The sequence below is a fragment of the Podarcis tiliguerta genome (assembly GCF_965153285.1).
Source record: "Podarcis tiliguerta genome assembly, chromosome: 4".
Classification (NCBI taxonomy): domain Eukaryota; kingdom Metazoa; phylum Chordata; class Lepidosauria; order Squamata; family Lacertidae; genus Podarcis; species Podarcis tiliguerta.
Genome location: NC_139537.1, coordinates 55277508 through 55403675, shown reverse-complemented (window position 1 = coordinate 55403675; position 126168 = coordinate 55277508). Strand labels below are relative to the sequence as shown.

At 42.2% G+C, this 126168-nt stretch overlaps 2 protein-coding genes and 1 long non-coding RNA gene across 3 annotated transcripts; 1 reads left to right on the top strand and 2 right to left on the bottom strand.

The window, feature by feature from the left end:
- Positions 1–25757: 25757 nt before the first annotated feature.
- LOC310676080 lies at positions 25758–30457 on the top strand. Its single transcript, XR_014510394.1, has 3 exons — positions 25758–25845; positions 27045–27280; positions 29984–30457. It is a non-coding gene; the product is annotated as an uncharacterized lncRNA (long non-coding RNA).
- A 1044-nt stretch (positions 30458–31501) lies between these two features.
- EFHC2 (EF-hand domain containing 2) lies at positions 31502–84213 on the bottom strand. The gene is made up of 15 exons (XM_083437321.1): positions 83991–84213; positions 78537–78725; positions 72904–73054; positions 63935–64158; positions 56749–57000; positions 55895–56005; positions 55457–55595; positions 51133–51298; positions 49342–49484; positions 45715–45911; positions 44533–44666; positions 41638–41835; positions 40189–40281; positions 33398–33503; positions 31502–31686 (listed from the first exon to the last, which is right to left on the bottom strand). The coding sequence occupies exons 1-15, from the start codon at positions 84030–84032 to the stop codon at positions 31588–31590; spliced, it is 2244 nt and encodes a 747-aa protein (XP_083293447.1). The 5' UTR covers positions 84033–84213; the 3' UTR covers positions 31502–31587.
- Positions 84214–100997: 16784 nt separating this feature from the next.
- Positions 100998–110494, bottom strand: FUNDC1 (FUN14 domain containing 1). The gene is made up of 5 exons (XM_083437407.1): positions 109407–110494; positions 105447–105603; positions 103789–103864; positions 102524–102652; positions 100998–101617 (listed from the first exon to the last, which is right to left on the bottom strand). Exons 1-5 carry the CDS (start codon positions 109435–109437, stop codon positions 101540–101542), a joined length of 471 nt encoding a protein of 156 aa, XP_083293533.1. The 5' UTR covers positions 109438–110494; the 3' UTR covers positions 100998–101539.
- Positions 110495–126168: the final 15674 nt, after the last annotated feature.

The following is a 126168-nucleotide window of genomic DNA, read 5'->3' as shown; positions in this document are numbered from 1 at the left end:
GAGAACTGTGCAAATATCTCTTGCATCTGGCCCAATAAGCCTGTACAACAGGCCTGCCAAATGGACCCACTGGCAGTACCCAAAGAAATGACATTGGAAAGAATGTTATCCTTACAATGACTGACACATTTTTAACTCATTTGTCTGAGAGAGAGCAGTAAGATGAAAGAAAGCAAATCTGCTCTTCTTTGAAAGATTCCCAAGGAAATTTTTTTTGATTCAAAAGGAATTGGCCTTTTAAAAGAAAAGTTATTTCTTCAGCACATTTGGATGTAATTTCTTTGTGTGCCGCCATTGGACCAGCACAGATTTCATCTCTGGATTTCCAAAATGAAAATGAAAAATTCAGTTCAAATGTATTTTCGACCCCATCACCACAGAATTTTGATACCCGGCAGCCCTTCCAAAAATCTGCCAGGAGTTCAGAAAACAAATTTATGACTCACACATCACTGTTATGTATTCTCATAAAATATTATATTCTCATTGTGTTCAGTTTTTCATGCCAATTTGTCTGTACTCTTGTGCTATTTTTCATTCTTGTAATATTCCCTTTTGTGCCAAAACATCTGCATTCTCAAAAGAGAAATGCCACCATGATTTCACTATCACACACAAACGCAATTTCTCCACATCAGCCCGTGTGATTTCCCCCCACAAATGTTAGTGGGGTGGTATGGAATCAGGCAATAGGAAGACAGGTCCTTCTATACCTTTTTAGTAATCTATGAGTTGGGCCCTAGTGACTTAGAGTAGCAGGTACTATCATTACCAGGAATATTAGTTCCATACATAATTTACCTACAGGTGATATAATACAGCCAATGGTTGCACAGCCAAGATTCCCCATGGTTATTGCGTGTTATAATTTGAAGCATATGTTTCTTTGGCAGGAGGTAAGCGAGTTAATGAAACAAATACAGAAAACTAGGGGAACTGATACTGAACAAACAGTTTAGCGACTTGCTGAAAACACAAATAGCAAGCAATGATTTGAGTATTATTGATGTGTAAACTGTTGAAGTGGAATGTGAGTACAAAGCTCATCTTGAAATTCAATATAATTTTTGAGATTGTCATCAAAGTGCTAAAGTGGCAAACTGATTAGGACAAGAGGAAGCATGTAAACATAGACAATTGGAAAATACTCTGTGCATTCCACCCTGTTGCTAACAGTGGCCTCTACACAGGACAGGACATTGCACGCTAAAAATAAAAATATTAAAAATAAGTCAGGCAAAAATAAAAGCTTTTGATACAAATCCAGTGTATTTTTAAAACAACAAGGGATCTCAGAAATAAATACTGAAAAGCTGTAAGAGGAAACAGGGGTGGTTTTGGTGCTAAAAGGCAAAAGATATCAATCTATACATATCAGTGAAAACTTAATAGGTATTATTATTACTGAAATGCCCTGGAGGAGCCTAAGATATCTAAGAAGTGTGCATAGCCTCTTGTAGAAATCCATTCTCAGAATCACTCACACCACTTAACATTGCACACCATCTAGTTAGTGGGGGGAAATACTTGGGCTGCAAATATACCCACTTACCTGTAAATGAGATCATCGAACTCAAGGGTGCTTATTTCTGGGTAGGAATATATAGGGTTGTGCTATTTGTCTGCTAATGTCAAAATCTGCCCCTTTATCTTTTGAGGAGACTATGTCTCCCTATATAATAAAAATGTAAGAATGTCATCATGCAGCCTCCATTGGGGGATTTGTAGCGGCACATCACAATCCTGGATTTGCATGAAGTCAGGGTGGGGTAAGGGAATGAAAGTGAAGACAGGTTGCAAAATAGCAGTAGCCATGGCACAGGAGTGAGAAGGCAGAAACAGTGAGTGGTGATTTACGGTACTGCAATTGAAAATGGCAATTTCAAACAATGGCTGAAGTTTTAGTAAAGCCGGGATGGAGAGCAAAGTAGCAATTTTAAAAAATGGTAGAAGTTTGAGTAGAGCAAACAAGGGGTAGCACTGGGAAGGGAGTGGCAGTTTAAGACTTGAGTGCAACCAGGGAGTTTGAAAAGGTTCAGTTGTGTAACGTTTTTGTGTTAGCCTCTTTGTTGTACTCATCTCTATTTCTTGTTGAAATTTTTTTTAAGAACAATCCCTCAGTGTCTTCCCATCCCTGCTTTAGTCAAACCTCTGCTGTTGTTTAAATAGTAACTTTTTTGCTTTTATTGTGTCTCCCTTCTTTCTTTCTTTCCATTCCTCAGCTGTTTCGTGTAAGAGAAAAATAATAATATGATGCTCTCAAATATTGCATAGTACCTTCCCACAATGTATTTCATTCCTGGTACCCTGTATTGTCTTCAACATGAAGTTTCAGTGTCAACATATTAATTTATAACAGGTATGTGGTGGGTGTGTAAGAAGATCAAAGCCTTCTGGAATGAGATTTATTTAGAACTTTAAAAAATGTTAAATTGGGTCCTCCCTTAAAGAGGTATTGCAGTGAGACCCGGAAAACTGACACCCTGTGTTGTGGGTGGGTACGCTTGGTCAGCCACAATACCCAATTGGTAGGTCCCTCGAAGCTGGGTGCAATCTGGCCAATGGGACGCAGTCCAAATGGTACGAGGGACCTATTTATGCCCATGCATGTGACCAGAGCTTCCTCCGGCACATGCATTCGGAACACCCACCCACCTCTCCCTACTTTTAGGGCTTGCGCTTGACCCCCACATGGCTGATTGGCTGTTGCCATCACAACTTGTAAGGTTGCGGATAGGCTCTGGTTCAGGTGATCCCTATGTGAAGGGTATTCTGTTAAAGGAATCCAGGGACTCGATGGTTTGGGGGCTGAGAGGGGGTTGTGCCCGTGCCTGAGTCCAGGGGGACATTTGGGTGGCAGAGTTAGCCCGTTCCCAGCTTTTCGCTTATCCAGGTGTTCACCCTTGGCTGACCTATGCTGGTGCCCTGGGTCAGCGCTACCTGCATGGCAGGCAGCTAGTCGAACCAGAGCCTATGCAACCAGTCACTTTCTGTAATCACTAAAGTTGTGGCCTAAATTCTGCCAAAAACCAAAACCAAAATTTGAGTCAAGTGTGAATTTATTTAGGGGGGAGGTTTCTGGGTCTGAACACGCAAAAGTAGCCCTTCTTTAAAAACCTGAATCATTTTTACTTGGCATTACAGGACCTGACATCCCTTGGAATGTAAGAAAAGTTTTTTTTATATGCCACAGTAGCTGCGAGGGTTCTCATTGCTACGTATTGGAAAAGTGATAGAATCCCCTCTAAATCAGAATGGATATTGAAGCGTGTAGACTATGCCGAGCTAGATAACCTTTCTGAAAAGATCAAAGATAAATCTAAGCAGGAGTTTATTTCAAACTGGGAAATTTTCAAGAACTACCTTAAGAACAGTTGCTGTGATTTAAACTCGGTAGCAGCCTTTGAACAACCTCTGTAAATAATTTATGTAAAAAGGGAAAAACATAGATATTTTTCATTTTCTTTTATTTCTAACAAGCAGATCAATATAGGCAATAAGTTTAAAATGAATTAAATATGGAAAGGACGGGAGGTCAGACGCTTTGGAAGAAAAAAATATTGTTAAAATGTTTGTATTTTTGTGTTTTTTAGTGACTCAGTTTATTGATAACAATGAATGTAACTTTATGTTGTATAGATGTAAGTAAGTGCAATAAAGCATTGAAAATCTAAAATAATAATAATAAAATTATAACAGGTATTTTATCAACAAGCAAACACCCATTTAGTACAACACCCAGCAACTAGACTGAACCTTCTCTAACTGAACAAGCTTACTGAAAGATTTGCTCTTCAGATGCTATTCATCATAAAGATACAATAGCATATTTCAGCATATGGTATGTGTGCAAAGGGGGCAACAGAACAGGAGAGAAGAGAAGGCATGAAAATGATAGGTGATAGGTGTGCAAGAAAGAGTTGAGAAAAGGAGGAAGCAGGGGAGAAGGGAGCGAAGGTGAAAATGTGCAAAAGGAGTTGCAAAAAAAAGGAGGTAGTTGGAAGCATGGGAATGTGGGTGGAGAGGAAAGCAGGGGCATGAAAGGGTTTGAAGAATAAGGCGATGGTGGCTTCATAATTGGGCAGAAGGTGGAAATGTGCTTAGTAGTTGCAATGTGTAAGCAGAGGAAGACACAGGAGCAGTGTGCAGGGCAGGTTGCACAAAAGAAGGTGGGAGGTGTGGGCAAGAGGGTGGAGGCGACAACAGGTGCCAAGTGGGGGCTGCAGAATAGAAGAGACAAATGGGGTTGGGAAGGCGAAAGGTGAGCTTCCTAGCTGGGGTGGGAAGGGGGAGGCAGCTTTCCCCATCCTAGTGCTGGAGAGGCGTTTTGCTCTGCCTTCACTATCAGAGGCAGCATGCCAATGAACATCACTTGCTGGGCATAGCCAGAGGGGTGGGTGCTCTTGTGCGCAGGTCGGGCTTGCAAGAGTACCATTGGCATCTGCTTGGCCACCATGAGAACAGGATGCTGGACTAGATGGGGCCTTGGTCTGAGCCAGCTGGCTCTTCTTATGTCCCCTGACCATTGACAACACTGTGTGGGGCATACGTAGTCTAAAACATATAGAGGGCAACAGGTTGGAGAAGGCTGCTCTAGAGAATAAATTTGCCACTAGGCAGGGGTTTTTTAATCACTATACAGTGGTACCTCGGGTTACGTACTTAATTCATTCCGGAGGTCCGTTCTTAACCTGAAACTGTTCTTAACCTGAAGCACCACTTTAGCTAATGGGGCCTCCTACTGCCGCTGCGCCGCCAGAGCACAATTTCTGTTCTCATCCTGAAGCAAAGTTCTTAACTCGAGGTACTATTTTTGGATTAGCAGAGTCTGTAACCTGAAGCGTATGTAACCTGAAATGTTTGTAACCTGAAGTGTATGTAACCCGAGGTACCACTGTATCTCCTGACTTCTTTTTAAAAAAACAAAAACAAACAAACTTAAAAGCTGGAGGGTATTTGCATCATGGCAACAGTGCTGTGAAACAACTGTTTAATCCACAGCCTAGGCTATTTTCCTGATAGGTTTGTCCGCCCACCAGTGGGCAGAAAGAAATGTGTGCCCATCAAAGGAGTAATGTTTGTGGGGTTAAGTTCCGCCTCTGGCCATATTCAGTTTCTTGGGTAAGTGTACTTGTCTCATAATCTTGCTGGTTTTTCCTCTCTGGGTGTTTTGTATTGAAGAATGTCTAATCAAAGCGCTGGCGTGGCATTTAGCAGAGCCCGTGGCCTTGGGCAAATCACTTGCCTCACTCTAGTTCTGCATTTTGTTTCCAAGATCAGCCACCGACAACCAAATAACTCTGTAAAGGTTACAAGCGGGACATGAGGGCAACAGTAATTCCCTGCCATTTGTCCCCAGCACCTGCTATGCAGGAAGAGAGAAGGGGATTGTGCTTGTAGATTTTTGTTGCATGAGCCCAATGGGTGTTCCCAATCTAAAAAAAAAAAGTCTTCTAGAAGGCCTTCAACATGTTTAATTCCTTGTTCATGTAAAACATATCATGCATGGCTTGGCTCACTTTCTTGAGGTAACTGCTCTGTTTATTTCCTGCTTTGTGACTATGGCACTTTTGTTGTATGGATCTGCTATGTGTGGATGATATTTCTTGGTGACAAGGGACCTTTCCATATTAAAAGCTCCCTGGTGTTTGCCACAAACCTGCATGTTATGAGAGGATCAAGGTGCATGTTCTGTTCAAATATGTCCATTGAGCCCGGCTGCCATCCTTGGTATTGTCCCTTAAGGCTCAGGCTCAGATCGCAATCTCCAGGACTGAACATTCTAGAGGAAGATATCCCTAGCAAAGGTCAAACTGTCTTTGAGGGAGGTTTGTCTACCATCATCGGACTCCTTTGAGAGACCCCTGGTAAGCTACCAAGAAACCCAGGGCTCCACAGAGCACAGTTTGAAACCACTCCAACAAACAGAGCAAGCTCTGCACCATTTCAGTCTGTCACTATGCAAGCAGAAACTCATGTGAGTGCCTTCTCTTGCTGCTGCCCAACTTTTTTCCCCTGGGAATGAGCACAGTGTATTAAGAGTATAGATCAGTTTCACCCACATATCACTTAAAGGGCTTTTGAACCTCTCTCCTGCTCTTGGTATCATTACACGAAAGACACCCCCCCCCCAAAAAAAAAAATCAGTTTTAAATGCTCTGGTATCAGGTTTTTACACTGATTTATGACCACGCAGGAAGTCCCATTTACAACTGCTTGTCAGCCTTCCTGACATTATTGTATCATCTCTGTGAACAGAAGCACATTTTTGTATTCCCCCTCCCCCCTTTTACCATAAAGTAGTAAACATTTGGGAATGGTTTTTGACATGTTAACCTCTTCACTTCACGTGGTGGTGTTGATTTGATCTCACTATTAGCGAGTGTCATGGTTATAAAAATTAACAAACAAACAATCAAAAAGTACTATCTCTCTAAGGCTATCCCAGACACAGAGCCTCTAAAGGAAATACAGTGGTACCTCGGGTTACATATGGTTCAGGTTACAGACTCCGCTAACCCAGAAATAGTGCTTCAGGTTAAGAACTTTGTTTCAGGATAAGAACAGAAATCTTGCTCCGGCGGCACGGCAGCAGCAGGAGGCCCCATTAACTAAAGTGATGCTAACACCACTGGGAGGGGTGGCTAACACCCCAGAGGACAGGATCACACTTCAAAATGACCTTGACAGATTAGAGAACTGGGCCAAAACAAACAAGATGAATTTTAACAGGGAGAAATGTAAAGTATTGCACTTGGGCAAAAAAAATGAGAGGCACAAATACAAGATGGGTGACACCTGGCTTGAGAGCAGTACATGTGAAAAGGATCTAGGAGTCTTGGTTGACAACAAACTTGACATGAGCCAACAGTGTGACGCGGCAGCTAAAAAAGCCAATGCAATTCTGGGCTGCATCAATAGGAGTATAGCATCTAGATCAAGGGAAGAAATAGTGCCACTGTATTCTGCTCTGGTCAGACCTCACCTGGAGTACTGTGTCCAGTTCTGGGCACCACAGTTCAAGAAGGACACTGACAAACTGGAACGTGTCCAGAGGAGGGCAACCAAAATGGTCAAAGGCCTGGAAACGATGCCTTATGAGGAACAGCTAAGGGAGCTGGGCATGTTTAGCCTGGAGAAGAGGAGGTTAAGGGGTGATATGATAGCCATGTTCAAATATATAAAAGGATGTCACATAGAGGAGGGAGAAAGATTGTTTTCTGCTGCTCCGGAGAAGCGGACACGGAGCAATGGATCCAAACTACAAGAAAGAAGATTCCACCTAAACATTAGGAAGAACTTCCTGACAGTAAGAGTCGTTAGACAGTGGAATTTGCTGCCAAGGAGTGTGGTGGAGTCTCCTTCTTTGGAGGTCTTTAAGCAGAGGCTTGACAACCATATGTCAGGAGTGCTCTGATGGTGTTTCCTGCTTGGCAGGGGGTTGGACTCGATGGCCCTTGTGGTCTCTTCCAACTCTATGATTCTATGATTCAGGTTAAGAACAGTTTCAGGTTAAGAACGGACCTCCGGAACGAATTAAGTACTTAACCCGAGGTACCACTGTCCATACATATATTTGTAATAAAGGCAAATGGACATCTTGTTTTCTTCTATACGCACAGACCTCCCTACCGGCATTTTGTTTTTGCTGGTATATTCTGCAACATGTCACTCATGCAATGGTTGCGCAAAAGTGGTGGGTTTATACTGGGCCATCCACACACCATTCTGCCTTGTTAGTTCTTCTGTGATGCTCCCTCGGTGTTCTTGCACTAATGTCATCTGGAGGAGCAGCCTTACACAACAGGGAAACAAAAGTGGGACAAAGAAATTAAACTAAAACATTTGTTATATTAAAAGTTACAGGATTTCAGCAGGAAGTTACAGGAGACACACTGACTGGAAACAAAACATATGTAACCCTGAAGCATATAATTGCCCTGATACCATCATAAGCACACATCATAAATATATAATAAAAAGGATGCCGGGAAGAGCCCATAGAGCAGGCCTGTCCAAAGTCCACTTTGGGGACCTAATCTGGCCCGCCGTTCAGTTTAATTCAGCCCCTGTGCCAGTTTATTTCCTGGGGTAAAATCTTTTGAAAAGCTCATCAACTTAAAAGCTCAACAACCTTGGTCAGCCCTCACACATGTCCACTTCATCAAATCTGGCCCTCTTTGAAAAAAGTTTGGGCACCCCTGCCATAGAGAAAAAGGTGATCTGTATCCTTCTTTCTTCCTCTGTGTTGCCAGTCACTCATCACTTTTTTTTAAGGCTCTGATTATCTGATTGATTTAAAGGACCTGTGTGTATGCACCAACCCTGTAAAGCATAATAATTGTTCAATATTAAGAAGGAAGGAAGGAAGGAAGGAAGGAAGGAAGGAAGGAAGGTACTGTACTGTAGAAGCAGCATCGACAGGAAAGCTTCTCTTGCATTACACAGGGGGGGGGGGAGAGAGAGAGAGAGCGCAATTGCTCCACTCTGCTGGGATCTAAGCGGGTAAATAATATGTAAAGGCAGAGTTACATGCAAGTACTATGTTATGGGATTGTACCCAGGCTTATTTACCAAGTTCTACGGCTCAGCATCTGAGGTAGGCAATTGAGGTAAACATATTTTCCCACATTCATTTGAGGAGTGTATTATGGCATTTAAACAAAGAAAAGTGAAATGGGGGGGATATTTCACATTGATAATTCACAGTGTAATCCTATGCACACCGATAGCAACACTTCATACTACATGCCTGATTTTGCCAGGGATAATATTTGCTAACTGCTATCAGTTTAGCTTGGATCAAAGCATCACACAGGTTTGAGGGACATTAGCATTTTTTTCAGGGCAGCTTTAGGCCTCCATAAAAATAACAGGGAGTAAGGAAGCAAAGGAGAAAAGAGGGGCAAGAAAGCTGGTGGAAAAGTGTGATATAAGCAATGGACTTAGAACCTGAAGGAAAGGTAGATGAAGAGGAAACTGATGAAAGGGGAAGTAAAAATAAGGAAATGTGAAAGGAAAAAAGAAGCTGAGGCAAGAAGACATACATATATGACACCCAAACTTACATTCCTCAGTGATTCGCCATTCTGTTATCTGCAGGTGGGTTTATTAACAGCATCCATTGAAAGCAATTGTATTTGATATGAAATCTCCATCTAATATATTTGATGGGCATTGGCTTATACACAATGAGAAGTCATCAGCTGATATTCCAGTCATGGAGTGGTGAGCATACATGTGTGAACACATCCTCAGAAATGCAATAGAGTGTGTGTTTCTAGAGAAAGATGGGGAGATAGACAGGCTGAGCAAGGCACTGCGGCCTTTTGAGAAGCAGAGGTCATCAAAACCCAACAAGTGGAAGAAGCTGGCTGTTGTAGCACTGGCATATGGAGAGGATTAAAAGAAGGCATGCATATGCAAGCACAGAAAACCCAGATATAAACAAAGATAGCCTTTTTGTTTGCTACATGCAGGATGCAGACACTTTCCTAAAAGTAACTGGAGCACCGCATCCTATACACACTTTAAAGACGCTACCAGTGCAATCAAGACTGTGTGGGTGCAAAATTGGTCTCTTGACTGACATGTTTTAAATTTTCGAAGGATTGTATTCCTTCTGTTCCTGAAATGCATCCAGTGGATTCAATTATAGCTAAACAGCTTAGGCCAAACCAACTTAGGAGTTTGCTACCTTTACCCTCCAAATCTCTGTGATTAATTTAGGGTGTCCTCCATCCACAGGGAGGAAAAGAACAAATGAGCTGGCACCCACCGTTCAGTGCTTTCACGAAGAAGGCTCCCAAGTCCATTACGAATCATCAGCAAGGTTAAATGATCCACGGGATCCACGTGTTAATGATGTGAGATAAAGGCTAAATGAATGACATAAATTAAGGCAAATACGTCTTCATGACTTTGCTTCTTTTACAGCCCAATCCTGAACTCAGTGCAAGGTCTGCTCACAAGTGAGTTCAATGAGACTTACTCCTAGGTAAGTGTGAGCATACCCATTATGCAGGGCGATGAGCTGCCTCAAGTGGAAGGGGGTGGCACTCCTGGAAGTGCCCTGCCTCACTGCCACAGAAGCAAATCTGAGTAAGGGAGGTTTTAATGCTGCCACAGCAGCATATTGTTCTACCACCCAGCTTCACCAACAAGTGGGAAGGCAAAGTGTTTCTCCTTAAGGTGCCAGCCCTTGCAGAGCCTCGTGCCCACTCTGTTGCGGGGGCAGTAAGAGGCATTTCACCTCAGGTACTGAAAAGTCGGGGGGGTGGCATGGGGTTATAGCCTTATTGCTCTGACCACAGTTGCAAACTTACTGGATCGAGCATGTCATTGAGGAATAAATGTGATTCATTCATTTATAAGGATTTTTTTATAATAAAAAAATAGCTTTTAATGAAAAGACAGAATCCTGAAGGGTTCTAGATCCAGAGAAATTCAAAACAGAAATTACATGTCTGATACAGTCCAGTTAACAGTAGCAATGGTTGTTCAGTGATTTATATATGTTTACAAGAAAGGATGCTTAAAGTTGCATTTCAGTATGTAATACCTACCTGGAAGTACAGTAGTCTCATTGAACTCGGTGTGACTTACTTCTGAGTACATATGCATAGGTTGCAAATCCAGCTCAAAAGTGAAGTGCTGTGCAGTTTGATACCTTCCTCCATCTGGAAGTTCAAGACTAAATAGCTTTTAAAAAGGTAAAGGTAAAGGACCCCTGACAGTTAAGTCCAGTCGCAGATGACTCTGGGGTTGCGGCGCTCATCTCGCTTTACAGGCCAAGGGAGCTGGCGTTTGTCCGCAGACAGTTTTTCCGGGTCATGTGGCCAGCATGACTAAGCCGCTTCTGGCGCAATGGAACACTGAAACCAGAGCAGCGCATGCAAACACCGTTTACCTTCCTGCTGGAGTGGTACCTATTTATCTACTCGCACTTCATGCTTTCAGACTGCTAGGTTGGCAGGAGTTGGGACTGAGCAATGGGAGCTCACACCATCATGGGGATTCGAACCGTCAACCTTCTGATCAGCAAGCCCAAGAAGCTCAGTGGTTTATATAATACATTTCCATGGGGCTTACTTCTTTAAAAGCATACTTAGGATCTAAGCCAAAAAATGAAACAAAATCAAAACAAGGCTCTTGTTTGATTGATGGTGCTCGTGTTAGAGGGCTAAAGGATTGAAATGAGAAAGTGTTTCTGATGTTCCTCCCTATTTAAATCTCTCACTTCCCAGCTCGGCCCAGAGAATGATCTCTCTAGATGCAGATTTGGGGGCGGGGAGGAGAGAAAAGGCTTTGGAATGACAAATATGCAATAATTGATATCCTTAGATTCTCTATAAATTGCAGAGTTATCTTCAAGATTTACAAGCCACTTTGAACCTGCTTTTATTGGACAATCTGGTTTACTGGAGGCCCACCTCATGCTTCATCAAACAGTCCTGCTTAAAAGAAGACAGGCTGTGCACAGGTTGTCAGTCAAGAATGGCTAGAATGCAGTAATCAAGTGAAGAAACAAGCACTTAGGGATTGGTTTAATTTTAGAAGAAAATAAAATTTCAGGTGCTCAGTATATATACTTCATTCTACTGTACAGGCTCTTGAATCTTAATGGACACATACAATAAAATCCTATACATGGTTATGCATAAGTAGGGATGGGCAGGAAATTTGGTTTGGTTCAAATTTTAATCTTAATGTACCACATTTTCACTTTCTAAAACAATATTCAAACTGAGACAATAGCTAGCCTTTGGAAGTCACACTTCTTTGAACTCTTATTGTGCAGTTCTCCAACCCCAAAAGTGTACAGAAATGTGTATATTAGAGGGAAGTGGCATTAGAATGCATTTATTGCTGAAAATTATCTGCAAAAATGTGCATATCAGGAAAAACTGTATTACAAAAAATGAATAAGATTGCACTCTGAGTTACTGCTGGTTAGCACTGACTATTGGACCATGCACTATGGTCTTTATACATCACCTGCGTCTGGTGAAATGACAAAGATGTACCAAGTTCAAAGTGTATTTTCTTTCCATTGACCTATCTCTGTCTCTGCCACTGAGAGTTTCTGAGTCATGGCCACCATTATTAGGCAGAATGTTTTCCACAAGTCAGGCTTTCATGAGAACATTACAGCTGTGGTATAGTTGCCCCAGGTAAAACCAAAGGGTTTCTCTTGGTATCCATTTGTAATTGCTATCTGCTATGAGCACCAGGCGAGAATTACCAATTCCCTTTTCCTTCGGTGATCTCATTTCAAAGGCACATCAAAAAGAAAGGAAAAAAGTAGCAAGGCACCAACATAATACCATGGTCCCTTGTACTCTATCTGGATTTTGTGGTGTCTACAAATGTGATCCACAATGATTTATGACTTCTAGCCTTCCCATAGCACAACTGCTTACCACATGGTAATGTGTATGACAGGAATTACTTCTAAATTTATACAAGAGGTTTTTTTAGTTCATATGTCAAGAGTTTGCCATTTTCAATTATTTATTAAGAAAGCAATATTTTTCTAAGGTGGGTACAGAACTTTTGTTCTCTGCTTTCAATTAGCTGGGAATTTACTGTGTTCAGCCAAATGTCCATTCATCAAATTCCCAATTCCTGGCAATCTGGACAGATTCTAAGTTTACTTCTTTATGGTTAAAATAGAGGAGGATGCTTATGTCTCGTGCTAAATCACAGCTGAGGACAGACTAGTCTGGAGGGTGGCGAGATCTGTTTGCTGAAGCTCTTTATGTGTATTTAATAGATGTTAGGCTAAACTCCTCTTTCCCTTCCTCACCTATCTAAATGAGGGTGGACTTCTGCTTGCTAAGAACATACAGTGCAAGCCTAGGCATGTCTCCTCAGAAATAAGACCCACTGAGCACAATGAGGTTCACTCCCAGGTATGTATGTATATAGGATTGCACACTTAAGCATATAAGAAAAGCCCTACTGGATCAAATCAAAAGTCCATATAGTCAGGCAACATGTTACAGAGGCTATCAAGATGCTTCTGGGAAGCCCATGATAATCAGACCATGAAGGCCAGGATGCCCCTGTACCCCCTGGCAACTGGCGTTCAATGGCATACACCTCCAGCAATGGCTTAAGCATAATGGCTAACAGTTGCTTATAGATCTCCATCAATTTGTCTACCTGTTTTTAAATCCATATAATCCAATGGCCATCAGTGTATCTTGTGACAGTAAATTCCATACATTGATGCCTCGGGCTGCAGCAACTGAAATTCATCCATAGAATAACAGCAAGATAGTGCCCATCTTTAACTGACTCTCGGGTGGCCTTCTTCTTGTTTGTGATTTCTGTTGTAATGGCCATTAAATCTGACTGACTGATAACACTCAGAATTCGTACTGTATGGTCAAGGACCACTTTGCTCAGGGGGTTTCCTTTCCAGCCCCCATGCTTGTCAGTGGGGCCCATATAAGTGTGCCTGCTCCCATTCCACCCTGCTCTACCCTTTTAAAAAAATGTTTTTGGTCACTTCCTGGTTCGACACTCTGCATGCATGCACAATCATGTGACTTTCAGATGCGCATGAAACGATCACCGCCTGTATCTCAAGTGGTGCCCAGTATGGAATCAATGCAAGTGATTTTATCCATAATGCTTTGTAGATGACACAGTGGCCAGCTAGTGGTTTCTTCTAATCACTTAGGAAGGGACTACTTGGAGCAGGATTTGTTCCACTTAGAATAGCTTCACAAATGCAGTAGCGAGGGGACAACATATTCATGTTACTGGCTATTTTTTAAAAAACCCAATGAAACAATAAGTTACCAAATATATATGCAGTTTGAAGAGATCTCAAAAAGTCATCTAGTCAACACCCTTATTGATGCAGGAAACCTACTACTACAATCACCTCTGATAAGTGGCTGTCCTGCCTCAGTTTGCAGAAGAGTCCACCACCTTCTGAAGCCTTCTGCTGGACAAATGGGGAGGAACGTAATTTAAATTAATTAATGATATGCCCAGTCATGTTTCTGAAAAAGGAAGAGGCTCCGTAACTCTGTAATAAGATGGCGGGTTGGTCTGAATGACTTCACAAGGTTCCTCTCAACACACAACTTTGTGAGTCCGTAACTTGGCCAGATCTGTGCTAGGCATGAAATCAAACCTGTGCACATGCTGTACCCATGGGCTTCTCACACTCAGATCATTGTGGCACATGTAATCACACTTTCTTCAGCAACAGACATAGTGGCAATGTATTCACCAGCCTCACCTTCTTCCCAACAGTTACATAGCCACAATCACACATATGGTGATGATAGATTCTCCAGCCCGGTCCAGCAGTAGTTAAAATGATGGTATCCTTGCTTCACTTTCTCTTTGAGTAATTCTCTCTCTTCTCTGAATCTTCACAAAACTGCTTTCTTGGAATATCTCCAGCTAGCCCCATGAACTATTTTCTCAGCACTGTACATTGAAGTCAAACACTGCAGCATCATGCTGATCTTGGAAGACTATCACCTGTGCTTTCATATTATCCCATCCCCATCTGGAATAATAATCCATATTATTACTTGTTATTGCTCAGGCCTTTCTCGATGCTTCCCAAGCAGAAAATATATAGCCCTCAAAAGCAGCCCACAGCCCATCAATCTGTCCTTATTTCCACACTATCACCAAGCCATGCAGAAAGTTTGCTCTGGCTCTATTTGACAGTCAGCCAGGAATCTCTCCCACACAAGATGCTTCTTTTCATTCCCCTCCCCCCCCCCCCCCCCCGCTTTCCCCATTGCCTAGTTTCCTCCCTTCCCATTATGTCCTCTAACAGACGACACTGAACCCCAGCTCCGATTCAGGCCATAGCTACCACCAAATTATTTCTTGTCAGCACAAAAGCATATAACTCCAATAAGCGACCCCAGTAATGGATCGCCTCAATATCTAGTTACACAGTTTTCCTCACAAACATAAATGTTTTATGAGCCAAACAGGAAAAATACATTCAAAAATATGTGTGTGTGTGTGTACACACACATAACACTTTCGATTACTGGCTTTTTTCTCAGTAAACAGTCTTGACACACCAAAATAATTCATGTTAAACATCAGGATAATATTAAGTTTCTGTGTTTTCTTTGCTTTTCACTGTTCCCTTTGCTTGTACAATAGTTGGTTTCAGTCGCTCTGTGACCCTGGGGTGCTTCCAGACAGGTGTTTATTAGGGAATTGTTGCTGCTCCCAAATTTTGTGTGGTGTCCACGCGACATCATCATAATATGTCAGCCCATACTTCTGTTTTTACATTTAATCTGGTTTTTAACTTTTTTGTAAAAAAAACCAATAGAAATTTACAGGTGATAATGCTGTGAAAAGCTTCATTTGCAAGCTCTCTCCCCCCCCCCCTCTTTCTTTTTCTCTTTCTTTTTGACTAGTTAATAACTTTAGAAAATAAGCCAACAGGGTGGCTGCTCTTAAAAACCCACTCCTATAATGAATTCAGGTTGTGGGCAGCTTCTCACAGACATAGTTGTGGGAGAATTCAGTTCACATTTAAAGGGGAAGCTGCGTAACTCACATTATCCAAAACAGTACGCAAACTGAAATGGAGCTACCATTCAAAATGTGCTCTTCTCTGCATTGCAATGCACTTTGAGTCAAACAATGTCTACAAAAATGCTAAGTGTGCCTAAAGATGCACATATCAGTGAAAACAACATACAAAAAGGCATCACATTAAGGGGAAATTGCTTTGCAGAAAATGTGTATATTAGGCCAAAAATGTGTAGAATAATATGTAAAAGAGAAGAAGTCCTCACTAAAATGCTCATGAATTTTCATGAGGACTTTTTTAAAAAAACAAATTGCAAACTGATGTGGAAATATGAAGAAGTGAACTTAGGACTGGGAAATTGAGAAACTGAAATGGACAGATATGCCCTTTTGTACTTGCAGAATTTTAGTAGTAGTCAGGGTTGCAAAATAAACAGGGGCATGCCAGCTAAACAAAGACTGTCTGTTTGTCCATACAGTGGTACCTCAAGTTAAGTACTTAATTCGTTCCGGAGGTCCGTTCTTAACCTGAAACTGTTCTTAACCTGAAGCACCACTTTAGCTAATGGGACCTCCTGCTGCCGGCACGCCACCGGAGCACGATTTCTGTTCTCACCCTGAAGCAAAGTTCTTAACCTGAAGCACTATTTCTGGGTTAGCGGAGTCTGTAACCTGAAGCGTCTGAAACCTGAAGCGTATGTAACCCGAGGGACCACTGTACTTTCTTCCAGAAAATGCCCCTGGGTGAAGATGGTGCTTTCAGCATTCAGGAGAGGCCTAAAGCGTGTACCTGGCATACAGAAATTCCCAAGTTCAGGAAAGGTCTGTGAAGGACAGACTGGATACAAATATAACTGACAGTTAGTGATTGGTGGCTAGTCATCACCTGCAGCCTCTAGGTGGGGGTAGCAAGGAGCAGTTCTTCCCCCACCCTCTGCAGAGCAAAAAACAGTTTTTGTTTGATCTCTGACAGGGTGGTGGTGAAGGGGAGATACTCCTCCTCGCATTGATAACTCCTGTTTTCAGACCTGAAGTTACAAAATCCAAGACATAACTCAGTTATCCCCTTTCATCATTCCCATTTTGCATAAGCAATATGGGTGGTGTCCATTCATTTTTACATATGAAGTGTTTTTCTTACATATGAGCTCTCCTTAGCATCTGTCTAAAGTTCTACAGCCCGGGCAATTGTGAATTGGTGTGTTTATTTTACTAGCAGAATACACCTGCAACCTAAATATTGTATGATAAGCAGATGTTCACATCTATAAATTGCTCCAAGCACCATGATTTATGGGCCCATGAGCATCAGAGTTAGCAAGTGAGAGCCAAGGTCACTGTTGGACTTTTCACAGGGAATAAATCTTGACATTGTTTGGGAGATGGGTGGGGAGAAACCAAATAATTATAACATAGAACAATCTGAGAGGTAGGCCACTGATGATCTGTGAAGCAGATGTAAGACAGGTTGATTTTGATACATGACACTAACCTTGAAGAGCAGATTAAACTAATGAAATTTAGGATTTAGAGTAAACCATGAGTGAGAATGGTAATAAGCCACTGTGTGTCTAGGGCTTCCCTTCTGTTCTGAGAGTAAGCCCCACTAAAATTAATGGGGCCTACGTCTGGGTAAAAACATGCCCAGGAGTGGGTTGCACAGCTGGAAAATAAATTGTGATTTTTAAGTGGCATGGGTTTTTATAACACTTCAGCCTCTGTATGGCTTGATCCTGTGTGTCCCATTTTGTTGTACATTGGATTTTAACCATAAAAATGCCCCAATATTTCCATTTGCCCTTGCCTACACAGCACAGGGAAAAAAAATCTCATTTTAGAAGAATTGTGATTCTGTTGATCCACAGTCTCAGTACTGTATCTTTCACTGCATGATCTTTGCCACCTCATCATCCATTCAGACCACAAATGATTTAAGCCAGTATACCTATAATTCATCCACTAGATTTTGAACACACTTCATCAAATAGAATCGATCCACAGCAATGGAACTTTGTATTTTAGACCAGGCTCTTGTTCCCATTGCCTTCATTGGAGCTTAGGGTGTGTCCAGATGGCCTGCTTATTGAGTATTCACTCTGATTCCCCCCCCCCCCCCAGGAAGGCCACACAACCTTGCATCACAGCAAGTGTCACTCCACACTTTCCTGAGCATTTCCCACTCACTTTACTTACCACAATAAAAATCTAATCTTTTGTGGAAATGGGTGTGTTGTTCATGAACTCTAAATCAGCTTTCATTGCAGAACCTGAATCTGCTGGTATGTTATTGAATCACACTCAAACATAGGGACTAGGCTTTGCCTAAACCAGCTTTTCCCCATGCATTAGTACAAGGATAGCCAATGTGGTGCCCTCTGGAAATTGTTGGACTACAGCTCCCATCATCCCTGACCTTTGACCACATTGGCTGTGGTTGATGAGAGCTGGAGTCCACAAACATCTTGAGGGCTCCGCATTGGCATTCATACCTATTTGAGTTGGGTTTCCAGCTGTCACCACAAAGATTATGCCTATCTCTTCAAAACCTCTGAGGCAGTGGAGGATACAGCCTTATTGCTTCCTCCAAGCGCCCTTCAGATCTCCTACTGGCCCTCCTACTGACCCATCAGCTGCCTCAGGAAAAATCTAGAGATTGGACTTTTAGGACTGTTATGCCTTCAAGGAAGAACAACTGCTGAGTCAATGTTTTCTAAGGATAGGCAGTTTCCCTTTCTGTTATTACTCTAGCCAAAGGGATATATTTGCTGTTTAGGATTCAGCTAGAGCCCTTGGTGCCTAGCAACACTTATCAAAATGATGTATTGCAGAAGTGCTGATGGCTAAGAGCATTAGGTGAGTGCAAAAGTAAACATTGCATTACCCTTTATTGTCTGTCTTTATACTATGATCCATCTAACTTGGATAATAGAGTCTGTGGGAAGGGACATTTGTCTTTCCTGAACTTCTTTGGAGGTTTATCAAAATCAAACAGCAATATATTTGGTTCCTGGAAAGGAGGCAGCCTTCGCACCTGTTCTAGTGAGATCACAAACACTGTTGGGAAGGAGAATAAGGATGAGTCATGTTATCCTGCATCCTGCTTGTAAAGAGCAGTTAGGAAAACATGCCTTGCCTTGTAGATTGTGCTACCTGTGTAAATGCTGCCTTCTAAAGAGACGGATTTGACTTTTAGCCATTTGGCAGCTTCTGAAAACCTACTGTGCTTGGATCAAAAAGCATCCTCAGCTCTACAGTTTAGCATGCAGAAACTTTGCTCCATGCTAGCAGTGAGATCCCTCTTGCTAGATCTTTCCATGTCAGGCAGCCATTGTAAGTGCACAAGGATGGCTGGTTCTGAAGAAGAAAAAAACAACTTGCAAGTGGAACTTCTCCTGTAATGGAGATTGAGAAATGAGATTGAAAAATAAGCTTCCTCTGCTTATTTTTGTGTATCAGGTTGCTAATAAAAGCACAAGGGGAGGGCAATAAAAAAGATGGCATCCTTAACTTAGGCAAATGGGTCAGAGTTAGAAGACCACTCCTTGATTCTTTTATTTACTAGGTGACCTTAAAGGTAATTCCAAAGCTGTTTTCCTGCCATCACCACAGTTGGTATCTCAATAGCAGAAGCAATAGTTCCACAGATTCAGAACTACCCCTATGAGTGATTGGTAGCCAAGGTAAGACTGATAATGTCTTCACCTGCCACTAAAGGTTTCTAATGATCTTGAAGCCATCCTTGGATAGAAACACATAACAACCCTGTGGTGTAGGTTAAGCTGAGAGTAGATGACATGCTCAAGGTCACCCTGTCTGCTTCATGGCTGAGGAGATTTGAACCCTAGTCTTCCAGGTCTTTGTCTGACACTCTAACCGCTACGTCACCCCAGAGTAGCAATTCAGCAGACTATTGCACTGTAATTCTACCTATGAACATATGAAATGTGAGAGAGACTACACTTGGAAGACTTAGAAGTCACCAGCATTTATAAAGAAAAAAAATCAATTTGGCTAAATCATTCCGCCTGCCCCCTCCACTGCCTTTTCCTACTTGCCACCCCACATGAATATGTAGATTAAGTTGGTTCATTTTTAGTGCTTCCTATTCATCACAAGCTGATTCCTCCTCCATTTCTCATTACTGTAATAAGGCTCTAAAAATCAAAGTCATCTCTCACTCCATGGAAGATAGTCCAGACCAGACAGCTGCTTCCTTCAAAGACTTTCCCTCTTCTTTCTCGCTTCAGCCTCCTCAGGGAGTTGAAGGGGATGCAGGGCTGTGTGGGGTACCAACTGTGAACTATTCATCATGGATCTTCTCTCTAAGGAGCCATCTACCTTGAACCATTTATTAACAGGGCAGTGTGTGTGTGTGTGTGTGTTGCTGTAGAAATAAATCTGCATGGGGGACACCAGATGCATTGTGTTAATTTATTAAAGTGTGTTGGGAATTTGGGGGAGGGGGTTCAGCACAAATGAAGCTGTGAGAATGAAATTTCATAAATAAACATTAGAATGGCTAAGGGGCAAAGTAAAAGCAGACATGCCTAGGAAATCCAAAGCAATGGGGGATACAGTGTTTGTCTCTTACATTGCCATCCCTTGCATCCTGACTATCCTTACATTGTTATCCCATGCATCCTGACAATACGGAATTGTTAAAACAAAAAGGGATAGTGAAGAGCTCCGAAAGGACCTCTCCCGAGAGAGTGAATGGGTAGTAAAATGGCAAATGCAATTAAATGTAAGCAAGTGTAAAGTCAGGGCAGAAAAATCGTAATTTCACATGTGCTTTCATGGGGTCTGTACTGGCATTGACTGGCCAGGAACAAGACTTTGGGGTCACAGTGGATAGCTCAAGGAAGATGTCTATGCAGTGTGAAGCAGCTGTGGAAAAGGCAAATTCCGTGCTAGGGATTGTAAGGAAACGATTGAAAATAAAACTGCTGATGTCATAATGCCATTATACAAATCTATGGTGAGACCACACTTACTGTGTACTCATCTGGTTGCCTCATCTTTAAAAGGCTATTCTAGACAAGGGTTCAGAAAGGGACCACCAGGGTGATCAAGGGGTTGAAGCAACTCTCCTATGAAGGAAGGCTACAACATTTGGGACTTCGTAGTTAAGAGAAAATGTGAGTAAGAGGCAACATTATGTATGGTATGGAAAAAGTAGACACATAAAATATTCCCTTCCTCTTTCATAACACTAGAACTTGGGAACATTGAATGAATCTAAATCTTGGAAGATTCAGGACAGATAAAAGGAAGTACTTCTTCACAAAGCAGATAATTTCATTTCCACAATGATGGCTATGTTCTACTTTTAGGGCTGGAGGCAGTACGCTTCTGAATACCAGTTGCTGGAAACTGCAGCAGGCTTCTCATAGGCATCTGGTGGCCACTGTGAAAACAGGATGCTGGACTAGATGGGAACATTGGCCTGGTGCGGAACGTTTTTTCTTAAGTTCTGTTGCTTACTCAGACATAAGTCACACTGCATTCCATGGTGCTTACTCCAAGGGAAGAGTGTGTACCATTGCAGCCACAATTAAAATGAGAAGCAAGATTTCCAGGAAAAAAATAGCAGGTATATAGGTTGGTGGTTTTGAGGGCTTGGATGATAGCTTGAAAACAAAACAAAACACTTGCGTTGTGATGCCACAGGACCCAGAAACCCAAGTTTTCCTTTCATATTAAGCTAAAGTTACACACTGTATGATTTTGAAAGTCTAACAAATGAAAAGCAGCTAGCCTGCCAACATAGAGAACTCATTTGCACAACTGCTTTGTCCAGCTGAAATTTGCCCAGTTTTGGTTCACGGAACCTGTGCTGACTTAGTATTTGGTTGTTTGCTCTTAAAGAGGCTGCCAAGTCCTGTGTTTACGCAGCAGTGGGCTATCCTGTGCCAAAAAAATAAAATACAAAATCCCATCTCTGTCCCTGGATTGTGGTGTTTCCTGCCCAGTAGTTTTGGTTCAGAAAAAATGCCTATCGTGTGATCACTGGTCCAAGTGGGCCCATAAGTGAGCTGGCAAGAGCCCCCATCAAAGGAAGTGGAAAATGGCAACAGCACACATCTGCATTGATCCTTGTAGGGGCCAGAGGTAACAGTGCTCCTGAAATATGATCATGAGTGGTCCGAAAGATGGCAGTCCAGCCTCCCTTTTGGGGGTGTTAAAGCTGTGAACCCCTTTATCATGGCCTCAGGTTGTATATATGTGTAAATAAACCAAATATCATAATGACACCACAGACTCCGCTGTGCCTCATTTCCACAGACTCCAAGTAAACGCCTGGAGCCCCTGGAATCTTGCACCGCTCAGAGATTGGAGGGGCATGCAACAATGAAAAGTGTATATTACTTTAGCCATACATGGTGCTCTCGGTTTTCCTTGTTGAATTTCACCCTCTTCCTGACTCTGAAGTTTAAGGTGGCTAGGTGCAAAAGAGGACAGGGCTCCTGAACTTTTAATAGCTATGTAGTAGAGGGAATTGCTGCTAGTGTAACCTATCCTGTAAGATTCACCTGCTAAAATTCCCTCTTCTGTGGCCTATTAAATGTGGAGTAGCCCTGCCCTCTTTGCATCTGGCCCCCCTTCTGGGTAGCCTTGTAATGTACATATGCCACACGGAATGGGGAGCTTTCTGCAAGGTGCACAGTGCCATAAAACCCCACTTGCACAAGCAACCCTACAAAGAGCTCAGCACTCTCTCACAGTTGAGGCTGTTGAAAGGGGTTTTTTATGAGGTGTTGGCTGCAGTTTGATGCACACTTCCCTAAGAGTAAGTCTCACTGAAATCTGTGGGACTTACCTCTGAGTAAACACGCTTAGACAGGGGCTGCATGGATATTAGGCAATCCCTCTTGGCCATTGAGGAGGTTTGTTTGTTCTTCTAATAGAACCCAGATTCCAGCAGAGCGAGACCATTCTCTCCTGAAAGGCAAGCAAATAGCTGAGAAATGCCATAAATTGCAAGAATTCAACTTAAGGGCGCAAGAAAACATGATCTGCATTATAACTACCTTTCTGTCATGCACTACTTTCTTTGAGGAAAGTTCTCAGTGGGAGCTCAATCTTTTATCTCTGACTAAAGAAAAACGTATTTCGGGGGGGGGGGGTTTGAATAAAGCAATTTCAGCTGGTTTTAATTTGCCCAGAAGGGAAAAGTGCATATTTCCCAATATAAACATGATTTTTTTAAAAAACAAAAAACTTGAGAAAGTACATGCTATGGAGAGTTTTATTTAGAATTATGTTTTACACACTGGTACTGTGAGGTTTCTCCCACCCTGTTCCCCCTGAAATATTTCCCCTCCAGGCTGTGAAGGAAGTTTGGCTCCAGTGGAAACTTTGTAAACCTGAAAAGAACGGCTCAGAACGAGCTGCTTCGATGCCAGCCCCCAAAAGACTTTGCCAACACAAACCCCTTTCCATTTACTAGGACTTCCCTGAGTGCAGCATTTTAACAATCAAGCTGATCCTTAGGAAAATCAAAATCATTATCAAACATTCTTTGTAAACAGTTTAAGGTTCAGCATGGGAGAAATTAGGCTGTCAGTTAACCAGCTATGTGGGACCTATATATTGAGCGATCCTCATAGGGTTGCCAGCTGGCCAGAAAAAATAGCAACCCCTCCGGTGCCTCCTCTGGTGCCTTTAAGGGCTGCCTGATCTCAAACCTCAGCCAGGGTTAAACTTTTCACAGAATGGAGATGCCTGCTAATTATCAGCAGATTAAATTGTTTCTAAAGGTATTTGAGGGGAAAGGGGGCTAAAAAGTTGACAACTCTGACCAGTCACAAGTTCTTCCACAACTTCCATGTCCTCCCCAGTAGACCTGGGACCTGGTTGCCCACACTCCAATTTCTTACACAGGTGGTCACTTGCACATTGCCCCCAAAATATTCATACATCACTTAGGGGGCAGGACACAGGAAAAAGGCACAAACTGTGTTCCATGTTGAAGGAAGGGCAGGGTGGGAAAGGGATTTAAGAAACAACGAAGCAATGAAAGCATTTTAAATTGCTGTTGAAACTTATGCTTTTAGATTTGGCCGAATTGAATCTACTGTGAGGAAGAAATAAAAATGCTAAAGTGGTTTAAATGCTACAAAAAGGATTAAAATTTTGGGCTGTAACAAAGGGAGGTTTCCTTCTTTCATGGGAGAGACGATTACCCTTCTTGGGTAATTGGGGGGGGATCATGAAGGGGGGGAAGCAACTTCAGCCTGCAGCCAACTCAGATTGGCTGTCATCCCATTTACTACACGATCCCTAATTATCTGGGAATGCCTATGTCACTTGCTACAAAATGGTGGCACAAGCAGCACAGCAAGTTGGGGAAACAGTGGCAAACCATCAGTGAACAAGGTGAACTTCATATAATTTCATAGGAGTTTTTTAATAAGTGTTTCAGCTCTTTTGAAACCACCACCTTTGCCTTTAAAAAAGAGAGGAGCAACCCTATTAATGGTGGTGATGGTGACAGTGATGGATTGGTATAAGACCAAATCCCTCCCTGGCCATTAAATTCACATAATGGCCTTGGAAAATCACTATATTTTCAGAAGTATTTTCCAGACCCTGGAAGCCATGAGGACTGACATCCAAACATGCCAAACAGCCAGTGGCAAAGCTATAACACTGGTTTTCTACCTTTGCAGGGCACTGCACACATCTTTAATTCCAGTATTGTGCCCAACGTTTAATTTGCAGTAAATTCTACACATGCTGCTAGATTCTCATTGCCACCTAATCAAAGGGCTGCTTGGGCTAGAAATCAGTTAGATTGCCTTATTTCCCCCACTCTAGCCAACAGCTACCAGATGAATGACTGTGAGAATATGAACCATACTCTTGTGGTTAAAGAAAAAGAGAGCCATAAAGTGTTTTGTACACCAAAGCTTAAATAGAAATTTCGCAGATAAAAGATGCCTGCCCTCAGGTGTGTTTACATAACAGGCTCTGACTGGGTGCTGTTCTATAAGGATAAGAAGAGAATAGGGTGTGTGGAAATAAGGGAAAGGAGGGGGTCCTTAAAGAAATCCACATATGTCCCATCCCATCACCTCCCATTTTCAGCCAAATCATGGTCATGCACTCCTAATATCCCTCAAAATACAGTTGTTATGGGAGCAATCACAAAAAGTAAAGGGTTGCTTCCCCTCTGGTAAGCCAAGTACTAGAATGCAGTATAGGGAATTATGGATTTCGGTGAACAGTTCAATGTGGGTTTCCAATACCTTTGAAACGAGCAGTGAATCTTATAGGCTTCTAGGGGCTTTTCAAAAGCCATGTGTCAGCCAAGCAATTATTCGCAAATTCCATTGCCATTCCCAAGTATTTGTGGAGTTGTGGGGAAAGTATCTGGATATTTCTCTGAATTTTGTTTCCCTCCTCCCCCACCAGTTTTGAGTGTGTAGCTCAGTCATTAATTCTGGTAAAAAAAAGGATGAATGAGATGCCCTCTTCAAGGTCAGTAGTAAAAGGCTAGGCAGCCATAGCGCTCTTTTCAGGCACATTTTCTTTGGGGTTGAGGATGAACAATGTGTTAATGTCTCCAGCCCCACCCCCCAACCCAAACTTGTTAGCAAAACAGCAAACTGCTCAGCTGTAAAGGTCACCAGAATATTAATTCATTGGGCTGCCGACCCTTCTGATGCAGAGAAGGCGATGTGTGAAGCAGAGCTAGCCATTTGCACTGCTGGGAACATAAACTGAAATATGGGCTTTATATTCCTCCTGTTTTCATTGGAATTCTCTTCAAGCTCCTCCTCTATCACCTGGAGAAACATCTTCCAGTGCCCAATGAATTCACTGGAGGTAGTTTCAGCCAATGCCAACATTTTCTCAAGCAGCAGAGATTCCGTTTGCATGAGGCAAACTCCCACACCAACCTCCTTCCGTGCATGGCCATACCGACACTATTTTTTTAATAAGGCAGTGCCAATGAGTTCAGCTTCAAAACAAAGTTTACAAAAAGGTAAGAGCACTCTATCCCACTTTTCCCTGATGTTGATGTTGACAAGTTCTGGGCAGCCAGATAAAAGGCTGTCTTTATACTAATATACTGTTCAGATCAACATTACATCATCACCATCCACATGTAATAAAATCTAATTTGGAGTTTACCGGCAGAGTCCAGCTCTCCCACTGTGATTCTAGACTTATGTTTGGTTTCTAACCCTCCCGAGACACTAACTATATTTTGACCTGTTTGCCGGATGGTACAGACCACAGTGTTGATGCATAACAGGAACACGCCTGCTGCTGCCACTGTTCTGTGTCATGGACGTTGAGGTAAGCTGGCATGCATAAAGTCAGATCCTGCTGCTTATCTGTTTTCAGGTCATAAATATTGCGGTGCTGATTCTAGCTATATTAATTTGCTTTGGACTTGCTGCAAGTGTTTCCTTCCTCGTGTTCTTCTAGCACTCTTAGACAATTTGTCATAGCTCAGGATTTCTGTTATAACCCCACAGCCCTTCCAAAATAATTTACATCCTTTGGCAGGTGAAGGATTGGAGATACATCTGACCTTCATAAAATGGGAACATTGCGCGCGCGCCCCTTGCTGAGGCCTGCCAAGCTGTTCAGAACCTATTAGCAGTATCCAAATATTAACTCAGAGTTTTACAAAGCATCCCTGAGTCTTACCCTGGTGTGTTAATGACACTATGGATGTGTCCACACTACAGTTTAGAGTGGATTTAACGCATTCCATGTATGCATGTTTTTCTCATTGTCCAGGATGTCAATTTCGGGTCTATCCATTTCTCATTTTTTCCAGTCTTAAATTCTGTTCTCCACATTTCTGCCGCAATTTGAGAATTTTGTTTTCAAAAATCCTCACGAAAAATATTCTAATGAAATATCTCCTAATAAACATATTTGTTTGTAGTTTTGATTAATGTACACGCCTTTGCAATTTCTCCAAATGTAAAGCATTATCATATGTTATTTTCACTAATATATTCATGCTGTGTACACTTTCCCCTAATCTATGCATCTTTGAAAACATCATTTGGTTGGTGAATTGCATTGCAAAATTCAGAGAGGTGAGAATTCTGAAGGCCAGCTGTGCTTCTGGTCTCATACTGTTTCGAAAAGTGCAAGTATGATAGAGCCAGATTTACACGTGAAATAAATTGTATTTCTCCACCATCCCTAGCCTGTACTTTCCTCCCATTATTCTTCAGATAATCAGATTAGGAAAAATAAGCCATTCCTCATCCACACACCACAGGGAAGCCAGTGTGGTGTAGTGGTTAAGAGCGGTGGACTCGTAATCTGGTTAACCGGGTTCGTGTCTCCGCTCCTCCACATGCAGCTGCTGGGCGACCTTGGGCTAGTCACACTTCTCTGGAGTCTCTCAGCCCCACTCACCTCACAGAGTGTTTGTTGTGGGGGAGGAAGGGAAAGGAGAATGTTAGCTGCTTTGAGACTCCTTAGGGTAGTGATAAAGTGGGATATCAAATCCAAACTCTTCTTCTTCACAGACACTGCTGGGTGGATGCTTCTTCAGCAACCTCTCACTGCCCAGAATCTTAATAGGAGGCCTGGTGTCAAGAGTGAAAGACCCAACAGAACCAGCACCAACCACCAGCAGGCTGAGAAGCAGCAACAGCCAACACTGGCAATGAAAAATGCCTCTCCAAGCTGGCATGGCCTTCCTTTGAATGGGTAAACCCATCTTCTGTGCCACACTGCCATATCACCCAGATGGAGCGGGCAGGTAAGCAGAGTGAGTCTGCTTCTCGCCATGGTCATTCAGTTGCTCACTCAAGGGACGTGAAGGAGATACTGGTGGGTTAGGACTTGGAGGATGAGGGCATAGGTGTCCCAAAACCATTTTGCCGAGAGCCACCCCATCCCACAAATAGACCCAATCTGTCCTGTTTAATAGTAGGTTGTAGGGTTCACTTTTGATTGGAAAACCTGATTGGCCTTTCACCATATCAGCACTGAAATCTGGAACCAGGTAAAATCCCTCTGTGGCTGTATGTGGTTGTGTGAGCTGCTAACTGGCTACCCCCCTGCAAAGTCAATGAATTCATCTCAATGCATGCCGAGTGGGACCTTTGAGACCTTTCAAGTGGTTTGTATCTGACCTTGCTGAGCAGGCCTGAGAACATCAGCCAGTGTTACTGAATGTGAAGTGTTCGCATGCATTTGTATGATGCCCTGGGAACAAGTTATTTGGATGATGCAGCCGTTCTTCTCAGAACATAAAACCCAAGGAGTTTGAAGAGAAGTTGAATTAATTTTTTTAAAAAAACTTGTACATTAAATCATGCCAGGGGCAGGGAGAATGAAAAGAGGCTATTTCTGGGTGGCTTGCTTCTGAGGTAGTTAATCCTTTGGCTGCTAAAAGAGCAATCCCCATGGTAAAGATAAGAATACTCTAAAGGCCATGAAGGCCCCAGAGGTCAAAAACATGAATCTCAAAAGCAGCTTAAAAGAAGGCTTATTTCATGGAAACAAGCTCAGCCAAAATGGCAAAGCCTAACAGAAACAGTGGGGTTAAGCATTGTGCATTGTTTGTAGGAGAATCAGATGGGAAGAAATGGCGCAGATCAAACTGGGGGGGGGGGGCAAATGAAGTTAGGTTGATTTGTAAAGCTCTCAGTCATTTTGGGTCATCAGCACGTCAAGCAACATTATGAATGTATTTTTGCAAAGAGTTTGAATGCACAATTACATTCCTAGCTGACTGACCGCTTGACGGAATGAAGCTGCGACATGTTATGGAAGATGCTTCGCTATTTCAATCATTGTTTTTAAATATCAGAGAAGGTTTGGTTTTCTTTTCAGCTGGTCTCGTTAACCATCCTCTCTGTTCTGAAAAGGAAATTCATTCTTCCTATAAAGGAGATGTCTTAAGAGCTCTCAGGTTGTCATTCACGGCCATACTTCAGCCACACCATTCACTATTCTGTGAAAGTGGGGAAAGGATGGTGATGCGGAGTTAAAGGGGACCCATAAATTCATCTGAATTTTCGTTGTTTAAAGGCTGCTATGCAATTCAAACTGTGTATTGATAAGAGCAATGTGCAAACTGTGCAATGAAAAGCAGAATGCACACACCACCACAACCAGACCACCTGGGTCACGGAGAAGATGGAGGAGCTCCAGATGGGTCTGAAGAATTCATTGTTATTTATACAGCCAGCATAAATGTTTTTCCCAAGATAACATTTCTCCTGGTATATTGGGACCACCAACAAAAGGAGGAGGGACTGAAATCTTGCCGTGTTAATAGCGGTGGTGTTTATGGCTTTGGCATTTATTAACTTGTGGGAGCTGTTTATTGGTCCATAAAATTTACTAATGGGGATATTATCTGTAAATTATATGCTTCCTCTACTGTTCAGGTTATTTATAGTGGCATAGTTATAGTTTATCACCATTTACCGGCATAAATCCCATAAGGGGACTTTAATTGCAAATTGCTTGTTTATGCTGTGAATAAACTAGAGCAGTAATGTAGAATATGTTGCGCATGCACATATATACTTCCTTACACAACTATTTCCACTTTATATTATACTTCTATAGTACAGTCACAAAAATCAACCTGGATCCTATGCAAACTCTTATCTTTATAAACAGAGGCTTACATGGCATTTAAGCCAGTACTTCAGTGCATTGCAGAAAGCAGGAGTGAATGTTTTCTGTAACAGGAGCAGACAGAATAGTCTGGCCTAAATGCAAAGCCCTCTGGAGAAATTGGTGTCATTTAATTTGAGCTTTGAAACTGGTCAATGCCCAAGTTTGGAACTTCTCATACACAAGATGTGATGACAGTTCATGAGGGCAATCTAGTGTGAGAGTCAGTGTGATGTAGCAACTGCAGCAGGACTGATGTAGTGTCTCCAGATGTGGTTGGAGACCCAACTCCCATCAGCCCTAGCAAGCACTGCCAACCATCAGGGATGATGGTAGTTGTAGTTCAGCAACATATGGAAAGCATCACATTGGCTAGTACCATAAAGCTCACCCTGGGTCAGCCAAATTCTCTCCTTAACCTATGTCGCTGGTTTATTTGTTGTGATGTTATTTTATCACCTTTCCACTCTGAATACAATGCACTCAAGGTGGCTAATGCCATACTGAAAAACAATACATCTACAATGAAAAGAAAAAAGAAAGCAAGTCCCATCCCTACAAAACAATGGTCTAATGGTTTGTGTTTATCCCCTAGTTTGAAGCTCTTCAAGCTTCTGATCACAGTCCAATCAACTAGAGATGCATATAGTGTTTCTGAATTTGATTTAGCCAAGTAACCTGCTTGACCAAATGCACACAAACATTTGTGAGCTTCTCCTTTGGCTGTTTTACTCTAATTGTTCCACAAGTTTGCCGATGATAAACCAAGGACTGTAACCAGTGAATTTTTGTGATATTGGTTTATTGTTATTTGTGCTCTTCCTTTTAGTTTCCTGGACTTGTAACTTTATTTCCAAGCAAAATTCCATGTTGGCAAAACAGTTGCAATCAATAAAACTTTGAAGAGAGCAGATACAAGAACTCAAAGGCAAGGGATACAAAGCAAGACAAAAAGAAACACAAACAGTACCAGATGATTCTTAATATAAAGAAAGCAAAGCGTAAAGGTACATTGTCATTTTTATGTTTCCAATAATGAAGAAAAAAGCAAAATTCTCTAAATTTCTTGAATAATGGAAACCTTTCTTTAATTCGCTTGTAATTAGTGGTCTTCAAAAATCTGCCCACATTCCAAATTCCAGTTGTATATTCATAAATGCTTGGAACAGAAGTGCTTTTCCGGTTGCTATCATGACCCTTTCCTGGCTGCACAAACTATATACGAAAAATGACCAAATTGCAGTTTTCCACCCCCACCCCCAATAAACCAGACAAGAAGTTGGCCAACAGGTCAAAAGAAAACTTATAATTTGCAATAACCTTTCTACTTTCTATCATTTGCCCGCCTTGATATTTCTTTGTTTTTGGATAATACCATAAATGCGTATCTTATCTGCCACAGTTTTACCACACCTCCAAGTTAGAGTTTCAAATGCCACTGAAATTATATTTTAGATATATTTTTTTCTATTACCATATAGATATTAATACTGAGAGAACATTATGCTAGATCCACTGTTATATTTGTCGTGGGACTGCATAATTAAAATTTATTCCCAACTATGATAGAAGTCTGTTTGCAAGAACCTTTTTTCTTCTTTCACAGAGAAGCATTCAAGCACACAAGCCCTTACCACAATCTGAAGCTGCAGAACTAGGAAGTGTGCTTTCACTTCATCTGGCATTTGCTAAAACTAGATCATAATGGGGCAATTTACAGCCCTTACAACCACAAAGTCAGATCACTCAGAACACTCAGATCTGTAAGCCGCTACTTGCAGATCTGGAATGATACTGCAAGGCACAAGATTGCCATCTGAGAGAGGACTAGGCCTGTGTCCAAGCTCAAAGTAACGTATCATGTTTTTATTATGAAAGCCATCCTACTGCAAAAGTGTCCGTATCTTTTCCAAGTTGCATAAAAGGCAAGAGTTTTGCCTGGCACATCTTTTCTGAGTGAAGAGATGCAGTGATGGAAGGCTGGCCAAATTGTTTCTTCTATGCAGCTTTTAATGGGTCAGGAGTCGTGTCAGGCTCTGGATCAGCATGGCCACTATCCCCAAGCAACTTGTAAGAAAACAGAAGGGCAGCAGAGTCTGGCTGTGTGTATGTGGTGGTGAGGGACATGGTCCTTAGCTAGAAACTTCACAAAAACATTTGGAAACTCCTGAGTTACCCAGTGCTCGCTGCACATATAACAACCGAGAGTAAAGGTAAATTTAAATGATTTTAATTGTGAAAGTGCATGTACAGTACAGTCTATTGAAGTTTGAAAGAATTACAAAAGTATCTAAATTATATTTCTACAATAAAGTAAAAAAACCAAAAACTTACATTTCCCCAAAAATCTATAACTGTGATTCTTTTATTTAAAAAAGCATGTACAGTAAGTCTCCAGAGAAAGGAAGTTGCAACATTTATCTGCAAGAGGTGCTAAGAATCTTCATTACCAAAGAGATCCACCATGAGAGGTAAGTATTGAACCTTCTTCACTGGAAGGGTGGGTGGCTCCCCTCTCCATTCATCTTCATACTAAAAATAACAGAATAAGTGGTCAAAACACATTTAGGGCTGAAATGGAAAGCAGCCAGAAATGGCACAAAACACAATGAAGCCGTGCTGTCCTCAGTTCCGTCCATAAATCGTTATACAAACAGAACTATGGTATTATAGAGTAACATTAACAAGAATACATTTAAGCTTAAGAAATCAGATGCAAGTTTCTAGAACGAATGGCCTTAAAACAGAGGCAGAGACAAGGAAAAACCTCAGCAGCTTTAAAACTCACCTGGGGAATGCAAAATCACTCTAATCAGCCTTAATTTGAGCAGAGTCAGTAACAGGAGACTAGCAAAATCTTAGAGGCTACTCTGAAGGACTGAATATTGATTCCCATGCCCAACCTAAAAATACAGCACCACCACAAGAATCCACTGGTTACGTGCAACTAGTGAGGAGCTTGCTCTCCTCAGCCCACCTTGTAATCAACTTGGGTTCCCATACTTTCTTAGAGAACCTGCAGAAAAAGCTTGAGCTTTCCATGAGCTTTCCAAGAAAACTCAAAAAGACCAAACCCAAAAAAGCTCTCCACAGTGCTTCCTCCCTCCATGCTTTCCTAAAACTTACCATGATAAAAGGGTGTTGGTGCAAAAAACAGCTGAGCTCAGCAGTGGCAGAAGCCTCATCTTTAAACCAGACCTGGATGTGCATAATTTCCCAGTGCCTCATAGAAAACTCCCCTTCCCCAGGCAGCGTATAATGCTCCAGAGGCATGCCCAGGCCCATCTTAAGGATGAGGTCTCTGTTGCTCCAGAAGCTCCCTGCACTATCTCTCTTTCCATTTGAGAATCAGTGCTATAAAAACAGAATACTCCACTAACAATATAATATGACCCAGTTGACAGTTTGATGGCTGTCAGGGATGGGAGAAGACCTCATCTTTAAACCAGGCTTTGGAATTTTGGGACATAAATTGTTTAGTTTTTGCTAGAGATTAAGCTAGCTGGGGAATAGTGATCTTCAGTACAGCATTCTTGGAGAAGATATCAGGGCAGTAAACTGCATCTATGAAGCCATGGGACCAGCGAGGAGAAGATTTATTTCCTGGGACCTGTTAGCTTAGAAACTGGTAGACAGATTAAATAAAACTCTCTGGATTCAGTTAGTCAATGAGAGTGCAGCCTGAGGTTTCTGTGTGTCAGATATAATCATCAAGCACTCCAGAAATACTCAATCCTAAATCACAAGTGAGATGAAGATATAATGGATAAAGTTCAAAAATCCAACAGGGGGATTCAAATTCCATTCCTTCCTTTAGTTTCCCTCAGGACCCCCTTTTCATTAAAATGTACTCATCAAAATTATCTTCAGCGATTTAAACAATTAAAACAAGGGGGGAAATACACCAAAAATACTTTGAGGCAAGCTGAGCATAGATTTTTACTTTCAATCCAGATGTCATGCAGCAGCAGGAAATCGGTTGGAAATTTGATGTACTGAGACACCCAACATGTGGCTTGTGCCTCATCAGAAGAACGTGCAACCTCAACATGCAAGTAAGAAGTGGCCCTCGGAATAGGAATATAAGCGTAGTGAAGTTTCAGAATCCACCAAATGTTTTGGATGTTTTGTTCTCATTCATTACTAAGTACATTTTTTATTATTTGACTGCAATAAATGTTTGGACTTCCTTTGAAAGTTCTTGTTTGTGCAGGTCCATTAGTCAGAAATACTTTTGGCTTACCTGTAAAGGCATCAAGATGGTTTGGAAAACTGGAATTGGATGATCCCTCCAGTTTAGCCCATCGACTAGTTTCTTATAATTTACTTGCTCTTTGCAATCTTCACACCTAAAATCAGATTGGGAATGCACATATTCAGGAAGTGACTGGCTATTACTTTGCTTAACACAGCAATGGTTTTTCATCCTTTACCTAGAAACTATATTTCTGAACCCATAAAAACCAAATGGACATGAATTCATGATGTGTGTGTGTGTGCAGAGGGGGAAAACATACCCTTTGTCACTCATTGACAGCCATTCCCTCAACAAAAGGCGGTGGGGCCAGTGGGGGGGTCTAGCATGTTTCATCTCCACAAAGTTGAATGCAAACTACAACAGCCATGATTCCATGGAACCTATTTGCAACTGCTGTCTTGGTTATAGTTTTGAAACTATTTTTCATGCTGATTAACGTCTACATACCACCTTGCAAAAACTAAATCTACTGTGAATACTATCTGGACAGAACTAGAGAATTATATAGAATCCCTGGAATCCCTATATCCTACTGTAGTGTTTATCATTGCAGAGGATTTTAACACACGTATGGGAGCCAACGACGTTAATTTGTACACCCATTACAATCAGATTCTGGAACCAGATATCTGCTTAGCCAGAGGTACCTCCCATTTGTCTAAAGATCATATTTACAGTAGCCGAAGTTGTAAGGCGGATGGACTTGCTAATATTAAACGGTATGATAGAGGGAGATAGGCCCGGGGAATATACCCACTTTACAAAGCATGGAGGCAGTGCTACAGATTACAATCTCATGATTTGCATATAAGTTTGTCATGGTGTTTGAGGTGGGCCCTTTTCCCTTCAGTATATATTACCTTTAAATAAAACCTTGTAAAAAATAATTTTATGGTGATTTATTACAATAGTTAACTATTTTTGCTTTTTACCTCAAATGCAATGTATGAAATGTTTATTATTATTATTATTATTATTATTATTATTATTATTATTATTGAATTTATATTCCACCCTATGCCCGGAGGTCTCAAGGCAGTTCACATAAAAGGACCACAGTATATAAAATTAAAATAAAAGCAATAACCCAATAATATCCCCCCAAAAGAGCCACATTTTAAAAGGATATGGAATGTTGATCAGGTCAACCAAAGGCCTGGCTAAAAAAGGAGCATTTTTGCCTGTTGCCTAAAGGTGTATAATGAAGATGCCAGGGAAACTTCCCTGGGGAGAGCATTCCATAGATGGGGAGCCACTGCAGAGAAGGCCTGTTCTTGTGTTACCACCCTCCGGGCCTCTCAAGAAAGAGGCACATGAAGAAGGGCCTCAGAAGATGATCTCAGGGTTCATATGGAAAGAGGCGGTACCTTACCACTGTGGGAGTACCAAATGAAAATTCCAAATGAAGTGGGAGGGCCAAATGAAACTGTTTAGGTGAGTCTAGTTTGAGCAACCTGCTATTATAAGAATTATCAAATGATGTAGAATAAAGGAAAATTAAACTGTTCATTTTGATTTCATATGCTTGGAGTAGACACTGAATTATATCTGGAATTCTCCTATGAAAAAAGGATGAACACCTGGTTTGAACTGGTGTTCATGTTCCCTTCTCCTCTGTCAGGGAGGGTACACAGTGAGGAGGGATGTGGCAGGAGTATTTTCTGAATATTGTGCTGGCCTGCTTATGTTTGCTTTCTCTTCCCCAGGCAAGCACAATTTAATGGCAGGGAGGTTGTGGTCCCTGTAGCTCCCATGGTTTATCTATCATAAGGGAATATTTCTTATAGGCTGATTCCTATGGGACTCATTTCTGAATTTAGAAGCTGAATTCCATGAGGTCCAACCGTCCTATGTGAAAATTTTAAAAATCTTTGTTTATCAGAAGTATGCAACTGGTTTAGGGATGGTAATTATGTTCCTGTGTTTGCTTGCTGATGGGGAATCTGGAAAATTGCCACAAATATGTTTTACATTATTATTTTTTCTTCTGGTTTGGGACAAGTAATCACTTATCACATAAAAATATTGAACCAATAAATAGCCAGAATTTAGAGATTATATCCAAAATCCTGGATAATAATTATTCCCAATCCCTTATGTTTAAATAGCAAACACACCCAATAAAAGTCAACAGGCATTAAACCTGATTTACACTTCAGTCTAAGAATAAAGTGTATTCTTTCAGTAAGCTCTATGGCCCTTGTAATATATTCTGTGTGCATTTTTTTTACAGCCACTATTACAACCTTTCATCACAAAAGTATCTTTTGGGAAAAGACTAGATGGCTACACTATGCTAACCTCCTGCAATTTTATTAATAAGTTTTTGCCATTCTCTGCTCACAGGGTGCTTCTTTTGGCTGACTTGGAAAAGACCGGGGGGAAATGGAAGAGCTACAAGGTTCTAAGGAAGAAATGCTTGCAACGCATGTACAGTGTCTGATGAAAAACTTCAGAACTCAAAAAGTGACTTCTGGTGGTTAAGCAGAGGTAATGGCCCAGTGCCCTGAAAAAGCCTTGCTCTTCTCAAATAGCTACCATTCTCCAGCCTCTATTCCACAGTCCACCTGTCTCCATTTTCCAGACCCTTCTCACCTTCCATTTCCAAATCATCACCCCAAAATGAATCAGTCAGTCCAAGTTAACCTGGCTACCTGGATCTCGGAACCAGAATCTATTATGCAAAGCAGCCATATGCAGATTGGCTTAATTTGTGGCATAGGGTTTTTGAATAGAAGGCAATTTTTGGATATATATAAATCCAATTGTTTATTATTTTCCACTGGAGGGTATGCACTTTATTTAAAAAAACAAAAAAAACACACAGAAGGCAGTATTTTTGACCCTGTGCTTCTCTTAACTACTGTACATCGAATTGTTGCTCCATGAATGCCTTTCCAAACAGAACCCCAGATTACCCCTTCTGTTAACTTCAGGAGCTTTTGCACGCCCATCAAGTTTCTTCTCCACCCACGCTTCCTTTCCCGGTAACTGATTTGCAGTACGATCTATGCATTTTTACTCAGAGGTATGTTCAATGGGATTTGCTCCCAGAAAAGTAGCAATCTAGCTGCTGGGTTCTGAACTTACCGTATTTTTCGCCCTATAGGACGCACTTTTTCCCCTCCAAAAATGAAGGGGAAATCGGTGTGCGTCCTATGGGGTGAATACAGGCTTTCGCTGAAGCTTGGAGAGCGAGAGGGGTCGGTGCGCACCCCACGCTGCAGATAGCAGCCTGCCGCCCGGCGCGCAGGGCACCCTGAAGCAGAGCGCCCCGCACTTTGGGCAGACATCGGCCAGCCCCACAAGCTCGGGGGACAGCGGGGAGGCGCAGCGCCACCATCCCGCTGTTCCCCGACCTGGTTTTGGAGGGGAAATAAAGGGAAAAATTTTTTCCTTTATTTCCCCCCAAAAAAACTAGGTGCGTCATATGGGACGAAGCGTCCTATGGGACGAAAAATACGGTAAGTTTCTGAGCACTCTTCAAAGGAAACTCCCCACAACACACTTCAATAGTCTAGACCGAAGGTTATTGGAGCACAGGTAACTGTGGCCAAGCTCGCTCTGTGCAGAATGGGATTGTGCCCTAAGAGATGGCGTAAAAATCTTTGAAATAAGTGAAGTGGGGAGGGTAGATCAAAAGCAGCCATGGGCTACAGGGACCAGTTGGGCCTCTAGTGTCAAAGCGCCCTCAAACTGCACCTCCTGACTGTGTTCCTAATCTTTCACAGGAAATGCGGCCCCGTGAAGATGGGGTTGAACACCAGTTATCTACCTCCTTTTTCACTGTTCCTATCAAAGCCTGAGTTGTGTGTTAATGTGGAAAAAACAGTGCATGCTTTTTCTACCCCTGTAAAACTAGTACTGTATAACTCAAGAAATAGCTGGGGACATGCTCCAGTTTTCAAATTTGTTGGATCAAGTTTTCAAAGAATATTCTAACAAGTGTGGCACAGTAACATGGGAAACTATTCAAGCCCTTAGCCTTCATTGCTATCAAATAACCACAGCAAATTCAATTAATGTCTGTATTTTAGATAAGTAATGCATTCCTTTGGCCCAATTCATTTTTTGCGATATGAAGCCCTGTAGTTTATTTTCAGATTAATACGCTGATTCTAAACACACTGTTCACAGAAAGCAAGGGTGGGCTTCACTTTCAGATAACTGGTGCAATACAGTTCACTTTATGAAATACATTTAGGATCAGGCTACACATCACAAATACAGTTTCATATTATTACTCCATGGTTTATAGATAACAAGGCCCCCATGTTTAATACTTATTACATTTATCATAAGTGATAGAACATATCTTTTTTTTCTGGTTGCATCTATTTAATTACTTCTTTCCAGAAGTAGGAGAGAATTCTTCATTTCACTCCTGGATTCTAGCTGTCCCAGAACAACTTTTGGCAGTTCAGGTTAGTGGGAGTTCTAAAAATGAATTATTTTACTCCCTTTGACTAATGCTCATGAGCAGGTGTCAGAAATGATGAATGTGCAGCAAATTGCAAAAGTCATCCATCTGCCTACCGCAGGGAACTCCCTGAAAAGTTCTTGTTTTATGGAGGCACCAGATTTTTTAATAACTGTGCCTTATTTTTATTAGGCATTTCAGAAAAGAGGGAAAAGACAAAAGGTTACCTACTGCTGTCTTATGACAGGCCACAAAGGGCTTAAAAAGGTGAGGAACCATTTCACGTTCTGAGAGGTTTCACTTTTAACAAGGCAATACAAGGCAAGTCTGGCATTATATAGTCTTTTAATTCAATATCAAAGCCCTCAGCAAAACAGGAGATGGGGGGGGGGAGAGGGGGCTGTTTGGTAAGGAGGAAGTGACCTGAGCAAGAAGCCTCATAGCTCCTGAGAGCCCAAGATGGGTTAGTTAGGAGGAGGAAAATCTGGGCATCAGCAAGGGATGACAACTTGGGTGGCCTTGGGCCAAGAGACGGCATGCTTCTCCTCCAGTGTACTGCTTTGACCCTTCCTTACACAGAGGCTTCCCTCGTGAGTTTCACAGCACATCTTGAGAAGCCCATGCCAAAACACAGTAAAACTGCAGGTTCATTCTCCCCCACCTCAATGCAAATATGGGAGCTATAAACCTTGTGATATTCCTAAAGTCACGCAAGTTAAAGCAATAACCCTACACTCTCGTTTTGCAAGCAGGTTGCTCAGTACAATAGATGCCCCAGCGGAACTCTGGCATCTGTGCCATGTTGTTTTCAATCTGAGCAGCCCCACACCTCAATAACAAAGGCCCCTCTTTTCATTGAACATTGTCAGATTCAGACCGCATTTGCAATCTGTGTATTATATACATATATTTAAACCGTCACTATTGAAACAGCTGTCTGAACAGCACAGTTCCTAAACAATAATCCAGGCTCTTTCGGCATCTCTAAGACACTGAATCAGAGGGCAATGTACACACACAGAGCTCATGTGATCCGTCTCGTTAATAAAAAGTTAAGAAGGGATCCACAGAAAGGCTGTTTGCAATGAAGGCAAAAATGAAACTCTCATGAATATGTGACGCGATCAACGGGGAGAAGCACAACTTGGCAAACTGCTGACAGCTTGCCATCTTATACAAGTCAGGATTCTGGTGAGAATTTGAAGGTAGTTGTTGGTTGTGTGTACACTCATCTCATTTTCACCTCAGATAAACAGGTTTTCCAGATTTGCAACAGGAGGCAGTTCCCTCTGTATTCCCCAACAGCCTCAGATGGAGAGAGAAGGCTGTTTGCTTCAGCCAGAGTGAGCTTCTTCTCAATCCCTAGTCATGCAGGAATGCTTTGAAGTTGCACCAGGCATGCCTCCTCCTCAGCTGTCTCATGCAACCCTTTGACGTGGGGGTGAGGAACCTCTTGGCCCACCAGCAGGGCCAATTTGGCCCACAAGGTCATTTCCCCCAAACCACACCCATCTGTTAATCAGCTGACATCACTCTGATGGGTGGGTGACATCAGCTGATGAGGGAGTGGGGTTCAATAACATATAACTGGTGCATGCAGCCAAAGCATCAGGATTTAACACCCCGCCCACTCAGCAGCTGATGAGAGAACTGGCAAGCACAGCATTGCACCCTACTCCCCCTCAGATACATGGGTGGTGGGTTGAATCCTGCTCAGAGCCTAGCAGAGAGCAAGACTGAAGTCACTACTCATCAGCTGGTGAGCAGAGAGTTCAATCCTGTTGGGTGCTGCTTCACCAGATTGTTTGTCCCCTGCAGGAAACAGGCTGGTGAATCTGACTTCACATGTCAACTCTAGACAGATGGGCAGGGCCACCCAGCTAGCTGTCACCTGATGTCATCATGATATCAGGCTGCTGGGTGGCCCTGGCCACCTGTCAAAGCTGGACTTCAGGGGAGAGGGAGAAAAGGTAAAGATCGGGACTGACTCCTGCTTGAAGGAGAGTGCAGCAGACTCCCTTTTGCAGTATAGCTGGAATTTTAAGAGGGAACAGCACTTCTTTCACTGTAGCAAGATTGTTAGCTTCTACTGTGGGTCATGGCCTATCACATTTCACTTGTTGGCCCCAACAAAAGCTGCTTTTGGGAGCCCTGCACAGCATTGTTGAGGCACCCCTTGTTCTACTTCCGGATATCATCAAATCCAGCCACAGCAGTGAGACAAAAGAAACATACGTGTATGCCCCGGGAGGCTACGCCTCCTTCAAACCTTCCTCAAAAACTGTTCCTGGTTTCCAGCATTCCTGACTCAACACACCATTTACATAAATTCATATAATCTTAGATTGAGACTTACGCAGCCAATATCGCTCGCAAAAGATCATCTGCTACTGGTAGCCTGAAGGACTTGCATATAGTCCTGCACTTGTCGCTGGCCAGCAGTCCGCATCTGTACAAACAGAAATGTTTCTCATGGAATTCATTTTTTAAATTAAAATAGAAAAATGTAAAATGCCTGGTTTAAGAGGTGTCAATATCTGCATTTAAAAAGTAGTAACCTGGAAAAGATGGTGGAAAAGCTTTTGGAAAGGAAAGCTTCTTAAAATGCAGTCCAGTGACTGTTCCTTGCCTTCAAGCTGCTCCATTGTGTGGAGCTTTGAGTACCAGGGAAGGCTAATACTCATGCCTACTTATTAGGGTCAAGGGCTGCAGCTCAGAGGTAGGACATTTGCTTTAGCTGCAGAAGGCCCCAGGTCACTCTCCAGTGCCTCCAGATCCTGCTCAAACTCAAAAGCTAGATGGGCCATTGGTCTGACTTCCTGTTCCTTTTTCCTGAGTCACCAGCCAACCTGTCCATCTCAGTGCTTCTGCCAGGGCCTCCCCCTCATGCACCCTCAGAGAAGGGCTGCAGCTTTCTGGCTCTTTTGGCAAAGGAGAGAAAAGTAAAAGAAGAAACCACCACTAGGCACCAGGCTCGTCTGCCCACCCAAATGACACCCACGCCACTCCCCAGAAATCCCGCTTGCTCAAGCACTTTGCCTCCAGGATGCTAAAATGTGCTGAAGGCCAGTGGGAGACAGATTGATATATTTGCTTCCAAACCTGGAGCTTTGAATTAACAGATTGCAGACCAAAACAATTAAGTCAACAGGATTTAAAAATTGTTTCCCTGTAGTAATTAGATTCAGACCATAACAGTGACACTGGATTCTCAGAGCAGCAAAAAGGACAGGCCCTGCCAGACAAAAAAGGGAGGGAAAGAAGATACACTGGGCCTTTCCAAAATGCTGCAAAGGACTTTGAGACAGACAACATATTTTGCCTATGTTCAGTGTAAGGGAAGAAGCAAAGCTCTCCGATCACTTAAAGTAGAAGGACACTCCCAAACCACCAGAGGCAAAGCAAAGGACTTTAAGGTCTACAATCCAAAGCAGAGGAAGTACTGAACTTACTTCCAAGTAGATGTGATTAGGATCAGAGTGTGATTCCCACTAATTCCAATGGGAAAATCAACATGGACAGAGATGGCCTTCCTCACTAAGTGAGGCCACCATATTTCCAGGAGGGGCTTCATAGAAATTAATAGGAAAATCAGCTATTTCCTCATACCTAACGGAAACATCTACATCCAGCTGCTTACAAGCCATTAGCATCAGAAATGCAGAAGCTGAATAAGAACAACTGTTTTGAAAGTTCAGAAGCTGTATCCTACTGACAACATACACCTTCTGTAAATATATTATAACTTCCCTGTTACCCCCTTACACCCTTTAAGTACTTAGCTATGTACACAGTCATTCCTTACTTGCTCCGGTCGTTGTACACAAGCATTGCCAAGAGTTGACCAAAATTCTCAAAGCTATTTTTCTTAAGTTGTTCCTGGGCCACTGCTAGAAGATAGGTGGTATCCATTTCATTCTTATCTCTCAAGCTATAGTATCGCCCAAGGGTCATAATTTCATGTTCTGATAAATTTCTATCTGAGATATTCAACAGCAAATTTCTGAGGAAGAAAAAAAAAGCATATTATAATTGCTTGCATGAAGTGTACCTGAAAAGAGCAACAAATGTATACAGCATTTTCTGAAGTGGCCTTCCGTTAGTACAAAACTGTGTTGGCACAAAACATACTGCTAATTTTTAACTAGCATCTACACTAAATCTTTTCGTTGAGCTTCAACACAATGAAATGGAATGGAAATTAAAAAATGAAATGGAAAAATACATACAGGCATACATAATTTTATTTGTAGGCCGCCTTTCCATAGTTAAAACCATGCTCAAGGTGGCTTACGACATGCAAAAGAACATAATTACAAAAATATCAAAGGTAGTCATAAACAATGAATGAAGCACATCAAAAAGTACACAACCAAACTGAACAACTTCCACATAAATCGTAAGATCTAAAAATAAAGATACAAAAAATTAATATCAATAACAGCAACAACCCCCCTAGCAAAAAAAAATCCCTAAACAATACCCCAACTCCAAAATGTCGTAACTGCTCATAATTGTGCTTTTTGCAGCTGTTTTATCTACTCATCCAGCATAAACACTTTTTTGAATAGCTGCATGTAGAAATAATGACTAATTCATATAACATGGAAACAAATATATTAATTTTTTTAAAAAAAACCTTCTTCAAAAGCAGTTATATTTAGGTGATGCACAATCTACTGATTTGGTAGCAATATTTTTTTGTTATTTTTCTTTTGCTTTCCAGTGTGTTCTGAAGTGGCTTTGCAATAAGAACAAAAAGTAAACTCAATCTGTGTCGAGGCAGCAAGATTTTCTTAAAGCTATTGTGTTGTTAAACTGATTGCACTATAATTTGAAAGTGTTGGTTTGCAAAGTTCTCTTCAAATTATTACACATGTTAAAAAGCACATTGCACAGGATGGGTTTAAGTCATAACAAAAGCCAAATATTTCAAAGAGATATATGGATGCTTGCTGGAAATCAGTATGACTTTTCCTGATATAAGAAATTCTCAGAAATATAAAACCTCAATATGTGCATGGTACTTTGCCATTTGATTTTCATTTCAATACAAAGACACAACAATCATGCACATTACTTTAAACATCCAAACTGAGTCCCTGGATATGATAAAGATCCATCTGTGCTTACAAAACAGTGCCCAGTTGTAAAATATGTTTGTAGAAAATGGATCAAACCAGGCCATTAAAACATAATGCCAAATCATCAACTGGCGTTCCGAGAACAAAATTTGGGATCGCACTTTAGCTTTCAAGGAAAAAGCAAAACAAAGCATCCATTTCCAGGCTAGATGGAAAATAAGATAAAGGGGGGGGGGGAGCACAGCAACTGGAAGCTTCAGAGCAGAGTATAATTTTTGCTATTTTCTGCCCAGAGGACAATGACTTGGAAGTGGAGTTTGAAGATCCTAGTTTAAACATTTCTACTGTTTCAGGCCAGTGTCCTGCAAAACACAGACTTGCAGGGAAATACACTTAATTAAAAGACAAGGAGAAAGTGAAAAAAGTTTGTGTTTCCACAGGGAGGTTTCGTGTTTACTTTGACAATGTTTCTGCACAGATCTGTAATTATTGCATGTATCAAGAAAAACGAAAACATGTATGCATGTTTAGTGACAATTAAATGTGTTTGATGGGATTTATGTAAGTGTGCATAGACTGCAGCCTTAAGGATTTCAAATGACAGAAATTGTCGTATAATGAAAGAACAGGACTGGAAATCAGGAATAGAATATAGGAACAATAAAGTGGGTTTGTCATCTGCTTCAATTTTGCACTCGTCAGTGAGGCTTTTGTGTTCCAACAAGAGCCTTAGGAACAGGGTGAGGTGCGCATCGTCAGAACATGCCAGCAACCAGAGTCAGGTGTGTGGACCAAGGCTTGAGACCTCACACCTCTTTTTAAAAAATGGATCTTGGGCAGCTGGAAAACCTTCTGTCTGAATCTTTAGAGAGCAGCTTCTAATCAGAGTGGGAAACGCCGATGAACTGGATGGTTCAAAAGTGTGACTCAGTGTAAGGCAGCTTCACATGTCTGAGGCAATATACACACCATAGATTTAAAGCAAATTGGGCCTCCCCATAGACTACAGTAGTACCTCAGGTTACAAATGCTTTGGGTTACAAACACTTCAGGCTGCAGACTCTGCTAACCCGGAAGTAGTACCTCGGGTTAATAACTTTACCTCAGGATGAGAACAGAAATCGTGCGCCAGCGGCACGGCGGCAGCAGGAGGCCAAATTAGCTAAAGTGGTACCTCAGGTTAAGAACGGTTTCAGGTTAAGAGCGGACCTCCAGAACAAATTAAGTTCGTAAGCAGAGGTACCACTGTACTGGGAACTGTAGTTTATTAAATGTGCAGGGGGTGGGGTGAAAATGTGCTTTAAGAGTAGGGTGTGTATGCAGCCTGTGTGTATTCACTGCACCTATCATTTATAGCAATAAGACTGCCAAAACTCCACACAATATGTCCATCCTACCAAAAGATACAAATTCAGGTCAGAACAAGACTCCATAGGTGCTCCACAGGTACCACTGCTAAGGACCTTGTGTTAGTTAACCTGTTTGTGCTCTATGTAATAGAGAAAGCCAATATCCAACATCCTAGTAGAGTTTCTCTCTCTGTTATTGATGATAGGAACCTCACAGAAGATACCCTAAACTTAAACTGCCTTTCGTCTAGGCATTCAGAGACTTACCTAAATTCATCATAATCAATAGTGGTGGTGTGTTGAGGATCAGCAGCTGCAAAAATCTGCTTAATCTCTCTTGATCGAGGTTCCCCTATCGCCTTCAGTTTGTCCAAAATTACGCAGATATTGGCCATAGGAAACTGTAAAGAAAGGGTCCAGGTGAGACTAACAGAACATATATTTAATACATACAAAGTACTAATGCACAGCAGCTTGAAAACTACAGTAGCTAGTTATTCATATCCTTTATGACAAAGACATGCATTAGTTGCATTATTTTTAAAACACCAGCACTGAATCCCTAAGTAGCTTTTATAAAAAGTTTTCAAAGTGATGCCATGCTCAACCTGAGAAAATCAGTGCCAGTCAAAGACATTGTGCTGCATAAGATGTGGCAACCCCCCCACATTTGGACTTGTTGCAGAATCTTACTTCAGCACCGGAAGTGGAACAGCATTCACCATTTGGGGATCTTGCACAACAAATCAGAATGAATGTTCAATAAATAGTGGTTGGCATCTAATCTCCCTGCAAGCTTTGTTCAAGCACATCAGGATGAATGTCAGGTTGTCTGGAAGTGACCCTAATGCAACTTTATTGAAACATGGCTATTTCATTAGAATACGTTATAACCCATAACAAACGACTTTTTAAAAACAGTGTCCCTAGTGCTGTACTATCTTTTTCAGGATCCTAATTTTATCTCTATTTGGTTGCTCTTTCTCCCAAGGGCTCTCCTTTGTGGAGAAGGAACCATAACAACTATCAGATGTTCTTATGGATTTTGTTTGGTTAACTTCGACTCCTTTATCTTTTGCACAGGAAAATTAACTGGTACAGTGCAGACTGTATCAGCGGTTCTCTTTTTTGCTTTTGCTGATTTATTCTTCCAGGAACAAAGGCGGGATTAGGACATTATGAAAGTCAATCTTCGAGCCTGAATCATCAGGCACAAAGTGCACTCCATGACATTTACCAAAGACATTATTTGGTATGTATCTCGCAGAGAACAGGTTGAGAACATGGACCCGTTTTTCTCACCGGGTCGTTTTCAAATGAGACAACGGTGGCTCTGTGTTGATCTTGGGGGTGAATAAACAGTGGTTTTCAGAGCCACCATTATTTAAGCAAGATAATAAAACTCCATATGCTTTAAAGGCCAAATAAGGATTGGAAAGCACAGCTTGCCTCATTTGCATGTTTCTCCATGTAGTTGAAAGCATACTCATCAGCATCCACCAAAAGAAAGACGTGTCCATGGAAACACACTTTAGCTCCGACATACAGATCCTTTGCTGTGTAGTACTCAGACAGTTCAGCCTTATATAGCTCTTGCCCAGGCTTCTTAACACGACCTCTTTCCAGGAATTTCCCACCAATTATCCCTGTAACAAGAGAACAATAAATAACAAGTTATATATTTCAGAAAGAAACCAAAGAAACTGCACCCTCAAATTTCCTATCAGCCAACTGGCCATACCACAATATTTATTTCCAGCTTTAAATGCAGATTCCTTGATATGGCCATTTCAGTGTCTGACAAAGGAGTTCCTCATCATTCCTCCCACCCACAACAGCTAAGTGCATCCCTCATAAAGCTTCTTCTATGGGTTGGGAATGGTGTGGGATGTGGTACAGGAGCCTGCTGGGAAGGAAGATGAACGTGACCCACTGATTTCAATAGGTTGGATTCCACATTATGTTAACTTAAGGAATTCCTGGAAGTAGGGGAATGGGAAACTTTCCTTCCATCAATTTCTTTAAGTTATCTTATCATCCAAGCCTAAGGTGATTGCCATCAGTCACACATTGTTCAGGAGTGTCGCCGGCCCTCAGGAGGCTTTTCAAGGGGCTCCTGTGGCTGAAAGGAGATGGGAAACTTTCCATGCATAAACTTCCCTAAGTTAGTTCATCCTAGAATCCAAGTCATTGAAATCAATGGGGAAAGTTAGTTATCCCTGACCTTTGGGCCATGCAAGCTGGGCTGATGGAAGCTCAGATGAACATGTGGAGGTACCACCTGGTCAACCCCAGATTTACTAGGTACTTTTATAGTCTGCCATTTTCCATTGTGGAATGGAAGTCTTTATGCTCTCAGGGAGTCCACTATCCAGGCACCGACCCAACCAGAGACCCTCTTAGCTTTCAACTAAATGTCTGCTGTAGCATGTGCCCTCAGATCATTCCCTTGGGCATATAATACTTTGGGCTGAACAAGCAGTACACGAACTCTGGTATGCCTGTGGTTCATTTCCTGCTTATATCTGCAATCCCAACCAAAAGCCCCAAAGTATGCATTAGGCATCATAAAATGTTTCACATGTATTATTTGGTGATATAAGTGTCGTAAAAAGGGATGGGCAATACAATGAAATTCCATTTAGAGTCCAAATTATAAGTAAATGCAGAACCTGCAATGCTTTATTCAACCTGAGTTTGGTTCAGAAATCTTCCTTTCACAATAAAACTGAAAGGTGAAAAATCCATTAAGGTAAAATTCAGGATCTGACTTAAGCCTGTAAAAGCATGAAAATTTAAGAGTCAAGAATAGAAGCCAGGTCACAACAGCTTCCTCCCATCTAGTTACTGATGCATATAAGACCATCAGTTTGGGCAGACAGCTGCATTATCTAGTCAACAAAAGCTTTTAATGCCATTATTGGTTCTGGGTTTCTTCACTTAGAGACATTTACTTTCTAGCAACTATAAAATAATTTTTGCAATGAAAAAATACATGGAAAAATAAAACCAATTATTCAGAAGATACTGACAAAGACAGCACAGCCTAAACTACACACACACACTCTCTCTTTTTCTCTCCCTCTAGTGTAAGGATCTGGGAGGTTGGAGAAGGTGCGGTATTTTGTTTTCAGAAATACAGCACAACACAAAGTATACCATCTTGTTTACCCGAGCACAAACAGCACCTAGGAAAGAGTTTCTATCACTTCCTCTTGTTGCAATTCCCCAGAATGATGGAGTATACCGGACCCAACCTTCTTGTATGAATTTTGAGGGTGATGATAAACAAGCCTGTCCCTATTCCTATCACCACTAGCTGAAGAAAGAATGGCTACTAGTCTTTATCAGCTGTTATCACAGATGGGGAATTTGTGGCCTTCCATATGTTGGTCTTAGTCTGAACTCCTGTCATCCCCAACCAACGGCCATGCTGCCTGGAGCTGATGGGAGTTGGAGTCCAATGACAGCTGGAGGGGCACTGGCTACCAATCCCCAGGCTATCTGATGGCAGTAAATGTCTCTGAACACCAATTGCTGGGAATCACAATTTGGGGAGAGGAGTGTTGTGTTCAGGTCCCACTTCCAAGCTTCCCAGAAGGATCTGGTCAGCCAAGCACAGGAGTCTTTAAAAAGCCAGAAAAGCTCACACATCCCTTAGGGTTGCCATTGGAGCCTTCACCCTAGCCTTCACACACCAGCAAACTACCCAACCTATTGTCAAGTCTCCCAACCCGCTGACACTACCCTATCTCGAAAGATATGCACAACTGCCTCTGAGGCAACAGGAGCCACAAAATGCACCAGATAATTATCATAAATACTGGGAGAGAAAAGGGTATAATCGCCTTCCATCACCCCTGCCCCACCCACCAACAATGAACCATCATCCAAATCCAACAGACTCTACCACCTGCGATCCATTTAGGCCTGGGAATTGCAGTTGCATTGCATAATCTCCTTAAAAGCTAAACTGCATTAAATTCTCAGACCACCAGTACATTACAGAAGCATCAGGAAAGTGCACCTAAATTTGCTTTCCCCCGCCCCCCATACAGCATGCTGCATATTAAATGCCCATACAAAATCAAGGACTCTTTTGCTACCATGGAAAATGGTGGATTTCAGTTTAGACATCTCTATCCAATTACGCAGTTTATGGCCAGAGACAGCAAGAGCTTTTATTGGTGATTAACACCTGAATCAGAACAAATTGGGGGAGGGGGGCTGACCAAATTGGAGGAGGAGGAGGCTACCAGAGGACATGCAGCCTCTGAGGTTGTGATTTTACACAGCCTTGTATTTAAGGATTTGCCTGGTAGTGATAGGATCTCTCCCCATCATAGAAATGCCCTCCTTTCTTCCTCTGCTAGCCCCCAACAGACTAGCAAAACATTATTCTGCAGGGCAGGGACTTTTGTAGGCTTGTAGACAAGACTGCTAGCGGGAAGGTAAACGGCGTTTCCGTGTGCAGCTCTGGCTCGCCAGAGCAGCGATGTCACGCTGGCCACGTGACCCGGAAGTGTCTTCAGACAGCGCTGGCCCTTGGCCTCTTTGAGTGAGATGGGCGCACAACCCTAGAGTCTGTCAAGACTGGCCCGTATGGGCAGGGGTACCTTTACCTTTTTAGACAAGACTGAATAGCAACCTATGTGTCCAGGGCATACAAACATGCTACAACAATTTGGGTTAGGGTTAGGGTTAGGGTTAGGGTTAGGGTTAGGGTTAGGGTTAGGGTTAGAAATCAGCAAATGTTTAAAGATTCCTGCACATTCAAGTCTTCACCCTCAAAGGAGTTTGGCCACTGTGTCTCTGCATGATCCATTGTTATGCTGGCACGAGTTCGTTCCAATCCAGCTCTGCTAGGGGTAGGTAATCCTGGGATGGTGCTACCATTTCTAACACAACAGGTCTGTCTGCCTTCAAATGTGTGTGCCTTGTGTGTCCCATACGAGTTATTTCTCGCATTTATTTCCGCCCAACTGACGAAGGTTGTGATCCTTTAATATAAATAAATAACTAAGGCCCTCTGCCCTTTTCACTAGAATTACCTGGAACTGAATCTGCCTCTCTCACCTGTATTTCGCTGGGGAGGCTCAAACACTTGAATGGTGTCATCACTCAGATAATAAGAAACAATGAACTTCCGGTCTTTGTCAATGGGATCAGTAGTAATAAATTGTGCAAGAAATCGCAGTAAATTACTTTCGAGGCCTTGCCTGTAATAGCAGAAGAGGTACAAATTCAAGATGTGTCTCCTTTTCCTTTACATGGAGAAGTCCTGCCATTTGTTTAGTAAAGTAAATAAAAAGCTAACAGTCTTCGGTCAACTTCTACAACAGTTTGAACCGCTGAGAAGATTGCCATTACCCATGCCCAGGTTTTGCCTTTAACGAGTTTGTTTTTGTGTTTCCAAACACATTTTTGTTTGGGGGGTGGGGCGGAATAACCAACCTAAGCTTAAGCAGTATATTAGAAGCTGTTTACATTCTAAAAAGTGACCACTCTGTGAGGTATCTGATTAAAAAAGCAGCATACAATTTTACAAACTAAAGCAATAAATTGTAAATGGCACTCCAATAACAATGGATTCTATACCACACCAGACAAGAAACACATGATTTTATGGATCTGGAGTTACTTGGCAGGACACGACCACACACTACCCCCCGCCCCTGCTCAGGTGAGGTACCAATAAAGGAGACCATACAGTTGAATGGGATCAAATCAGGCCACAACTTTATTGCCTACAGATGAAATGGTTTGGCACAGGCATTGGGTAAGCATTTATTTCCGGGCTGCCTACCGGAAATGACATCAGGGTCAACCCAGCAGCAGGGATTCCTATGACTTACATCAAATAGGGGGATCCCCGCCTCTAAGAGTGCTGAGGCCCAAGCCCCCCGTCTGGGCAAATGGTCAGAAGCAACTCCATCACGGATCCCTTTAACAGGGTACCCTATTTCTGGAGGGGAAGGGAAGGGTACAACCCCCCCCCCCACACACACACACCAAGGCTAAAAATCCCCCGGGTCTTGTGCTGAGCTTGAGCCAACAAAGCCCGGCAACTGTGATCCCACAAAGAAGAGCTGGGCATTGGGGGCTGGTGTGAGCTATTTTAAATCCCTCAGGAGTGGGCCTGAGGGAAGCCTGATTGTTCCCGAGAGCCTGTCCCCTGAGAGCCCAGCCCTCCGCACCACTGGCCAATTTGGCAGGCTGACGCAGAGCAGGATTTCAAGCCAGCAGTGGGAGCTGAAGCTCGTGCTCCGGCAGGGGTCAGACGCCGACACCCAGCCCTGCATCGTCAGCAGGAGGGGAGGCACTGGCTGTCCCACAAAGCTGCTGCACCACCAAAAAGGGGGTAAGCGGACATGCCTGGGCTCTCCCTCCATCATTCTGCTAATAAAAACTCCCAAGCAAACCATAGTAGCACAGAAGCACTGATTCCAAAAAAAGTTTAACAAAACCCAGAATCCCTTACAAAACTGATAAAGCATCACTAGGCAGCACAGCATGTGATTAGACAGTGGAAACAGGAAAAGTAAATGGGAAAACAAAGGAAGGAGAGAGCAGAATCCCTCCCCCATGACATACTGGACACTAGTGTGTCACTATTGTGGTTCTTGTTATCTCTTTTAGAGCTAAGCCTTTGAGATTAATGAAAACAGGCATGCATGGTAGGAACTCAGACTCTAAATTCTGAAAATCTATTATCTGCTTGACTCATAAGAATTATGAATATTGCAAAGCCCTTTTGTAAAATCGGTTGACATAAAAACGTTTAATGGTAATTTCCCTCCCCCTCTCACTTTCCATTCAGGAATCGAGGGGACGGGTAGGTTCCAAATATTGCCTTTGCTCAGGTACCTGTCTTTTTCCATGAATTTCTTGAAGTCTTTTTGGGGTGGTTTGGGAAGCAAGCCCGTGCAGGAGCAAAGGGAGTCCTCTTCAGAGCCAAATCCATGATACGGTGGGAACTTTCTTTCGACTTTCGGAGGAGGTGGCGCTTTGTACGGAATTGGAGTAAAGTCCTCTGTAACACAGAATTGGCAACTGACATTTTACTGTTCTGTTCCTGAATATGTTAAGAATGGCTCTGCATTTCAAGATATGAGGTCTCAATCTAAGGAAACAAAAGTGTTCTCCCCTTTTGGCAGATATATTTCTGAAGAATAACGTGTGCATTTTAGAAAAGCAAATGTTTCCCCTAAACAGGAAAGCCCAATTTTGAAAATATTTTTCAAGTTGTTTCCTCTGGGAGCATACTGTGATTGATATTTTTCTCTGCTTTCTGTCAACTTCTCTCTATGGATGGGAAAAACCGAAATGTTTCCGTGAGCCTTGGGAGACTGCCAACAAACAAAAGTCCTTCTTATCTTTGCAATGGGCTCAGCCTTTTCAAACCTGTCTTTTCCACTCTGTGTTCTTTTCTTAAATGCTGCCTTAATCCCGGTGAATTGATTTGCACTCATCTCATAAACATAATTTACTCGTTGACATCATTACCATAGTCAACAATGTGTAACTTGCATGGGAGCACCCAACCTTTTACATAGTGATGGCCGGGTTAAATAAAACTATTTGGGGGTTAAGCCAATTCATTTCCATTGAGTTCACTTGGTTTATATCAGTACATTTTTGCTGTTTAAAAATAATAATCATGGACAGACATCCACACATGGCGGTTGAAAAAACAAACAAACAACCAGATCTGAGAAGGATGCATGTGCAGAATTAGAAAGTAATGGTGGGCATGTGTCCTTTGAGAAGAAAGAAATGTAGCGTTTTCCAATGTATGGGTAGCCTGGTGCATCTGGGTTTCAGGGCTTGCATAACAAATGTGACTCTGATTACAATCTCTCTTGCATACCAACAGTGCCATCTAGTGCAACGCAAGCGGATGCACTAAAGAAAACTTGCATGTTGAAATGGCGTCCCAAAAGAGGCCAAAAAAGCGGATGGGCAGGGGAACAGCTTACTTTCCTCCTACCAGGCAGTTCACAGACTACACTGGCTTCAGTCTGAGATCAACAGGGATATATTGTTCAATGGGCCCTGAATTAAGAGAAGCTGCTTTCCTCCCCCCAGGAACATTTTTGCCACTTTGCTTGCTCAGGAGGTGGGTAGTGACAAAAGCCTTCCCCCAAAGCAGCCGCAGATTGCCTTTAGCTGAAGGATGCCAGGTAGAGGAATTTTAGAGACAAGGAGGTATAAACTCTAGCAAAAGTTAACAACCTTTTAGTACCACCTATCTGAATTATTTAGGGTGATGCTTAAATCTCCAACTGCATTCAATGATAATTAAAAGGGCTGAACTTTAACTGGATGAATCTGCTATTTTCATTTTTCAGTCTTAAGTGCAGTAAGCCCACACTTCCACATCAGTTTATGCTTTTTATCATTACTAAAGTGCTCCCCAAACTTCATGTGCATTTTAGTGCACATTCCTCCTAATACAAAGATGCATAAAATCATGCATGGTGTGGTTACAGAGACAGATTTTCTCCCTCACTTGTAATATTAGAACTCGTGGACAGTGAAACTTAGTGTTGGAAGATTCAGAGCAGACATCAGGAGGTACTTATTTACACTTGTTGGCATCCATCTGTCTCAAAAGACAATGCAGTGCACTTCCAGGGGCAAAGTCAAACCACTGGAGTATCACAGCACCCATTGTGGCTGCAGAGACCAGTAACTCATAACTGCTGCCTCCCACATTGTTTTTGCTGCTTGGGCAGCACTGAAGTTATCTCTCTGGGGCACAAGCCTGGGCAGAGTGTATGGAGGTCCTGGGCTGCCCAGACAACAATTCCCCCCTTTTGGCCTCGCTGATGTGGTCCAGTATGCCATCTACTTCCTCGCCTAAGTAATCAATGTTGAAACCTATGTCAATCTAATCCTGAAATAATTGCTGGGTTAACTTATATAAATAATTTACCACACATAGATAGGAGCAATCTAAGTAAAAGTAATTTATACTGCATAAGAAAAACTGCATTATATGCAGATTTAAGTATATTTACTCAGAAGTAAGTTTCATCGATTTCAATGAGACTTACATTCAAGGAATTATGTTTAGAACTGTAGTTCCAATCAGCAATATATTCAGAAACTGATTAGGGGTGAAGTCAGCAGAGAAATATTTCCCCCCTCAAACTGTAAAGTTATCCTGACATTTTCTAAAGTAATGAAAATATAACAGCAAATGACAACAGAAATGCCAGTAGATTTAGTGCAATCTGTGATAATTAGGATTTCACAATAGTACAATCAACTTGTTATTTTCTCTAAGCAGTGATGTTTTTAAAAGAATGTGACAGAGAACAGCTTTAAAAAGATTAGTTAACATATATCTCTGTGCTGAACACATCTGTCGTCTTTTGGTGAGTGGAGAAATTTTCGTTTTTGAACTCAAGTAATTTCTTGTCAGAGAGATAATGCATGGCATTTTGCCAAAAAAACAAAGCAAAACTTCCAATATATCCATCACATGCAAATATATAAACACTGGCTTTAAAAGATTACTCCAATTTATAGTGCGTTAAAAATAGAGTTGTTGGGAAATTATGCCTCGAGGGGAATCCACGCAGCCCCAGATTTTGTGGGGAAATGTAGTAACATCTGCCTAGAGTTCAGTTGTGTTCCAGAGGTTTCCCCTGTCACCCGGAATTCACTAGAAGCCTCTAATCATGAGGCTGCATAGGAAGCTGCCTTGCGCTATTTGTAATCTAGCCCAGTATTGTCTTCTTTGACTGGCAGAGGACTTTCCCATCGCCTTCTAACTGACCTTTTAACTAGAGATGACAGAGGTTAAACCTGGAACCTTCCGCATGCAATCCAGGTGCTCTAAAACTGAGCTATGGCCCCTTCCCATAACCCCGTGGTGGGCTGATAATGTAATCGGTATTTACATAGTATCTTTTGTACCCTGACACAATCTGTCCAGAGGTGAGTACAGTGCAGATTCTGCTCTTCCTCCTGTCCCCAATGAGTTATTTATTTCATGTTGCGTATATTTATGATCCACCCTTCGCCAAATGGTCCCCCAGGGCAGGAACGTACACATAGCATTAAAACTAAGTTTTATGTTGTTTCAAAGCTATCGGTTGGGGCAGGGCCTATGTATTTGGTACAGCCGACAGCAAGTGTGAAGGGCACAGATTTGTCCCGCCCGTGCACAAGAACTTCTGTCTGCCCACAAAAGGCTTCGTTCAGAACAGAAGTCATAAATACGTAAGCTTGCTCAGATCAGTCACAAATGCCTGGCGTAAAGAGATGGTTGAGAGTAGCAATCAGGTTAGAGAATTGCCAGGGGGGGTGGTAAATGAAAAAGAGGCCATATATGTACAACTGATTCGCAGAGCAATGAACTCTGGCTGGCACCTGTGAGACCAAGAAAGTCCATCTTTCAAGCTCTCTTCTTTCCTCCTGTTACTTTGGCTCACACAAACAGAGCCCTCATGTGAGCCGTTAAAAACTTGGTCACCACAGGAAATCATGTATGAGGTGGCTATGATCCCTAAAACACACAGTCAGTTCAACATGATTAATATTTTTTCCCCTAGCATATTTTAAAACGCTTTGTTGGTCCAAATTCTCTCTGTGTATGTTATTACTCAATACAGTGCCTCAGTACAAGGACCTGGTCCAGATTCCAATGAAAGAAATGTAATACCACTGAGTGGAATTCAACTAAGTTTTAAACAAAGTAGACCCGCTGAAATGAATGGACATGACCAAGTTAGGTCCATTCATTTCCATATGTCTACTCTGAGTAAAATGTTGTTGAATACCACTCACTGCTTTTAATGGTTCTGGATAGCATCCTTCTGCTCTAATCTAGCAGTTGGTATCATCAGTGGTAAGACTAGTAAAGTCTTCTCCATCCATTTAAATGGTGGACCCATATCTGCATTGTACAAGTGGAGCTGTTTCATTTGCTGAAGCAACTAAGGCAGCCAAAACGGCAGGAATTCCATTATTCCTTCACTGGGCATAATCTACATTTTTGTTTCTTACTAAATATATTGTTTACATAGATTTCAAACCTAAACCTGTCCTAGGAATACAAAACTACTCAAAAATATTTTTACCAAAAAAAAAAAAGACCCCCCCCCCAAAAAAAAATAGCCACTCCATGTAAATCCACAGTTCAAAATTAGTACATAAAAGTAGCAGTACTGTTACTTACTGACTCCATACTTTGTCCTATAATATTCTTTGGTAAATTCATCACAATCGCAGAGAACTATCTTTCTTCCCCAAACATTGATTACTGACCCTATGCTCAGGTCACAGTCTTTATAAAATTCTTGGTGCACTGCTCCTGTCTAGCAATGGGAAGGAAAAATACAAAAGTCTATATGAATCTCACATTGAAATGAAAGCTTTTTGGGGAAGTGGAAACTTGGCATAACATAAAAGAGGTGAGTGTAACAAAACGTTTTATTTCACCACCACCTTCATTCCAACAAATGCTATAATACAGAAACAGAAACATTGGATTTTGTGGTGTGCATATTATTATTTTTTTAAAAAGGAATCTTGCTTGCTTCACATAGCACATACGTGGAGATCAGAAACAAATAAAGTTGCCTTCTGTAAAGTATAATTACAGAAACTAGCTTACCTTACGATTGTCCAGAATGTAACGGCCTTTATTTCCTACTAATCCTCCAAACACATTCAGGACTGTCCGATCTGTGATTGTACCAGGCTGGTACAGTCCAATTGGACCATACTGGGGGCCAGGGAGGGAGAGGAATAGGCTGTTAATATCTGTAACTATCAGGGCAACATAAAAGAATATCCTGCATTATCTGGTACCTGAGGCTCTACAAAATACGGGGAGGTCACCTAATGCCAGGTCAGGCTACCTGTCCACCTGGCACAGCACTGCCTACTCAAGCAGAGGTCTTTTGCATCACCTGCCACTGATACTTTCAGCTGGAGATGCAAGAAAGTGAACTTGAAACCTTCTGCCTGCAACACATATACCACTGAGCTATGATCTGCACTCTTATTCCATATCACTAATATCTTATTTATTTCCTTATATTTCTATATATTTCTTATATTTCTATATATAGTATTTTTATATATTTATATTATACATTTCTATATTTTCTTATATTTATATTAGCTTATTTATTTTCTTACATTTCTGCTTTCTCTTACAACCTAAGGTGGCATAATGTGGTTTCCCTTTCTAAACCACTGAGCCTCATGGGCTTGCCGATCAGAAGGTTGGTGGTTCAAATCCCCGTGACGGGATGAGCTCCTGTTGCTCACTATGGATAGCAGGGTGCTGGACTCAATGGACCTTTGGCCTGATTCAGCACCACTCTTCTCCTGTTCTTCTCCCATGGAAATGAATAGAACATGGACCACAGGTGGGTAGTTGGCACCTAATACACCCCAGTCATCTTAGGAAACAAATGAATAATGACTACCAGCCATAGTTTTCATATATATATAATTTACCTTGGGTAGCTTCTTCCTATTGAGGAATAAAGGCACGGCATCCCGACCTGAATTCAGTGGTATCACTTCTTTTATTTCAATGGTGTCATCAGCCAAAAAATAATGTAGCACCACTTCTCGGACATCCCCAAACATGCTTTCAGTGTCATCCCAAACACCGTAAAAACGTAAAACGTGTCCGTCATGCTCCAGAAATTGTTGAAGTGTATCAAAGCGCTCATATGGACGTAAAGGTTTCATACTATCTATCAACTGCAGGTCAGGAGAGACGAGATGAAAGCTTTTCTTATGTACAGAAACATCTAGTTTTCATGATAAGCATTATTTCTAAACATTTCAGCAGCTTTTAAAAATGTATTCCTTACAGGAGCCACAAGGGTTGGAGCCAGGAACGCCCACTCTCTGTTGCTCCTTGTGATGAGTCATTCAGGATTTTCACAATGCTGGGGTATATGTCAATTGGGTTAGGCAGGTGGAATATATGCTCAATGTAAGCAAGCATCTGAATAACGCTTTCACATTAAAACAGTTTCCGTAAAGTGAGGTGCTTGAAATCTACTTTTAAAACTTATAAAACTGAAAACCCTCAGTAAATAGCAATACTTCTATGACTACCTTACCATCAGGCGACATTTTATTTTTAGCTATGTAATTACCTGTGGAAGGGGTAAAAGGTATGGCTTTTTTTCTTCCTGAAGTTTGTCCTCCCCATATAAAACAATACTAAACAATAAACTAAACTGTGCAGTCCTTATTAATCAACTGGGGGGTTTTCTGTTCTCAAAGGGACCTGTCAGTATTCTTTAAAATTATTAACTTAACTTGTTAGATCAGGGAGAGCATGAAATGGAGATGGCAGAGAGAAGGACAAAAGAGAGTCAGGAGCGGTGGGTGGAAGGGCTGGGAAAGAAAATATGTGAAGAAGAAATTGTTCATGTCCAGAGCTGGAACATCCTAGTGATGAGACAAAACAGCCTATGGGAAGTCCATGGTGCCCTCCAGAACTTGTGGACTACAGCCCCCATCAGCCTCAGCCAGCATGGTCAACACCAGGGATGAGAGTTGTAATCCAAAACACCTGAAGGTTACCACATTGCCTACCCCTGCCCTAGGCATTGTACGAGTAGCATCAGAATAAGCTTGTGTACTTTCAGAAGGCTGAACTTTTACCTTCAAATTGCAATGAAATAAACCTGGGTGAATTGGGGGCAGAGGAAAGGAAGAATGAAGGAAGCACAAAGCAAAGAGAACTACCTCCACCTTCTAATTTCTTCAGAACACTTACTGCTGATATTGTGACATCACAGAAGCAAAATGCAGAAGGGGCAAGAGGAAGACTGGGAAAGGAGTCGAGGAGAAAGCAGGGATCCAAGATAAGAAGGGATGGGAAAGGAGATCTTTTTGCCTCCCTATCAGCACACGGGTCCCAGCCACTGGTTAATCTGCCTTGATGTTGCAAACTCGAAAAGTAATCATCATAAAACATTAAAAACTAATGCAACAGCTGTGAGGAAAGAGAGAATTTAGTTTAGTTGGGAAGGACATAAGTGGTAGGAGAGCTGTGGATATAGCAGGCTAATAACCAAAGCAGTGTAGTAAATAAGAGCTCTGGACTTTGGCCAGGAGGAGCTGAACTAAAATCTTTTTGCTCAGCCATGAAACTCAGTGGGTGGCCTTGGACAAGTCACTATCTCTCTGTCCATTGCACAAAGTTGTCGTGAAGCAAAAGTGGAACAAATTCCAGGTAAACCAGCCTATGCTGCTTGAAGGAAAGATGGAATAAAAGCATGATGCAAGTAATAACCTAGAAGATGTCAGTACTCTGAGGAAAGTTTCTCACAGGGCCTGGGGACCTGAAAGTGCTGCTAAAGGGAATGAGTATACAGAGTGCAGGGACTTTGAATTTCACAGACAGACATAATAAATCATTATACCTTGTATTATAGATGACCATAACAAACCGATATTGCTGTTGTTAAACAGATATTTCACAAGATACACAGAGATGAAGACATAAAAAGTAACAATATGGTAGGTGTTCACTTGGTGGAGGGGGGCAAACAACCCATAAAGAAGGTGAATCTAGGGTGCCACCATTGAGAAGGCCCTTTCCCTCACTTCATTTGGTGGGGACACACAGAGCAAGTTTCCCATTATGTGTTTATTTCGTTGTTCATTGCTACATGTACATCTCCACTTTTCCCTTCAAGTTGGCATGCATGGCTTTTACCCCCACCCCATTTCATCCTCCTAACAACTCTGTGATGTAGTTTAGGCTGAGAGATGATCACTGGGACAAGTTCACCCAGTGAGCATCATGGTGAAATGGGGATTTGAATCTGAGCCTCCCAGATCCTAGTCTAACACTCTAAACACCACACCACATCAGTGTTATTGACTACTACTATGCTTTTCATGTCTTTCTTCTGTGGCTAATTTTTATGTTGTCTTTCGGGGGGCGATTGTTCTTTGTAACTGGCCTGTTTTATTGATAACAGCTTTAAGTTTAGTTTTCAAGAAAAGTGGAGTATAAATGCCAACACAGAGAGCTAAAATATACTACAGGCGCCACTCACTTATCAGTGAAATATACTGTTGAAGGAGTTGTATTCTACAGTGCATTATTATAACAACAGAGAGATGAACAATTCTCTAAATCTGCCATGGACTGACGCAGCAGTCCTCCTGGAGAATAGATCACAGTTAGATTTGCCCGATTTAGCTGGGCTTAAGATATACATTCCCAGTCAGTTATTTTACATGCCAGCTAAAACACCAAGTATGGTAAATAAATAACAATGGCAATATAAATAGAAATATAGCTTCCCCAGCAGTTGTTATATGCAGTTCAACTAAAAACAGTTCCATCACAATTCCTTTTAGAGACAGAGGAACGGATAAGGGAGGAAGATTAACAATGCAATTCCATACATGTCTACTAATAACTACCTACATGTCTTACTCAGAAGTAAAGAGACATACAGGAGATTGTACTGTAATCCAATTAAGGCAATATAAAGCCATGCTCTGTGGCTTATTGTCATCATTTTGCAGTGCAAAATATTTTTATTTATTTATCAAAATTTGCAGTTCGCAAAGGACAAAGGATCACCACCCTCTTCCTACAGTTTCTGATTCCTTTTGCCTCACGTCATCCTGCAAAAGAACTGTAATGCTGGCATAAGACAGGACAAACAATACCACAGAAAGTGGCTTTAAATGCATCTAAACGTTACTAGTATCAATATGCTTAAACTAGGATCACAAAAGAATTTGCCATTCAGAAGGTTGCCATTCAGAAGTTAGATTGTTGCCATCCCAAAATATATTACAAATTGGAACTATAATAATTGTGCATGTTCATGGTAATGTTTTAGACTACAGCTAGGTTTCTGACAAATGACACTGAAGGTCATCAGTAAAATGTAGAAGGCAGGTTAAGCTTGGCCAATATATGACAGATCAGGAGATTTATTCTACTTAATCTCTCTCTGGAGTATTTATTTATCACTATGTTTCTCTCCCAGGCTTTAAAACAAACTTGCTATGAATACATTACACCCTCATTCAGCAAAACAAAATGTCTACCAAAACATTCAGTGGGATCAGCAGGAAAACAATTGAATTGGAATTGTACTACAAGGAATATATAGATGGACAAAGCAAAAGTTTCATATACTGGGGGCTTTTTGCAATTTTTAAATTTATTTTAGAGACCTGAAGGCCTACACTCAGCAGCTAATTTTGCATCAGTAAGTAAAATCTAGCTCACATCTTCATAACAACTTTACACTGCCTTTCTGGTTTTTGCACCCTAGAACCTAGGTATGCTTCTCCACAACACTCAATGACTATCTGCTTTTCCTAGCGGATGCTACCCTGATTTTCAACATTCCATGACTTAATCTGTCCACTCAGGAATGAGAATATATGAGAATATTTTCTGACATCACAGCTAATCAACCTTTGGTCACAAGCGAGTTGCAGAAACAGTAGGAAAAATTCCAGCTGCTTATTGCCCGCGTCTCTACAACCCATTTCCCCACAATTATTTCCTTAGCTCTCTGCTTCTATATGTACCTCTTCATAAATTGTTCAATTTCCCCAACCATGTGTTGTCTAGCTGTTACCAAAGAATCTCTTTCCCTCCTCCTCTCAACAATATCTCACTTCCCATTACTTCAGCTCTGTAGTCTGAACTTTGGTCGCTGCTAGCTAAATTCCTTTTTATTTTCCCTTCAGGCTCCATCTTTAGTCCCATACTCCAATCCACTGCTTTATTTTCCAACGTCTTTCCCTAGTTTTCCCTCAGGTACAAGAAACTTAGGTATCCTTTCTCTCAGTTTCGCAGGCCCTCTGGTTCCTTACAGGTATCCTGCAGGATAAACTAGTGCGTTTGTGAAATGAGTGGTTTTCAGCCATAACATGGGACCTTTCCTCATCTCTCCTTTTTTCGTATTGTGCTTATCAGCCCATTCTTCCTTCAGCGACTTGACTTGCACCTCCCTAGATTTCTTATTCATCAATCCCTACTCTATTCCATGTGAACAGAACACAACAATTCCTATCCCTGGGAACTGGATGGGATCTTTCAGCAACCTCATTTCCTTGGGGGCCCCCTTACTGCAACCCCCTTTTGCTTCCATCCATCTTTCCCTTAGGTTTCTGCTTCTAAGGCCAATGGTCGCCTACTAGGTCCTCATCCCTTTATCCACTCTGACACTGGACCATCTTTCAGTTCCCTACCTCCTGTGTCCCCTCCTTATTCAGTGTCCTCTCCTTAGCCTCATTGCCTATCCAGAGCTCCAGTCTCTTAGCCCCACCATCCTGCCAACAGCCCATCATTTCTCCAGCACTTAAGGCCCATGAATCCAGATCTTATGAGCCCACATTAAATCTCCATCAGTTCAACCATATGGGTTACTATCATCTAAATGACTGTTTATCTGACAAGGCTACCCTTGCCATAAAATGGTATTATAGACAAGCAGGCATTAGACATCAGTAAACATTCAAGATTATTTTTTTTAGAATTCATCTCTACCAGAAAGAGAGCACCTCCCTGTGTCTGCTCTCCTTCTTTTCTGCAAATGGTATTTATGCGAACATGAGATGGGGTACCTATATGTCAACTAGTCACATTTATTACTGAATTAATCAAGATTTTCAGCTGAAATAGCACTGATCTGTATACATAACCAGTTCTGCAAAGGCTCTGGGGAGCTTAAATAATAAACTGCAAAAACCTTTTTGATCATCGGTTGAAAGGTCTCAAAAAGATGGGGAATAGGGTCTGGATGTGTGTCCCTTTGACCAGAGCAATAAATTGATTAAAGTAACAAATCATATTGCTTTTTCAGGGAGCTTTGGGTTTACTGTTCATTAAATGGTGTTCATTAAACACCATTAAACAGTTCATAGCAGGGAATATGGTATATACATTTTAAATAAATAAATTCAAAGAAAAACAATTTCACATAACATGTACTGTACAAGATTGTGAAGTTCAACTCAGAAGGAAGCCTCATTGTGTTCAATGGAGTTTATTCCCAGGTACCTACACAGAGCTGCAGTGTTAAAAGATAATTATAAGCATTTTCTTTTCTACTTTTACAGTTTTCACTAATCTGCTGTTCAATATTTATTTACATATGACAGCAGTATACTACATAAATGCACCGGATTTCACAATAGCCACTAATGTCTACCGATTACAGTAGTATGCTATGCACAAAGCAAAATGAAAAAATTAAACCAGATTTTAACAGTCTGATTCATCACCGGATGTATTGAAAACACTGGATTTTACATCAATGGTAAATATAACACAATGCAGACACAAATTGTGTGCTATTTTGCTTCCATCTTCTGCTCTCCATTATGAAGAGAACAGAATTCAAGTCGAGAAATGTGCTCAACAGTTTTAGGCTGAAATCTTATGCACAGTTATCTGGGATCAGCAGTGGCCTGTGTGATGGGGCAGAGCCTTCTCAACACAAGCATCACTGTAGCTTGCCTAGATGATGCTGAGGCCAGGGCTGCATGGGTGCACTGGTAGACTCAATTCAGCAGCTCACTCAACTCCACTGCCATTCTATCCCATCCCAGAACCCTCCAGTAGCAGTGACGATGGTGTCAGGAGGATGGCTCTGCAGCTCTGCCCCACCATACTACTTACTGCTTCCTGGGAGGCGTAAGCTCCATTGAATACAATGGATCTAACGTCTAAATAAATAGGCATGGGATTGTGCAATTATTACATTATGTGGCCTGTTCAAATAAGCTTTTTACCTTAACCGGCACATTCTGGATTTGTTTTTCTTCTAAAATAAAATAAATTCACAATGTTAACAACTCTGCATTTGAAATCCCCTGGTGTCAGGGACTGGGCAGAGGAGGAATGATGGAGACCACCTCCCCATTCTGGCCCTCCCAAGGAGGAGGAAGAGAGTACAGATTTACAACAGCGGTTTGAGGGAAGTACAGTGGTACCTCAAGTTACAAACGCCTTACAAAGGCTTCAGGTTACAAACTCCACTAACCTGGAAGAGTTACCTCGTGTTGAGAACTTTGCCCCAGGATCAGAACGGCAGCAAGAGCCCCCATTAGCGAAAACACGCCTCTAGTTAAGAATAGTTTCAGGTTAAGAACAGACCTCCAGAACGAATTAAGTCCATAACTAGAGGTACCACTGTAGCAGCTCAGAGGCAGATGAGGGGGAAAGCTGGGAAATTATGGGAGAGCCAGAAAAATACCCAGCTGACATGTTGTCATTAGAAAGCATTCCAGACTCTTCATCTCCCAGAACCTGGCAAGCCTTAAAAGTAGGAAAGCAAAGAGCTCAAAGACAGAGGGCATGTAGTAGCACCCATAGAGGAGATGATGAGAATGATGAATGAGGAAGTGGGAGAGACAGGGGGGGGGTAGAGATTCACTCAGGACAACAACATTATCCAAGAGACTGGGTTCTATAGCCTCTCTCTGTAAAGATTGAAATAAAAAAGTATGGTAAGGTAAGAAACTTTTCTTTGTCTTTATACTTTCCTGGGCAACCAGCCTGGAGCCGCTGACAGCATCCTGTCACTTGTACGAGAAGGGGTTTTATCATAAGCATGCTATAAAAAAAATTCCGATTATTTGGGCAATGCAACCAAGCATGTACTTAACCAGCACTGCTAGAGCTAACCTTCTGACGTTCTTTGGTATAGGGATCATCTGGACACTTTACTGGACAGTTCAATCTGACTCCCATTTTCCTCAAAAAGTTTTTGGTGAATTGATCACAGTCTATAATCCTATATCTTCGACCATAAAAGATTAGATCTGTATCGATGTTGAAATTATCTACAGTATAGAACTGATCTTCATTAGGAGGCGGAAGTGGAACCCGATGACGCCGAAGAATTGTTCCTGTATTGAAGATGAAATGCAGTTAATATCATATATTCCAACCTCTAACATTACACTAAAGTTACTTGATATGGAAAATACTGTTACTGATATGAAAAATTGAGACTCCCAAAAGAATAATAATTCTAAAAGCAGAAAACAAAACAGTTTTTAAAAAATCATAAAGTTATAGCACTTTAAAGTGATAAGAAAAAAATGATATTCTCTTAATACTTGTATTCCAACATATTATAAATATGTACTTTTACTGAAATCTATCAGTCTGCATTCCTAAGAAATGAACTGTGAACCAAAAGCTAACAGTAGTCACAGCCAAATAAAAGAAATTAATTCTAACTCCCAAAATCACCGGACCAGTTTATACATTTGACAGAATCAATTGTTGAATCTCTTTCAGGCTTCATCAGAAAATTCAAACAGTATCACATATTTGAATACTTCTCCATCTTAAAAAAAGAAAAAAATATATAAAATTAACATATCAGAGGATTTAGCCTAGGTTCATTATTAACATGCTGTTTTTCTTTGTGCAGCGTGTTTCTTTTACATTCTCTGTGCTGCTCCTGGTCAGTGGAACTCCCTGCCTCAAGAGACTTATCTGGCCCCACCTCCTATGACATTCTATCGCCAAGTCAATAAGTTTTCATTTAGGCAACTATTTGGTTTGCCTTCTGCCAGAGTGCTTAATCTGCCTGATGTACAGTGGTGCTGTGCTATGTTTTTAGTTTAGCTTGTAAAGGTATAGTTTGATTTTAAACTGCATTTAAACTGAATTTTTCAGATAGTATTGTGAGCTGCCTTTTAAGAGTAGAAAGGTGTGTTATAAATCCAATAACTGAATACACACATAGTTAAAACGCAACCATCCACATGCAACTAGAAGTGGTTTTACAGCTTGATATTTGAATAACTGCAAGCCCTGAAAAAGTGGCCCTATGTCTGAAACATTAGCACTGCAGTGAGTGGGGAGGAGATTCAGGCCAGTGACAGAGAAGAGAGTCAACATGGGGAATAAGTCATCATAATGATTATGAACGTTATAATTTTTTAAGAGTATTTAGGAGCATTTATTTATTTATTTGGACTCCAGCAACATACAGCATATTTAAAAACCAAAAACATAAACACATTACAGTACTATTGACACATTCATACAAAAACACATGCCAATTCAGAAAAATTATACAAAGCAATCCCACTCTATAAAAGCCACTGGAAGCTTTTACAGCATACTGTGATAATGACATCATTATCACAGTCCATCAAAAACCACAGGGGAAAATGTGATTTTTTTAATTTGGCACCAAAAATATGTCAGCCAAGGTGCTGGGTGGACTTCGCTGGGAAGAGCATTCTATAGATGAGGAGCTTAACTGAAAAGGCCCTCTCGCTTGTCAGGGAGAACTATCCATTAAGTTTTCCTATAAACCTCCAACACTTAAAATTGATAATAATATCAAAACAAAGCTTTCCAGGTTTTTGCCAAGGAGACTGTTAAGTTGTGGGCGAACATATCAGATGACACAGCGATTCTTCCAAAGCAGCTCTTTATTTGTAAGCTGGAACAGAACTGAACTGAGGAGCTCAGTCAGCCTGCTTATATAGAGCTCCAGAACAGCATAACTGCTGCAAGTTTCTAAAACTATCCAATCACTGAATGTCACTTTTCGATCCTTCATTTGCATACAAACTATCCAATCACTGAACGTCACTTTCAATCCTTCATTTGCATAACTATCTACAGTATTCCCCTGCTGGCCCAGGGTGAGAACTTCAGTACATAACAGAGAACAAAGGTTTCGGAATAATGAGAAAATATGCAGAACACAATGAATAATCACAAAGGTAGCAGAGCAACTTTTAAACTGCTTGCAGGGGGAAAGCCAACAGGAGCTGAGGAGGGTGTGGTTTAGAATGAAGGATGAAGATGGAAAACTTTATGATAGTTTAAATGGCGGAGGGATAGAACTAGGCATTCAGATCACAGGGCATGTGTTAGCAATTCAGAGAAGCCAAAGCTCAATAGCCTAAAAAGCAAGCACCGAAGACATTTGGAGAGATATACTATATGTAAGTGTATATATGCTAATGCTAGAAGCCTCCAAGCCAAGATGGATGAACTGGAATGCTTGGTCTTAGAATACAGTTTTTATATAGTGGTGGAATGAAGAGAATGGTGGGACATCTTGTCTGTGGATACAAACTCTACAGGAAGAGGACATACAGGCAATAAGTGTTGTTCTGTACATCAAAAGACAATATAGAGTCCAACAAGCTAAAAATCCCCAAAGGGGAAGACTCCTCCATAAAATCACTGTGGTTGGTGATGCAGCCCCCCAAGATTAATTTACTACTGGTGGTGTGCTATCACCCCTTGACCAAAATGCTCAGAGTGATATTGAGATGGAGAATGAAATCAGGGAGGCATCCGAAAGAGGAAATGCTGCAGTAACAGGTGACTTCAATTACCCTCACATAGATTGGGTACATGTGTGTTCCAGTCAGGACAAAGTGGTAAATATTCTAGAGACACTAAATGACAGTGCCTTAGAACAGTTAGTCATGGGGCAGACGCTATACAAGATATTTGATAGCATTTATTGGTGAATTCCACACTTCTTTTGTTTCTTTTACATGTGCTTGGAAAAAGGATTTTGGGACGCTAGACTTAGTGATTGTTGGAACAATTCATCAAGCTCTGGTGGATGATTTAGAAGGACTGGGTCCGGCATCACTTTCACTGCCTGTGTGTGCCTGTATCCATACGTTACATCTCAATGCAGCTTCTTCCTTGGAAGTGTCCTCAGGGTTGAAGTAGGCAATAAACACCCATGGACACCAGAAAGATTCAGTCAAGTATAGAAGGTTTACTTGACAGGCATAAAAGCGTATTGGTAGCAAATATATACAGCCATTCACCACTGCCGTGGTCAAGGCATGCTTAGAGTCCAACAAGTCCAAGACTCTCTCTCTGCTTCTCTCACCGCAAGGCGCAAGCAAGAGACTCACAACAAGTTACACAGAATCATTGTTATCAGCATTTCCTGTCACACTGCACCTGCCCAAAGAACAGTTCCCACAGAAACTGTCCTTGCACAGACAAAACAATCTCAGCCTTCTGCTGCTTCTTGAAACTTCTTCTGTTTCTGGAACAAATGATTCTCACAGAGAGAGAGAGAGAATATCAACACCCCCTCTCATTTTTACAGAAACAATAGAGACCATGACCATGTAAGGAGTACTTACACATCATGCACTGCAAAACCCCAACATTGTAACCAATTCAGCATGTCTCTGAAAAACTAAGATTTGGTTACACACCAGCAGCAATCAGTTTGCTTCCTGGACGTCCACCACACCAAGGAATCGCCAAACTGAAACACCATACTAGACACTGACTCCCAGTCAGGCAAGCAGGACCAGTCATTATATCCAAAGCACTTCAGCTCCTCGGGTCTTGAGGATGACCACTTAAGACAGTACAGTGGTACCGCAGGTTACAGACACTTCATGTTACAGACGTTTCAGGTTACAGACTCCGCTAACCCAGAAATAGTACCTTGGGTTAAGAACTTTGCTTCAGGATGAGAACAGAAACCGTGCGCCGGCAGTGCAGCAGCAGCGGGAGGCCCCATTAGCTAAAGTGTTACCTCAGGTTAGGAACAGTTTCAGGTTAAGAACAGACCTCCAGAATGAATTAAGTTCTTAACCTGAGGTGCCACTGTAACAACAAATAACAAAAACATGTTCCAGCCCCCTCCAGGCTACAACAATACATAGAAACTTGTGATACACAGAACACCATCTTTCCATCTCTTTCTCTCTGACTTCCCTCCTCCCTTCAGGTTTGGGAGAAAATGGACTCTGCCTTTTGGGAAAAGAGATGAACACCTCTTGGCTTCTTCACTAGCCTAAGAAGAATGATCACAGAGAAAATTGCTCCCCTTCTGGGAATTCTCCTCCCAGAATACCGGGTCCACTCTACTGGCACAGAGCAAGAACCCCCTCTGTAAATAACAGACATCACTCCCTATGTTCCTGGAGATTTAACAGCTATGGGCACTGTACTCAAACTTGACTGAACAGCTTGCACACTTGCATCCCATACTGCTCCAGAGGGATACGAAACACTCCTGCTTTCAACTCTGCAGGAAACTGACTTCAGGCTAACCAGCATTACTAGACTGTTGTTGGAGCAAACCAGCTACCATCTACACGGCATCCGTGGAACTCACTGCCACTAAACACCACCATGTAGGCAAAACCATTGACCAACTAGTTATGCAAAACACAAGTCAGCTCCTTCTGCAATTCACCTCAGGAAATGGGAAACACTAAGCATCCAGCTTAAGCCCAGAAAACACAGCTTGTACAAGCTTATCCCGCCTGTTGGGTACCCCAAGATCTACTTCGCACAGGCTTTAAATAAACATTGTCAACCACCAACAACATCACCAGCTAATCAAACTGCAACACGCCTCAGGGCAATCATTCTCCCCTCTGGGAGTGGGAGTAGCACCTGCTCCTTGCTGAGCCGAGTGTGGATGATGACTCCAGCTCTTTAACATGGTCTTAAAATGAAAACATTTGAGCTGTTACCTAGAACTAGCCAGTCCAGAAACTTCTGGTAGCTGAATCTGGCCCAATTCCAGCCAGTGAGATTGATGCCCTGTCGAAGGCCTTACACATCTCCTCCCTAGATGCAACACAGACTAAAACAAGCAAACTTCCAGCTTGTGAGCCTGAGGGGAAATCAACCCCCCTCTCCTGCTTCTGCCTATCGCACACCAAAATAAAACTCAGCCTGAGCTAGTTGTTCAAGGCAACTCTGCATTTCAAAGCAGAAAAACAGATAGATAGCCCTGCCAAACTCGCTTCAGCGATATCAGACACCACTTTTCAGTTGTGAACTCCTAAAAAGTTTTGTCCTCTATTTTGAGAGAACTCCATAAGTAAAACATATTTAAACAGTACACATGATATACACAATTAAAACAGGAGAAACTTCAGCAAAAAAAAACCCCTCTCCTCTCCCACTCACAGCTTGCAGACTGTATCTGAGCTCTGCATCTGAGACTGTGAGATTTATTGCAAACTTTACTCCCCCCTCTGAACCGGGGGGGGGGGGGCGGGGGACCAATTAACATTTTACATTTTACCTTGTGTAAATCAGAAACTATTGCCCAAGGCCAATGAATTATGTTCTGAATATCACCATATCAGTAGAATTCACACCTGAATTCACATCTGAAATTCAAAGGTATCACAAGATCTTTACAACTGACAGACTAAGTATCATGAGATCATAAAATATAAAAACAAGAAAACTTAATCTAGTACAAAATGCTATCTTTCTACTGTGTCTCAATCAACATGATTAAAATCTGTCTGCAGTTTCTCAGAGAAATGCATACATCTGATTGCAGACTGTGAGGTCTTTCAACTATCAATTTCATGATATCGTAATTCTTGTCTTATGACTGGGTACACTATGGTTCCATCCCTACTACTCCATTTAACACTGTTAGGGTGTTACGAGTCTGCAATCATCTGGAAGGGGAATTCGAGTGGTATTAAAACCTGAAGTGGCCAGCCACATAGCAAAGAAAGGAGAAAACGCCTTCTGCTAAAAAGGAATGGATGAAGGAAGCACTTTCTGAGTATTCTTTTAAACTATTTTTAACATTTAGTAGCAGAATGCTGTTCTACACTTCTAGACTCTGCATCACATTTTTCCAAGAACTGCTTTGCAACAAAGGAGCCAGGATAAGCAAAGGGGATCATTCTGGCTCTTCTGGCTCCAGGGAAGAGAAGGGGACTCAACACAACTCAGACCCAATTGTTTTGTGATGTCCTTGCAGCAAGACTGCAAATCAATACTTTCCCTTTGGATGAACAATCTTTTAAGAAGGTACACAGTGCAGTGTGGTGCTTTGTGTAACCTATAAATTTCTGAAGCAGATGTTCTTCCTCCAAATTTAGCTAAACACCAATTAAAATCACTGGTGTTCTGGCTAGCTTTCCCTATGTTTACTTGGAACTAAGTCCCATGGATTATAAAATAACTGTCTAGTAAGCAATACCGTCTTCTTACCATCCCACTGTACCTCTGTTCTCAAATAAGCAATAGTACACATGTGGGGATGTCTCCCTTGGCACCGGATGGCTCTCTCCTTGTCTGTTATGTCTGACTCATGCTTCTTCAAGCCGTTTTTACAGCCCATTCCTATGCATATGTATGCATAAGTAAGTCCTACTGTATTCAGCAGTGCCCAAATAGACCGTGGCTGCACAGGATCACAGGAATACAGTAACTGGCAAAACTCTTTATTAAAAGGTAACGGAAAGACCGTTACAGAACAGGTAGCAGTACTGCAAACAGAAATGCTGGAGCATTACCAAGCGTCAAATCAACAAGCCACTCCTCCCACAAGATACCTCAACAGTGCTCTTGCACAGGATGGGCTAAAGTAGCAATCATGCTCATCATCAGAAAAATCAACAAAAATCAGAAAAGAATGAGAAAAGAATTCATTCACAATAACTGAATGAATAAAGGACTGCAGTTCTAGAGCAACCTACAGCTGCCACTATATATACACGGGTGATGAACCAGTTAGTAAATCAAAGCAAAGTACTTATTATGGTAGGCTGTCCAACAAACAATGTACAAAATATTAAATAGGTAAATATAAAATCACAGCCTTAATGGAACCAATTCTTAATGGTGGTTCTTACAAGGATAAACCCTTAAAACATTTTTTTTTTAAAAAAAACTCATGCATTTCTTCTCTATTAAATTGCATACACTTGAATCTGCAAGGAAATATACTGGTGCTAATAGGTAAAGATGGAGAGGGGCAATGTTTTGACCCAGAAACCTGATGTCAATAGAGACGTGACTGATTACTATACAGTACTGACAGCAGGTCAAACAGGGAAAATGCTGGTGTATAATATGCAGCAGATGAACAAAACTCTGGGCTCCATAAACAATTTCATCCATAAGCAAAATCTGAGCATTAGGGATAACCTTACTTTTAATGCTTGTTTGCTTGCTTGTTATACACATCAAGTCTGCATCTTTTCACAATTCTTCCAGTAATTATTTCATTACATCTGTATCTCCTCCAGCAATTTTCAGTGCTCTCAGTGCCAAATTAGGCAAAAAGTTACAACCCTAAACTCTTAACCCACTACACCACAAACACAGTTTTCAATCTGTGGCTTTAGATACATCCTGACAATAAACTGCAGAACATTTTGCCGAGAACATCTAGCTCAAGGTCAGTGGCGGCTATATTCCCTACCTAAATTCACTGAGTAGTAGTTCCTAAAGAGTGGAACAACAATTTCTTTGAGAACATGTTTCCTGTTCACCCAACAGCCTTTATGCCCTATCGCCCTCTTCCAGCTAGGATAACCAGACCATGAGTATACACAGTGCCAAGTTTCTAAAGTATTTGGGAACATCCGATGCCTTGAGACAATCAGTGATTCATTGGAGCTGGAGGATGTGACCGAGGCCTTATGTGCCTGACTGCACTTTCCTTTCCCGTCCAGCTGGCCTTGGGGAAGCCCGCCAGCAGGCAGAGTCTTTCTCCTGTTCCACTGGCTGACCTTGGAGAACTTGGCCAGCCCCTTCTGAGCTGTGCTCTGGATTGTGAGATCTGGACTACACCAGAAACTAACGTTAACCCTAAGGGACAGATATAACCCTTCCATATCATAAAACATTAGCCAGTCGGTGTTCAGTTAACAAGAATAAACAGTATACGTATGCAAAAATTTATCCATTCAGTCAAATCCCCGAACACAGACGCTTTCTTGTTACCACGATGGTGTGCATTCTGTCTTTGGGAAGGTAATAGAGATTTGAATTTATCTTTCAAGGTGATCATTCTCACCTTCAGTCCAGAATCTTGCATCCTCAGGTGTTTTGAACTAGTATTTGAAGCTTTCTTTCTGCCCGGTGGTTTAGTCCTGATCAAGGTTACACACATTTCTGTCCCACATTGACTTTGCCGTTTGAACTAGTTTACTTCATATGCTTATGTTTTATTTTTTGCCTAAATGTTTCCTATGAAAACAGAGAGAGGCTGAAGGTGACATCTCTCTCACCTAGAGTTGATGCCAAACCATACCACAAGGGGCCATATTCATCTCAATCCCTACACTAGTGGAAGCCAGTACAAGGATTCCCATTAGTGTGACAAAAATTCACCCCTCCTCCCACTGCATCATCCCCAAAATCTTTTGTGGTGGGTTGGGAAAACCCCAGGAACAAATGTAGAGGGGGGTACACGGAGGGAAGAGAAGGTTCCATCACTCATAGAAAATCCTTACACTGACAGAACCATAGCGCTACATTGCAGCCTTATATCTCCACTGGGAAAGACACACAAAAATAAATCTCTCTCACTGGTTTTGGCAAAGTTTCAATCAAGAGCCTCAGTTCTGATGGGGTAAGATTCCCAAAAAAGCGAATGGAATGTGTGGCCCATGCTATCTCATTCAAATAAGTTTAGGCGACACCAAACTGGTTACTGATTCACAGCTGGCCTCAACCTGAGTCATTGGAACTTGTGTTGTAGCTGAACCTATACTTGAACTTCTTAACATTTAACTGTTTCCCGCTTGTAATCAATGATAATACTATGTAAAGAACAAACTGTATCAGACAGGCAAAGATTACAGTTTATGAAGAGGGAAGCTTCAAGGAGAGCATTTGTAACTAAAAAATACCTTGTGGAATTCCACTGTTCTTCACTTGGGGCTCAACCACCTGAATTGTGTCATCTTCCAGATAAAAATATATTTTACAATGTCTTATTCTGTACAGCTCTTGATTTTTGTCAGGAACTTCTTCATCAAAATAAGCATCAAAAGACAATACCTATACAAAAAACACAAATTAAAATCAACAAGCACTGGTTGTAAACAAGTAATGTGAAGCTGTAAATTAAACAAAGCAGTGCATTGAGCAAATGTAAGCACAGAGATTTGGATTTCAACATCTGAGCTTTCTCTGATAGTGCAATCCTATATATGTCTACTCAGAAGTGAGTCCAATTAAATTCTGCGTGTAGGACTGCAGTGTGAGTCATCCTGTCACACATGTGATTTGAATTGTTTTCTACTTAGAGAAGTCCAATACACTTGTAAAACTTGCATTGATTAGAGTGTAGTGATGTGCTAATCCCTACCTCATCATCCAATGTGTAGACTCATTTTTTCCCTTCTATTTTCCCATGCTGTATGTGAAAGCAGGGCTTTGCTGGTCCTTATTCCTTCCCCCCGCAATGAATTCTGCTGTGTTCTTGTACTGATCATCATACTTACATTTACTCATCTTCATCAGGCTTTCATTACATAAGAAATCACATTTAATCAGGCCTTATATTTATCACCCAAAAAGAGGAGGGTTACAAACCAGTTTCTTTTGTTAACTTTGCATAATTAAAGAGTTGGCTGAGTATGGGTGATGTGTTGCCATAGTCAGTGACGTTGTTTGAAGCAACAATATCAACATAACATACACTAATTATGTTGTGTGAATACTTTGGCCACCTCATGAGAAGAGAAGACTCCCTGGAAAAGACCCTGATGTTGGGAAAGATGGAGGGCACAAGGAGAAGGGGACGACAGAGGACGAGATGGTTAGACAGTGTTCTCGAAGCTACAAACATGAATCTGACCAAACTGCGGGTGGCAGTGGAAGACAGGAGTGCCTGGCGTGCTCTGGTCCATGGGGTCACGAAGAGTCGGACACGACTGAACGACTAAACAACAATGTGTATGTTTTATGGAGCCAAAAACCACTCATTAATTCCCCATGATTGAGCATATGAGATTGGGGAGGTGGGTAGTTGCAGGGCAGAAGCCCCACATTTGTGTATGGATGCAAATCTGGACAATTTCTGCAACATCCCTGTAACAGTGTAGAATCGAGTATTGTTTCCCAGCTTCTCTCATTGACAACATTCACAAACGACATGAGAATATCACTTGAGAAAATAGTTGAAACGAGGGATGGGGAACCCGCAAGTGTTCAGAGGCTGGCTGAGGCAGCTGGGAATCCAACAGTATCTGGCGAGCCACAGATTCTCCTATCCCTAGACTCAATGCCACATTCTTACATTACCTGGCATAAGTCCCAGTGAACTCAATGGAGCTTACTTCTGAGTAGACATGTGTGGGATTACAACAGTCTGCAAGCTAACACATATTGTGAAAAAGATTGGCAAGTATGTGAAAGTTGTGCAGAAATGCTACAAAATAGAAATTACAAAATAATGTTATTTTGACACATGCACTCCGTACACACACACAAACACACATTAGTTCTGTTCAGGCATCAGCTAAACTCTTAGTTGTTCTTGCAAGCCTTTGTAACTTAAGAAATGTTTCCTATATAATCTGCTATTGTACATATTGATGATCTGTGGTTTTAATTGTGATTTTAATACTGTTTTAGTGTGCCATGTTATTATTATTGTAAGCCACCCTGGGCTCTCTTGAGAGGAAGGGAAGGCTATAAGAAAAATGCATTTATTATTACAGTTAAATGATTAATGGTCCTTCCTAAATCAGATCTTTTCTGGAGCCAACAAGTGTTACAAAGTAATCCAGGCTAGCTTCCTGATGAAGTGATCACCTGGGTGATGGGCCATTAGGGGGAACAATGGAAAGGGGCTCTGTGTGAGACAGCAAATGGGTGAGGCCCCTCCCACAAATTGCAGCTAGTTAGAAGGCAGTTAGAAGGACAAAGCCAGAATGGAGTGGTGTGAGCAAGAAGAAAAGCAGCAATCTAGAGTGATGTTTGTTTTCTGATTAAGTTTACTGAATTCTTAGTCCTTTCCCAATATTTCAAGCAATAATACTGTTATGAGTTGGGAGGGGGGCTGTAAGCAGAGACCCTCCAGCAATTTTCTTTTTTTTATTTGTCAAGAAGGACCATGCATATCACACAAGAAGCAGCCCTCCTCAAAGTCCCCACTGGCATCTACTATATACACCTGAATCCAGACCAGAAAGGAGAGCACCAGGGTACAGAAGAGTAGACGATTCTCTCTAAGGATAGTGATCAACATTACATCTTCCTATTTGTGCTTTGAAAAATAAATGTAGGAAAGTAACTTTCTAAAAGCCAGAGATACATAAATATAGTGCTGGCAATTCCCCAGGAGGTTTATGGGATGTTAATTTCACAGTGAGGCCTGATTCCTCTGATGCTGCAGAGATGTGTAGCTCTGATTATTTTCCAGCTTTGAAAATGTGCATTGGAAAATCTATTAATATAGTCCTAAGAGAGGGGACCCCAAGCATGGACACCTATTGGGGAGTAAATCCCTTTAAACACAGAGGTATTTACTTCTGAATAAACATATCCATGTTGCAGGGAAGATGAAATCCTGTAGCATGGCTTAGTGCAAATAATGCCAAAGTATGCCTTGCTAGCAAGATAGAGTGACAGCAGCTGTGGGGGGGGGGTGAGAGAAGCTATTAATGCAGAGTAAAGTCTCGTCTGAATTTGCACTTAATGAGCAGATTTAATCTCCTAATTAGATAGGCTGTGCATAGATAATTAAACACTGATTATATGGCTAACATTACAAATATCAAAAGGGAACAACCATAAGCCTTGGCAAGAAGAATTTTCAAATTAGCAAAGAACTGAATGTTGCAGATTATACCTTCCGATTCCGATCTCTGAACTTCTGCAATATTCCTATTTCATGTACGCATGTAACTTTTGTGACAAAATATCACCAGCTGCCTGGTGTTTGGAGTGTCTCTGTGTTAATGTTTATTCTCTCTCTTTAAATAAAATTAACAGAAGTTGTATATCAAGAAGAGATGATGGGTGGCGGGGGGAGAGAATGGAAATTAGCCAAGTCCTGTGGGGCACTCTGGAAAATGCATTATGTTTGGCTTGCTTGGACAGTATAATTTGATGAACAAATTTTACGAGGAACATTTTCAAGCATGAATTGTCCCATATGCAACTTAACTATTTAACGTCCTAATCCCAAGCCCAGTTAAGTAATTGTATTTGGATTTATGCTGATTGTGCCTCACTGGTTTTCACAGGATAGGATCTGATTTAAATCCAAAGCACGTTGGCTGAACTGGCTTGTAGATCACGCTGCAAGCATTATAGCCTTGTAGCAAGCATTACACAATGGAAAAACTAAACACACCATTTTATGTATTATTAAAATGAAATATGAGCACGCGCTTCTCCTTCAGCTCCATTTTAAATTTTCAGGAAGTCTACAAAAGAGGGACAAAGAGATACAATTCTTTTAACGCATAACTACTTCATAAACCACAAATTTACAATGCTGAAATACCAAGCCCAGAAGTGAAAGTACCTTTAGATGGCATAAGAATAACAGCACAATGCCTATAGTACTTAACATTTTTTTGTTTTTAAAAAAACATGTTATTAATAACACTATTTAATAAGTATAACTGTATAAATTCAATAAATTAATAATAATAATACATTTATCACTCATATTACACTTTTTCCAGTGTTCAAAACCTCTCATCTCTATTATTTGGAGGATAAGAAATAAGTATTCATGCATTCAACCCAAGGTCTTGCACTTTCCACATGTGATTTCCCTTTCCCCATTCCCTTCTCCCCTTGTATGCATAGCTTAACAGAAGCCTTCCTGGCTTGGATGTAACAGCAAATCATGGTTGTCTAAGTGAGCCGTCAAGGCCAGGATTGCAAACTACAGTTGGATCCTGGTTAGCAATCCTGGACTAGAGCGCTTGCACAAACCACAGGGAGCAGATGAGCACAGAGGTCATTCCCAATCCTCCTTCAAACCATGAATATGATGTCTCAATGCAGTAATTGTCATTAAGTAATCCCCACAAAAATGCTATAGGAACGGCTTTCACTATTATTGCCCTCATCCTGGAGATGATGGGCTGAGGCTGAGAGATTGTGGCTTGCCTAAATCCACTAAATTCATTCACACTAAAGTGAGGTTCATAGTTGAGGCTCTTGACTGTTCCACTACCCCAGCGCAGTTATTCATTTACGCTCTGTTTCCAAGACTAGAGGTGTCTTAATATTAGTACACAGGATGGGGTGGCCCAGCAGCTGCTGCACTTCACATTCACAAAGCACAGGGTCAGTGTTACAGCAAATTTATGCCACGATGTTTACATAATCAGTTTATCTGAAATAGCAAATGCTTATTTCTCTTCAACCTCTGATTTCTTTACAAACTGGAGGGGTAAATTCGAAGCTGAAATGAATTAAATGGGACAAAAAGAACTTTTTGGAAAATTGGAATTCATTCATTTTTCTGTTTTCCTTGGAATAAATCATTGTGTAAAATATTGCAAGGCGGGGTGAGGTGTGTAGGGCTCTTTGGAATTAGGCAAGTGCCCAGGGATGAACATAAAACAGCAGCCAATAATATGGCAAATACTCTCTGGAACTGTTTTTCTACGTAGACCGATGCTTCTCTCTGAAGGTGACAATTATGAGATGAAAAGCAACCTCTGAATTCTGAAAATAAGCCACAGTATCAGAGACAAAATGAATTTCAGGAATGGCATTCTGGTGATTCAAAGATGCTAGAAGCCTACAGCACAAGATCTGGCAGGTAAATTGCAATCCAGACCCCTCTACCTGCAGCCCATCTCTTTGGTGGGATAGCTCAGTCAATAGAGCATAAGACTCTTAACGTTGGACAAATGATTCCTGCATAGCAGGAGGTTGGACCATATGACCCTCAGGGTACCTTCCAACTCTACAGTTCTACAATTTTATGATTCTTTGGAATCCCCGGCTCAAGAGAGTAAACTGCTTAGAGGTTTTAGGCAATTAAGTAGTATATAAAAAGGTAAAGGTACCCCTGCCCGTACGGGCCAGTCTTGACAGACTCTAGGGTTGTGCGCCCATCTCACTCAAGAGGCCGAGGGCCAGCGCTGTCCGGAGACACTTCCGGGTCACGTGGCCAGCATGACAAAGCTGCATCTGGCGAGCCAGCGCAGCACACGGAAACGCTGTTTACCTTCCCGCTGGTAAGCGGTCCTTATTTATCTACTTGCACCCGGAGGTGCTTTCGAACTGCTAGTTTGGCAGGCGCTGGGACCGAGCAACGGGAACGCACCCCGCCGCGGGGATTCGAACCGCCGACCTTTCGATCGGCAAGCCCTAGGCGCTGAGGCTTTTACCCACAGCGCCACCCGCGTCCCTAAGTAGTATATGAATTTTATCAAATAAATAATTTGAAATAAAGGTCCCCTGTTTCCTAAAATGTCCCTTGTGCATGCTGGGGTGAAGGAACACACATGCCACTGGAAACATACAAATAATGTGAACCAACAAATCTGTCTCACTGTACCTGTTTATCAAATGCTACCCACGAAGGCGCATCACATCCAACCCCTCTAGGAAACACACTGTACTTTGGTTTCAGCTTTTGTCCAGGCAAAGGTTCGCCTCCTATTCCAGGTTTGTCTTCTCCCACCAACATAGAAACCTTATTGCAGTAACTCCAGTGTTGAGATTTATGGAACTTTTCTTTCCCTAGCTGCAACCAAGAGGAAATAAATAATGTTTTCAGAAAACACAAAAGGGCATTTTTAGATTGCAGTTACAAGAATGAAACCTATGGATTCTGAATCACACAATTCAGAATCCATGAAGCAATGTTAATCATGATAAAATAATAATTAAAGGGCTTTAAATCTATTTTAATTTCAGTCTAAATGCCCATGTCAAATTTTTGGTCATTTTCTTGACTCAGATGTGATGCACAGAATGAGTTCATCTTGGAAGTAGTTTTTCTAGGTATATCTGCCAAACAATTCCACTGATTTCTGCGGCACTGAGATGGAATGCCATGAAATGAATTGGATTACCAATTCTTTAGGAAAAAAACTGTGGAAATGGAACCACTGAGTGTTGTTGTGCTTATAGGTCTGAAATAACAGAAGTGCTGTGGAATCTATGGCTCTGAGTAAAGCAAAGATGGCAAAACACAAGCACTCAGCTCTATTATTAGTTTAAAGTCTTCCATATTATCAGGTATATGGGGTAGGGCACAACTGCATGACATCAAAAACTAAATCACAAGTGGAAAAAGTAGTGGCATCTTATTTATGACTGCAAATGGGGGGTTTGCACCGGAGCTAAATCTGGCTAGCCATCTTGGCTGTGAGCCCTGGAAGACCTGCTTCTTGCCTTGCAGTCTTTTCCACCTAGCCTAGGAGAGCAGGGCCCTGACTGACTCCAGCTGCAAAAGCTGATGCTGCTTGGACACGGGTATTGTTTAGGTGGAGTCCTTGGGGGTTGTTATTGCTGTTTCTGATCTTAACTTTCCATATATTTACTTTAAAGCTTCTTACGATTTGTGTGGAAATTGTTCAATTTGATTGTGTATTTTCTGATGTTTCGTTTATTGTTTGACTACTTTGGTTATGTTTATAATTATGTAATCTTTTTCATGTTGTAAGCCACCTTGAGCATGGTTTGAACTATGGAAAGGCGGCATACAAATAAAATGATGGATGGATGGATGTAGCCTCAAAGTACAACATACAGTAGTTATTTGTCAGTTTCACCACCACCACCACTGTTTCCAGCAGGGAGTCTTAAGACTTTCCCTTCAGACTTTAGCTGAACTATTAAAATTGACAAAGGGCCTCTCCAAACTTGGCTTTGAGGCAACCTGCAGTCAAACTACACATTACCTTAAATACTACAGAGAAGTATGATCAATGCTATTTTTTTCAGAACATGCAGGTTAGGCTTGTTGGGCAGCTCAGGGTGGAGAAGGGTTAAATCAGGTATAGGCAAACCCAGCCTTCCAGATGTATTGGGATTACAACTCCCATCATCCCTGACCACTGGTCCTGTTAGCTAGGGTTGATGGGAGTTGTAGTCCCAAAACATCTGGAGGGCCGAGTTTGCCTAAGCCTGGGTTAAATCAAAAAGAGCTGTGGACTTATATTTTTGGAGACATACTGACAGAATAACAAACAAAGGAAAAGAAGAGCATTGCAGAAGAGCAGGAGCCATGTGTCCATGCTCCATAAGGAGATGCTTGTGTATTGTGCCATCAAAACCAACATGCTTTATTTTCAGCTTGGTCTTGCTGTCGTGCCAGCACAGACAACACTCAAAATATACAGCATGTTGGTTTTGATGGCACAACGCCATAGCACCTCCTTCTGGAACATGGGAATTTTCCTCAGATTCAGTTACCAATTTTGGGTTCAAGTTTGTGACAGCATAATGCTTCATGCTTTCTGAAAGTTATCACATCCATCACAATGCTTTTCCATAAGAAGGCTAGTACTGCACACAGGCAGCCCAGCCTGACAAAGCTCTGGGCCACATTTAAACAATGGGACTTAAGCAGGCGCTTGACCTTACCCCGATGGCTAGGAACTGATGATATCAGGAAGTAAAGGGCAGCTTATGCCTTCAGTTTTTGAAAGTAGTAACAGATGGGTAGTACTGACTGGTAACAGCAGGTGAGGAGGATGAGAATCTCACCCCCACCATATCACCCCCATCCTGATAGTGGGTGTGCACAAGCTGTTTTATTTACGCATGACCATCATACACCAAGCTGCAGCATCCAGTAACAAAATGATTTAATGTGTAGATCATGCTTGCAAGGTCATGGGGCAGAATTTTTAAATAGTGCTGATCCTGGCTGTTACATTTGGATTAGCAACAAGCAGCACAAAGACCGGCACATCCAGAGACACAAGTTGATCATGCTATCACACCAGCGTGCCCACTACTCACAAAAGCAATACACCCACCCGCTGAGGAAAGTAGCAATCTTAAAATGAGATCTAACACCACTTTGTTGCTGAAGTGGTGTAGAGTTGTATCTTATGAAAACAAAGCTAGTGCTCTTCTCATTAGAAACCTATGGGGTTGTCATACAGCATTATTGCTCATTGGGGAGAGATATGTCTTTCTTCCATACATTGTTGGACTCCATCTCCCCTCAGCCTCAGCCAACCTGGCCAACAGCCGCTAAGCGGCCACCAAGGTCAATGGCTGCTGTAAAATGAACTGTAAAAGAATAAGTGCTCTCATGCTCAATGAAACTGGCCAAAATCAGCTTTTGGTCTAACAGACTGCTAGTAATTTTGGTTTATTATAAAAATGTCAGAATTGGTTTGTGGGATCTGAACCAAGACCATTCTGTATCTAACAGATACTAAAGGAGCAGTGACATGAGGCAACAAAAGAAGAGGCAAAGCTTCAAAATGGTCCTGGAAAATAAATCTCTATCAAATAATAATACCCCTTGGGAAACAATAAAATGCTCTGACACATTTTGGTAAATGGTAACCTTCCTCAGGGGGAAGAAACATTATTATTTGATAAATAATCATTTTTCAGGGTCATTTTAAGGCTTAGCCTCCTCTTTTGCTTCCAACAGAAAGAAGTTAGCCAGATGTCTCTGAGTCTGGGCAGTCACAAACAAAACACAAAGAGAATAGTCCTGTTTTGTCTGGCTTTGGCATACGATATTCAGAGGTGTTTGTTGCTACTGTACAAAGGGGCAGGATCTAAAAGTGCCCCAAACCTGGCCTAAACAGGAGATATAAGAAGTTTCTATTCAGCAGGGAATAATGTTAAGTGGCTGCCTAGCTAACAATCCATCACCAAGGTGCCTGTGGAAACACAAGTAAACACTTAACAGTTCCTTACAATGCATTCTGCATTCTGCTGAGTAAACCAACTATTTTTAATAACCAAGACAAACTACAGTATTCACAAAAAGTCTGGAAAAGCAACATTCCCTTTAAAACTTCTTCCAAAGAACTTCAGGAACAAAGTGATGGAATACACTTCAATAAAGAGCAAAGCAGAAACCTGGCTTAAATCCAGCCCTTACTGTATTGGATTACCCTAGAAATAATTTTATTGTGGCTGAGCCCATATTTTGCAAGATTCACTCCTGAACCTGTCATTTAACAAATAATCCCTGCAGATAAATTGTCCCTGCAGATTTATGCTTCTTCCAATAATAGTACAAATCGATTCATAAATATGTTCTTGGAACACACTCAGATATATCTATGACTTTGACTTCAGCGCTCACTGAAATCAACAGGATGTTGTCATTTTTAGACCCAGCTTGGGCTTCAAAAAGACAAGTCATGCCAGACGAATCTCATTTCTTTCTTTCTTTTCTTTTTCTTTTTTGATAAAGTTACAAGCTTGGTGGATCAGGGGAATGCTGTGGATGTACTGTAACTTGATTTCAGTAAGGCTTTTGACACAGTCCCCCATGATTATGGAGAAGCTGGTAGAGTGTGGTAGATACAATAGCCATCTTCAAATATCTAAGGGAATCATGTGGAAGATGGAGCAAGCTTGTTTTCTCCTGCTTCAGGCGGTAAGACCCAAACCAAAGGCTTAAAGTTACAAGAAAGGAGATTCTGACTAAACATCAGAAAGAACTTTCTGATAGTAAGAGCTGTTTGACAGTGGAACAGATGCCCTTGGAATGTGATGGGACTCTCCTTCCTTGGAGATTTTTAAGCAGAGGTTGGATGGCCATCTGTCATTGATGTTTTAGTTGAGATTCCAGCATTGCAGGAGGTTGGACTAGGTGACCCTCCGGATCCCTTCCAACTCTACAATTCTATGATTCTATGCCCATGCAAATGATGCTGCTTTCAAGACACAAAAATCCTTACATTAATCCAATAGAAACTGGTACCCATTGGGACTGACAGGGCAGAAGGCAGGGAGACAAACAGTGGGTGGAGCCAAAGCCAATAACAGACAGAGCCAACAAATTATAGCTTTGCCCCCATCATTTTCCCTGGTTCGTTCTACAGAGGAAAAAATGATACTAAGGAAGAGGAAATGAGAGCCTGCAGTGTTTAAGTAAAAAGGAAGACAAAGGGGGGGGCAGGGTGAGGTTGGTAGGGCAGTGCCTCATTCACCCTAATGCACCTGCCTCCCCTGCTGAAGTATTCCTTTGATGCATGTACCTTTGTGTTGAATATGGAGGTGTGAGTGGCCAGTAATGCTTGGGGTATATTGAAGATCGAGCTTGCAAAAGGCCCCATACACGCCATGCATTTAAAGCAGACGACTCACCACCAAAGAATATCAGGAGCTGCAGTTCATCCCTCACCAAGCCACAATTTCCAGTGCCCTTAAATGACAATTCCTTTGATGTGAACCACGTGCTGAAAATGCATGTTGCATGTGCAGCCCAACTTGTTATAAAGAATACAAGGGTTAAGGAAATACCTCTCTGCCTCTGCACAGCCACAGGCAGGCAGCACATAGAGATAGCAGGAGATGAACTACGGAGATCTACCTCAACAGAGGTCGTATGTAAAAGTGATGTTACAAATCACACAGGGAGGGTGAAAGGAGAAGGGGATAAGTGATTCATATCTCTTCCTCCCCACCCCACTTCTTAACACTTTTCACCTCCTGGTGCTGCCCCCACCCACCCCTAGCCCCACATTATCTGCTAAAATGACAAGTCCCCAAACTTGAGCTGGGGGGGGGGGCGCGGGCATTCCCGGTCCATCTTCATAAAGGGAATACAAGGAAAGTGGTTCTGCCATGCAGCGGGAGCCCAGTGCAGCGGGAGGGGGGGTGTTGTTATCACGTCTCGGGTTTCATCCGTGGCGGGTCCTCATGAGCCGGATTTCGGGAGGAGATCCGTGCGAGCACGTGGAGGCGCGGCTCCCGCGAGGAGGAAGGTAATGCGCGTTTCGGGGGGCGGCGCCGGAGACATGAACTTGGGGAGCTCCCGGGCGGGGGGGGGCGAGAACCAAGCCGACCCCCCACTTACATTCCTGTTGAAGGAGTTCCCGGGCAGGAGCGGTAGCGCCATGGCTGCCCCGGTCCCGCCCGCCGCCTCGGGCTGGTGTTGCTGCCCGAACCCGGCCGGTCGCCCTCCGCGCTGCCCAAGGCCGGAGCAAGCGCCGGCGCGCTGTTTGGAGTCCGGTTGCCTGGAGACCCCCCTTTGACGTCACAGAGGGCGGCCGGGAAGGGGGCCGCCGCTCGCTCCGCCCTTGCTCTCTGCCGCCCCCTGCAGCCGCAGGCCGGTTGCTGCAAGCTCGTCAACGCGGGAAGCCTTTGCCCCCCTCACTTCGCAGCTGCTTTGCTCCCCTCGCAGCAGCAGCAACTTCCAGTCTGGAAGCTTAGGTCCCACCCGCGACTTCAAAACAAGCCTCTCTCTTCCTTCTTACCGCGTGTTAAATACGCCTTGCCAAAGCTACCTCAGAGACTCAGGCAGTCTCAGAGCAGAATGCAGTTCAGGCCAAGTGGCCAGGGTTTCCTTTGTACAACTGAGGTTGTTATTGTTGTTATTCGTCATGTATTTAGTCCCCACCCTTCACTCTTAAGGTCCCAGGGTGGGTTATAGTATTGAAACACAGTATAAAAACAACAACAACTTATTATTATTATTATTATTATTATTATTATTATTATTATTATTATTTATTTCTGCCCTGCCCATCTGGCTAGGTTTCCCCAGCCACTTCCCAACAGAATATTAAAAACATGATAAAACATTAAACCTTAAAAAGCTTCCGTATACAGGGCTGCCTTCAGATGTCTTCTAAAAGTCAGATAGTTGTTTATTTCCTTGACATCTGATGGGAGGGAGGGCGTCACTACTGAGAAGGCCCTCTGCCTGGTAAAACAACTTAAAATCATCAAAATATTAAAAAAAAAAAAAACCAACACACTTCAATTGTCGAAAGCCAGGATAAAGACACATAATGTGTCATTAAACTATGGGGACTTGCTTCCAGAAAATGCAGTAATGGTCACCCACCTGGATGTTTTCAGAAGGGAGTTAGACATATTTGCAGAATAACAGGCTCTCCGTGTCGATGCTTTTCCTCCATTGTTAGAGACAGTATAGCCCTGAATACCAGTGGCTGGGGAGCACAAGGGAGGAGGGGGCTGCTGTGCTCTTGTCCTGCCTGCAGGCTCCCCAGAGTAAGGTTACCAGATTTTTTTCAATGAATCCGGGGGACACTTTTCAAATTCCTACTAAATAGATGGATTTTGTCGGGGTTTTGTAAATCCAGGGTCTGTCCCCAGGAAATGGGGATGTCTGGTAACCTTACCCCAGAGGCACCTGGTTGGCCACTGTAAGAACAGGGTGCTGTTCTAGATGGACTTTAGGACTGATCCAGCAGCCTCTTATGTTCTTATGCATCACTTGGTCTCCCTTCATCATCCAAGCTGCGATATGTCCTGAACTGTTTTTACATGACCTTAGAACCCACAAAGTTTCTCCTTCACTCGTTGATTACTGTGATCAAGACACATTTGTCTCCTGTGCCACAAGTTCTGTCACCTCTGAAGTGAATCATGGTAACAGCGGTTGGGGTTTTCTTAAAACAACTACAACAACATGCATGCACACACACCTCGCTACAGGTGTTATTTACCGTATTTTTTGCTCTATAAGACTCACTTTTTCCCTCCTAAAAAGTAAGGGAAAATGTGTGTGCATCTTATGGAGTGAATGCAGGCCTACGCAGCTATCCCAGAAGCCAGAACAGCAAGAGGGATCGCTGCTTTCACTGCGCAGCGATCCCTCTTGTTGTTCTGGCTTCTGAGATTCAGAATTTTTTTTTCTTGTTTTTCTCCTCCAAAAACTAGGTGCGTCTTGTGGTCTGGTGCGTCTTATAGAGCAAAAAATACGGTAATTTGGGAATCCTAACATGTCTGCGTTGTCAGCAATTAATGCTGCTGCTGTAAATGGTGGCTGTGCTGCTTTTACCATGTAAACTTTACATCATGTAAGCTTTAACCCAACCAGCACCTCATCTGAAGGAAGTGGACTCTAATCCACAAAACCTTATGCCCTAATGAAATTTGTTTGGCAGATGTTGGACTAGAACTCACACCAGCCTCAGCCACCATGGCCAATGGTGATGGAAGTTGCAGTCCAGCAACATCTGGAAGGCCGCAGGTTTCTGATCCCTGGAAGATGCCACAAGCCTCTTTCGTGTTTGTGCTACAAAACTGGTCTTGTAGAGACTATAACATGCCTAAAGGAGTGAATTTAATGTTTAGACAGTAATTCTATCAGAATTTGAACATTTAAAAAAAGTACTTTCTCAAATATCCACAGTTCTGAAGCAACCTAGACTATAGATGAAGTTTGCATACACACTTCTCTTTTTTGCAATAACATCCATCACTTAATAATTGCAAATTGTCAAATTGCTAAAAAACAACCCTTTTGCTTTTACAAAAATCAGTTTCCTCCTAACAACTTGAAAAATGTGTGCTTTCATCTGTCAGGAAACAGAAATAACATATACTTTTGTCAACATCTTATTAAGTAAATTGCAAGTGAGATTGTAGAAGCCATCATTTCAACAATTAACATTCTGCAAAAACATGTTATTTGCTTGGGCCCATATGGTTCTTTTCTCTCTGTATTGATATACGGAAAGAGAATGCAGAATCCCAAAGGATCTCAGGCTATGCAAAGGACTTCTCCTCTTCCTCCTCAACTCCCAACCCCCTGCCTCTTCAGACTTGCTTTTTACCAGAAAAGTAGGTCATGACAGAACATAATGCTAAGACATTGCGATGTGAATTATGAGTCAGCAGCAGGACTGGATCAAGACCTTTTGAGGCCCTAAGCACTGAACATATATGTGATTAAAAATAAAAACAATGCTAAATTGTAAAATAAAATTTTATTTTTCAAAATGACACAAGACTTACATGTATACTGAAATGTAGGTTCATGTGTGTCATGTGCAACAAATGACAGACTCTGATTTTCTCACATTATTTTGATCTACATTAGTAGGGTGCCCTCTGCTTCAGGTGGGGAGAAATAATAAAAAGAGAAAAGAAAAATGGCAGAAGAGCTGGAGCGGAGCGTAAAGAAGTGTATCAAAATTCTGATTTCCCCCAGGATGACTCCTTCAGTGCTTTTTTTGTTAAATATCTTTTAAAAAAAGAAAAAGAATTCTCTCTTTTTGTGCCCATGCTTTACTAAGCATGTGCTTAATCTGCCTATTCGGTAATTCAGGACTGCTCAGTAGTTTTGTTCCTAGGATGGATCCGCTGTACAGGATCTAAATTTACAACCAGTTGACCAAGTGCTAACCATAGTTTGTGCTCATTTTTATTGGCTGCCGTTTTTTGTTGAATTTAAAAAAAACCCAAAACCTTCATAGTAGGTTTTGAAAACCCTCACCATGATTAACTCCCACCCGGAAACTTACGTCCCCACTGTGGAAGGACGTGTGGATCCAGAATTGACCTCCACAGTCAGTTATGGACTCACGGTTATGACCGTGTTCATGGAAGACAATCTTACTCGACTACGAGTGATCGCCAAAGAAGAAGATGTCCTCATCTCTAGTCAGCATGAATCATAAACCATATCAGACCAATATTTTTTTCTTTATCAGTTCTTCAATATTAGAAATGTATTTGTTGCTCACCCTAGTGAAGAGGAACTAACAGACAAAATCCAGGCCACAGTTTTATACAATGAACACAAAGACTGAAAAGACTAGTAGATGATTGAGATACATGCCTAATATACATCAAGCATTATTAGATTCACCCCCTCAACACATTCAAAAAATGGACCCTTTGTGTCTCTAACCTAGGAAGCCTGTTTCATCACTTGATTTTGAAATCATTGTGATTTGAAATCACATGTGCATGTGTGAAGTTATTTGATTTTATTTTTATTTTTTTTGCAATAACAACCACCTTACTTGCGCTGGTATTTCACTAGAGTAAACCAATTGCAGATTAATGTCTAAGAATCTGACTGTATTACATCATCAGAAAAAAGACACTGTTTAACTGGTTGAGCCTCGTGAAAAGCAGCTAGAAGGACACGGATTCCTGTTCAGTGACAACTTTAGTCCATATTGAGCTACTAGCTTTATTATTTCACAATCCCTCCTCACTCATTACCTTTTCAGCACAAATAGACTTATTTCATGTCCAGCCTTTGCAGCCAGTGAAGCCATTATTCCTTGTTCAGCATCTTCGCACAATGTCTAGGTGAAAAAACCGCCCGCGGATATCAGCGTCATTTCCAAACCAGAGTTCAGTAATCATTTCCTTTCAGACACAATCCAACTCAAATAAGTCTCTTTTCACACCACCGCCTGTATGGTCTGTTTCCTTGGGGGCTTGGATCTGATTCTTTATAGACAGGTGATAACAGAATGAAAACAAATTCCAGTTCACAAATGTTGTTATTGAAAAAGATGTGAATAGCCCCCTCCCCAATTGTTAAATTAAATGGATTGCTTTGTAAGCAGTACAGGCTTAGCAAGGATACTAAAGAATGTATCCTACACAAGAGTTGATTTAATTTTGTATCGGTAAAGCTCAACAAGTAAGGTAAAACATCACATCAAATGGCAGCTGGTAAAATAAGGATCAAAATCTTCCTCTGTCAGCCAAATCAACCCTGGTGTCATAGGATCCAGCTCCCACAAATTGTATGTCGCCCCCCCCCCAGTTGAGGGGCATTGCCATTCAAGTGGTGGGCCCCCCAATATTTTATTCAAGTTGACATCCCTGACTACGAAGCAGTGACAGATACTTAGTGACTTTATTTTCTGTTCAAATGTGTGTGGGGTACTCCTGTGTCCTTCTGTCTTACAGAGGATTATCACGTTTCAGGTATGGGAAACCTCTGGCCTACAGATATTATTGAACTATAACTCTTTCACCTTAGGAAGCATAGTTAGTAGCCACCAATGATGGGAGTTTAGTTCAGCAACATCTGGAGGGCCAAAGGTTCTGTATTTGAAGAGCTGAACTTTATTTTATTGAGGTCCTCTGTTTCAAGGGATGGCTCTTCCAAGTTCAGTTTAAAGATAAAGAAGTTAAACTACAAGGGGACCAGAGACCTTGACAATTAGCACCAGGACATCACACTGGTCACAGTCTTCCCCAGTGCGATGAGATTTATTGTATTTCTCATATTTAAATGATAGCATCTACTGCCTTGCAGATGGGTGTGGTATAAATAATAAAATTATTATTATTATTACATATAGATTAGCATGTGCAAATATGTGTCCTCCTCCCCCCTCTTTTCCCCTTTTTTGACAATGCATAAGTGACCACTCATCAATCATGTGTGTGGAGCATTTGTTATAACAAAATATAGATGTTGCCCAGACAATCAACTTGCCTAGAATCTGGTCCTGAATTATATTCTGCTTACTTTGACAGACACATAATACTTATTTGTATAGTACTGAAAGCTAAGTTGCTGGTTCCACTTAGAAAGAGCTCTTAACCTGCTGCTTTCTGCTTTGAAAATCCCTCAGGCATTACCCCCAATTTTCCCTGGAAATGACAAAAAAATCTGTTCCCTTTCTCCTCCTCCTCTAATCTTTCTGAGAAGAAGGGAAGTATCCCCTCAAATTTTAAAATTAAGTCTTCTTTTGCTAATTTGTCTTAAAATCTAATATTGATCAAGGGTTCTTCAAAGATGTGCTAGTATTCTCTAATTGGGCCACTATACTGTTCTGTCCCACATTCAGCATCTATTTCAATTAAGAAAAATAGGAGAGAAACAGCCTTATTTTTCTTAATAAAAAGCATTTCAGCTGCCCTTGCAGGCCTCTTTGAGGATCTGTTGATCAAAGCTGCTCTAAAAAATCATCTTTTATGCCTGGAATATGATAGTCTACTTTCAGTATAATGCACTAATGCAATGTAAGATATTCATACAGTGGATATACATTGTGTTTTGAAGTAGGAGGGAGATAGGAGAGAGAGAGAGAGAGAGAGAAAGAGTCAAAAGGTTCTTTTATCACTGAACTCAATGGGGCTAGATAAAAAACAAAAGCTTTGATCCTTAATTCTTCATTATTTTATTTCTCTTTTGTTTCTTCCCCTCCCTTCTGAATGTTTACTTGGGTTTTTTTAGCACATTTTCTAATAATAACAACAAGCAATTAGGTGAATACACTTTCATTTGAAGGGCAAAGTACATTTGCCTACATGCCATAGGGAAGCAGGGGTGAAGAATCTTTGGCCCACGAGAAGTTGAGCAAATGGCTGTGCCTTTCCCCCACCCCTTCACCTAGTTGCTATGTAGGCAAACAACAGCCAAGGTTGTGTGTGCATGTGGACTGAGAGCTGGACGCTGAAGGCAGGGAGGTGGAGACAGAGAGCCATGTCTTGCTATCTACTGGAAAGCTGTGGCTTGGGGCATCCCTGGAAAGCAATGGGGAAGTCAGATTTGTTGGGGTATTAGTGGTGTGAGCTCCTCAGTCCTATGTTCAGGTTGTATATATGCGTAAATAAAACCATATATCCCCAAAACACCCTGGTCTCCACTGATTTTCTTTCTGAGGAAACCGAAACCCCTGGAGTCTCTCACCGTTCTGAGGCTGGGGTGGGTGTGACATTGTTCATCGTCTCCTGTGTCCATTTTTTGGTTACCTCAGATACAAGGGGCGAAAGGGATTACTGACCATCAGTGGCAGACCCTCCAAGAGTCCCTATTTTCCAGGGACAGTCCCAGATTTACAGAAGCAGCCCCGATTTCTGGTTTGATCCCGGAACGTCCCAATTTTCCTTAGGACATCCCTATTTTCATCAGAGAAATGTTGGAGGGTGTGGAGCTATGTGACCCCCAAGCCAAAAAAAAAAAAAAAAAAAGGAACTATACAACTTTTAGAAGACATCTGAAGGCAGCCCTGTATAGGGAGGTTTTTAAATGTTTTATTATGTTTTCATATGTGTTGGAAGCCACCCAGAGTGGCTGGAGCAAGCTTGGTGGGGCATAAATAATAAAATTGTTGTTGTTGTCATTGTTGTTAAAGAATAGGACATCCATTCCTATTTTCATTGGAGAAATGTTGGAGGGTATGCAGGTGCTCCAACATGCTTCAAGTAGCTTCTGAGGCAACCATTTAGGCATCTTTGGAGAGTCTTTGTTTCGGTTTACACATTATAGCTGCCACATTATATTAAAAAGATGGTTCTATGTAGTGAGCATTACAGTGGTACCTCAGGTTACAAACACCTCGGGTTACAAACACTTTGGGTTACAGACTCCGCTAACCCAGAAATAGTACCTTGGGTTGAGAACTTTACCTCAGGATAAGAACAGAAATCATGCGGTGGCAGCACAGCAGCAACGGGAGGCCCCATTAGCTAAAGTGGTACCTCAGGTTAAGAACAGTTTCAGGTTAAGAACAGACCTCTGGAACAATTAAGTTTGTAACCCGAGGTACCACTGTATTGCTAACAGAGCTTACACTGTGCAGGCTGAGTGGCTCTCACAATTCCTCCGTATATCTCTCCTTATGGCAGTTTGGAGCTGCATAGTAAAAGAAGCCTCAGTCATTCCACGTGGAAGCTCATGATGTGGAACTTTTAAAAATGGGCACAGAGAGAGCACCCAGTAAAACAATACATCTTCCATGCTTGCAGCCTCCAACTGTTTCCCCCACTGGCTACTTTCCTTATCCCCAAGACTATTCCATTCAGACCATTGGAGCAGGGCTGACAGTGAACTTTCATACCATCCCACATCTCACTCAAAAGTAAATGTCTGACATTTAACACAATATACATGCACAAAACTCTCAGCATACAACTTAAAAGCAAAATATTAAAAAATGCAATGCTAAAATGAAAACACAGCCTTTAACTGCTTTTAATAATACAACTCCCTGTGCATTATTGATCTGAAGGGCCTGCCAGGTGGCACAGAGAATGAATGAAAAGCATCTCCACCTGGTGGCTGAAATGTAAAAAGTGGCCATACGCTTTAAAAAATGGGCAAATAGACAAACTCCAAAGGCCTTTCCAGGCCATGCTGATTGCAAAGGGGGGGGGGGAACACTACTAAAGTGGGCTTTGTGCTTTCACGTTTCACCCTTCAACTCAAACTGCTTGATTTAAATCTGCTTTGGAGTTGCACATTTTACCACTGCCAGACATTCTGTCATGTTACTTAGGGATGTGTATGGGTTCAGCATTGATCTTTTGGTCCCAGTTAAACATCGTCATGGAGGTGGGGTGGGGGTATCTTCTTAAACCAGACCTTTATTAATGACCTTTATTAGTGACTTTATTATTTGTTCCCAATGTTTAAATGAATAAAGAAAACGAGTAATGCAGGGAATTGCAGAGAACCTGCTGAAAGTCGCAGACATACAAGAAATGGAGGGGATAAAGTTATGATCCTATATCCACCTACCTGGGAGAAAGCCCAAATGAACTCATTGAGACTTAGTATAGGACAGCACTGTAAGAGAACAGGAAGACTAAAGACTAGGGGCAAGAACCCGGTACATCAAGCCACGTCAATGTCTTAATGGGTAAGTTCAACTCCCCCCTCCCCAGATTTGAAAACTTGTGTTGCATTCTTCCTTTCTTTGTCTGAAGCACCCAAGGACTGCTTTAACTGCCACAGAACCTCTGGTGAGACTGGCCATCAGCTCTAGCAACCTTTTCTTCCACAGACACACCTGTTTACTCTGCAGATTTGCTTGACACTAGCTAGAAGGTAGTACATGTATAACTTTCTTTGTGTCGTGCCAAAAGAGTTACATTTAAAGTTATCATCCTTGACGTGACTTCCTTGTGCCCTTCGGGGTATGTTTTGGCAATGGCAATTTGTCTTGGTGATATAATACCGCTGTTAATTTGGGCTGCCTTGTTCAGGTCACTGAAATGTTGCCCAGAGGTTTCCGGGGTGGAGTTCTCAGCACAACAAGCCACACCTCACTCCTTCTCACAGTTCAGTTTTACAGCAGAGCCAAGTCACACTTCTTGTGGGTGTGAAAACACTCGACTATTTCCTGTACACAGTCACAAGACTGGAGGTGGACAAAAAAAAAAAAAAACCTCAACAAATTATGTTACTTGGTCTAGCTCTTCTGATACGTATAAACTGCAAAGAATCCTTAGGGCTAATTCCAGTTAAATGAAACATGTTAATGTACATTAAAACCTTAGCGGAATTGACATTGTTCCTTTTAAAACTGTCCTTGTTAAATAAAAGAGAGTCAATATGTTACGTGTTGTGCATATATTACTTACAAATGGTTGCACAAATATTTGGCTCCTCGCTTTGAGCTAAATGGCACGGTATTTGCGCTGGGAGAATTAATAGCTTTAACATGTGCTATATAAAATTATGGGATAACCATGGATTGCACTTGGATGCCATTAAAGGGTTCTAAGGGTTCACTCAACATACACGTATACCCAGGAGTAAACACTATTGAACACTACAGGAGCTGCTTTTGAGCAGACAAGCATAGAATTGGGCTGCAAGTCATTATGACCTAAGGAAATTTATAAGACATATACTGGACATACAGATAGATGCTGTAAATGTCAAAAGCTGAAGGGTCTTTTACAGCCGAATAATTTTTATGTGACTAAGAAAACCAGGATCAGTGACATCCTCAAGCCTAAATTAATTTAGAATGCAGCTGTTTTGCTGTAACTTGGATGGAATAATTTTGTTATGTAATATATAATGTGCCACCACCACCCCATCTCAAGTTGCAGCTCCTATGTTAAAGATGCAAGAATTTTAGGAAAATTAAAAAGAATGCAACTGGTATTAGTGTCAGAGTTGAAATTCTGTTAAGATTTCCAGTTTGTTGATATAATTATGCATTTAATACCATCTCACATTCTCTGCAAATTTCAATTTTATGACATCTGACAGTTGCACACAAGGCTGGATTAAAAGCAGGGGGCGACCATCCCAGTGGTCCACCGGCACATGCATAAATTACTGCAGCCCAATAAGTTTCTATCCTAACAGTAACATCTTAAACTTGGCCTGATAACAAATCAGCAGCCACTGCAGATCTCTGAGCTGACAGGATCTCACTCCTGTCAGCAGCCATGATGCAGGTTAATTATTTGCCAAAATGGGCAAGATTTTTCTCGTGTGTGTCCCACTGGCTGGATCCTCACCTTGTCATGGTGAGTAGGCTTGCATGTTCCTATGACCCTTGTGAGCGAAGCCGTCGATATTCTCGTACTCCCAGCAGGGTCACCCAAGGCAGTAAGGTCAAAGGGAAGGAGCTAGACAAAGAATGATCCAAGAAGTCCTCAACAGCAGAACAGGCGGATGATAACAAGCGGTATGTTACAACGGCTGTGAAGGCAGATGAAGGCTGCAGCAGATAGGAATCTACCGGTTTGTCGTGACTACTTCATGCCATCAGAACAGAGCCCTACTGCAAAGACTGTGCGTTGGTCAGCGTTCACTGATCTACACACATAAAACAAATTCACGCACAGGCGTCTTCCAAAAACCCAACCCAACCCCGCCCCCCAAAAGTCCCATGGCGATCGGCAAATGGTAACGGGGGCAGGATCATGAAATCTGGAAGCCCCTAGTCATGAACCGGCACATGGGTGGTGTATACAGATTCAGTCGTTCTGACTCAAGGAACGAGGCAGCTGAGCAGCTCAGCAGCTATATCCATGAGTGAGCAGCCCTTTTTCGGATCCACTCTGCTCACCCCAAAAAGGGGGAGGGGCTAGAAGAGGTGCCCTAAACATAGTCTGCCTCCCTTTTTCCCTGACTGGATTACCGCGCCCAGTGGGGTCACCACCTAGTGGTCGGAAAAGACAATTGAACTTTGGAACATGGAATATACGGTATATTTGAAATATACCAAATGAAAAACAACAAAGCCAGTGAACCTGATGGGATTCCTGCCGAAATCTTCAAAGTGGGCAGAATTGAACTTCACAACAACTTCACAAGCTCATCGAAAAAATCTGGGAAAGAGAAGAAATCCCAGCAGATGTTAGGAATGCCAAAATTATCAATCTCTTTTAAAAAGGTGACAGAACTGATTGTGGAAACTAACAAGGCGTCTCTCTATTAGCTGCGGCTGGCAAAATTCTTGCAAGGATCTTAGCAAACCATCTCGTAACAATATCTGAGGTGACCCTTCCTGAATCCCAAAATGGTTTTTGGCCTTCTAGGGGGACAGTGGACATGATTTTCACCGTTCAACAGCTTCAAGAAAAATGCAGAGAGCAAAACCAGCCTCTCTATATGGCGTTTATTGACCTGACTAAGGCTTTCAGCACAGTAAGTGCTGCACCAACAAGTACAAAATAACCCCTCTGCAGCACCACAAATCCAACTCAATAGTGTAACGTTGGAAAATGTTGATCACTTTTCCTACCTAGGCAGTTATCTTTCCACAAGGGCCAACATTGATGCCGAAATCCAGCAGCACCTGAGCTCTGCGAGTGCGGCTTTCTCCCAACTAAAGTGCAGAGTGTTTGAGGACTGGGACATTCACAGGGAAACCAAAATGCTTGTTTACAAAGCTATTGTACTACCAACCTTACTGTATGCTTGTGAAACATGGACCACTTATAAATGCCATCTCCAACTCCTCAAAAGATTCCATCAACGGCGTCTCCAAAAATTTTTACACATCACTTGGGAAGACAGGCAAACTTCTATCAGTGTACTGGAAGAAGCAAAGATCACCAGTGCTGAAGCAATGATTATTCAACATCAACTTCGTTGGACTGGTCATGTTGTGCGGGTGCCTGATAATCATCTTCCAAAGCAACTACTCTACTCCAAACTTAAAAATGGAAAGCGTAATACTGGTGATCAACAAAAGAGGTTTAAAGACTGTCTCAAGGCAAATCTTAAAAAATGTAGTATAAACACTGACAACTGGGGAACACTGGCCTGCGAGTGCTCCAGTTGGAGAACAGCCTTTACCAAAGGTGTCATGGGCTTTGAAGACACTCAAACTCAGGACGCAAGGGAGAAACGTGCTAAGAGGAGGGCACGCTTGGCAAATCCACACCATGATCATCTCCCACCCGGAAACCAATGTCCCCACTGTGGAAGGACGTGGGGATCCACAACTGGCCTCCACAATCACTTATGGACTCATTGCTAAAACCGTGTTTATGGAAGACAATCTTACTCGGCTACGAGTGATCGCCAAAGAAGAAGAGTGTGTGTGTATATATATATGTGGTAGATTATCAGTGAAGTGTTAATGTCAGCTGTTTTTTGCCCTCCCCTTCCTATTACATAATTTTATTCAAGTAGACTATCTTGTCAATTGAAAATTAAATTGGTGAGAGATTCAATTAATACATTACACTGCTCACTGTCAGTACAAACATGACTCACAGCAGTTTGTGCCGAAGACTAGCTGTGGCTTCAGCTGTGGCACGCATGACCTGCTTTGTTTTTAATGTGATACCATCAACCTGAAATTGAGGGACTTTTGCCTCTGCCAAGCTCGGCAGCTCTTTCAATCGCAATTTTAATTAAAGATTTGTTTCTCTCCTGCTTCAATAAAAGAGCCGGGGGGGGGGGTTAGGCAGGCATTGAAATTAGAAAGCTGGATTATGCATAAAAGCAACATGGAGGGCAACGTTAACTGACATCGGAGTTAATCAGAGCATTGCGGTCGTGAAATAGAAGCAAGTCATGGAATCCATACAAATGGGCCCATATACCACACATTCCACCACACATCTGCGCCCAATGTGCACTTAGCAATATTTCCCATCACTTGTCAAAAATGTGTAAACTGGACACCGGCAAGGACCCATGGGCCTTGATAGTCCATATAATTCTCAGATAGTTGGAGCAATAGTTGGAGGAAGTGGCCCTATCTGCAAGTGTGCAAGGTGTGGGCTGCAGTAGCAGTTTGCATCCAGACTGTAGCACTGGTTCCGTATCATAAATCCGAATTGCTAAAAAGAATGGTTTCATGAAAGCTGGAGATATAGGGATTATGGTTCAACTGGAGGGGGGGCTCCCCCTTATCGATGCCCATTGCTGTAGGGAAAACCTCAGGGGAGGACTGTTACATTTGAGCCCTGTTTGGGGACTTGCTGGACGCAATTAATTGACTACTAAGATGCAGGCCTAGATGTAGCCCTGGTCTTATTCAGGAGGAGTTGCCCTTTCTTCTTATGCAGCCGGGGAGAAATTTATTTCAAAGGTAAAGAACTTTAGTAAACATCATGCTGGTGGAATCATTAATGTTGTCCAGGAAGACTGCGACTTTGTACCTCTGACATTTTTGACACTGTTCTTGATTTTGCTATTTTACGCTAAAGACACAAGTTGGGGGTACATAGAGCACTGTCGCTGTAAAGCCGACATTAATTGCACTGAAGTTTCCGCAGGAGTTGTAAGCGAGTCTCGCAAAATGAATGGAAACAATGAAGCTCAACAATTGGTCCTGTAAAAGATTTATTTCATTACCAGCCTCATCCCACTCTGGAAGAACAACACTGTGTTTCCCAAGAAAGCATATGTCAGACATTAATTTTGCACTTCATTTATCAGTGTCACTTATAAGCCATGAATCATACCCAATGAACTCAGGGTCTACACATTTTGACGTAATAAGAATCCTTGATTGAACTTGCAAGGGCATATCCGTCTTGTTGCTGAACAATGTAAGGGTTCTTCAAGTAAACTGTGCCTATTAATACAATAGATTTTCTATCTGCAGTCAGAATGAGTGATTTCTACACAGTCCACAGCCCAATTAAACTAGTACTTGGCACTCTGTCAGTTTAATCCCATCGGTTTCAATTGGGCTAAATCAACTTAAATCCAGGTACTTCCTTCACATGTGGATCAAGTGGTAAATGTGGTAATCTGAATGACCCAAGATTAGAAAAAACAAAAAGCAGCTGTGCTCAGAGGCCAATCTCTGGTAACCAGATTTGCTTCACTGATTTGGAAACATGATGGTTTTGTCTTATTTCTTTGAACGCTTCTTTCTCAAAATCATTGCTCAATGTAAGAAACGCCTTAGAATGTCAGCACCTTTCCTCATTGAAAAAATACAGACAAGTTTGTCAGGAAATGGAAATGTCTTACTTGCTAAATGTGAACTTTTTAAAATGGCAGTGTTAACATGTAATTTCTAAGAGATGAAGATGGATTTCCAAAAGATGCAAAATATCACAGGAAGCTGGAAGTTCTTTCCCTTCCAACCCTAAAAATCTTGGAACATGACACAACAGATGTATCCTTCCACTTTAACAGATATTGTCACAACCACCAAGAGAACAGCCAACTACTGAAAGATTTACAGCTAAAATGCAGGATTGTACAGCAGCCTTTCATACCTTCAGTTGGGAACATTAGTATGGACAGATGGCGAAGGTGGAGTAGCCCATCAGGAATCCATTTCTCTGCTTTGATGCATACAAGTCAAGGCAGCTACTACTCCAGAAGATGAAAGAATGTGGAATTCAGATGTGTGTGTGCATGTGTGCATGTGTTTCACCATCAGTTGGCCTGGATGGTGCAGCAGCTAAGTATTGGGTTCAAACAAGTTCAAATCCCTGCACAATAATGCTCAGCAGGTGGTCTGTAGCCATGGACTCATCACTGCTGAACTGAGCTCCTCAGGGCAATAAATGAATGTTAATTAAAAGATTACAGAATTCTCTCCATTTGAAGCTCATTGGAGAATACTGATCAACCTAGTCCTGGTGCTTCATTAACTAGCAGTAGTACTAACTGCCTATTTGCTCTTTATAAGGATTTCCAAATTCAACTTCCTCTTCAAGAAACCATATCCCAATTTTTGGGATACTGCAGTTATGAAGCAAAATCCTTAAAGTTCTGTCTCCTGTTCCTGCAACGCCAGGCTCCTGGGATTTCATAACTTGTATTTTGAAATATTTCATTTGATTGCAATTGATAGTTTAGAAGTATTTATTCCAGGGGTGATGGTGTACACTTCCATAGGTTTTCAGTAACTAGAAAAAAACAAGCATTTATTAATTAACTATCTTTTTGTGGTGTAGGTCCATCATAAAATATTACCTTTACATGTTTTGTAATTTTTAATATTTGGGAGCTGAACTAACATTCCAAGTTCTTAAGAAATAAGAGCCCTGCTGGATCAAGCCAAAGGTTGATCTATTCTATGGGGTAGTCTGTCCTCACAGTGGCAAACCAGATGCCTATGGGATACCTGCAAGCCAATATTAACCAGAGGAGTAATGTGATGCAAGAATGAAAGGGCTATCACCCCTAAAGTCTTAACTTGCTGAGAAACTGAAGAGGGATGTTATCTTATGAGGGAGAAGGATAACAAATTAAGTTTTTAGAGGAAGGGAACGTCTGTTGCCTTTCAGATGTTGTTGGACTACAACACCTATCATCCATTGCTAATGTTGTTGTAGTGGATAGTAAATAAGAGTCCAGAAACTGGAGGGATATAGAATCATAGAATTGTAGAGTTGGAAGGGACCTTGAGGACCAACTAGTCCAGGCATCCCCAACCTGTGGCCCTCCAGATGTTTTGGCCTACAACTCCCATGAGCCCTAGCTAACAGGACCAGTGGTCAGGGATGATGGGAATTGTAGTCCAAAACATCTGGAGGGCCAAAGGTTGGGGGTGCCTGAACTAGTCCAACCCCGTGCAATGCAGGAACATGCAGCTGTCCAATATGGGGATTTAACCTGCAACCTTGGCCTTATCAGCACCGTGCTCTAACCAATTTGAGCTATTCAGGTTCCTATCATGAGTTCCAACCATTGGTTTGGTGGGGGGACAGGAGGATGGCACAAATTTTCTCCTTTGAGTATTTTAAAATCATTACCCAATATCCAAATAGAAATAACTGTAAGACGGTTGGAATGAGAAGAGGAAGAGGAGAAAAAGAGCTGAATTCTCATCAGCATCACAATGAGACTGCAGGCCAAAATAAATTAATCAAGTCTGTAGACTAGAGAAACCATGGAGAGAAAAGGTGGCCAAGAACTGAGTCCTGAGGGACAGTAACAGAGACAAGAACTGGGAAAACAACGTTATATTATTCTAAAGTATTTGCTAATGTATTGCAAGACTGAAGCGAATGCAAGAGAGGACCAGTAAACTCCAAAGAACCAAATAGTGAAGAGTGCCCAGCAAAAGTGGCATATGAAACTGGAAAACTTTTAAGCAAAGGCATCAGATTGTTTTTCTTTTTTCTTTTCATCTTCACAAGAACTGTGTAACTCAGTGGCAGCACTAGAATAGAGAATGGGGCAGTAGCCTTTACTATCACTGTGAGCTGGAGAGTAGACTTAAAAAATAATAATTTGGCCTGTAGCTTGCTCTGTACAAGTCCTTTGGCAGAAGATTCTTGGTTTGTTGCAAGCTTGCACTCTCAACCATTTCATGTACTCTTGGATACTGGAACTACAGCTTCCCAGTGTTAACAGCTAATCCTTATTTAGCTTCCGAGGGTTAAAAAGCAGTGTGTGATTTGGAACTCTTGGGTCTCCCTGCTGAAGCTAAATGCCTACAGAGATGCAGGGAAGAAGCCAACTCTTACATATACAAATCACAGTTTTAGCTGCATCCTTGGTCACTGGTCCATTTACTCCATCTTTGCTTGCAAGTGCATTATACACACGCATATGTCCTTTTGTATTCTGAACACTTGCTCCTTGTCTTCCCAGTATACTGGCAGCAGTTTCCAACACCACTTGTCCTGACCAAGCCACCTTTCTAAGAATGCTCCCTCATTGTACTGCACCCGAGAAAGTAAACTGTACAGCCTGGTTGCACATAGGGATCTTTTCATATATATTTCTCCATTGGACACTTGTTTGCATCTTGAAGCTATTCCTGGAGCAATCCTAAAAGCTGCTACCACTAAAATGTTTCCTGGAAATGGGTCATTCCTGCAATTTGCTTATAAACAATCCTCTCATTTTTACATTTGCTATTGCCCACAATCTGCTTGTGTGATTGATGATGGAACCACATCAAGTTGATACAACATATGAAAACACACGAAAGCAAAGATCAGACACTGATTGATCTTCACCCTTTAATAGGTTCACAATTGCCTGTTACTTCATCTTTGCAAAAAGGTATTACTGATGTACACATTATTTTTATTGCAGTGTTTTCTACAGAAGATGGCTAGTTCTGCGCTTGAAGCACAATATACACATTTAGTCATAGGCATGATTAAACACAGCATGGGATTGTCTTAAACAATAATAAAAATATATCCCTAAAATTGAGGGGGGGGGGAGATGTAGAGCCAAAAGATAGCTTATTAAATATGCTGAATTCTGCATGGAGATACAATAAAAAAAATTCATGACAAAAGTTAGCCAGTTCTTGTTCCTTCAGGAATGCTATGCAACACACTGTAGATTTTTCAGCAAACCTGTTTCAGCAAGCTTAAGGAGGCAAAAGCCTAAAATGCAAAATACTCAAGATTTGTCTGGCAAATCCATCCATCTTGCTCTGGAGTGATTAGAGAGCGACTCAGACTGCCTCACTTAAGAACTGTGTGTTGCTACCCTTCTTCATTATCATGGTTAAGCCAGCAGGAAGAGAAATGTCCTTAAGATGCAAGGCCCAACAAGAAGCCGCCGACAAACCCGCCAGATACAACTATGTTCTGTTTAAGGAATTCTGTTGTCTGAAAAGGAAAGAGAGTTCACTATAGACTGTGGAAATGGCATTACAGCAAATTTTTTTAAAAAAACCATTTTTAAAATAAACAAATACTTTTTGCACTCAGATAACCACCAGAGTTACAGAGTACTGTAACTCTGGGCAGAGCTTTGTTAGTTGTGGAAAGATTGTTCATTGTTTTAAAAAGGAACTATCTACCTTAGTCTTGAATTATAAGTCTATAATGCTTGTGTAGAAGGCATCTGCAACCACCCTGGGACATTTCAAATGCTTTACAATGTTTTATCATAAATACTTTAAATAATGAACCCCTAAATAAAAATTCCAGAGGAGTAGTCTGTTGCAAGAAAATCTGTAGTCCTTAGGCACCTTTAAAAGGCTAACAAATGTATTGTGGCATACAGTTTTGTGCATTTGATGCACCAGAGTTTATGCCAAAGTACATTTTTTTTTAGTTTTTTAAGGTGGCATTTGTTCTCAAATTAAAAACCTATTTCTAAGGAAATATAATTGTTTCATGGATACAGACATCTGATTCTTTAAGGGCCAATGGAAGACTGAATAAATAAAATATGCTATAGAACCAGTCAAAAGGCCTCCAGGCACCAAACAGTCAAACATTCAAGTCAGGCAATATACCCAAGTGAAGGACTCTTCGCATGGGGGTTGGGGACTGCATTCCCTCCCTTCTTGCTGAAGTCCAGGGTAAAGCAAAGGCCATCTGGGGCACAGCACACAGAAGTGTGCAGCCCAAAGCTTTACTCAGCACCCCTTTTCCTGGAGACAAGGGTCATCTAACATACCATAGGTTGTTAAGATACGGAACATCTGGAAACCCAACATCACATCAAGGCCGCAGCAAAAGCAATATTCAAAAGCAATATTCAAAAGCAAGTAAGACATGATTTACCTCCTCAATCAATGTGTTGATTTCAGGAGCTGCCTTGTTTGCTCGTTTTTTGAGTTGCTTCTTTGCTTTGTTTACATCTTTTTCAACCCTTTTCCAGTCAACCTGTACATAGCCACTATGACTAGCAATCTAGGAAAAGTAAAAGACAGACATCTGAGGAGGTAGAGCAAAAAAAATTCTCAATACATTTAAGGAAATGTACTCATTTAGGAAACTATTATCTGCTAAAAATAGGTCACCTTCCACATTTTGTAACAACATAATCCCCCTAGACTGTATATATCTTTAAACTTTTAATTTTAAGATAAATCAGCAGAGAGATTGAAATAAATATTTAAAGGCTAGAATAGTATTTAAGGGCCACTTAAAACCTCTCAGTTTGTTTACAGAATCTATTTTTGGCTTACAGTCATAATGTCTTTAATGGTACATTTACATACGGGAATCCTAATCCTTGCTGAAGGCCAGCTTGCAGCGGGGGGGGGGAGGGGGGCATTTAGGATGGGGTGGAAGTGTGGCTCCACTTGCAAGGAAAAGCTGTACTAGTTGGATGGTCCACCCACACTGGAGGCCCTTGATACATCCACACAGAGCTCAACAGGCACAGAAGTACCACCAGCAGTGGGACTCATTCAGCAGCATTCTGGGGCATATCATATTGCCCTGGAATGATGAATCCAAAGTCCTCTCTCTTCTTTGTCAGTCTCCTTAACTGAGCCAGCCCGAAACTCATGCCCAACACTGGGGGTAGGGCTTAAAACTATCAGTGAGGGGAACACACACACCCCCAACCAAAAAAAAATGGCTTCCATGTTCCACCCTGGCCAGAGCAAATAGCACTTTCCACTTATGATTGCTATGTTATATTTTACAAAATACCCCCCTTAATGTCTCATACTTAAATAAGAGACATGAAAACTCTTAATGCTAAATGTTACAAGGTAACTATGTTCACGTTGTGTAGTCATATTTACAAAATGAGAATAATGAGATTTTCAGAGAGACTTTAATTTTTAAAGTGTGCGCGTGTAAATGAGATAGACTGACCGACCGACACTTCTTCAACCCAAACTCTAACGTTTTATTATGGGCACTTCTCACATGGATTTTAGCAGAGCTGTACCAGCAAGAGGAGATCTGAGAAATACCTTCCAGGGACCACTTTCAGCTGTTGTTACAGCCTCCACTTCCCTTTCTGTTTACTGAGCAGTTAACTTGCCTATATTCAAATCATAGCACTTTCTAAATAATTAAAGTCTGCATACTTGTAGCAAGAGAAAGCCGCCGCCTACTGCAGTCGCTGCAAGTTTTCCAACCTTCTGGAATAAAAATCCTGCACACCTTGGAGGAACGAGAGAGAAAAAGGAAAAGACAAATTAACAATGCAATCTTATACACATCTACTCAGAACTAAGAACCTCCAAGTTCAATAGGGTTTATTCCTAGGAAAGTGTTATTGGATTACAGTCTGAGTTGTCAAACTGTGCATACTTACTGGGCTCACAACATATTTACTTCCAAGTAAATGTGCACAGGAGAATAGGCAAAGAGGATAATCTGATAATTGGTTACTGTGTTCCAGAATTCTCATTCTCGTGCTCAAGATTGTGCATTTTGAAACTCTCTAACTGAATACTGTTGGCAAGTGTAGAATCTCATGGGATAAGAAATATGCAGGAACTCTCATTATTCTCATTGGCAACCCAGACAGAGCAACATGAGACTAACAGCACAACAAGAGATATGATTTAGTGGTCTTTGCAAAATATGAGGCTAGAATCTACTTTCCTGAATAAATAAGCCTACATGACATTACTGCATGCAATCAGTTACAGTGGTACCTCGGGTTACAGACGCTTCAGGTTACAGACTCCGCTAACCCAGGGTTAAGAACTTTGTTTTAGGATGAGAACAGAAATCATGTAGCGGCAGCACGGTGGCAGCAGGAGGCCCCATTAGCTAAAGGGGTGTCTCAGGTTAAGAACGGCCCTCCAGAACGAATTAAATTCTTAACGCAAGGTACCACTGTACTTGAGTGTTAACTTCTATAGGTGGATCCTGTTGATCAAACTAATCTGTGATAAAGATGCTGATGGATATAAACTGCATTGTCATAATATAATTTACACCATATTCTGAATACTTTCTTTTTAGGTTAGGTCCCTTAATGCTGTGGAACTTGTGAAGATTATTTTTTCTACCTAGTCTTTGAACAATCCTTAATATCTAGCTCTATTTTATTTTGCATTCTGAACAGCAACATTACGGTGCCACAGGAGGGTGGTTTCACTTTACCAACCCACTTTTATTTCCAAATCTTTTAATGAAACCAAAGTTAATTAAATAAATACTGAACTATAATACCTCATTTATAAGCATTTTAGGTTGCAAGGTGTAAATGTAAAAGTATGAAGTCACACTCAGAGTAGGTCCATTGAAATCAATGGTCTAAACCAGGCTTCCTCAACCTCGGCACTCCAGATGTTTTGAGACTACAATTCCCATCATCCCTGACAACTAGTCCTGCTAGCTTGGGATCATGGGAGTTGTAGGCCAAAAACATCTGGAGGGCCGAGGTTGAGGAAGCCTGAACTAAAGTAACTTCAATCCATTGATTTCATTGGTCCCAGTCCAATTCAACTGACACTGAATATCACCCATTATCTTTAGTCACAGTTAAAAACGCCAACTATTCAAATCCAGTCTCATAATCAATTGTGCCATCCCTGCCCTATCTTAAAAAAAAGATAGCAATTTCTTCTCCAATATATTTTGAAAACTGCTTATAAGAATGTTTGAAACCTCTTTTACTAGTTCAGTGTGATCTCAGAAATGCAAAACTTATATCACTTTAAAAATACTTCCAGAAGAAAATTGTTCTATTAAAAACACACTACAGTATTTAAAAACAATTGGTTCTCACCAGCCTGATACGCCACCCATTACAATCTGAGTAGCTACAGAATACTTTTCTACAATAGGTCCAGAATTCCTGCCAAACACTCGGTTCCACCAATGATGGCGCCTTGCATATTCCGTTAAATCCAGTACTTCGTATGAATCCTCATCACTGTCATGCTCTTTAAAAGAGAAATTGATAGTTAGTTTCCCTCTACACTTTTAAAAAAAGAGTAAATGCCTTGCAGCTCTCAGCAATGCTAATTCACAAACATATGCCTGATGAAAGTGATTTAACTGAACACACTAATAATCCAGCTGTTCAGGAAGAGCAAGCTATATAAAAACAACTGGGAGATATTACTCTAATTATTTATATTAATCTCCTTCCACATAAATCCCGTGGCAGTGTACAAATTTTAAGAACAGCAGCTTTTTAAAACAAAAAATATGAGAAGGTGAGTTTAAAAACAAGACGAATTGGACACCAATGGCAGGGACCCATTCATATAGCTGGGAAAGCTTGAAAAAACAAAAATGTTTTCAGTTGTTTCTGGAAAGTGGAGAGAGCGTCTGCATGCTGTTCCACAGAACAGGAGCAGTCATAATAAAGCCCTGTTCCAATGATATCCACTCACTTGCACTACAGGACTTCTGGTTTCTCTTTTCCTTTTCCCTCCTCCAGTCCCTTGCAAGCTCCCCAAATCTGTTCTAGGGGGTCCCCCACCCTCCGCAGATTTTGGGGGGTGCCTATGGGGCTGCAGGGGGCAGGAGAGGAAGGAAAAGCCCTGTTGCACAAGTAGATGCCTCCTCACACTATGCAGGATCTCACCTACTGCATTTTCTTAATTATATGAATATTGATAAAGATAAAAAGGCTATACATTCGAATGTACAATTTGAGAGTACTATGGAAAGGCAACAAAACTGCTAGATTTCTAAGCTTATTAGATAACGGGTCCCATTCAGTTTAAGAAATATAAGGCATGTGGATATATATGTTGTGGATATAAAATGTTTGCTTATGTGGCACTAATCTGAGAACACTCAGGAATCCACAAAGCAGAATACTAGCAAGTCAACTAAGGCCACTATACTGTAAATATTTCAGATAGCACCCTTCATTTTCTGCAGTGTGATATATGTGTTTCAGTGACATGCAATCATTGAACATGTCCTACCATTAGTCTCCATGGCCATTCCAAGGCCTTAACCTGCAGGTTTACCTCCAGTTCTCCTCTTTACACATTAAACACACATGCATACAAAAATAGGCACATCCCTGCAGTGTTACCAAAATGCAGAGATGGCAACAACAACCAAAGTACTCAGAAGAAGTTCCGTGCAAGAAAGAAAGGGAAACCAAAGGCACACAGACACATAAGCAATATACATATATATATATATATGAGAGATATGTATATGTGTGTATGTGCGTGCACACACACTCACACACGCTCCTACTGCAGCCAGATTTTCACGTTCTTTCAGCAGTTCCTTTAAAAAATTGAAAAAGGAAAGCCAAGACACTCACAATTTTTAAAATCATGTCATGGATTGGTGGAGCATTAAGTCTGTATTTTGTACTTCAACATAATGGGAGAATACTCAAAAGAGATTTCACAGCAAAGAAAATCAAAAGAGCTAGGATGAAAATGAACACTAGCCTTCATTTCCTGTGCAGTAAATCTGTCAAACGTGATCCCTAAGGATATAAGTTTTTAGGGTCATTAGGTGAAGGACACCAATGCCATTCTGTCGGAGCTCAAAATCCCCATAACTTATAATGTCATGGGTTTAGTGTGAGCCCTAAATTATCTATGCTTTCCAGTGTCATTCACAGCTGACATTTCCTCAACACCTACCTAAAATATTTAAAATTATAAATAAAATAATTCTCCCTAAGGCATTCGAAGTGTAAATAACACTAACCTCAGTTATGCAAAATTAAAGGAATGAAAAGCCAAAGAGCTGCAAGGCAGCCAAAGGGAGCAACTTTCAATCTCTGAATAAAGGGGAGTGGAGTGGCATCACACATGGCAAGTGGCTGAGCACTCATTTCTCATTTTGAGCCATGGAGGACATTTGCTTTACTAACACCCAAACACCAGGTGTGGATTCCCTGCCTGCCCAGGTGGGCAAGACCAGCAAAGACAATGCATCGACTTTCTTGCCATCAGCATGAGAATACTCATGCAGCCTGGGTAGCCAACATGGTGCCTTCAAGGTGTTGTTGGGACTACAGCTCTCATCATTCCTCTCATCATGCTGGCTGGGGCTGGAGGGAGCTAGAGTACAACCATGTCTGGAGGGCACCAAGTTGGCTTCTCCTATCATACAACAAAAAGACTAAATTCAGGTAAATGTCGTATGAAGCTGGAAGCGCAGGCAGCTACATCAAGGATGGAAGAGATGAAACATAAAATAAAAGACAGCCGTTAACACATACCCAGAACAGCTTGCATGCAACATTACTTAATCTGGAATAACTACAACCATTCATTAACACGGATTAGAAAACACACACCTCACCCACAAGAACAAGTGGTGCGAGCAGAAGAATCTATCCTTTTAAATTCTTTACTATTCTGACTTCATATTAGTACCTACATAAAATATGCCAAGTGATAACTGTTCCACATGTAGCCATCTTCTCTCTGTATGTGACACCTTAGTCACTGCACAGCCTTACCCTAAGAGTCATTTCACTCATGGTAGAGCAACAAACCCGTTTGCCAGCCAATCTCTTCTCTCAGGCAGGCACACCTGTATGATATATATGCTTTTTGGTGCCTGTCTATCACAGCCACGCTTTAAATTTTAGGGGACTCATGAGGGGAAATAGCCGTACACCTAAAAGCAGTAATCTGAAAACTAGACTAGGGGACGGAGTGGATAGGGTGACAAAAGAGCAACTGTATTTTTGCTTCCTCGGAGAAACCAAATCCTCCCCCTCTTAATTTCTCCAGCAAATACACTGCATTGTTGCACTATCCTGGATGTTAATTTTTTGTGTTGAATCTCAATCAGAGTCAAAATCTGAGTCAAAACAATCAGTCTCGCAACACCGTGAAAACTAACTAATGTATTTATTATACCGTATGTTTTTGTGGACTCAAGCCCACATGGATGCATCTAACAAAGTGGGCTTGAGACCATGAAAGTTTATGCTGTAATAAATACACCAGTTAAGTGTTTTTAAGGCGTAATGAGGCTTTGACTGAAGTAAATTAGTGTTGGATGAACCTACCAAAAGCTAATACTCCATACTCTAAGCCACAGAGCCTCCAGAGTCAGCAGCATGCGTCTGAATGCTAGCGGCTGGGAAGCTACCAGCAGGAAATGGTTCTGCTTGTTAGAATCATAGAATTGTTGAGCCGGAAGGGACCCCAAGGGTCATCCAGTCCAACCCACTGTGAGCTCCCTATGGGCATCTGGGTAGCCACTGATCCTAAAGTAGGTGCAATTTTTTTTAATCAGACCCAGCAGGCCTCTTATTATGGCCAACCCTCAGCACACTTACTAAATAAGTGAGAACCACTGAGCACAGAGAAGCTTACTTCCGAGTAAGCCTAATTAGGCTGGCACTGCTAGAAAATGTCCTGGCTGGAGGAGGCCCCTAAGAGCGCCCTGACCCTCTCCGCCTCTAACTAGGCAGCCTGCCTCTACATTTGTGCCCCCCCACCCTCCGCCCCCTTGGGCAAGGGGTCTGCGCAAGCCCCGCCTCCTCTGGAGCCGCGCGCATCCAGCCAGGCCGCCCCAGCCCCACGGATTGGGGGTGGGCGAAAGGGCAGGGCAGGATTGAGAGAGAGAGAAGCCCGGGAAGAGGCGGGCGAGTGGGGCTCCCAAGTCGAGACGACTGACCAGCTCCTCCATCAACCGGCTCCGTCTCTCTGCGCAAGGCAGGCCATCTCCGCTCTGGGAGGCTCGAGCGCCATGGAAACTGCGCCAGGCGGCCCTGGAGGAAGCCGGGCTCTCAACTGACCTGAGGCGGAGCGAGCTCTCCGAGACGCCATATTAGCAACTGGGGAGGACGGGCGGGAGGGGCGGGGGGGGAAGAGTGAGGCAGCCTCAACTGCTCCGCCCACTCGCAGCTCTACAACATTCCACCTCCGCCCCCCCTCAGGGGAAAAAAAATCGAGGGCTCCGGCAGCAGCGCATGCGCGACCCGAGGAGAAAAACCAGTAAAAGCGTTTTTGTAAGACTCTCCTCGGGGCCCCCGGCTGTCATGGAGTCGCGTCGCCGCAGAAGCTACTCGCGCGGGATTATGGGAGTTGTGGTTTTGAGTTCCCTTCTGCTTCAAGTGTGCCGAGGTAGAGGGCCTGCCCGGAGAACCGGACCATCCGGGTTCCTTGCGCGCTGTGAAAGCGAAGCGCTGCGCAACCGCCCCGTTTCTGGAGCGCGCAAAGCGCCGCAGGGCAGCGCAGATCTCCCTGAATCCCAAACGTTTGCAGAACGCGGTGTTGCCACAGACTGGTTTACTGGGTGAAACTGCAAAATACAAGTGAAAACCAATTAGAAGCAGCAAGATCAGGTCTTCGGGCCATTCACCATCCCTTCTAACCCAGTGCTTCTTTTTCTAAAAGAATAATAATGTTTAGGTGTTTCCTACTCATATTGAAATACTGCCCTTCAATGAGGCCAAACTTCACAAAATGTTTAGGGGTATATGTACCCCTGCATCCCCCCCAGAAAAAACACTGGTCTAACCTTCCTCACAGGACTGTTGTGAGGCTGAAATGGGGTGGAGGAGAACTAGGTATACCATTTTAAGGTCCTTGGAAGAAAAAGGTGGTATATAAATAAGTAATGAAACCAGACAATGAAATAGAGTTTAAAAGGACTGGACAATAAAAATACACCAGAGTAGGCAGTAGGTGAACCTCACCAGGACACCAGTGTAGGAGGCAAGGTGGAACAGAATTGAATTAGGCTTTTGGCAAGGAGCACATGATCACTAGAGCCCATTATATTACTTCACAGGCTGCTGAGTAGGAAATTCCCTGTACACGCACATACACTGGATTCTCTGAATGCACACACAGGAATCAACTTTTCAGATGCAGTGTTTTCTGGTTGGCAGGCGCTGGGACCGAACGACGGGAGTGCACCTCACCGCGAGATTCGAACCGCCGACCATGCGATCGGCAAGTCCTAGGCGCTGAGGTTTTACGTACAGCGCCACCCGCGTCCCGACCTATCTTTGGCCTACCTTAAATGTTTTTTTCTAACCATGACCGCAAGAAGCATCAAATGGCTGGATCCTTTTAATTTCCCACAGTGTGACGTAATATAATTTTGGGGCAAAGGGGAAACGGTGGCAAGTTGTTCAATACATTACCTTTCACATAGGATATACCTCTGATGGCATTTCAGTGAGATGCAACATACAACCTTAAGAAAGCAATTCCCATGGGAAAATTGATGCAGTTACTTCTGCTTGGAACCATGTTCTATGCTATACAAATGCTCCCAAAACATTTTCTGTGCCAATCCAAACATTAGTAAATCATGAGTCACTCCCCTACAAAAGAGCCAAGAGATTGTACAATAAAGAACAGAAACACTGTCCCTTTTTAGTATTGCTTTCAAATGCCAGGATAGGCTCATACCTTCATTGGACCAACCAAAATGTCACAAAAAATAGCAAACAAGCTTTCCTGATATTCAGAATTGTTTATCAGACTAGATGTTTAAGCAGTGGCAGGGGTGTGGGAGCAAAAGAGAGAAACTGGCTTGAAAGACACATTCCCAGTGCCTTCCTATTTCCCCACACACTAGAAGCCAAGGATGGCAGAATTGGGCAACAGCCCAAAGAGCATAAAAGGGAGCTGGGCCAACAGCAGGATCAGACCACTCAGCCTTCAGACACCCCAGTCCTCAACCCTCTACAGTCCTTTGCCCAAGGTGGTTGTGATAAACTCAAGTCCATTTCTCCCATGAGCTTCCATATGTTCCCACCATACATGCCCCACAACCTTATTAAAACCAATGTATCTTGCTCTGTTCTACAGCTGAGCAACAAATAGCCACAATACCATACCAGGCAAACCAGTGTTTGGTACTCAACTACATCCGCCATGGGGAATGCATAATGGAAGTCTGCAGTAGCTTGTGGCTGTGCACTTTGAGCCACTTTAGCGCACGGGTTCTGACTTAAGCTACACAAAGCGCAAGGTGAATTCATTATTTATTATAAGCAAATGAGATGAATTTAGGTCAGCTGCAGGTGAAACCATCGTCAACACACAATGACCCTTGGTAAGGGAGCAACAGAAAAGTAACAGGATGCGTGCCAAGTGAACAAGGAAAGGAAAGGTTCTTAAACTAGTTGAAAATGCAAATTTTTGGAACCAAAAGGCAAACACATGTCAAATTCTCTCTGCAAGGCCATTTATCTCATTTTGAAAAGCTCTCATGCTTTTCAAGCTAACTTTTAACATTAGCATTAAAAGTTATTAAATGGTTGCATGAGCTGAAGGTCAGTCACACACCCATCCTTCTGCCACTGGAAAGCCTCTCTGAAGGATAGGATGTGGACTCCTGAGCAGTTTGAGCTATGACTATCACCATTGGAACAACAGTAGTGATGATATAGGGAAATTATTCAAAATCTGCTGGAGGAACACTTCTACCGCTGCCTGATTTGGAGAGGTTCCTCTCTCCCACTGCAACCACCTGCAACACAGTTCATGCTGATCCAGAGGGTCATTACAAGAGCCTGTGCAAAGGGAAAATAGATTGTCCAAGCAGCTTTCCTGCACCCTTCATGGGTTCTGAGCAGATGACAGACCTGCAACAATCCACAGGTAACCTTGAATCTAGTTGGCACTCCCCAATTAATGTGTCCAAAATGTGCGCTTCTAGAGCACCAGTGAGGGGTGTATGTAGGGGCGTACGAGGTGGGGGGTGGGCCGCTCCGGGTGCCACTTGGGGTGATAAGATGGCCCCGCCTCCCCCCAGCTGTAGAGCGGCCGAGGGTGTGCACAGTCCATATGGGCACCGCTCACGTGGCATCCGTACAGGTTGCCACTCTCGTGCACTGTCCGTATGGGCTGCCTCTCGCACATGCCGTCCATATGGGCATCCGTACAGGGTACCACACGTGCGCACTCCGTATGGGATGCTGCACATGCACAGTCTGTATGGGCTGCCCTCCCCCGGGTGCTGGAGAGGGTTCCTCTGCCACTTGGTATATGGGGTGTCAGGGAGAGGTAGTACCTCTGGTGGGAAACACTTCATGCTCCTTCTGAGGTAGTTCGTTCACCTTTGGTCATCACCCTGCTCTCAGCTCTCACCCTGTGGCTCCTAGAAGCTGTCTGTGTGTGACAGCAGCCACATCCTAGCAATGGCTTCGACTGGTCGGCTAAACCAGGTGAAGGTAGCTGATGGGGCTCAAACCCTTGGTGAGTTAGAGACGCCCCTGCACGTGAAGACAGGCTCTGGAGCATTGAGTGGATGAGACCAATAGTGAGTCCAATGGTCAAGAAGGTGGTTTTTGCACAGGGAAGTGAGGGGCAGATGGGGCTCATTGACCTGGGAAGGTAGCCCATCTAGAAGGAAAAGTCTGATACCAAACCTCCACTGCCCTTAAGGATATCTTAGGGAGGAGAAAAGGCTAAGGAGTAAACCCTACACAAATCTGGAATGGAATTCCTAAAACACTTGGATAGTGCTTTGTACATCTCTTTCTGGCAACTCCTGTAGCCAAGCTGGTGTCAAATGTATTGCTCTGTTTTCCTTTGGACTACATAAGTGAGACCAAGAGTGGGGTCGTTGTCTGGGTAGCCCAGCACCTCTATACACACTGCCCAGACTTGTGCTCTGGGAAGGTCCCTTTGGTGTTGCCAACGAGGCGGTTTGACCTCACCCCCAGAGCCACACTCCATTGTCTCTTGAGACAAACAGATACCAACAACAGCTCTGTAATAATGTAAATCCACAAAGGTTGTGTGATAATTAGATATTCATGATAGAGTGTGGCTGTGTAAACTTTTGGCATTAGAGTATTTGAATTATTTTCTTTTTATTTGTCTACAAATCATGCTTACTTTTCTCTCTCAAACACACATTACTGCTTATAGCTTGTGATTTTTTACGAATATTGATTCTCTCTTCTTAAATTCTTCTTTATTTGTTTGGGCATACTTATAACAACATTGTTTTCCTGCTTAAATGTTTAAATGTTTTGTGTTATTTAAATAGCCCTCTAGATAGCAGAAGGGCCACAGCTCAGCAGTAGAACATTTGCTTTGCAAACAGAAAATCCCAGTTTCAAGCCCCCACATTTCCAGGTAGGGCTGAGTGAGACCCCTAAAGAGCCACTTCAATCCAGCGTACCCAGTATTGTCCTAAATGGATCAACTGTTGGACTTAACACAAAAAATCTTCCTGTGTTCCCATAGCTCTCCTTATTGAATCTATTGTTGTTTCTCTCATCTTCAATTATTTTTTTAACATTATTTTAAATTTGGCTTGATATTTATTTACTTCTTGCAACTGTATGCCACTCTTCCTGCAAGGAACTCTGGGCAGTGCTGGCTAAATCAAGAGAGTCCCTGGCCCAAGGTCACTAAGGTTGCTTTATGGCCAAGCACAGGATTAAACCTGGGTCTTTGCAGTACCCTGTTCACTGACACCATCACACTGGCTCTGAATATATCTTCCTAAAATATATTTCTAAATAAAATATTGCATTTAGATGAAAAAGAATGGAGGAAGCAATGTTTTAAAAGGCTTTCTGTCTTGAGAGGTCTTGTGAAAGAGAGCCCTTTCTTCAGCTCACCAAGGAATGAATGGATATGCAAAAATTTAACGTAACATCTAAGGTGCCAGACTGCATTCCCCAGGTATTTGCTACCTAACTGAAGGGATGCTGAAGGGATTTTCTGGGAACAAGACCCACACTCTGTCCCACTCTGCCAGAGCAGATTGCCCAGTGGCTATAAATTAATTGGTTGTGAACTACTGCCAGGAAAACAAGCTTTACCAGCTTAGCAATGGTAAGACTTGCAGAGAAGTGGCCTCACTTTATACAGGTTGGGCTCCAGTGGAGAGCTTAAAGTAAGACAAGGAGCTGCTGCAGTGACCTGCAACACCTGTGCCATGTTTGTCTTCCTGCCTGAGAAAGTGCAAAACTACACCTGCAGCAAATGCAAGCTGGCTGCCTTGCTGAAAGAGAAGGTACAGCAACTTGGGGCTCATTTGTCCACACTTGGAGCTACCAGGCTAAGATGAAGAAATGCTCACTAGACCAGAGTGGAACAGAGATGCAGGCAGGCTGTCCCTAGGGAGAAGGTAGATCACCCAATGTGGGAGACAAACTTGTGGAGGAATGTGACACAAAAAAGCAGGGGTTGTCAAGAGTCGTGCTGTGTCTCGATTCCATGCCCTCACTTTGGACATCGATTCTCGGCCAGAGGAGCGAGAACGGCAGTTGCAGATCTCAGAACGCACCCAGGTGGCTATGGAAGGTACAGTGTACAGAACATATCCTGCCGCTTCCCAGAGAAGGAAGAAACGTGTGGTGGCGGCAGGTGACTCCCTGCAGAGGTGCACAGAGGTAGCAGTGTACAAAGGTAACTGCCACATGGAAGATGGAGCAAGCTTGTTTTCTCCTGCTCCAGAGGGTAGGACCTGAACCAATGGCTTCAAATTACAAGAAAGGAGATTCTGACTAAACAACGGGAAGAAATTTCTGGAGCTAAGAGCTGTTTGAAAGTGGAACAGTCTCCCTCTGAAGGTGGTGGACTCTCATTCCTTAGAGGTTTCTAAGCAGACGTTGGGTGGCCATCTGTCATGTACCGTATTTTTCGCTCTATAACACGCACCCGACCATAACACGCACGTAGTTTTTAGAGGAGGAAAATCTGTAGGCATGCCACCCGTAGGCATTCCCTCCATAACACGCACAGACATTTCCCCTTACTTTTTAGGAGGAAAAAAGTGAGTGCTATGGTGCAAAAAATACGGTATGTCACTTCCAACTCTACCATTCTGTGTTTTTATGATTCTATGAAGTACCACTGCTGACACACAAACATACATTTTCAGCCCTGTTTAACTATGGAGGAACTGCTATTACATTTCTCAACCCAAGTTCTTTGGGTCTTGTGACTCATTAGGGATAATTGTGGAGAAATCCAAAACTCAATAAAGGTTGGATTGTTAAGATAAAATGGAGTCTAAATTACCTACCTTCAGGGTTCCTGTGCAAATAAAGAACAAGACATTTAGTTCTGCACAATATCAAAGCAGATAGGGAGATGGTGTATTCAGGGTGGTCTAAAAAAGCTACAGGTCTGAAATAGTTCTGATTGTGTTTGGTTAATAAGTTATTTTCCCAGCATGTTTGGAGTGATTTCCCCCTCTGTTTTAATAATGTATTTTGCAATGCTTTGTGCCATGCTCTATTCTGAGTCTGCTGCACTTTCTGTTAAATTTTAAAAGAAAACTTATTTTATCTTTGCTCATCACCTTGCATCTGCTTTATTATTCCCCATTTATTATTTAGTTTGTGGGTTCACTCACACTGAACTAAGTGCTTTTTAAGAAAGGAGAAGGCAGAGTCCCTGCAATGAAGAGTGGAACTGCTGATGATTTAAGGAAAGGAGCAGCCTGCTGTAACCACAATGGAGAGAGGTCACCAGAGAAAACTCTGTGCCCAGAACCATTTTTGTGGTGGTGGAGATATTTCCTTTTAAATGCTGCATCCCTGAAAGTCACCATGGGAACTGTTGAGGTCTGGTTTGCTGACAGAAAAAAAAAAGTTTTATGCATAAAGCTGAGTGGAAATTTAGAGGTAGCTGCTTGGAACATAAATCTCATATATGGCACATGGCCTTGAACAGGCATGGAGGACCTGTGGCCCTCCAGTTGTTACTGGACAACAGCTCCCATTGCTCCTGGGAGCAATGTGCTGGGTGTGCTGGCTGTAGCTAGAGATGTGAAGGCCTGCAAAAAAAAATCCCCCTTTAATACAAAAAACACTCCCCATTTTTTTCTAAAGCTTTTTTGCCCGTTCACCCCCCCCCCCAAAAAAAACCCACACACACACCAGGAAAATTGAAATTTTGGATTATGAAATATTTATAAAATGCTTAAAGCAGGGTATTCATGCATTTACTCCCCCAAAACAACTTCAAAAAAACTGTAACAGGAAGACATTAATATAATATGATGTGCAATGTCAGATTATTGCACTTCCTGTATGTGCTGAGAACTTTGCCCTCTCAGGTTTTCCCTGATTGAGTTCTGCTCCCCCATCTCTTAGATGGCAATACTTTTTAAAATTAACTGGAATAGCTATGCAGTGTCCCCAAATATAGCATCAGAAGTCTGGAAGCAAAGTTGCTGTTGCTGTTCCAGCTTAAAACAATGACTGGGTGCTGCTAAATTGTCCAGATCTGGAAGGACCCTCAGATTCTATCAGTTCTAGGGAGGGCTCTGATGACACTAGTGATCCAAGGGTGATCTGAGGGCCTCTAGGCCAGGGGTCCCCAAACTAAGGCCCACAGGCTGGATAAGGCCCGAGGGACTCGTTTATCCAGCTCGTGGTGAGCCCCGCTGCCCACTCTTACCGGCGCTGCCCTGCACGGCTGCCCACTTCCAGGTCGCAGGAGCACCGGAAATAGCTTGTGCGCATGCACAAGCGTTATTTGCACATGCGCAAGCATTATTTCCAGGGCACATCCGGATCGGAGGAGGCTCATGCACATGCGCACAAGTGCACCGGAAATAGCATGTGCGCACACGTATGGACACACGCTCCCCCACCCTCTGGCCCGCCGCGCGATCAGTGCTGGAGACACCGGCCCGAGGCGTGGTAAGTTTGCTGACCCCTGCTCTAGACTGTTCATCCCAAATCTGTCTACAATTCTGCTTTTGGTCACTTACGTATATGGCTCTGTTACAGGGGTGGCTCGTCCTGTTTCGCCACCTGAGGCAAAAGAAGAATTGCCCCCTCCTGGCCCCACCCACCACACCCCACTTCCACTGCTGTGGCACCCTGGTTCTCCAAGTGTTGCCAATCAGCTTCCTCCTCCCACCCCATGGCGGGGGGAGCCAAGTGGCAACTGACAAGCAGGGACATCCCAGCTATCGCCAATCCTGGCAGGAGCCAGGGAGCTCCTCCAAGCTGTGCCTCTTGCTGGGCTTCTCTGCCCAGGACTGGGGAAGATGACTGGCAATGCCACATGCCTCTCAGCAGTGGAAGTGGGGTGGGTGAGCAGAGCACTGCCTCTTGCACTTCTGCCGCCTGAAGTGAGTGCTTCACCCTGTGTCAAGGGAGGGCCGGCTCTGTTCTGTTCTGTTCCATGTGGGATCAAAGGAAACTGGCATACCTGTTCTGACGGCTGTTGCAGTCCTGTGGTCCTAAATGCCACATCTTTTCAACAGCGTTGTCTACAGAAGGCAATACACGGGATCTGTACATACTTTGCTTTAGGAGCAAGTCTTCTAGATAGCAGAAGGATTTTGTCCCCAGCAACTACGAAGAGGAGAAGCACCAAGCTCTCTTTAAAAAATGACTTACTTGTTCACAACAAAGGAAAAGGTTTTTGTGATTTCAGGCTGCTCTCAGGATGTGAAAGCAGATGTGCTGCTAGTGTTGCCAGCCTTGAGGTTATACAGGGCTGCTCCCAAAAGCCCCATTTCTTTCTCAGTATTTCTTTCTCCTTGTCATATGCAGATCCCAGAATAACATTTCCTGTCTAGAAGGCTATGATGCTGATACATTCCTTGGATTAGTGGAATTGGATCTGTTCTTAGATGTCAGTTTTCTTGTAGAGATTAAGGTCTGCTCCAGCTGGGGAAGATAGTCAGCAGATCAAAGGTGTATTTTTAGCAAACTTCCATGGGGTAATATTGCTTTAATGATCATATACTTGCATAATATTTAATATCATTAAACACTAAATTATCTAAAGCACAGATTTAATTCTGAGTATCTTCCCTAGGGAGCTGGATAATAAATGTTAATTTTCTATTTTATTTTTAAAGTTCGGTAATATACTGCCCAAATCTAGACTTGTTACTCTGTCACATAACAAATTAGTATGGCACTACTAGCTAGGTTAGGGATGCAAGTGGCGCTGTGGGTAAAAGCCTCAGCGCCTAGGACTTGCCGATCAAAAGGTCGGCGGTTCGAATCCCCGCGGCGGGGTGCGCTCCCGTCGCTCAGTCCCAGCGCCTGCCAACCTAGCAGTTCGAAAGCACCCCCGGGTGCAAGTAGATAAATAGGGACTGCTTACTAGCGGGAAGGTAAACGGCGTTCCGTGTGCTGCGCTGGCTCGCCAGATGCAGCTTATCACGCTGGCCACGTGACCCGGAAGTGTCTGCGGACAGCGCTGGCTCCCGGCCTCTAGAGTGAGATGAGCGCACAACCCTAGAGTCTGTCAAGACTGGCCCGAACGGGCAGGGGTACCTTTACCTTTTACTAGCTAGGTTCTGCATTGGATTTGAATAAGATTCAGAGTTGGTATTTCAGGAAGAGCAGTATCTCACTGCTAGAATGTCAGAAGGTCCCAGGCTTATCCCCCTGGTATCTCCAAGTAGGGAGCCGAAGGACTTCTGCCTGAAACCCTGGACAACTGCTACAAGTCATTGTAGATAATACAGAGCTACATGGACCAATAATCTGACCCAGCTTTCTATGCTCCTATGTTCTGAAGAAAGTCACTTCAGAAGGTTCTCTCATGAGAACTCATCTGGCATTGAGTTTTCTGCATGTTCCATGGGTGGCTGGTGCCCATTGGCATTTGCAGAGCAGAAGACCAGGGAGACTACCAATAGTTGGAGCCAGAACAAATGATAGGTAGAACCAACTAAGGGCTGTCAATGGCTACTGGTCATGATGGATGTACTCCACACTATTTTCCAGGGCTAGAGCTGTGGTTCCAAATGCCAGTTGCTGTGGGACAAAACAGAGAAGAGCTACCACCCCCATGCCTTCTTTGTGGACTTCTTAGAAGCATCTGGCTAGTTACATTTGGAGACAGGTGGACTTTTCATCTGATCGAGGATAGTACTTACATTTTTACATTCTTCAGCTCCCTGGGGGTGCTATTCAGGTGGCAGTGGCAGGTGGCAATTAATCATTTGGATGATTATTAGTCTTTTCATTTGTAATTTTGCTTTACTCTAATAATAGGTTATACTAAAAATCACTAATAGGGTATTGCTTTGTCATCACCAATCATATCCGGACTTTGCAGCAATGAACAGTTTTAATTGCATTAGCCTTCTGAGTTCTGTGTAATTTTGAGGCTTTCCCCTTGTTCATCAATCTAATAGCTCATCTGCGGATGTTGATTAGTGGTCTGTTTCCTAGCATATTTGAGGAAAGTGGGTGTAATCTTCCTGATGTCATTGGAAAAGAAAGAAAGAAGGTTAGGATGGCCTTTGTTAGAGAATACTTTTATTATTTTAAGCCTTCAAGTAGGGATACTCCAAGAGAGTCCTAACTGATAATCTAAGTACAGAGGCTGAGTAACAGCTAGTAGTAAAGTTAAAAATTTGTTCAGACATGTCCAGTTAAGTTAAAGACTAACATCAGCTCCGCCACCCTCTCCAAATTATGATGTACTGGTGAAAGAGTACAGTACTGAGTCCTAAAAAGCAATTAAGCTTTTAAGAAGAATAGTGTTCATGTATGAGAAAGTGAGGGGAGAGCTTATAGATGAATTCTATATGATCTCTTCTGCATTCAGGTGCAATTCTGGGGAGCTGATCGTTCTTATGATAAGACACCAAATTGTACTTGGTATCAGAGTAGTTGTACTCTAGAAAAGCCTACTAAGAAGCCCAAAGCTCACCTTTGAAAAGGCTATTGAAATCTGCCAACCTTATGAAGTAGCTCATAGCAAGCTATGTGGACTATATATGTTACTTCAGAATCTTGTCAGATCCAAGCTTAGGGAAACCTGATTTAGTAAAAAGGATCCAAGTAGCAAAGTTAGAGGAAGCAATGCAGAAATTAGGGTGCCCATAATGCACAGTCCAGACTCGGATTACAATCCAAGTTGGAGACGAGCTATTCTAAGCAGAGACAACAAATCCATTTTGTTTTAAACTGAACCCTTTGTGGTTTGGAAAGTGATAAGAAATTGCACTGGAAAAGGGTGGGAACACCCTCCAAGCAATGCAGGATGAATGCAGAATGAATGTCCATTGCGGTATACCCATTCCATAAACAAATCAGAACAAATGCTCAATTAAGACCGGATATAGTTTGACCTCTGTGTAAGCTTTGTGCAAGCAGATCAGGATGATTGCTCAATAAATAAGTCATCTGGAGGAGCCTTTAGTCTGCAATACACATCATTCTCAATTATTTCTATTGTAAGTTGTTGTAGTGTTATGAGGTTAAGACTACATGCTAATGTCTGGATCCAGCAAGTGTAAAAATATAACAGGCTAGCTTCCTGATGAGTTGATATCCTAGGTAATGGGTCATTAAGGGAACAAAGGAAGTGAAACTGTCCTAGATGGCCTTCTCTTAATTCACTGGCAGTTAGAAGAACAAAGGTGAGAAGGGAAAGGTGAGTGGTGAGCTAGAAATGGAAAAAGTAGCACACTGGGAAGAGAGAGAGATGTTTGATTTCTATTTGAATCCAAGGCTGCAGCTATGGAGGAAGCAAGGCCTCCCAGGGTGTTAATGCTTTGAACTCCTCCATTGTAGGCTCAGGTTGGATATATGGATATAAACAAACCATATATCATAAAAACACCACGGTCTCTGCTGTGTCTCATTTCCAAAAGGAAACATGGACCCTGAGTAAGCACCTGGAACCCCTGGAGTCTCGCACCACTTGGAGATTGGGGTGGCATGTCACAACACGTATGTCTTCTTGGAATGCTCCCAATAGACCATGGGGGCAGGGATTCATTTGAATGGGTTATCTAGCCCACCTCTTCAAAGATTATCCCATAAACTGGATCTGGTCTTTTTATCCAGCTTCTGCTCATGCAATTGGCTTTGAGCAAGCTGCATGGATGACTTCTTCCAATTACATTTTGCGTGTGTGTGTTATTTGCTTCTGTGGAAGCCTTCCAATAGTCAGCCTGTGGATATACACATTATATTGGGAATTGGCTCATAATCAGACAGTTTAATTCTCTGTCAGCCCATGCTCCAGTTAAGTCAAGAACCTGAACCAGCACAGGACTTTGAGAAACAGGTTTAGTGCTTCTCCCAATCTTTTTCCAGACTTGCTCAATTATACAAATGTCAGGGGCTTCTGTTATATTTTAAACCATGCACTTAATGCATACATACTTTAATCTGAAAGAGCTCAAGAAGCTGAGAGCAAGTAATAGGTTGAAAACACAATATAATTACTAGCTTTTGACTCACCCTGAATTCAGCAGGGCTCCCCCACAACAGGCATAGCAAGCCATAATCTTGCCAAGTGGCTGGAGCAGGTCACCAACCAGATTATCAGTCGTCCCATGCATAGCTGTCAAGTGCCCCTTATTTGAAGGGACAGCCCCTTATTCCAGCGCCATGTCCCGCTGCTGTCCCTTATTGATGGATGTCCCTTAAATTTCAAAGGAAACAGCTCCTCTCCCTTCCTCCCTGCCGGCCAGGGAAGAGGGAGGCTCTAACTGTGTTGCTAGGCTGTGTCGCTCACGCAATAAGAAGTCTAAGAACGACTGGGGGTGGAGCTTGCATGCCTTGTATGTGGCTAGTTAATGCAAGCTGAGGGGGTTTTTGAATGCTGTATGCCATTTTGTTGCATGTGCTGCTGCAAACTTTGCAGTGCAAAGCCAGGCTGGGGAGCCATCTTAAGTTGAGGCTGCATAGCCCTTGTGGTGCATGTGATTCAGATTCTGTTCAGTTGAACCTCTGGTTACAAAGTTGGTTGGACAGTGTTCTCGAGCTACCAGCATGAGTTTGACCAGACTGCAGGAGCACAGGAAGACTGGAGTGCCTGGAACAGGTGAGGCTGCAGGTCCCTTATTTTGGCTGCTGGTCCCTTATTTTCTGTAAGTTGACAGCTATGGTCCCATGCTGGGCAACTTCTACCAAAGATGTTTGTATGAAATGGTTTTTCATGCAGCTTGAAGGTAGTTAGTACTTAGGAGCTTGAGCTACAAGTTGGGAAACGCCTAGTTCAAATGAGATCTCAACTCAATGAAAAGTTGAGGCAAGCCACTGCAGCTGTAACAGTGGAATAATGACACTGGCCTATCTTGCAAAGTTGGGTGAGAAGCTGTATGCAAACTGCTTTGGGCACGTTGTAAAGTGACATGTTGGTAAAATTCTGATGTTTAAGTTGCTCTTCACTGTTACAACCATGTTATCACATCTTGATTGGCTTGGCTGAAAATGAATTACTTGAGGAAATGTTCAAAGAAATTGCTTTTTTATATGGAAAGATGCCCAGATAGTTACTTTTTTCAATTGACTACCACCCCACTATTGTAACATACAAATAGGGTCTTATATTCTTCTTGGAAACTAAAGTGGTAACATGCATTGTTTGTTACTTTCAAAATAATAATAGTAGTAATAATAATACATTGATAATGACTCCTGGACCTTTAAGAAATCAGTATTGTTTGCTGCATTGGCTTTGATACTAGGTAAAGGACCCCTGGATGGTTAATCCAGTCAAAGGTGACTATGGGGTGCGGTGCTCATTTCACTTGCAGGCCAACGGAGCCAACGTTTTCCCACAGATAGCTTTCCGGGTCATGTGGTCAGCATGACTAAAGTGCTTCTAGCACAATGGAAAACCATGATGGAAGCCAGAGCGCATGGAAACGCCATTTACCTTCCAGTCGCAGTGGTACCTTTTTATCTACTTGCACTGGCGTTCTTTTGAACTGCTAGGTTGGCAGAAGCTGGGACAGAGCAACAGGAGCTCACCCCATCTCACAGATTCGAACCGCTGACCTTCTGATCGGCAAGCCCAAGAGGCTCAGTGGTTTAGACCACAGCGCCACCCGCTTCCCTTTGATACTACCTGGTAGAGTGTCAGCCTTCCTTCCTTTCTTTCTTTGCAGTCACAGATTATAAGATTCCTCCTTTACTTTAATGCAAGTGTGGGCTGCAAAGGAAGAATTGTGAGTGTACTTAAAGAGTGCTCCCAATTTTTCCATTGAAGTTGAGTCATCTGACTGCATATGATGCCAGGAGATTAATATGAGGGTGGTCATAACTACCTACCTGTTAAAAGTAGTTCACTCTGATTTTGGCTCCGAGCCTCCATGGCTTGTGCCAGTAATCTTCCTGGTCCAGTTGGTTCCTCTTCCTCTGTGTCAGAGGCCTGATTGTTGCTCAGGGCCAGAATAATGACACCCATCCCAGCTTGCAAGTGTTTTAAAGCCACCCCCATGAGGCATGAGAGGATGCTTCCAGAAGAAATGTTTTTCTCTTGTGTGAATGCAAAAGCACTTTCCCTAGAAATCAGCAAGATTCCAAGGATATATCATAATTTCTCTTTCAGAACTCATATCCTAGTTTCTTCTCCCTCCAGTATGGCACTGCTGCAGCTTACCTGGATGGGCCAAGATGTCTGCAAGGTCAGGGCACTGATGGAATCTATCCAACATTCTGCAAGTTTCACCTGCACAGCCCTGACCTTGTCACACAGCCCTGCCACATCCTGATGCTGGTGACGGGAGGGCAACTGTACCCTACCCCGTAAGCCACAACTGTTTCTCTCTTGTCATTATTTCCACAGCCTCTGATGGCAGTGCTACCTATATAAAAAAATATAGCATTTGTCCACCCCACATTGCATTTTTGCCTATTCCACACTGCTAAAAGCTCTAAAATATAGTCTTCAAAGGAAGAGTGGACAAAACTTCACCAGAACAGCTGGTGGTTTTTCAATTTGACATGTTTAAATTATGCACTTTGCATAGAAAGCTTTCCTTATGAAAGAGTGTAGGATCACATGCATTTTATCTCTGCTAGCTGGAGCCGAGTTAAAACCAGAGCCCCCTTCAGAACAACCTAAAGTAGGGGAATCCTTCAGGCCAGATTCTAAACTGACATCCAGAATTATCCAGCCAGAAACAGAAACATGACAAATCCTTTAAAAAGTGGTAAAATTAAAAGGAGGAAAACTCCTTCCTGTTCCATAGGTGGGGGGGGGGGAATTAAATGAGGCAGCAAAGTGAGGTAGAAAAAGAATAATAGGAACAGGGTTGCAGAATGATTTAATCCATTCAGGCAGGTGCATTCAGGGGTTTTAGCAAGGCACTCAAAAAGGTGTGTGCTGAATGCTTGATTGGTACATTATGTGGATTTTTTCTTAAAGAACAAAGAAGAACTATTAAAGATTCCAAACATGTAGGCAAAACCTAGAGATGCTGGGTCTTTACTGTATCTACATGGCTATTTAACTTTTGGAAATAAATCATAGCATGCCCTATGTCAGGAGCCACCCTTTGGGAAAACCTCACATTATGCTCAGGTTGGGTGTACACCATACATTTTAATCACCCCCATAAAGAACCGTGGGAACTGTAGTTTGTTTAAAGTGTTGTAAGGGGTGAACTACAGTTCCAGGGATTCTTTGGGGTGCTTTAAATGTACGGTGTGCGTGCAGCCTGAGACTCTTAGATTTAATTATTTGAAAGAATTATTTACTTCCCTTCAGCAAGGTTTTGATGGCAGCTGGTGGTGGCGGCAGCAGCAATATAAAATACATAGTTAAAATGTACTAAGCAACAGCAACCAGAGAAAAAGCCTTCTTGGTGGTGATGCCCAATTTCTGGAACACTCTCCTCAGAGAGACTCTTCTGACATCAACACTGTTTTATTTTCAGTGCAGGGCAAAGACAGTTTTATTATCCTAGGGTAGTTTCTAGCCTGGAGGAAGGGTCCAAAAATGTAACAAAGCCCAGACTTTTTTTGAAATGGAATGAAATGCAGCATCAGGAGGTTGGAACTGAGAACAGACAAGTGAAGAGGGATGAAAAGCAGCAGTAGAGAAAGGGTTAAATCCCCCCCCCAAAGTTGCTCCATCTTAGTCCAAATCTCCTCCACCCCTGGCTGCTATGTTGCTGAAGTTTAAAGAGTCTCCACCATCCTGCCTGGCTTGGTCTCTGGTCTCCCAGAAAAGAAACAAAGAGCAGTGACTAATAATGCTGTGTCCCACATATAAATATAAAATATTTAGCACAGCTTTCTATATATTTAGCCTATATTTCTGAGGACAACTTCAGTTTTGTACCTCACAGCCCACTGTTAACAATTAAGTTGTCAAGCAGCATATTGTTCTGTCACGTTGGTTGCTAGAAACATTTGATGCCTACTCTTAGAGAAAATAAGGCTTAGTATTGCAAAGTACTTGAGCCGCCATCGCCTTTCACACTTGATTTGTGCCTTACGTGCCCCGTAGCTAGTAGGGCCCCTAGTGTTACCATATTTCAAACAGTGAAAATTGTTGACCTTAAAAAAAAAAAAATTACCCAAATTCCTGTTTTGGAGCTATTTTTATGGGAAATTGCCAATTGCCAAAGACATGCACTGCTGCCAATACAGTGTTCCGTATATGTCTGGGAAATTCCGGGTGTTTGGCAACCCCTCTTCACTTGGCATCCATTGCAACAGTTTCCCTCTCTTATCCCCAGAGTATGATTACTGTGCTGCATTCAACATGGCGCTAAGGGGAACATTCCATGGGTGCCCATGTCTTTAATCTATGGAGCTTGTCAGATCTTAATGAGGGGCATCACAGTTGAATAGACCTAGGAAGTAACCAGCAGAAGAAGCAAAGGTCAAAGAAAGG

What these genes read in the sequence shown, in the direction of transcription:
- EFHC2 (XM_083437321.1), bottom strand. Translation starts at nt 84,032, where the DNA reads ATGGCGCTACCGCTCCTGCCCGGGAACTCCTTCAACAGGAAT. An exon ending in GCCTCCCCAGCGAAATACAG is followed by an intron (nt 45,912 to 49,341) that starts GTGAGAGAGGCA and finishes CTCTTGTTACAG; the next exon opens with GGATAATTGGTGGGAAATTC. An exon ending in ATTGATTATGATGAATTTAG is followed by an intron (nt 41,836 to 44,532) that starts GTAAGTCTCTGA and finishes TTTCTTCCTCAG; the next exon opens with AAATTTGCTGTTGAATATCT.
- FUNDC1 (XM_083437407.1), bottom strand. Translation starts at nt 109,437, where the DNA reads ATGGCGTCTCGGAGAGCTCGCTCCGCCTCAG. An exon ending in ATGGGTGGCGTATCAGGCTG is followed by an intron (nt 103,865 to 105,446) that starts GTGAGAACCAAT and finishes CGTTCCTCCAAG; the next exon opens with GTGTGCAGGATTTTTATTCC. An exon ending in TCAACACATTGATTGAGGAG is followed by an intron (nt 101,618 to 102,523) that starts GTAAATCATGTC and finishes TTTCCTTTTCAG; the next exon opens with ACAACAGAATTCCTTAAACA.